At 35.5% G+C, this 144,179-nt stretch overlaps 1 protein-coding gene across 10 annotated transcripts; it reads left to right on the top strand.

The window, feature by feature from the left end:
* The first annotated feature begins 26,447 nt into the window (after positions 1–26,447).
* LOC131071958 (CMP-sialic acid transporter 2) lies at positions 26,448–78,801 on the top strand. 10 transcript variants are annotated; one of them, XM_059221127.1, is made up of 16 exons: positions 26,448–26,604; positions 29,001–29,058; positions 29,210–29,267; positions 29,354–29,465; positions 29,684–29,763; positions 38,004–38,078; positions 52,152–52,227; positions 67,013–67,113; positions 76,047–76,118; positions 76,724–76,772; positions 76,911–76,952; positions 77,305–77,384; positions 77,629–77,688; positions 77,810–77,858; positions 77,947–78,041; positions 78,179–78,801. In XM_059221127.1, the coding sequence occupies exons 1-16, from the start codon at positions 26,578–26,580 to the stop codon at positions 78,228–78,230; spliced, it is 1,086 nt and encodes a 361-aa protein (XP_059077110.1). In that variant the 5' UTR covers positions 26,448–26,577; the 3' UTR covers positions 78,231–78,801. The 10 variants fall into 10 exon arrangements, with proteins under 10 accessions (XP_059077110.1, XP_057863920.2, XP_057863923.2 ...); XM_058007937.2 differs by having other exon boundaries at positions 26,449–26,604; positions 29,213–29,267; positions 77,263–77,384; XM_058007936.2 differs by having other exon boundaries at positions 26,450–26,604; positions 77,263–77,384.
* Positions 78,802–144,179: the final 65,378 nt, after the last annotated feature.

Raw genomic sequence — 144,179 nt, forward strand, 5'->3', positions numbered from 1 at the left:
TAAAAAAAAAATTTTACCCTCCTCTCAAGTTTAGTGTACAAAGTTGCTCCACTACTTAACTTGCTTACAAGTAGTATCAGAGCTTGATCACCTTTGGTTTCAATTGTGGGTTTTTGGGTTTTATGAACTACTTCAGATTTGAGTGGTAGGTTGTGCAAAAGATAATTTTTGATCTTGTTGCAAGAATTTTCAAGTAACAATTTTGTCAAGAAGAATAGTGGCGGAGAAATTTTCAAGAAGTAATTTTGAGACATGGAAGTTGAAGATAGATGATCTACTAATAGATTGAGATCTGTGGGATGTTGTTGATACAAATATCTCTAGACTTTCAGATCCTATTGCGGTTTCTCAATATGATGTTATGGACTGTAAAGCTAAGGGTATAATTAAATTGTGCTTAACAGACTATATTCTAATTAATGTCCATTAATAGACCGCAACAAAGAAACCATGGAATAAGCTCGATGAGATGCATCAAGCCAAATCTTTATTGAATTAGATTTTGTTGAGGAAGAAATCATATTCCTTAAGACAGGGAGAGGGTGGGCACATTACAAACTACTTGGAAGCATTCAATATGTTGGTGGATCAATTGAAATTTGTTGGTGTCAAGATGGATGAGGAGAAATACTAGACCTTTCTTTGTTCTTTGCCTGGTTCTTGGGATTATCTTGTTATGGCTATCAATAGTACTTTTATTGTTTTAAAAATTGAAGATGTGGTGGGTGCTTTGCTTAGTGAAGAGATGCATAGGAAGGTATCCATCAGTTTCAAGGAAGCCCTAATTGTTTGTGGAAGACCTAAGGAAAAAGGCAAGAAGAATGAGAAGCGTGACAAATCCATGTCTAAAGGGAGATCCAAATCTCTTGGAAAGTCCAAAGTTGTTTGCTTGAATTATAGTAAATCAGGACACTACTTTAAGGATTGCAAAGAAGAAGAAACAAAATTTTGATTTTGATTCAGAGTCCAAGAAGGAAGATGGTGATTTGTTCATTGCACTTTTGGCCACTCATTCAGGTAATGATGCATGGTTAATTGAATCAAGTGCATCTTTTCACTTGAATTCCAATAGAGATTGTTTTTCAAAATATGAAGAATTTAATGGAGGTAAGGTGTACTTGGGTGATGATTCTCATTTAGATACTACTGGTCGTGGTAAAGTTAAAAGATCGAGTTCTTCAATGGTAGAATAAAAAGGATTAGTGATGTGTTGCATATCTCTAGACAAGCTCAAAATCTATTTTCTATGGAGAAACTAATAGATGTGGGTGTACAAGTAGTCTTTTCTAATGCAAGATGCAAAATGGTCAAAGGTGTTATGGTGATTGCTACAGGTGTCAGATTTGGCATACTATATAAGCTAGATGCACACACTATTGAGTGTAATAATACTTTTGTAAAAAGTAAATTTGTGAATGCTTCATTGGAAGAGGTGAAGGTTTCACCTTCAACAGATGGCCATGGCTTGTACGTACCTAAGAGTGTTTTTTTTTTTTTTTGAATCAAAGTTACCCACAAAGAAGACTATATTACGGCACCAAAGACTTGACCACATTAGAAAAAAGGGTTTAAGGACCTTGAAAAGAAAAACCTTGTTGAAGGTTTAAATGATTGTGATCTTGATTTTGATTTTTGTGAACATTGCTTTTAAGGAAAACAAAATCACGTTTAGTTTTACTTGTTTTTTCATAAATTTTGTGGTGTGTTGGATCTTTTCTATTCTCATGTGTTTGGTCCTATAGATGCTACTTCTATTGCAAAATCCACATATTATGTTTCATTTATTGATGATTATAGCATAAGGTATATTTTCTAAAGAGTAAAGATGAAGTTTCAATTGATTTTTATAATTTAAAGTAGTGGTTGAGTTGTAGACTAGGAAGAAAAAAAAATGTTTTGAGGACTGACAATGGTGGTGAATTTTTTTTTGATGATTTTGATAGATTTTGTAAATATTATGGCATTCAAAGACATGAGACAACTCTATATTCTCCACAATAGTTTGGAGTTGCAAAAAGAATTAACATGACATTGATGGAGAAGGCTAGGAGTATGTTGAGAATTGTTGATCTAGAACAAAAACTTTAGTTTGAATCTATTGTCACTACTTGCTACTCTATTAATAGGTCTCCTACATCAACTCTTGCTGACAAAACACCTATGGAGGCATGGTCAGGTCACAAGACTTCACTGAGGCATCTTAGAGTTTTTGGTTGCAAGGCATATGGACGTGTGACAAAGGAGAAGTAAACAAAGTTGGAGAACAAGGTTGTGAAATGTATGTTCATTGGATAAATTAATGGTTTGAAAGGCTACAAGGTTTAGGACCTTGTTACACAAAAGGTAATACATATTAGAAGTGTTATTTTTAGAGAAACACAGCCTCCTTTTGTTACATTGTAGCTAGTACAGACAAAACAAGAATATGTGATTCAATTTCCTTCTACACCTAAAAAAGTTGAATCGAGACCCCTAGATAGGCAATAAGTTTAAGAGAGCTCATCTAGCTTGGAATCTTCAAAAGAGGAGGAGAAACCTCTCACTTAGCTTGTTCAAAGGTCTACAAAACATAAACAACCACCTGAAAGGTATTCACTTGATGATTGGAGATATATTTTCAGTTTGAATACTAATGTCGATGAACCTATATTTGTAGAAGATATATTAGGAATGAATCATGCATAATCCTAGAAGATTGTTATGGAAGAAGAAATGACAACTTTGAAAAATAATTATACATGGGATATTGTACCTTTGCTTGAAGGACATAAACATGTTGGTTGCAAATGGGTGTTCAAGAAAAAGATTGGTTTTGATGGAGGTATTAAGAAGTATAAAGCAAGAATGGTTGCAAAAGGCTACTCTTCGGTCGAGGGTGTTGATTATAGTGAGATATTTTCTCCAGTTGCAAAAATGACATCCATTAGATTTTGTTTATAATTTAAAGGTTGAGTGAATGGATGTGAAGATTGCTCATCTTCACGGTGATTTGGAAGAGGACATTTATATGACATAGCCTGAGTACTACTTGGTAAAAGATAAAAGTAATTTGGTTAGTAAATTGAAGAAATATTTGTATGACCTCAAGCAGAGTCCTAAGATGTGGTACTAAAAATTCGATACATATGTGTTGAGTTTGAGATTTGAGCATTCTAAATCATATAATTGTATATTATAAATCTGATGGTGATCATTTCATGTACATTACATTATATGTTGATGATATATTATTCATTGGTAAAGGGAAAGATATGATTTCAAAACTAAAGTCTCAACTTGTTGCTAAATTTAAAATAAAAGATCTTGGTGCAAAAAAACACATTCTTGGGATCAGTGAATTAAAAGCTACGAATAAGCAATAGTAAGTATGTGAATTCAGTTTTACAGTGGTTCAACATGCATGATTATAGATCATTAAGTGTTCTTTTTATAGTTGGAACAAAATTATCTATTTTAGATTGTCCTACATCACCATTAGAGATGAAATACATGAACATATTACCTCACCAAAGCACAATTAAAAGTTTGATGTATATTATGGTCTGTACTAAACTAGACATTGTCCAAATCATAGGAGTTCTTTCTAGATATATGTCTAATTCTAGTAGAATTCATTGGGATGTAGTTAAAAGGGTCTCCAAATATTTGAAGGGTACCTCATAATATTCTTTGCGTTATTATGGTAATTTGATAGGAGATGATATTTCCCTTGATATTCATGGTTATGTGGTCTCAGATTGGGCAGGTGATATTGATAGCAAAATATTCACCAATGCTTATGTGTTCACTTTAGTTGGTTGTGCAATTAGCTAGATGAGTAAGTGATAGGTTGTGGTTGCTTTATCTACTACTAAAGTAGAGTATATGGTAGCTACTCATGTGTGTAAATTCGTCACTTGGCTTAAAATACTTAAAACAAGGTGCAATGATAGTTTGTTGTGATAGTCAGAGTATGATATGCTTAGATAAGAACCAGACATTTCATGCCCGAACCAAACACGTTGATGTTCAATATCATTTTTTCAAAGTTTTGGTTGAAGATGATAGGGTGAACCTAGTTAAGGTAGAGACTTTGATGAATGTTGCAGATTCTTTAACTAATGTTGTGAGTGTAGCATCCTAAATTGTATTCGCTTACAATTTTGTCCTCACTTGGGCCCTCACTTTGGCGTTCATCCCTTAAGGCTTGGTTGAAGCTTTGATTATGCTCACACCATGAATCAAATTCAAATTTTCACCATCTACATTTTTCTCCCCTTAATCATGAGACCCTAATGTCTAGGACTACAATGTTGGGCATCGTGGTCCTCAATGACTAAGATGGTCGATGCCATGGTCCTCTAAAAATGGGCCCATTTTGGGGCCTCATAATGGTAACTCAATTTGAGTGGGAATTCAAATCTCACGTCAGCCTGTGTCAAAAAATTATTTTTTTTTCGACCAACAAGTATAAAAGGAGGTCTACTCCTCTCATTTTCATATAGCACATTCATAATTTGAATTCATCATCAAGCAAAATTGAGATATAAATTCAAGTGAGCAATCAATCAATCTTCTATAAACATTGGAGCAAAAGTAAAGTCAAGATTCAAGCATTGGAGATGGCATTCATGTTTTATGTTTTATGAAGACTATCTACATGAAACCCTAATTCCTTGTGAAGATAAACAAAACTTCATTAAAAGGTATGTCATTAGTGTTTTAGATATTTTCAGCCTTTCCCTCAAAAGGAAAAGCATTTCCATTACAATACTTAATTTATATTTCAATTCCAAAGCTGGCGTATTCGACCTAAGGCAAACCCCTATTCCCAACCATTTTCCCTTTTTCATTATGCAGGAACAAGTATAGAGTTGTGTTTCAGAGGATTGATAGGATTCATAGAGACAAATAGGTTCCCTTTTGGATGGAAAAAAGTTTAGAGAACCAAGGCAACCACTACCATGGTCCCAACAATTTCAGTCGAATTTCTGGGAACAGATCTGAACCTTCATCTACTCCTCAGATCCAAGTTTGTGGCTCCGTTTGATGATTGTAGCTCACTGTTTATGCATAATTGATTCAATATCTACACATTTACCCTAATTTTAGTATGTTTAATTAAATCAATCCAAATCAAGGGAAATAAGAGTTTCCACTTAGGAAACCAGGAATCTGATTAGAAACTAGATCTATCAAATTCCAACTTTGTCCAATATTTTGGTCCATACAAAAATTGCCAACATCATGAGACATAAAACCTAATGAGATTTGATCATCACCATGTAAAGTCTTATTGTCATGTGCTAAAGGAACATTTTAAATAATGCAATTATTAGATGTACCCATTGATTACTCTTTGTTATATGGTTGAGGACCAAGATGTATGTAAAAAGAGATTCTTTTTATTCCAATATTTAGCTTAGAGTAGAGGGAACTACTCCCATTGTGTACAACCATGGACAACCAATAATAGCATTGCAATTTAGTTTTCCAAGCATTGCATGGAACAATGTGTTTAGCTTGTGAGTATCAAATTCAAGTGGAGGAGTAATAGTATGTGAACATTTTCTAAGAATATTATGAAATCCTCCAATAGTAATATATGCTACTTGTATCTTTGATATGTCTAAGTGTTTTTGTGAGAATTTGTTGAAGATAGCCAAGATCAAGAGCACATTGAATAGCACAAAAGAGAGACAAAATAGATTGATAAGAATAAATTGTATTCTAATCAAGATGAAAATATTGATCAACTAGATCATCAAAAGTTACATACAATGTAGATGAGCCTGCTTATAAGGGCAAGGCTAAGAGACAAGAGAGCACACAATGATGACATGTGGCTCAATGAGATGCAAGGGTAGGTAGGGGTAGGTAGGATAAATGGTAAAATATTCCACATGAGGTGGATCATCCACCGAAGGTGAAATTATCACTCTACAATAAGTGGATATGATAAAGTGATAACAAGATCACACTATAAAAGGTGGAATCTTTCCTACACACACACTCCCAATGTATGCACGCCCCCCTAAGTGTCTCATATGAAAACTACAATGCAGTGCATGTACCTAAGTAAACTTAAGTAAAGTATAATTATATCCAAGATGAACAATTAATTACACCAACACCCCCCCTTAAGTGCAACTTAGGAGAATGCACTTAAGTCTACAATACAACTAAGAAATGCGAGATGGGTCCTAACTACAAGGCCATGTTAGGTACCCACATACAAATGCAAATGCAATCTCCCATAAAGTGGGGAAAGAGAGAAAAACCCAATGGGAAAAAACCCTCCCCTGAAAGAGAGATGAAAACTATATACAAAGGAACTCTCAAAGAAGTATGAGAAGGACAAAACCCCATGTGAGGAAAAAGTCCCCCCCATTTGAGAGAAGAAGAGAGACCAATTAGTCTCCCCTCAATGTAGAATCTACACCAATGGTAGAAGCTAGAAGTTGAATGAAGAAACTACTCCATGAATGTCGAACAATGTTCCTACCCTTAGGAAGAAACAAAACCAAAGGTGTATCCATGAAGTCTCCCCAATCATGAAGGGAAGATGTAGGAAAAAAACTCATGATGAATGAAGTCTCTGAAAACTGCTCAAGTGTCCCCATATCGATGATGAAAGTGACCCCCTCCAAAGGTGGTGTACTAATCCACACTGTTGAAAAGGCACTCAAAGATCTAGTGGAGATGAATGTAGAAAAATATCCAAAGACACACATGTCTCCTCTAAAGATAAAGAGACCTCCTCCAACTGTTGTACAAAATTATCCACAATCATGTCAACCTATAAAGAATGATCATGTAGAGAATGAACAAGAGGGTCAGAGTGTTCCCTCACAACAATCAAAGAAGGATCATCTTCATCAAAGATAAGATGAATGTCATCAATGATATCTCCCAAATATGCAATGTAGGACTCCACAAATAAACTTGCAATGTCTGTCAAGTAGTCATCCCAATGAACTGAAGCTGGAAGACAAGGAATATCCTGCTGCACTGAATCACAAGAAGGCAAAACTATCGCACTATCTGCATCATCAAGTGCAAGAGATGATGTGATATCAATAGGAGGAGATGAAATGCAAGGCTCAAGAATGGGGTTACATCTGAGAATCCCCAAGTTCAAGTACCCAAAGTTCTCCTCAAAATCGGAATCATCATGTGAAGATTCAACCTCATCAATAGGACCAAAATGTGAAAAGAAGTACAACCGAGATGCATGATCAACCACCCCAGTCGCAATGATAGTTCTAGTCTCCAAGTCTCTAATGATAACTGAATCAGGTGTGGACTCCACAGTTTTCCTTGTCACCCCATGTGTGATTTGATAGATGGAAAGAAGATTGTTTGTCAAGTGGGGTACACACAACACATCATTGAAGGGGTTATCCCTAATGGCAATAGATTCCTTCCCAATCACATCCATGTATGTATGATTACCCATCAAAATATGTGGCATGGTGCAAGGCTCAAATGAAGAGAACATAGAATGTGAAGATGCCATATGATGAGAAGCCCTTGAATCTAGAAGCCATCTCCCTGAATCATGACTTGTAGTAGCACAAAGAGCTTGTCCCTTTCTCTTTCACTCAAAAGTATGATCCTTACCTTTATCCTTTTCTTTGGAAGAAGAAGCCAATGTAGACATTCTAGAAGGCAAACTTATTTTGTTCTTCTCAAGAAGATGTTTCAATTCATCAATATCCTTCTTGTAACAACGTTGTTCATCATGTCCTGACTTCTTGCAATATGCACAAAAAAGATTGTCCTTATATGATTTCCTCTTAGGTGAGGATGTAGAATCACCTTATTGTGGAGAGGAGGATTGTTCTCCATCTTGTTGTGGCTTAGGCTTAGGTTGCTTTTGGTTCTTGTCTTTTCCTTGATTGCTTTGATTCCCTTTATTAGCCACCAAAGCTTGTGACTTTGAAGATTTGGGAATCCCTATCTTGGTCAACTTAGATTGCTCAAGAATAAACATATCCGTGAATGCATCAAAGGATGGTGGAGTGTAGGAGGCACCTTGAGCCAATCGATGGGTGTGAAATCTAGAGACAAAGGCTGCATACTCTGATGGAAGCTTGTCCAACAAGTTGTAAACCAATTGAGCATCCTTTTTGTCAATGCCACAATCCTTTAGCTTTTCTCTTAGCTCACTTGATTTTGTGACATAGTCTTGGATTGTATCAAAATACTTGGGATCCAATGTTGTGAGTTTACTGTCAAGCTTGTAGCCCTTAATCTTATCAACTTGACCATACAATTTGTTATTGTGTGGGGGAAAAAAGCGAGACTAGGTTAACATGCCCTAATCCTACCTTTTGACACACATTACGGAATACGAAAGAGCTTAGAGGTATCACACAATTGGCTACTTCTTCTTGTGAAACAGAGAGCCATGGGCTACCTATTAGGATTTCTATTCCTTTATTGAAATTGAAAGATCAAATGATGCAAGTTCAATCCCTAACTCCAAAGTGCAAGTATGAACTAATGACAAGATTGCAGAATTGAACTTAAACAATGGGAAGCTATAAACACAAGGACAAGACAAGAATGTAAATGCGTACCCGGAGTTAAAATCTGAGTGAAAATGTTCGGGATGGGGGCGCGGGCGCCACTGTCCTGATTCTGCCCCTGAAACTGCTCCGGAAATTGCTGTTTTGCACTCTGGAAAAGCTGTCAAAAATGCTGAAAATGTTGTCTTTCAGGAGGACCAGGGCGCCCAGCGCCCCTGTCCCAGGGATCAGGGTGCCTAGCGCCCCTGTCCTGGCAGGACCAGGGTGCCCCACGCCCCTGTCTTGGTCTTTTGCTCTGAGATTTGGTGTGAAGTTCGGTCTCCGTCTGCTTCTTCCGGATCTGTAACTTGCGGCGTCGTCCGAATTCTGAAACCTGCACTTATATCTGAAAAGGTGTGGTGGGCGGCTATATAGGGTTTTGCCTTAGTCAAACCCCCGCTTCGGTGATTTCCACCTCCACGAATAGCCAAGTTGTATTGTAAAATGTATTGTGTGTGCAGACCTAGTGTGTGTGCAAGGTCCTAAAATGCAAGAAAGCAAACTAGAGCAACCTAGAAAGTAAACCCTAATTGCTTGTAAATGATAATGTAAATACTCTAAATCAAGATGCAAAGTGATCTAAAGCATGAATAAAGGATATATTGAAGCTTATGCAAAGACATGAAAACAACATGAAATCATACCCAACCCTCAAGGGAGGAGTACAAGCCAATCTTCAGTTGGTAATCTCCTATTGCTCTTCAATGTCTTCAAAGCCCTACGTGAATGAATGAAATTGATGAATGCTTGATGAATGGATGTTGAATGTTATTGAAGTCTTCAAAGATCTGCTCTTTTGCTGCATAGAAGGTCCTCGAAAGCCAAAATTCGGATCCTTTCAAATGAAGAAAGAGAGCTCTTATATATGAAACCCTAAGTCTTAATTTCGACTTTTAGCCGACCTAGAGATTGAATATCCCGCCAATTTCTTGGGGTTAAGCTTTATTTTATGATTGGATTGCGCTCCTAAAATTTCAAGAAAAATGTCCGGGACCATGTGCACTCCGGGCGCCATGGTCCCGACAACTTTTCACCAAATTTTCAGGGCCGTCAGATATGATGATTTTAGAGAGAATCCCAAAGTTACAGGTGATTTCGAGACATTTTGACCCCCGAAATCAAGCCCCCAAGTTCAAAATAGGACCTAATTAGGGTTTTTGATTAAATGATGTATAGGAGGAATAAAATGAAAAGGGCACACTTTAATGAAAGGGCCCAACTTTATGATGTGGGGGATGATAAAATAGAACCTTAGACCTAATTAATTTAATTAATTAGGTGCTAAAGGGGAATTACAATGCAAAATGCAAAATGCGCCAAGGCGAGTGCTAAACTAGGTGTGAAATTGTACCACCCTGGCAAGTGCGTACAATTTACGATGCTACAGTTATAAATATCCCAAGCCTCTTTAATTGTTGTACACTTCTCAATGTGAAAAATGAGGTCATCTGATACATACTTTCTCAATGTTCCAAGTGCCATAGAATTTTAGTGATCCATTTGACTTGAGAATTAGGATCAACTTTATTAGGATCAAGTGGTGTTGTTATTGTTCCATTGACATAATGAATGAGTCCTTTTTCCATTAGTTTACTCCATGCCTTAATCTTCCATGATGCATAATTATGAGGAGTTAAAAGTAAAAATTTATGAGAATCCATAGCACCAAAATGAAAAAAACACAAGATAGAGAGAGGCACAATCACACAAGACACCCCCCAAAATTACTCAATCAAGAACCCCCCCCCAAAAATAAATAAATAAATAGATGATTTGGCACTTTATACTCAGTGCGTGTACAATGGGCCACTTGCACAAAATGGCAATGTGGACTTTTGATTTCAACTTTACAACTGCCTCAAATAGGCTATAAGAGACTCCAACAAATACTGCAAGTGATCTAAACTGAGATCCAAGCAAAATACAAGTATCAAATAGGCCAAAAATGACCAAATACTAAATGTACAATTTCTACTCAAAATCACTGCAAACTAATGGTAGATTATGAAAGTAGACGTAAAATTATGCACTTAAAAAAAATGGATCCTAAAAAGGAGGGCGTATGACCCCAAAGGAAGCCTCTGAAGTTGCAAAATTGAGGATTAGATAGGTACGGTCATAAAAAACTACAAATTGTGAAAAATTTGTCCATGAAAATCAAAAAATTCCTCCACCACTGTGAAGAGCATGAAAAATTAGCCCTTGAATAAAAAAAAATTGGACCAAAAAGGAGCACAAATGAGCAAGATACGACCTCTTGAAGTTGAACCGCAAAATCAAAAAGCCAAATGGTGAGGGGGTCCAAAAAATTTAAAAAGGTGCTGATGCAGACTGACGTCAGCACTTCAACCATTTAAAATTGACGATTGTCAAAAATTTTTGCCTCCTTGCCCATGTGGATGCACGTACAGTACGAATTGATAATGTGGTCAAATCCGAAGATGACACGTGTCAAACCGTACAGATAACATGGTAGTACAAAGATATGACGTGGCAACCTCTTATTGGATCCGTACAGTACGAAAAAGCTGATGTGTCAAGGTGATGTGGCTTATTGACGAGGCACTAACTGGGCACTAATTGTATGTTCGACTAGCTGACTGTATTCCCTTGCGTGGTCATTGACGTGTTTTTCCATATGGTGATTGGGCATTGAATTTGCATAAACCGTACCCTGGGTGGTCGAAGTCAGATCCTCCATGGGTCCCTTCGACTGTGTTGACTGGGTAGAGAATCTGTGAATAACAGTGAGTCGCGTGGCAATAGTTGTTGGTCAGAGAGACGAAGGGAGGTGGCAGGAGCCCACGAGCGGAGGGGCGACCGGGTCAAGGTGGAGGTTCGACATGGAGGACGGCGACGCGGGGACCCGGGAGGTAGTTGGACCAAAGGCGCGGTGGTTGCAGAAAGTGGAGATCCCAGGGAGGAGTGGCCGGATAGAGCAGCTACAAGAAGGAGGAAATTCTAGTGGTTGCTGAAAAACAAACTGTAGGCGACCGATACGATTCCAGAAAGGTGGATCTTTCGGCAGTGATGAGACCAGTTAGAGCCAATCGATATGACACCTGCAGTGTTGCAAAACAATACGAGGGTGGGGGTAATAAACCCCCCTCCAAATGATTTTTGAATAAATAAAACTATTACACCATATAAAATTAAAAAACTGCGAAATAATAAAAAATATGAAAATTTAAAAATTTCGCCAAATTTATAATCTACTTTTTATTTTTAAAATTTTTTTACCGCCTAGCCAAATAGGCTAAATTTTTCCTCCAATTTTTTTTTTCTCCAAAATAGGCTGAATTTATACTCATTTTTCATGGAAATGACCTCTCGAATGCAATGGTGAGGTCAAAATCATCATAGAATTCACCCAAAATGAGAAGCTCCCCAAATCTGAAAATAAAAGCTCCAAAATCTCTCCAAAAAAGACTAATCAATGAAGCCCTATAGGCTCTGATACCATGTGAGAATTTGTTGAAGATAGCCAAGATCAAGAGCACATTGAATAACACAAAAGAGAGACAAAATAGATTGATATGAATAAACTATATTCTAATCAAGATGAAAATACTGATCAACTGGATCATCAAAAGTTACATGCAATGTAGATGAGCTTGTTTATAAAGGCAAGGCTAAGAGACAAGATAGCACATAATGATGACATGTGGCTCAATGAGATGCAAGGGTAGGCAGGAGAAATTGTAAAAAATTCCACATGAGGTGGATCACCCACTGAAGGTGGAATTATCACTCCACAATAAGTGGATATGATAAAGTAATAACAAGATCACACCATAAAAGGTGGAATTTCTCCTACACACACACACTCCCAATGTATGCACATCTCCCCAAGTGTCTCATATGCAAACTACGGTGTGGTGCATGTACCTAAGTAAACTTAAGTAAAGTGTAAGTATATAGAAGATGAATAATTAATTACACCAACAATTTTGGATACTTATTAGTGCACATGTTAAGGCTAGGAATCATTGTCAACTAAATATTGTTTAATGATTGATTTATTGCATTTTACCATGTATGTAGAGATATCACTTCCTTAAGTTTTCTTTCACATTCAACAAAATTCATTAATCATTGAATGGTATATCATGATTTCCTCCATGTCCAATAGAGCCTATCAAAGATGTTACTAATTGTGGAGTGGTTTTGAATGCAATTTGTATTAAATAGTAAGACCTTTTGCATTATATCTCTATAGAATGACAACGAACATACTAATCCCATATAAATATTTTAGCTTGGTGCTTTGCAACCATTGAATAATTTAATGCTCCTTTATTTTAGATGTATCTTTAGGGACATTAAGTATATTACGTGCATCAATAGACAAGACAAGTTTTAATAGACTAACATTTCATCGTCTTCCTAACCTTTGATGCATGTGCCCCATTTGATTATAATCATGTAAATTAAGGCGGATGTGAAAAGTAAATATAGGAAGGCATAAGCAATATTTACATGTAATGCATGAGGGTTGAAATATGGATTATGAGGGGCCATATCAAAGTTCACACCATCTTCAAGTAAATTAGGTCTAAGAAAATGCAGTAAAGACAATGACCAAACTAGGAAAAGAAGCGTGGAGCAAGCAAGATGAATCAAGCCATTATAAATCTCTACCACTTATATATAATCTAAAATCACTAATTGATAGATTTTTATCATTCATGTGCATATAATTAGTAAGAATTACTTCACACGTAAGGATGAATCACTAGATCCATCATAATCATTATATAAAATTTCTGCTACAACTTGTAATATCATGTAATGTGTAGATGTATAAAATTAATTAAATTAATATTTAATTAATTTAAGCCTTTCTACACAATTAATTTATTTTATTATGTCTATCCCATTCCTCTTAAAATAAATTAAATCAAATTTAAGTAATTTTATCACTATAGTCCAATAATTAATTTATCAAAAAATTAACTATTCCCTTATTCTTCTAAAGTCACCTTCATCATTTTATTTCTTCTAATCCCATTTAGCTAATTAATTTCAACTAATTAACCTAATTATGCGATTCCTACAAATCACTTTCTCTGATCTCCATCTAGCCTTATTAATTCTTCTTTAATCATACTTACCATTATTCTCTAATTTTATATTCCTCCACTCATTCTCTCTCCTCATGTCACATCTTCCTAATTTTACCACTTGTACTTTAACCCTCATTAACCCAAGTAATCACTCCTAATCATTTGCACATCCCCTAATGGATGAGTCAAATCTTTGCCGTAAATGGCTTTCCCATCTCACCCTCCAAACCTTACATGCACCAACTTTGGTCATGTCAAATAATTTCAAATCCTTTGCACATCCCCATGCCCTCTATTTCCAAGGAATTTTTAATTCCTTTATTCTTCCCACATAATCTATTATCTAGGAATTTTTAATTCCTTTGTACTTGAGGATCTCTTCCCCATGTACTTGAGGAGTGTAGAGACAAGAGATACCTTTATGGAAAATCTATTGAATCCCACATCTTGACCTCTCAATTCTCTCCCACCTTCTTTCAAACTCAACCTTCCATTCCAAATCAATTTTGGCCCACCATTTTAGCCTCCTCCAATCTATAAATTGGAGTCTTCTCCCTCCATATCCATATCCATCATCCAATTAATCTTATGTTGTTAGTTTGAGCTCTCGATCCATCAATCCTACCCATATTATGCCCAATTTATGCCACACTTAAACCAAATCCATTCACCTCCATCCTAATCCCATTCAACCCCTTGTTGTGTAGTGAAGAGCAATCCACAATAAATCCATCCAAAGGAGCAAAACTCATTAAGTGGAGCAATAGGGCACATCCACTTCATGATTTGGCTCAATCAGAGGAGGAAGGAAAGGGTATAAAGGTTTCTTGCATGTTTTTATGATTTACTTGTGTTTTATGTTCATTGTATGCAAATAACCCTAGGTTTCTTGCATGTTTTTATGTTTTACTTGCGTTTTATGTTTATTGTATGTAATTAACCCTTCCACCATTTTCTTGTTTTCATAATGTATGATAAGGTAATAGAGTATCAGTAAAATCAACATGAGAAGCTAGTAAATGATCATTAAGGCACAAGTTATCGCCATGTAAGGAAAGATGATGCAAAAGATAAGTACTAATATATTCAACATGAGATGTAGAAGATTAGCCATCATGTATCACATCATTGTATATGAGAGGGGATTTGTTATCTAAAAGGTGTGTCCTATACATATTAGCTTATCAACAACATGTGGAAGTAAAATCATCATGAGAAGAATCGATATTAATAGTAGGAGTAAGAGGTAAAGGTAGATCATTTATATGCGTGCAATATGGCATGCCACAAGATATATTTGCACTAGGTGTGTCACATGATCATATCATTAGGTGTATGAATACATGACACAAAGATATATAATAAGCATAGATGAATACCCAAAAAAATCAATAAGGAATTAAAATATCAAACATTATTAAATAAAGCCTCTATAAAAACACATCCATATCCTTATCCTTATCAAATGTCTTGAGAATAACAACCTAGATAGAGGGATGTTCTTTAATAAAATATAAGAATTTGTCAAAATTTTAAATGTACGCATGAATACTAACCAACGAGAAAGACTTAAAAGGATCTATAAGATAGAATATCCTAGTGTGGGAAGGTGGGAGGAAAGATATATGTGACTATGTATACCCAAACCCCAATGAAGGTGCAATAAGCATGGATAAATCCCAAACACTAGGAAATCTTAAATTTGAATGATAATGTTAGAATAATAATAGATATGAAATATCATAAATAATTTACTATTTACATTGTACATAATTGTAAATATAATTTCTTATATATATTTTGGTTTATATATATAGTGGCATGTTGTGATGGTTAAGTTGTTGTGTTGTTGTTCTTGCCATCAAGGTTCAAATCCCACTGATTCATAGCTTCGAGTTAAAATCGTTTACCCCTTAAAAATATATTAAAGTTATTATAATTAAATAATATATTATTTATTATTTGTATATTTTATTTAAATTTAAATAATCATAATATCTTTTTTAATATAAATTTAAATATATATAAATTTAAACTATATTTAATATAACATATGCTAATAATCATATAAAGATTGAACACTAAAATAATAGCAATGGTGGTTGGTACAATGGCACCGGTTAGAATAATTTATAATTTTTCACATAAATATTGACCACAACGGTAGAATGTATTTTAAAGCTACACCTTTTAACTATTGGAGGATAAAAAATTATAATTCTTACAAGATATCATGCTTACCAACAACTTTCAACTTGCCACATAAAAACTTTTTAATAATATGCACATGTTGTATTTAATAGAATTTAAATTCATTTTAAAAAATAATAGTATTATTATATATTATATTTTATAAGTGAAATATCAATACAAATATAAATATACTATAATATAATTAATGTGAAATATTTTTTAAACAATATAAATTTGATTATATATTTCATATAACAAATATCTTAAAATCACTTATATATAATAATAATTAAAAAAAAAGAATAAAAATTTGAAAATCTTTAAACATATAATTTACTATTAAAAAAATAAAATATATAATTAATTATTAATATATTATGTCTATTATTTTGACAAAATAAATAAATAGAAATTGGGAAAAAAAATCTAAAAACTCAAAAATAAATACATAGAAATTTTAAAATACAAATAAAATTTAATTCTAAAAACTCAAATTAATATTTAACCAATAAGTCAAAATGAAAATGAGTAAAAATTAAATAAATAATTAACTCTAGTGTATTGCTACGTGTGAACAAAAAAGTTTAAAATAAAACCATACATGGGGAGAAGCACTTTAATTATTTTTTTATATTGTTATGTTGCTTTCGTTGACAGAAAAAATACGATGGAGTTGAAGAGCATACGGAAAAAGAAGTGACAACACATTCAAAATAGGGTTTGCGGAGATCGGCGGCAACGATAAATGAGAAAAGCAACAATTTCGGCCGCGAACACTGACATTTCGAGCTAATCGCCAATGAAAACGATTGAAAAAAATCAACGGACAGGGGCACTTCAATGGTCTTGCATAGACTTTCCTGAACTCTGAACCATTGATTTGAAAAATCAGCCGGTGCATCTCATATAGGAGACGCCTTCGGCGTAATAATAGACCACAGAAGTACAGGCAAAATATGCAATCACTGATGAACTTTATTGATACAACATAAATGGTCATTAATGCCTTATTGATTGTTGGGGATTGTATTTAGGAGTACATAGGATGTTCATTAGAACTTTCATTTAAAATACCTCTCATTCTACACATGCAATTGCTAGAATTCAATGGTTTTTCATATGTCATGTATAAGTGATTGCATATCATGTCGTAGAATATATTTGAAGGAGTTGTTAGTCTTGAATGGTCTTTTTTCTACATATGTCATCAAAAATTTTATATTGTAGAGATTTTGATCCGTTTGTCTCTCTTGTTAAGGAAGGAATTTTTGAGTTTAAAAGTGGATCTATCAAACCAATTTATAGTGGATGAAATTAACGACAAATTGAAAGAACAACTTGTAGGGAATGTTTCTTGAATATGTTCCTAGTGTTGACTGAATTGATACCTTTGTTCTCATTGCAAAGATGAATTTCACTTGGCTAACTTTTGTTATTGATGCTACTCATGGTTGAATTGTATATTAGAAGGATGTACATATGAAATCTGATTCTGTCATATCTTATTATAAATTTTATCTTGATTTGAATTCATTTTTTTTATGGAGGTCTAGACTTGCGAGCACAACAATCCAGCAAGGGCATGCCCAATGAGGGCTCACAAAGTATTTTTGTCACCCGATATGGGGGGCACGAACCAATAGGTTGAACCTCTTTGGCTAAGAGTCAAGGACTGAGGGGTATCCATTCCGCTAAATTCGCCCAGGGCACAATTCCCGACCTCATCCCTTATGATGTTGGAGTCTTGCACTCAGCAAGACTTGATCCTTGGTAGGCTCATTTGAAACCATTCAACTTCACCAGTAGACCAAAGACCCATCGACTTTGAATTTAGTTTTAAAAGAGCACAGAGTAACATCATTTTATTATTGTTTTTGAGTGACATTGCATACCCTGAAGTGGATTTGCGATCCTGAGAATCACCCGCCCAATCTGAATTCGTATATCCCACCAAGTCAATATCCATGCCTGCTGCATACTGAATTCCATAATTATGAGTACCCTGAATGTAGTGGAGAATTCGCTTAGCTGCTTTCCAATGCAACTCATGTGGCTCCTGCGTGAATCTAGAGACCATGCCCACCACATATGAAATGTCAGGTCTCATATGAGTCAAGTAGATGAGGCTCCCAACAATTTGTTGATATCAAGTGCTATCAATCAAGGGTGAAGAGCACTTAGCCTCAAGTTTGACCCCAGACAAAAAAGGAGTAGGTGCAGGCTTACAGTCGGCCATGCGAAATCTAGAGAGCATATCGAGTGCATACTTGGGTTGTCCAAGAAAGATGCCTGAAGAAGATTGAGTAATCTCAATTCCCAAGAAGTAATGTAGAAGACCCAAGTCTGACATTAGAAATCTATCATGTAGAGCAGTTTTCACTACCTTGATGGTGGATGAGTGACTCCCTGTAATCAACAAGTCATCAACATAGAGAACTAGAAATGTGAGAGTATCATCCTGGTGCAGAATATAGACGTTTGGATCAAAATGGCATCGAGTAAAACCAACTGACAGAAGGAAGGAGTCCATCTTGGCATACCAAGCTCGAGGAGCTTGTTTGAGGCCATAGAGAGACTTTCAAAGTTGACACACAAGTGAAGGATCTTGAACAAACCCTTGTGGTTGCTCCATGTAGATTTCCTCTTGAAGGTCACCATGAAAAAATGCACTCTTGACATCCATCTGATGAACTTTCCAACGATGGGTTGCAGCAATAGCAAGGACAAGCCGGATGGAATTCATCTTAGCAATTGGAGCAAAAGTCTCGGAGTAATCAACCCCTGGAACTTGGGAAAAGCCTTTTGCTACCAAGCGAGCCTTATACTTATCAACCAACCCATCCGCTACAAATTTTGTTCGATAGATCCACTTGCATCGAACAGGTTTCCTTCCCTTAGGAAGAGGAACTAAATCCCATGTGTGATTCCTTTCTAAGGAATTAAACTCTTCTTGCATTGTAGCATCCCATTCGAGAACACCTATAGCTTCTTGAAAAGACTGTGGATCAGAAGCTGAAGCAATGAAGAGATGTGGAGCTTGCTGAAATTGTGACCTAGTTCTTCTAGAATCTGATGGATCACCAAGCCAATCTCCTACTGACTCAAAAGTTTGTCGAGCCCAAAGAGGCACTAAAACTGGAGAGTCTGGGGGAGAATCATCAACCTCTGAAGGATGACTATGAGAAGAATGTGAATCCTCACCATCACTGTCACCATCTGAAGTGGAGGAAGAAGACTCCTGAACAGGATTAGGAGGATTAAGATCCTCAGAAGAACTGTCAACATCATGCAATGTCTCCAATGTGATAGTGGATGGAGAAGTGGTATGAGAAGAAATAGAAGAACTCTCCTCAAAACGAACACTCCTCTCAATGAACAACTCGTGTGTAGAGGGATTGAGAAGTCTATACCCTTTGACATCATCTGGATACCCAACAAATATGCAAGGCTTGCTCTGCGGATCCATAGCCTTGCGTTTCTCTACTGGAATGTGGGCCCATGCAAGAGAACCAAACACTCTGAAATGCTTAACTGTAGGTTTCCGACCGGTCCAAGCTTGAAAAGGAGTTACCCCCTTCACAGCTTTATGAGGAACTCGATTCTGGATGTAACATGCACAATTGATGGCCTCTGCCCAATACTGAGGTGCCAAAGACTTGGAGTGAATCATACAATTTACCATCTCCTTCAAGGACCTATTCTTCCATTTTGCGACACCATTCTACTGAGGACTATATGGAACTATGTGCTGCATGTTGATACCTTCTGAAGCACAAAATTGTTCAAACTGATTATTAACATATTCACCCCCATTATCTGTACGCAGAATCTTGATGAACTTCCCAGATTGTTTCTCTGAAAAAGCTTTGAAATCTAGAAAATTCTCAAATACCTCATACTTTTGTTTGAGAAAGTAAACCCATGTAAATTTGGAAAAGTCATCAATAAATGTTAAGACATATCTAGCCCTACTGAAAGATGGTTGTGGAAATGGTCTTGCCAAGTCACTATGTACCAACTCCAATAGCTATGGAGCTCTCCATGCTTTGCCTTTATCATACTTCTCCTCAGGATGCTTACCAAGAATACATCCCTAGCAAACTCCATCAGAAAATCGAATAGAAGGCAACCCTAAAACCATGTCTTGTTTACTGAGTTGTTGCAAGTAACGATAGTTCAAGTGGCCAAATCATTGATGCCACAAACAACTAATCTCATTTGCATGAGTGAGTAAAACTGTCGAAGGAGAGTCAGGAACAAAGTGAGAAAACTGATATAATCTGGATTGATGATTTGCTTTTCCCACAGCCATAGTAGACCCATTATGCATTTCACTGATTACCACTGTATCTGGCGTGAACTCAACTCGTTTGCTAGAACCAATGTGAGTGAGCTGATAAACAGATAGGAGATTAGTTGATAAAGATGGAACACAAAGGACATCCTTAAATGTTCCTTCGCCCACATCAACAAACCCTCTCCCATGCACTTCAACAGGAGTGTCATCACCCATCAGTATGGAAGACATAGAACATGTCTCTAAAGAGGTGAAATCATCTTTTGAAGAAGCCATGTGGTGCGAAGCACCTGAGTCAATTATCCAAGAATTGGGTTGTGAAGCAACAGCAACTAGGGCCTTACCCTTTCCTTTCCCTTTACTCTTATTTGTATCCTTCGAAAATCCTTCTAATGAACTCTGTTTGATTGAATCAGGCACCTTGATATTATTCTTTTCAAGAAGATTTGAAAGGTGATCAATTTGTTTATTTAAACACTTGTGTTCATCATGACTAGGCCTCTTACAATAAGAACACTTGACCTTCTCCTTCTTAGGTTGTTCACCTCTTGATGAAGAGGTCTGATTATCTGGTTTTGAAGTAGCATATTTCTGATCTTTTTTCTTCTCTCCTTGGTTCTTTTGTTTCTTATCTTGCTTACTAGACCCATTTTGTTCTTTCGTGCCTTGATTTACAACTAAGGCATGTGACTTAGAGGGTTTTATTGTACCCATTTGAACCAATTTGTCTTGCTCCCTAGTGAGTTCTACAGCAAATTCATCCAGAGAAGGCATTTTGAATGCGGTACCTAGGGCACATTTTGTAGCATAGAATGTAGAAACAAACACTGAATAGTTAGGACCAAGCTTAGAAAGAATACTCAAGATCAGTTGCTTATCATCTTTCTTAGTTCCACACCGTTCCAACTGCAATCTTACAGACTTAAGTTTAGTGAAGAAGTCTTGTATAGTATCAAAATTGGTTGGATTCAACCCTATAAGTTCATTCTCTAACTGATGACCTCTTAGCTCATCCTGTTTACCAAAGAGGTTTTCCAAAGTGGTCCACACTGCATTTGGTGTAGTGGCAGATTCAATGTGAAAAAGAAGGTCTGGAGAGACTGACATACATAGAGTACCAAAAGCTTCATCACATTTATTAAACCATTTAATCTTTTCTGCAGCATCTTGAGGTTCAGTTTCAAGTCCCATAGTAACACGATGATATCCATGTCTTTTCAGATATATTATCATCTTAGATTTCCATTCAAAGTAATTATATGGTGTTAAAAGTGGAACTATAGATGCATCCATGATAGTAGAAAAGAAGATTGCAAAGAATCAGGAAAAGCGCAAGAAAGAAGGCACAAGAGACACCCCCCCTTTTCACTAGTCTCAGAAATCACCCCCCCCAAATATTACAAGGTTGGCACTTTATAATTAGTGCATTTACAAGGCTTTTTATCAGATTACAATTCTTTAAGAAACCAATAGAGATTTCAAATACAAATAATTTGAGACAAGATCTGAAACAAATCAGCCTTATAACTACTTACTTTATCTCAATATCTTTCCAACAATTATTAGTTTTTGAAAAACAGAGTTGTGAGGAGAAAGATATGACCAGTTGAAGAGAAGATGAAGCAGTTGATACAACCTTTAATATCTAATAGACAAAGGCAAAAAATTTCAATTAGACCTACAATAATGGAGAGTGCTCATTTCCAGCTTTTCGTCAAGTATTTGTTTGCAAAAATCTGACACCCGAGGCAAAAGTTGTGCAACTTTTAAGAAATGTTGCTGAATTTCCCTGATAGAAAAATGGCTTAGGCCCTATTCAAGCTCAATTTTTGCAAAATTTATTAATTTTATAGAAATACCATCCAAAACCCAGAAGTTTTTCGATGCTGAGAAGAAAACCCAGAAATCGTTTTTTGTGAAAAGGAACAAAAGTTGAAACACTAAAGCCAAAATGAAAACAGCTCCAGTAAAAAAAATTTACTCCGACTTTTTACTGTGTCCTCCAAACTTTGATTTTGGTGAAGTAAAAGTCACTTTTGACTTTGTCAAGCCTTATGGACACTCTGGAAATTCTTATTAAGCTTCCAATATTATCACAAAGCTGCAATCACCTAGATCTTACAAGGACACATACATGTAAACCAGATTTAACTATAAGCTATTTTCCTTTAAACTGGTCTGATTCTCCATATCACACGAGAATGCAGGAGAAGAGCATACTTAGTTTTTAAGGAAAATATTAGCTATATAAAATTCTCAAATCCCTCAAATAAAGTAAGAAAAACAATGAGCTATACTAGACAATAATCTCTGATACCATGTGAGATTCTGCAAGAAGTGAGAACCGAGCCAAGATCTGATGTCGGTCGTAGATCACATGCAACTCCTCACACAACAGATGATCAAAGATCAAAATAGCTGAATGAAGATAATTTTGATATGAGAGAGAAATAGAGACAAAGAAGAGAACTTGGAGAAGACTCTCACCGAGCTATCACTTCACCTGCTTAACTAGTGAAGGTGAGAGTATAGTGCTTATTATATAGAAAAATATAAGCATATACATCCAAGGGGTGCATTAACTCCCATTCCCCATAAAAAGTGGGAGGTTTTACCTTCTTGGTAAATGCCAAAACATGTGGCATAACCTCCTTACATGAAGACAAAAAAGGAGTTGAGAAAGTTGGCACATAAGGCCAAAAGAGGGTGTGAAACCCAACTACCCCATAACCCACTTAGGAAATGACAAAATAGTGGTTATGAGAGGTGGCACAACAAGCCAAAAGAGGGTGTGTAACTCAACTACCCATGTGAGGTGGAGAGTTACACATGTAGCTGAAGTATTTCGCCACGTGTCATCATATAAACCATTCCTATTAACCTAAGCAAGCTTAAATAATATATGTGTAGGAAAAAATAAATATCCCCTAACATAAGGAAAATAAAAAACCTACACTAACACTCTTCAATGTGGGATTCACTACATACTCGGTATAGGACTAGAATTTGTTGTATATATAGATTCTGATCAAGACACATTTGGCTATGAATTCCATCTTGGTTTAGGTTCCATTTCTAAAAAATGTGCAAAGCAACATGAACTGTTGCTATTTTTTTGGAGCTAGGTTGAGTATTAGAGACTTGTTAATACTATCATTGAGGCTATTTGATTTTAAAATAATTTGATTGAGTTAAAATTCACAAGTCTTCGACCATTTCATCTCTTTTTTGATAAACATCGTGTCATCTAGATATTGAAGAACCTAGCTCATCATCAATAAACCAAACATATCAAGATATACATGCACTATATCAAGAAGTTGATTCAAGAGTAGGTCATTGATTTAAGATATTTTCCTACAATAGAATAGGTTGTAGATACCTTAACCATACCCTTCATTGACAATGGGTTTAATCATTCACAAAGTCTATTGCACGTGTGAGAAATTTCTAAAAGGGGCCACCTAATATTCTCTCTACATTCTTGTGTTTTATCATTTCATAAATTTGAGAATATTTTTCATGTTTTTTTTCCATCTTTTGGAGGCATGTTTTCCTCATGGTTTTCTCATTTTCTCTATTTGTGAGATATTCATTTGTAATTGGGTGCCTCATTAGGCCTTGTATATAGACCCATCTTTTATTTGTTTCCCCTTAAGTTTAACTTAAGGGAGACGTTGGTGTGAACTAAATTATTTCCCTAACTATTTCCACTATTGGGTCCTTTCCACACTTAAAACACTTAATCTTAAATAACTTTTAGGGTGTTTTCACTTTATGTCTCATATCATAAGATTATGATTCTTGTAATAATCTTATGTTATCTCATGTCTCACCTTTTTATATATAACCAAGGGTTTTCCATTCACAATGTACAAACTTTAATCATATTCTATTTGTATTATTTGATAGAATTATCACTTATTCTTATCATATTGATTTTTTGAGTTTTTTCCATTAGGCATGTAGATTTGGGGTGGCTATCTCTACAAGAAATCTTACAAGAAGATTTATGGGCCACAATAATAGTCTCCCAAGTTTTTATCACTCTATCACCACCTTTGTTGGAGCCACTTGACAAAGTATGGGTCCTACTTCCATGTGTGTCTTTTATTGGGTGTATTGCAAATCTTGTAATTTAACATCCAAATATTTTTCAAAACACCAATTAAATTCTTTAATAATTGTTTTGCAGGGGCATGCTATTGAGTTGTAGGATTATTTTTTCTAACAATATTAAATAGTATATCCATTATTTCGACACGTCTCATGAATTCTAGGGTAAGGACTATATGATACAAGTTTTGGAGCCTATAGACTTATCTTGTGAACACATAGAGCCTTATCACATAACTAGTCTTTCCAAAATACTGATTATCTCTACACTTGCTCTTTGTCATTGAAGTGATTAACTTTGATAGCCTAAGATGGATTCCCCTATTAAATGAACAAGGTTTGGAACCATGAATTACCTAGAAAAGTCATAGTATTAGGACATTTTGTGAAGAGTGAGACATATATTATTTAATCACATCTCTTTTGTTGTGTGTGTTATTATTGGAAATATGACCCTAAAGTCAAACCTTGGGGGTGTAAATTTGGACAAATCACATAAAATGTGAAAGAAAATAAAATTTCCTCGAATTTAACCTAGACTAATTACACAAATGCAATTAAGCAAACACATATTATCCTAGATTAAGTGGGGCCATCTAAGACTCATATTATAAAATTTGGGCTAGTGATTAAATGTGAGATTCATATTTAAATAGAAATAAAGATACTTGGATCCATAACTAATGCACGCACAATCTAACATAGATTTAAATCTAATAAACCTTAATGTAAAACACAACAAAGGATAGTTTGGTAATCACCTAAGAATCAAAATATTTTGTTGACACTATGTAGAGATGAGTGATGCAGTCATGGACAAAGGATCCAATGAATATTATCCAACCATGTAGTGAATTAAAATAACACACAATCACACAATGAAACTCTAATGAAATAATGTAAGACCACTATGAACTTTATTTATCCTCAATCGTGAACAAATTATTATCTATCACAATGGACTTCCAATATGCTAGGCCTTAGCCATTTGATTATAAATAGGTAAATTATAAAATTTGAATGATATTTATAATATAATGCTCAAACTTGACCCCCAACTCAAATCTCCCACTTGACTACCTCTAAATGATTGTGAGTGATGTTTATATAGTTGTTCATACCCTTAGAAATTATCTCAATTGATTGCAATGTTGTGCAAAATTTAAAGCTTTATGAAATATTAATTGATTAAATGTGTAGACGAATCTTGTAGAATGAAAACAATAATAATGGATCAATAAATCTCGATGTAGGGGAGAGGACCCAACAGTTGAGCACCCTAACTTCGTTCTTCTCAAAATCCTACGTGGAAGTTTTGAATCACTCCCAAATTTTTTATAGAAACTTACTTGGTAAGTCCCTTGCTTATAACTAAGTTTTTAGGGCTATATTATCAAATATGATGCCATATCAACCCGCACAAGTAGCGAAGTTGGCTTGGGCTGTGTGTTTGCTCCCCATTGGTCATGGGTTCAACTCCGAGGCTTGAGTTTGCCTAATGCACGTAGTTTGTGGGTGATTGCGTGCATCCCCAAGGGATTAGTTTTGCCTTTGCTTGCCCCTTTCAGGCCCCAACTTGACAGTAAGCAAGACCAAGGCAAGGCAAGGCAAATTGGGTGTTGGGTTGGGTTGTGGGGATACCCTTGAGCCAACAAAAATAATAATAAAATGATGCCATATCAACATGCCTTTTGCCAATGTGTCCAAAAAAAGGTGAGAGCAATAGTCGTGAAAAAGGGAGACCCATACGTATGCAACTGATGTGGCATCATATGATTGGTTGCTTTTTATGACTAAGGGAAGCATTTCATTGAATTATGGGTAGTCATCATCACCAATAACAACTTTAAAGTCACAACTATTGATATAATGTTATAAAAAAATTAGACATTAAATTAATAACAAATGTAGGTATTAAATTAACATCTTCTATCACAACTATTAGAATAGAATGCACCTGAAGTACTAGATCCTCTACCCTAATCCACACAATATGATTTATAGGGTCCAATATAAATGTTTCTCCTCTCCCCTAATCCACACAATATGATTTCTTGGGTCCAATATAAATGTTTCTAGTGATAAATTTACCTAAACCTATTAAAAAGTTAAGAGCTACTAACTTTTAACATTACATTAATGTTAAAAATTGAGAAATTTATATAGCATACCTTTTTTTTTCTTTTTTTTGAAAAGTGTGCTTTAATATCTAAATATGAAAATCAGTCCGTATCACGGAGAAAGCAAAATGAATTCAAGCATACATAAGCTGAACCTTCGACACCGAGTTAATTCTTCGGCCATATTGTCGACGGAAGCCTAATATCAGCATTCGAGACCTGTTTAGACTACAATGGAGTACAGAAAGATCAAAGATCAGGTGCCATTGTTTTACCCTTTTTCAAATTGTCATTTTTGTCACTATGTTCTATTGTTTACGCTGCAAAATCCTATGTGGGTCAGTAGCTATAATTCTTTTTATTGAAAACTATCATTTGGGTGCTAAATTTGTGATTTTTAACAATCCAAAGCACTTTCTGGTCCATTTTCAAAGTTTCAATGCAGTATGCCTGTTGTGTAACCGTGTTTTACAGAGATCTTTTGTCGGAAAATATTGTTTTTCTATTTTCTCTGTGGAAGTTTGCTGAGCAGTCTGCTTTGAGATGCTCTAAGCATTTTTAGGTGCAAATAGATCCAAAAACTTTAGTTCTATTGCTTATTCGCAATGCAGAATTGTGCTCTGAGCATTCTATTTAAATTCCCAGGGAACCCAATTCCATGCTTTTGCCTACAGAAATTTGCTATGGAGTACGAGGATTTGAGGCATGCTTGTAGATCCCAGGGCTTTGATGACTAAATTACGTATTTAGCTAAATGGTTAATGTGCATCTTCTCAATTCAATATACTAAAGGCGTTAATACTTAATACTTTTCATTCTCCATTGGAGGATCCTCTTCTGCAGGGCAATTATTGATTAAGCTTGAGATTTAAAAATTTCACACCGCAACCATTTTGTGCATCGTGAAATTCTAAAGCAATTAAGATAACCCTTTTTAATGAATCAGTTTTGAGACTTTTTTTGGCTTGGTAAATAGATAACAAATATTCCTTGGTCTTTTAGTGCATGGGAGATGCTTGGCTTAGAAGTATGGAGTGCATCAGCATTTTTTATTGCACAGAAAGCACGTCATCTTTATTGCTGGACAATGAGAAATTTTTTTTGCTTTTCACAAGAGAGTGTAGTGTGTATATTCGAAAGTAGTGTAGACATCTCTACTCTTATAGACGGATCTATATGAAAGCACTTGGAGAAACAGCCCAAGAAATCAGAAAGCACAAACACAAATCAAGAAACACATTTTTTCCTAACTATCTGTTATGTGCATATAGGATCTATCCCAGTGTTCGACGGAAACGCGTTTCCCCCCTCCAGGCCCAAGTCCCCCCGTCCCCGAAACCCGTCCCTGAAACTTTTTCCCTTTGTCCCCACGTCCCCGAAGCCCGTCCCCCTGTCTCCCCGTCCGCAACGGCCGTGGAACAATGAGATTCTATCCTGATAAAAATTCTTAACTGGTATGTTTCCACTGGTAAGTATCCAATACACCAGAGTTGTAGTTCCTCATATAGAAAAGTACTGCCATGTCTGGGCCATATTGAAATAGTAATTATCTCATCAACATCCAATCAGCACCTAGAATGTCTGCTTACAGCGTGTAAAAAACTGTCCAAATCTAGATTTTGGACAAACCATTTATATCTTTATAATATATTCTCATTTTTATTATGAATAGAGATTGAGATCCGTTAGAGACTTTAATTGTGCAGAAGTTATACATTTGATTCAAGAATTGAGAACATTATTATCAAATTGAATTTGAAATATGAGCAATATAAGACTTTTCAGGGTAGGGTTAAAATGCTCTAGCAAAGTAAGATGGATTTTAATAATAATAGCATTAACCTAAATAAAATGAAAACCTAGAAAACAAAGAAGAGCACTAGAGTTCAAAATTGCACCACTGTCAGATAAATGTATCTCCTACAGCCATTTGTCATTATAATGAAAAATAACACATTGGAATTGTAGCTCTTAAAGGATATTCCGAGAAATAAGCATATAAGATTTAACATCTTGAGCAGACGTAAATACAATAACCTGCTGCATGTATTGCTTTCTAAATGTATGTCCGTGTTTAGTTGTAATTTGTAAATTTTATATGGGCATATCCACTACTGTAGTGGGACTTTGAAAAGCTGCCATGTAAATATCTGTATTGTAGTATCCTTTACATCCACATCTACCTTTTGCCATTTGTTTCATCTACTCCATGAGAGTCTTGATATTCTCCAGGATAAAATCTGGATTTCCTTGTGTACTGAATATATGTGTATGCATTGGAAAAGTCAGTTTTTACTGATCTGAGATATTCATTTTATAATAGTATTCTCAAAAGATACTAAATGCTGGATGTAGTTGAATTTATTATTTGACAGTGCTTCTATTTGTCTTAAGTCTGAAAATAGTATTATAATTGTCAAGTACTTTTCTTTGGCCATTGAAAATGTCTCTGTACAATTCTGCTTCCTGGAAACAAGAGACACTCTGTAAATGTGAAGCCCCCATAGAGTTCTAGGTCTTAGTTGATTATACTTTACCTTTGGAATCATGAGCATATGTAGTATCTTATGATTTGTAAACCCACTAGTCACTGAACCAAACATGGTTGTTTTGCATAAAGGAGTGAATTTCATAACGGTTGCCTTTTCTATCTCAGGATAAGGAGGAGAATGTAGCAGATATTGAAGATCCACACCCTAAATCTGGCTCTGGTGGTATGTTAATGCTGGGCTGAAACTCCTATAGAAGCTCATAGCTGCCAGCAACCTTTTTCTATGTTGGCAATATTTTTCAAAGGATAGTCTTAGATATAGGAGCTTGGTACTAAAGACTATATTCAATATATGTATGTTTGTACATGTTCAGCAGGTATTGTAGATAAGCCAAAAATTGGCATTCAAGAAGGATCAGAATGGAAACGCAAGTAAGCCATTTGAATTAGCAATTCTACTGATTTCATGTTTTTAATATTGCTAACTAACCTTTTCGTTTCTGTTTATGAAAGTTCAGGTCTCTTGTGACAATTGCATTGACTGTGCTTACTAGTTCACAAGGGATCCTTATTGCATGGTCAAAACGAGCTGGAAAGTATGACTACAGTATCACAACGGCAAATTTTTTGGTGGGCATACAATGTGATTGTGATGTTGTATACACGAAAAGATTTTCCCTTTGATTGAATTGTTTGTTTCCAGTACATTGATTCTTCTCAGTTATTACTGCAGATTGAAATGTATCTATCATTTATAGTTGGACATTTATTTTGTTTAATGATATGGATATTCATTTTGTTTGCTGAAATATTGAATATTTACGTCAATAAAACTATATATTTTGCAGGTGGAGACACTAAAGTGTGCATTATCATTGATTGCTCTCACTCGAACATGGGAAAGAGAAGGCATCACAGAGGATAACAAGTAATATTGACAGGCCTGTTTGACTGGTAATTTCTTAAAGTGATGTTTATTTGGATGAGGTACAATTAACAAATAAGATAGTGAACAATGCCAAGTAAGACAGATTATTTTGTCAAACATGTTCTCAAGTCCTGTGAATATAACCCCAAAGTAGCCATAACAAACAATTAATAACCCTCAGTCTCACAGAAAACAAAAAAGACAAACAACGGAATCAGTGTTTCACTAGAATATGCCCCCGGGCCTGGGTGATGTCCTTGTTGGCCAGGTGACTTGGAGATTTGGAAGGGACACCCCTCTTTTGGACTGGACAGACTGCTCCATTTGGTGCATGAAAATAAAAAGGTAACTTTTTAATGGATAAAATTGTTAAAAACCTTGAAAAATTTAAAAGGTGGAGGATTATCCATTGCTAATCCAGCACATTGCCAAAGTTCGGATAAATATTTGTAGTCCTTGGAACCCTATCTCTACATCCTAACAATTGATTGACACAACTCGAGGTTTGAAAGTCTCTGAAAATGCTTTAAAACTCCACCTGGAGCACCAGAAGTGGCAGAAAGAAACACATAAATCTTTGATTCCCTTGTTGTTTGTTTCCCTTGGGTGCTTCCTTGTGTTAAGTTCTTTCAAAATTCTGTGATCAAAATAGAAGAGATGGAGATATGATCTGAAAGTTGTATTTTATCTGCTATAGCGTGTTTTAAAGATGCACCACACTTATCAATTTCGGTGTGTACATCCTCCTCAATGTAAGCATGCTATATAAGTGGATGAGGGGTTACATAGTGAAGAGATATGTCTTCCCACGTGGGAAGACACATCTCTTCCCTACGTACCTCTCACCACAGTATATAAACTAGTCACCATTTACTTACCCAATCGGAAGGAGTGCAACTTGTTTGAGAATCGCTTTACCACCCGATACCATGAACGGTGTAACCGTTGGTCAAACATGATAAGTTAACTTTGGTTTTATTTATCATTAGTTAACTTTAACATATTAGTATATGTAATCAAATATATATATATATATATATATATATATATATATCGGAAGCATGAAATAGTACGACCAATGTTACAAAATTAACACTCCCTCTTAACTAGGGAGGACACATTTCATGTTAGAGAAAACATCACAATTCATCCATTGATTGTGAAGAGAGGAGATATCACACCATAGTGATATTCAGAGATATGGTTCAACAATGAATATCAAGTCTCATGATACTCACCATAACTCATAGTTATCAAGTAAGGTATGTGCACTGGCATCAAGTCACATGATGCCTACCATACTGATAATGATTTCATGGCGTGTCCACGAATATTATGTTCATAATATTCACCATGAAGATCTCTATCATAATTATGGTTTATTTAATGATATCAGCCAACAGATATCTACCATAATGTCTCAGAGATATATATACTATCATGACATGTCCACAGATATCAAGTCACATGATATCCATCAAGATAGTTAAACTGATAATTGTAAAATCGTCACTTTACAATATCAATTTGAAACAAGTGTTCATTATTGAAAAGTCGTCACTCTTCAATAATGTTCACAGAAGGCCCAACAGTCATGGAGTCACACACATGACAAATAAAAGAGTTTACACACTAAACATCTTTAAATATATTAGTATATCAGAATAAATGAGACTCTATCTCAAAATTAAATAACATTTTCAACCATACCAAGTTTATCTCTAAAGTGTTCAATCTTGATCCTGGAGAGAGGCTTGGTAAGAACGTCTGCAAGCTGATCACCTGTGCTAATATAATTTAGTTGGATCACATTCCTTTCCACCATATCTCGAACATAGTGATAAGGAATCTCAATGTGTTTAGACCTGTCATGAAATACTGGATTCATTGAAAGCTTGATGCAACTCTGATTGTCACAGTAGATGACAGTAGGATTTAAGCGCTGACCAAACAGTCCTACAAGCAATTTCCGGAGCCATACAACTTCTCTTGCTCCCATGGAGGCTGCAATGTATTCAACTTTTGTAGAACTCTGAGCAACTGAAGACTGTTTTCTACATATCCATGAGATCATTCCTGATCCTAAACTAAAGCAACATCCTGATGTGCTTTCCCTGTCAACTATGCTTCTCAGAATTTGCTTTGCAGCAACAAGATGTATTTCCCTGGGTTCACACATGAACTGACTTAGTGCATTTACATCATAACATATATGAAGTCTTGTGTTTACCAAATACATCAGAGATCCAATAATCTGTCTGTAGAGTGTAGGATCTGCAAATTCTGATTCTGCAGCTGTTTCCTTTAGCTTGTGCAAATTTGTCTCCATAGGTGTGGTCATGGATCTACAATCCAACATTCTAAATCTCTTGAGTATATCAATGGTGTATTTTCCTTGATTAAGGATTATACCATTTGCCTGCTGCCAAACTTCCAATCCAAGGAAGTAGTGAAGAATTCCTAAATCTTTCATATCAAACTCAGAGGCTAATTCTTTCTTACATCGAGAAATACAATTATGCTCTCGTGATTAGTAGATCATCAACATAAAGAATAAGAATTAATAATTCACCATTGATTACCTTGTAGTAGAGATTTGGATCTGCTTCATTCTTGAAAAACCCTATTTCCAAGAGATAGTGATCAATTCTTTCATACCATGCTCTGGGGGCTTGTTTCAGTCCATAAAGAGCCTTCTTTAATCTGCAGACATGTGATTCAGCCTTATGAATCACAAAACCTTCAGGTTGCTCCAAATAAACTTCTTCTTCAATCTTACCATTCAGAAAAGCAGTCTTGACATCCACTTGATGGACTTTCCATCCTTTAGATGCCGCAATAGCCAAAACTGCTCAGACAGAAGTGTATTTGGCAACAGGAGGAAATGTCTCTTCATAGTCAATACCTTCTTTCTGTGAGAAACCTCTGGCAAGAAACCTTGCTTTGTGCTTCTCAATGCTGCCATCTGCTGCATGTTTGATTTTGAAGAGCCATTTAGAAGATACCACATATTTGCCTTTAGGCCCAGGCACGATATCCCAGACATCATTTTTCAGAATTGACTGATACTCTTCTGACATAGCATCTTTCCAAATTTGATGCTTGAGCGCATCTCCAACATAGGAAGGTTCTGCATCAATGATCTCACTCATCAAGGCAGTATAACTGGAAAATAGGTTAGGTCTCTTACTTTCTTTGAAGGTCCCCTTTCGAGCAGCATAATTTTCAGCTTCTTGAAGCATCTTTTTAGCCCAAAATGGTCTCTTCCTAGTTTCGGGATAATTTTCTTCTAAAGGTAAGCCTTGAACTTCATGCTCGGCATCTTCAGGGGTCTCCCTCTGAATCTCAGGGGTGGAATCCTCATCCAAGCTTGTAGGAGGATCTTGGTGTTCTAATTCATTAGAGCTTTTGGACCTCCTGAATGCTACGTCTTCCTCAAAGATGACATTTCTGCTTAGTTCAATTCGTCTTTGACCAGGTATGTATATTCCGTAGGCTTTAGAGGTTTCAGTGTACCCAACAAATACTCCTTTCTTTCTAGAAGGTTCTAACTTTGACCTCTTTTCTTTGGGGACATGAATATAGACTGGACACCCAAAGATCCGGAAATGACTTATGTCAGGTTTGTTGCTAGTAAAGGCTTCTTCAGGGGTTTTATTGTCAAGAAGAGAATGAGGACATCTATTTTGAATGTACACAGCTGTCCTAGATACTTCAGCCCAAAATGAGGTTTCTATATTTTGGTCAAATAACATAGCCCTAGTAGCTTCTACTATAGTCCTATTCTTTCTTTCAGCTACCCCATTTTGTTGTGGGTTATAAGGTACAGTTAACTCCCTCTTAATCCCAACATTTATACAATAATCTTTAAACATATCAGAAGTGTATTCCCCCCCATTGTCTGTTCTTAAGGTTATGATTTTCTTACCTGTCATATTTTCTGCAAGAGCTTTGAATTCCTTAAATTTAGAAAGGATTTCTTCAAACTCTTTGTACCTCAGAAAATATATCCACGTCTTCCTAGAATAATCATCTACAAATATTACATAATATAAAAATCACCCTAATGAGGGTACAGACATGGGTCCACATAAATCAGAATGAACTAATTCTAATGCATTTTTGGATTTACTGTTGCTAGAATTAAAAGACCCTTTAGTATTCTTTCCCAAGGCACACCCTTTGCAAGCTCCTTTAGATTTTTGACTTAGCTTGGGTAAGCCGATCACCATTTTCTCTATCTTAGGTAGGGCATGGAAATGAAGGTGCCCTAATCTTTTGTGCCAAAGTTCATTCGAATCTGTAGTCTCATGAATCAAGGCTAGAGGTGGAGTGGTGCAAAGTCTGTAGAGGCTCCCTTGTCTTACTCCAATGGTGTGGGCTTTCTTGATGGTGGAGTTCTTTGGCCAAGCAAGTACCTTTCCTTCCATAAACGTTAATCTGTAACCCTTATCTTCAAGTGCAGAAACTGAGACAAGGTTTCTCTTTATACCAGGTACAAATAGAACTCCATTCAGTTGTAGGGATATCCCTGACTTTAGGTTGATATTGCAGGTTCCTATTCCCATAACTGGATAATTTGAGTCATCACCAATTGTCACTTCTTCATTTGAACTTTCCACAAGTGTATCTATGTGCTCACGAAATCTAGTGATGTGTCGAGATGCTTCGCTGTCAATCACCCATGTGTTGAAACTGGAGGTGACTTGACTAGAGAGGGTTGAGTAGAAGACTAGCTTCTCAGAATTACTCCCTTTCTTAATTTCTACCATTGAAGCTTGTTGTTTGATCTTGTCTGGACACTTCATTGCATAGTGCCCATATTGGTCACATCTGAAACATTGTACTTCATAAATGTCTCTCTTCTTCTTTGAAGACCTCTTCCCATTTGAGCTGTTGTCCCTCTTTCTCTTAAAGTTCTTCTCCTTTCCTTTCTTTGTCGGAGCGAGATTTTTGTTTCAGGTCATTACTACCTCCAGACGATATGCCAATCGAATCAGACAACGTCTGGAAGCTTCCGTTAACAGATCCGTGTATTCCGACAAGACTGCAGTTTCCAATTCTTCCAAACCATCAATGCCTGACCAGGAAGAGGAACACTATTCCATGCCCTAATCCAATCCTTCTAGCCGAGCTTTGAAGGAACCCCGCTACAATTATATGGACTCACTTACTTACTTTATTATAGGATACACCAGTAGCATAAGTCGATCCATGTTTTCCAGCATATCCATCAGTAGAGGTCACAGCTGATCTTTACCCGCTCTTAGCTTGAACCTGTCGCCCTACAATTCTATGGGGGCCAAGGAAAGGAATGGATATCGGAACTAAACGGCTACTCTAGAAAAGAATAAGACAGATCAATACCCAGCAGCATAAGTAGCACCTATTGAACCAGCAAAGTCAGCATCATATCCAGCCACATACGAAGGGAGTATAAGTCATAAGGCGAGGGAACAGAAGGGATAAGCCTGGGAACATAATAAAATCATATAGTCTCTTCAGGATAGGTATAATATAGAATATAGTAAGGATGGTTAAATATCATATAATAAGGGGTTTAAGCAGAAGATTAAGCGACAAGCCGGCAATTAGAAGGCCTCTCAAAAAGCTTGAAGGGTGACTACCATTATTAGCTAGCAGCAGTTGATTATTCTATTAACTGAGTGACAGGAGCAGCGGAGCCAGCATTTCTCGCACCAGTTCTTTTTATTTAGAAAGGTGCATATATACAGATCCAATTGGAGATCAATCATATCCACCAGCAGCTTCAGTAGTTGTTGACCTTGAACCAGTAGTTTCTCCTGTCCCGGTACCAGTCTCGCAGCATATAAGAAAGATAGGTACGAAACTCAAAAAGCAAGGGCAAGTACCGGGGATGGGAAACTATTCTACATGAACATGGCGCCCTACTGGGGGTGGGCCCCTACTATTCTATGGCTTTTTTATCGCGGATGGATGGGGAATCTGTATCTATTAAGCTGGCATATGGGAGGGTTGGAAGAGGCAGTGGACCGGTGAGGAAGCAGCCTCGGAGCCGTCACAAGATACCTACCCGTGCCCGAGTTTTCAAGCTCACACGTTTCATTTTTACGCTCATGCTTGGGTGTTTTTACCTTATCTTTCACGAATGTCTTCATTACCATTGTTTTGTTTTATTCCTCTTGTGACAAGCCGAGATTCCTCTTGAATGCAATCGGTTTTCAATCTATCAAACTTAGGAAATTTAGAACGAGCATTGATTCCTTGAATGAACGATTCCCATGAGGAAGTTCATTTAGGGCCATCATAGCAAGTTCTTTGTTGTCTACTAGATGTCCAATAGTGGATAGTTGATCCCTAAGCTGAGCGATCCTCAAGAAATAGGATGTAACTGTTTCTCCTTTATTCATCTTTATATGGTGTAGTTGATTCTTTAGAGTGAGAGCCCTGCTAGTGTTGTTGATTTCATAAATGTCAGCTAGTGCTTTTAACATCTGAAAAGCTGTCTCATATTTAGAAATAACTAGTACAATGTGGTCTCTTACTGAATCCACAATTATCTTAAGGGTCTTCTCACTGTCCTTGCTCCACTAAATTTTCTCTATATCATCAGAGGGTTCAGGAATTTCACTTTTGACATGATAGTCAATTTTATTTTCTTTCAAAACAAGCATGATCCTAAATTTCCAAGATACAAAATTTGATCCTCCATCTAATCTATCTTCAAACCTAACTCCGATTGCCATTAGGATTATGGGAATGTGATCTTAGTAAGAGCCTAGTGAAAGTTTATGAGATCGTTACAAAATTTCAATATGATCTTCCTTAACTTCGCTCTGATACCATGTTAAGTTCTTTCAAAATTCTGTGATCAAAATAGAAGAGATGGAGATATGATCCGAAAGTTGTATTTTATCTGCTATAGCGTGTTTTAAAGATGCACCACACTTATCAATTTCGGTGTGTACGTCCTCCTCAATGTAAGCATGCTATATAAGTGGATGAGGGGTTACGTAGTGAAGAGATATGTCTTCCCACGTGGGAAGACACATCTCTTCCCTACGTACCTCTCACCACAGTATATAAACTAGTCACCGTTTACGTACCCGATCGGAAGGAGTGCAACTTGTTTGAGAATCGCTTTACCACCCGATACCATGAACGGTGTAACCGTTGGTCAAACGCGATAAGTTAACTTTGGTTTTATTTATCATTAGTTAACGTTAACATATTAGTATATGTAATCAAATTAATATATATATATATATATATATATATATATATATATATATATATATATATATATATATATATATATATATATATATATATATATATATATATTGGAAGCATGAAATAGTACGACCGACGTTACAAAATTAACACCTTGTTTGCTACAAAGTCAGTAATGACTAACCTGGGCTGAAAGGTTTCATTCAAGTTGTCTATTTCCTTATGTAATATTCTTAGCTTGCTTCAATCTCATAAAATATTTGTTGAAAAAGTGCAGTTTCTTGTTCTCCTTAAATAGCACTTGTTGATCTTCAATTTTATCAGCTGATAGGGTCTTACTGTGAGCCTACAAGTCCAAAAACTGCTGGTTACTTTGTCTCACGCTGGGTAATTTTTTTCAATTGCTGGATTTTTACTTTCCAGCAGATGAGCTAAGAAAATTTATATGAAAAGACATATCTCAATCCAGCAGATAGGAAGATGAATACATTTCTAACAAAAATACTAGGCATGAGCATCTGATACTATATATTCGATTCATATGTCTCTTGGTTTTTCATTATAATTTTAAAGTGAACCACATCAGAATTGCTGATAATTTAGGAAAAGGCTACAATATTATTGGAAACTTCCAGTGTGATGATCTCATAATTTAATAACTGGAAGATTCAGTATATTTTCATTAGTTACCATGCCATAATTAGGCATGGGTGTCTTAAATTTTTATTGCTAGCTCCCACAAATATACCATGAAATATAAACTCCTATAAAACCAATCTTTTGCATTAAGGTTTGGAGTAATTAGTCCCATCAAATTGTTTCAGTATTATGTGATCTTGTTTTAGATCAATAAATATTTGTAGCACTTCATTTAATCATCACGGACCATGAAGGCTTTCTGCTATGTTAAGATGAATGATAATAGTGAGTATAGTGGTGATAATGAGAGAGGCAAAGCAGGGTATTATATGCTTACGTGGTCTTGTATGCTGTATGCACTGGGTTGCTCCTGCCAAGGTCGGCAGCCAGATGGTCTGGTGTGGGAGCTGTATGCAGCTGATCATATGGGATTCATTGGGCTTCCATTTCAAAGGGACCAGGTGCTGCTTTTCTGCCAAGTATATTTCTCATTTTATGATTTCAATTTCAATAAAATGCCGGCATCATCGAATTTGCCCCTTCTATCTGAAAATTCATCATTCTGATATGCAATCCTACAAATTGTAAGGACTTTGGATTTGCAGCTTTAATGTGTTTTCCCATACTTGTTTCCTTCATTTCATGCCATAGATTTGTAACTGTAAGTTATGATAGTTTTTGTGTCCACAAGGTTATTAGATTGCACTAGTAATCTACTCATAGTGATTGATACATACTTTCTACATGATTGTAATTGCAAAGCACCTGGTTGCAGTTAACATTGGATTGCTTGCTTTTCAGGACTACAAAAACAATAAGACTCAAGTTGCTTTTCACGTCTGTTGAGTTTTTAGGTCAGATAGGAACGTCTACATGGATTTAGTTAAATGAATGTAAATGTTTGGAAAGAGTTCAAGTGGTTGGAGTTATTCTATTTTGCATTTCACATTTAAAGATTAATGTGAAAGTCTTTATTTAGCTATTTAGTGTAATAAAGTGTAGATAATCACTAATGATTTAGACTTATCTTCCAACTCATCTTTTATAAGAGATAAGGGTTATGCTTGGAAGATTAGATTTTAATTGAATCGTATGATGAATATTTGCTGAGTATGGGCTTTAGAAAAAATAAAGTAGATTCTAATCTGTATTACAGAGTTGTTGAGTCTGATTTGCTTATTTTGGTACTCTACGTAGATGACTTTTTCAGTACAGGAGTAGAGCACCTCGTTACAGGGTGCAAATTAAATTTTTCTGCTGAGTTTGAGATGGACATCAGCTTGATGCATTAGTTTTTGGGTTTAGAGGTTTGGCAAAAACTGGAAGAGATTTTCCTTGCGTAGAGTAAGTATGCAGTAGAAATACTGAGGTGATTCTTGATGGAGGATTGGAAAACTATGACCGCACCCTATGATCACTAATCTAAAAAAGTTAGTGTTGTGACCTTTTCGCACATCGCCCCATTGCAAATGGGGACCCTTCTTTTTGCTGAATAAACCGAGTCTTTTGCAATTTGTGTCGTCTCCCGACCCTGAGGAATGAGTTATAAGGTCTTGTTGGTATAGATTCTGGCCTTTGGAAGTAATAAAGTGACTAAGTAGGGAAGGATTCTTAAGGAATATACCGCCTAGATAGGATACTGTCTTAATATTGTCATCAAGTCGAGAATTAGGGTTTTAATGTATTGAGAAATGCATTGTGCTTATTGCTTTATCCTTCAAACTTTGCATTTTGCTAACTATGAACTTGATTGATACTTGTACTTCACAACGTTTCCTTGTCTTTTTTCAAGTACATTACGGGGAGCAAGACTTTGGATGTTGAGAGGAGGACATTGTTGAGTGGGTGATATCATTGTCCAAGGAAGAGATTGCAATAATAGAACAAAGAATGCACAGTCAAAGGAATGGAATGATGGACATTGGGCTAAGTGTTAAGATCACCTTGAGAACTGATATAAGGGAATGAAAGAGAATCAGCCAAATTTTGGCCAAGTTTGGAAGCAAGTATTGTCTATTTTAGGGTTTTTATCCTTTAGACTTAAAAAGGAAGTCTGTAACTTTGAGCATAGTGAAATTTGAGGCTAAGTATATCGAAGGAGAATCCTTCAAGGAAGCCACCAATGAAATTTGAGCATTTTCTGAGAACTTTCTATTTTTAGCAGTGTCTATTTTTAGAAAGTTTCATTCTGTCCCCGATTGACCTAATTTTGAGTTTGAACCAAACTTTCTGTTTCAAAGGGCCTACCAATAAAATTTGAGAGTTTTTCGAGAACTTTCTATTTTTAGAAAGTTTCACAGTGGGGCCTTGATTGGCCTAATTTTGCGTTTGGACAAAACTTTGTATTTTTAGCAGTTTCATGAGAACGTTGACTGTAAGTGGAGCAGATATCTAGATTCAAGTCTTGTAGAACAAAGATGAAATGCAGAGCATAAAAAAGTGAGTGCAAAAGGAAAAATCCTCCTCTAGGTCAGGAGTGGAAATTCTCATTGAAGGAGGAATTTGGTGAAAAGGAAAAGTCCTCCTCCAGCCTAAAAGTGCACTCAGAAGTGGAAGTTTGCATCGAAGGAGGAATTTAAGAAAAGGAAAAATCCTCCTCTAGCCCAAAAGTGTGCTTAGGAGTGGAAATTCTCATCGAAGGAGGAATTTGGCGAAAAGGAAAAATCCTCTAGCCCAAAAGTGCGCCTAAGAGTGGAAAATCCACTTTGAGGACAAATTTTCAGCAAGGACAAAAATCCTTCTCCCTAGCAAAAGTGTGCCCAGGAGTGGAAAATCCACTCCAAGGAGGAATTTTCCCAAAATCAAAAAAATCCTTCATTGCCACTCCAAAGGCGCCCAAGTCTTGGAAATGGAAAAAAAATGACTATGGGAAAATTCCTTCTTCCCCCTCCAAGTGCACCCAAGCATTCATGAAGTCATAGAAATTGAAAATTTGGCTAAGTGTTTGAAAATGCTTCCTCCAAGCCTATCATGTGCTCAAGCATTCCAGAAGGTATGGAAACTCAAAATGTGACCAAGTGTTGGAAACATCCTCCATGCCATCCCATGTGCGCCCAAGCATTCTCAAGGCATGGAAACTCAAAAATTTGACTTAGTACAGAGAAATTCCTTCTCCAAGCTCCAAATGCGCCCATCTCCCAAATGTCAGAAAATGATAAAACATCAGGGATTCATTTATCCAATCCAAAGGTAACATTAGGATATCAAGAGGCATGGAGGTCCAAGATGAGCAGATCCAATTTATGACATACAAGTTCAAGAAGAAATCCAGTCTCAGCAAGTTCATGGAGGAAGAATTCTTGTTCTAAACGTCGAGGAGGACATTCAAAATCCAAACATTCAAGTTTCAAGGCAATCTAGTTCTAGACCCCAAGGTTCACTTCAAAGATCAAAGTTCAAGTGCAAATGTAGAAGGAAGAATTTTCTCTGGAAATCCAAAATCAAAGGTTATAAAGTTCAAGTGTGAAAGATTTCAAGAACGACAGAATCTTCGATAGGAGAGTCCAATCCATTCCAAGAAGGTTATTTCCCGAATCCAAGTATGTGGAAAGGAGGGGTGATTAGGGAAAAGGAAGCATATGACTTCTGCAGATGGTATTGCGTAGTGATATTAGGAAAGGAAGCCTTTGAGAAATCAAATGAAGAATCAACTCGGCTAAGGAGGATACTCAAAGAAACTCAGATGGAAATCCTCTCCTCGATGAAGGATTTGTTTGCGCAAGAAATGAGATAAGGAAATGACTACAGATAATTTGAAGAGCAAGGTCAAGGAACATGAGTTCTTTCTCAAGGAGTCACCTGGACGACATATCCATATTCGTCAATTTCATGAACAGGATTCAGGTACTCAAGCTAGCATGGGAGAAGACTCTTAGTCAGTGTGAGAAGGATACACCAACCATGGAGTACAAGCATGAGACTTCTCCAAGTGTCTTTGTAGATGAACTCGAGATAGTGATGTCTAGGTTCATTGAATTCACCAACAAAGAGAGAGATAAGGGATGCTTACTTCTAGATGATGAGTTGTTTGATGCTTAGTTGACATCTAGTTATTGGTTCTTTACTCTAGTTCTTTTTGCATAAAAGGTGGTCATTTACTTTGAAACCCTAATTAGGGTTTGCTCTCATTGCCTTTTGAAGGCTTATATAAAGGGATTTACCCCCCTCATTTGTAAGGAGTGATATTATGAAATTGTTGCTGAAAGACTACTAGGATAATAATAATTGATTCATTGATTCTTTGGTGAATATTTATGTTGTCTTGAAGTTGCATGGCTTCCTATCCTTAAAAAAATAGAATAGAATTTGTTTCTTTCGAAGTTCTTTAGTGAATGAAAGATCTGATAGTGTTGATTAGTGGTGAAATTCTTTTTTTCATACCTTTGATGAATAGATGATTTCTTTTCATTGTGTAAGGTTAGTCTAAGCTTGTTTTTGTGGATGTTTAACTTCTATCCTTAGATAAGTATTGTTCATTCTGATGGTAATTATTCAAGGTATGAAAATCATAAGCACAACCTTTGAAGATTGCACCCACTTTGTCTAGTTGTTTCTTTTGGCGAACCTAAGTGTGGTTTGATTTCACTCGATCATTCTCCGTCTCTTGAATTCTTAGGAGTATAGTAGAATTCCTAACCCAATCCTTTTTTCCATTTTTTTGAATTTCATGATCCAAAATCCAAAGAAGAGAACCTTCATTGCTATATCTTCTGTACCATACATTCTTGGAGAGTGCATCATTCCAAGTCCTTATTATGATCAAAGAACAACAAAAGCACAAGTCACCCTTGGATTACCAACACACATCATACCAAACGAGCTATATCCATCATAAAATTGCAAGTTCGCATAGGAACCTTGGAATCACTTTTATGAACTTTTGCAATCTTAGCATAAAAGGTGATTTTGCTCAAGAGAGGATAAAGTGTCTTTGGCATTTTTATTCTGTGTTGGTGTGGTCATAAAACACCCATCAACAGGTAGCAACTTCAGATTCAGAGGTGATTGATCCCATGTTGTACAGGAAACTGATAGGTTCCTTGATGTTTTTGGTTGACTCCAGACTAGACATCCGTTTTATAGTGAATACCTTGAGTCAATTCATGGTGAAGCCAAATAAGGAGCATTGAGTAACAACAAAACATGTGCTCAGATATTTGAAGGGCGTAGGTGGAGTATGGTCTAAGATATCTTGGAGATGGTAGAGCAAAAGTCTTTTATTTAGCTAATTAAGTCTAATAAAGTGTAGATGAATACTAGTGATTTAGTCATTTAGACTTATCTTCCATCTCATCATGGTAATTGATAAGGATGCTTTTTGTAGGTAAAACTGATTTGGTGGAAGATTAGATTTTTAGCTAAATAAATATAAAGATAGGAGTAAGATAGAAGATTGATATTCAGAATGTCTTTTGAAGGAATGAAAGGTTAAGTTTTTCTAAGGGCGTAAAAAATGATTGTAACATACTAGAACAACATAGTACATGTTGGAGTTTTCAAATGGGAAGAGCGGGAGGAGCGAGGGTTTTTGCAGGGGGATGCAGTGAGGTCGGTGAGGATCGAGCAAGGGTTATTAGTTATTTGGTCCATAGTAATTAATAATGTTAGTGCATTTAATAATTGTTGCGGGTAGTTGGATGTTGTTTATCTCTATTGGCCTTCTCTTTGCCTTTATAAGCAAGGTATGTGTACATTTTATGTATCGCTCAATCTCAATTCATCTATCTCTCATTGATGAAAGAGCTTCGCTTCTCTTGTTTGTGAAGGTGTGTTTGCAGTTTGTGCTCCTGGGTTTGGTGTCCATCACCAACAGATATGTGGCAGGATACATCAGCTACATATGTCACTATCTCCCACACTTGGGTAGTTGAGTTACACACCCTCTTTTGGCTTTTTCTGCCACCTCTCATAACCACTCTTCTGTCTTTACTTGAGTAGGTTATGGGGTAGTTGGGTTGCACATCCACTTTTGGCTTTATGTGCCACCTCTCATAACCACTATTTTGTTTTTACCATAGTCCCCTATAATAAAAACACAATTTTCTCCTCCTAAGATCATTCAATTGTTCGCTGTCCAACCTTTTTGAATCACTTCGTGACCAATGTGATTCCTTTTTGAAATTCTTTTTGTCCTTGTCCTTCTTTTGTAGGAAATCCTTGGATTGACATTTGGTCCTTGAAGTGGTAGTCTCCATAGCTCTATCCTTTTTAATTGCTTCTTGTAGATTTGGAGGATTGAATGCTTTGATCCATCCCTTCAGAGGCTCCAATAACTCATCTATAAAAAGCACAATAAGTCTCTGAAATATTTGTCACCAAAAAAGATAATTGCTGAAAATTAGCAACATATGCATCTACTGTGTCCCTTTGATTCAGCTGCACTAATTCCTTAAAATGTAGTTCTAGATCCTTCTTGTCAAATCGCTCAATTAACCTCTCAGTGAACATTGCATAGGGTGTGATCTTTGCATGACCCATGTGATCATACTGTGATGCCACCACTCATGAGCAATCCCGTCTAAGTGCAAGGTAACATATTTTATGGACTCTTTTCTTTAGGCATAGGGTTAAGATTGAAATAGGTGTCCACTTTTTGGATCCATGCTCTTGCTGAAGTCTTTTTGGATCCATCAAAGTATGGTAAGCTAAGTTTCCCAACCAACTTGTGCAAGTACTATGTTGTTTCCTATTGCCTTTGTTAGGCATATGTCTCATCCTAACATCCATATAATCCCTTAGGGATATATCATGCTGAAAATCAGGTCCTGCAACAAGCCAATCCTGTCTAAGCTCCTCTTGTAATTCAACCAGTGTAAAATCATTCCCTACTGGAGGTTCCACTATGGGTGGAAAAACGGGCACGAGATGTCTAGCTAAAGTTGCTCTATGGGATTAGAAGCCTTGCGTTGATCCTCTTCATCTCTCTACTCATTATTTCCTCGATTATCGACCCCTATCTAAGCTACTGCATCAACCAATTGTGCAATTCGCTGATTGGTTTGCTCTTGACTTCTAAGCAAAGCATCCAGGAGTGCTGTTCAATCTGGTTCCTGGTTACCTATTTCACCTCTTTCACCCATGTTCCTGAATGTGATGATTACTGAGAATGATTCTGAGTGTTGTTCCTTTGGATCTGAATGCCACTGTTCCCAAAAATCTTCCTCCAGTTTCTTTAGTCTTTTCTGGTATCTTCTTTCTTTGTCACTAATGCTCATAGAAGCTCATTAACCCACTGGATGGCAGGAAAACTGTGCTCTGATACAACTGTAGTATGCTGCCCTGTTGTTCTTTTGATTAAATATACTATTTTATTTTTTTTGGTGTGATCTTTCAGACTAAACAGAAGGTGCAAAAGGAATTTGTTTGTTGACGAATCAGCATGAAAGAACAATAATTCACAGCAATAACAAATTCTGAAATAACAGGCAATTTAGGAGCAGAATTTTCCAGATTTGGATTCTGATCAAAATAATGGTTTTTTCATCAATACAACAGCGACCCAGTTCATCAAAAACCCTTACATATCAAAGCCAAACATACTAAGAAAATTTAATGGACTGGGAACTACTACTGGAATAAAAATCAGGCCTTCAAACTCTCAGATCTGGGTGCCACACCTTCAATTTTGAGTGCCAATTGCCAATGGAGTGACGGAAGGATGTCTGCAACCCCTAACTCCCCAATTTTTCTGATCAAGCCCTTCAAAACCTGACCAATCAGCTTCTGTAAATTTGCAATAGCTTTGTTATTGAATGAATTGTTTATTTTGTTGAATCCACGTGTTGCCTTTAGGATAATAATCTCAGATCTCCCAGACTGTATCTCTCAACAGCGTAGAAGATATTATCTGTGAGGGGTTTTGTTCACACTAACCCAGAAGAAAGCCTCTGCAGCTGAAAGCTCCAAACATGAATAACCTGAATGATTTGATCTAAGCTTCAATTGGCATCAAATAGGGCATCCACTTGCCAACCCTAACTCCCACTCTCAAAAGAGGAATAAAACACTTTATTTTACTGATATATTAAAACCCTTATGACTCCCATCTTGGACGCCACCTTTAGGCATTTTATTTTATTAACATATTAAACCCGTATGACTCCCCATCTTGGATGCCACCTTAGGTCTCTTTTATTTTTTATTTAATAAAACCTTATAAATCTTGGGTTGGGTGCTCATCCCTAGGAGTCCCCTTTTTAAAAACAACTTATGATGATGGGACTCTCAAATGACATAACTTTATAATATTTAAATAACGTAAGTGAAATATTTTGATTTTTACTTAGACCTTATGTTATTTAAAAATAAAGTCTTGGACGACATAAAATATAAAATTATACCGAAAACCAAGTAGAGTGCCTCCAGAGTTCCTTATTGACATACCCATTAGCCTGTAGGAACTCGATTGACTAGGCTAATGGTTCACCCTGTCGACTGGTTAGGAAGGGGACATTACATTGTATATGCAAGAATTCTTCTAGGATCTTGGATAAATCCTATGTACAAAAATCAATAAAAGGGAAATGCAATTCTATTTCAAATAAATTAATAATGGTTGTGGAATTCTAGGATAGGAGAAATATTATAGAGAGTTCGTTCATGAGAGGACATAAGTTGAACTAGATAGTAGAAAAGTGAAATTCCACTTGATGTGATTGTCTTTACTAGATAACAAACAAGGTAGCAAGGTCATTACCACTACAATAAAAGTTGGTTTTCCTCCACATTGGGGGTTTCTAGAATAAAATTTGAGATTTGTGTTTGTTCAAGTTTAATTTCTGTTTTTCTCAAAATATTTCTTTGTCTAAAGACAAACTTTATTTGTTGTAGCATGTATTGAGTAACTGAATAAATTTGTTTTATTCTTGAATTCTAACTGAAGAGTTTATGAATCATTACGAGTCCATATGCAAAAGCTGGCTTCTAGAAGTACAAGGGATCTAAGACTTGAGGAATGTGTGCCCATGCGACATTTCATTAATCATACTGTAGAATGATGCAAAGGGACCTCAAGGTGTGGCCTAAAGTGATATCTCTTGCTACCAAACATGTGGGACATCAAGAGAAACTATAAGATGTCGCCTAGGTGACTCCTCAAGTTGCCAAAGGTCATGAAGGATGTATTATCTAGGAGATATCTTCTCGAAGACAAAATTGAGGTATTGCTTGAGCAACTCCTTGACGACAAAGAAGTCATCTCTCAAGATATATATACCTTCGTCATTATAGATTTTTGGAACTCAAAGTGTATAAATCATCTTAGTGATACCTTCCCAAAATAGTGAAAATGCTTCAAATTTGTTGCTAATGATACACCTCAAAATTCTGGCATGTAAGAATGGGCTACATTGATAAGAAATGTCTACAGGCCTTGAAATTTAAGGGAATGGTTGAAGGACTTGTTGGTTGTTCTTTGGGTTTTGACTTTTATGAACATTGTATATGTGGGAAGCAAAATTGAGTAAATTTCTTCTCTAGCTGTCATTTTGACAGAATTTTGCATTTGGTGCATATGATGTTTTTGGACCTATCAATGTACCTTAATTGGGAAAATCCTTGTATCATAGATGATTTTTCCAAAAAAAACCATTGGTGTTTTTAATTAGATAGAAATCCAAGATCTAAAAGAAATTCAAATATTCAAAGCTCTTAGAGAGAATAAAAAAGAGAAGCAGATCAAGGCGTCGAGTATAGACAATTGAGGAGAATTTTTTTTGTAGAGTTTGAGAAATCTTGTTAAGGACAATGCAATTGCCAAGCAAAAGACAACTCCATATACCTCTCAACAAAATGGAGTTGTGGAAGTAATGAGCAAGACGTTGATGGATAGGGCTAGATGTATGCTTAGTAGCGTTGGATTAAAGCAGAAAGTTTTGGTTGACGCATTTAACACCACCTGCTCTCTAACCAATTGATCTCCTACATGAACTCTTGTTGACATGATTCTGAAGGAGGTTTCAGTGGGTACAAATGTAATGTCCCCTTTTTGAAATGGGATTTAATAATAAATAATAATAATAAATTAAAATACTGGCATATTTTGAAGCATAAGAGGTCAATGTTGGACTTCAAAGGTGAGAAATGTGCCTTCATTGTTTATGGTGATGGTGTGAAAGAACACTGGCTTTGGAATCTAGAGACATGGAAGACGCTATATATTTGTAATGTGATCTTTAAAGAGAACAGGTCTTCTCCTATTGAGGAACCAAAAGATGTAGAGCAGACAAATGTACAATCAGTATCAAATACCAAGGAAATTGCACAAGTATTAACAAGAAGTTCATGAGGGCATTGTAGAGGGAGGTGATCTAGAGGAGGATTTACAAAACCCAATAGGTATAGCCCACTTGATTTCATTGTATTTTTTGCATTATCTGATAGTCATGATGAACCTAGAATTGTGAAGGAGGTGATTGAGTCAAAAGAGACTTGGAAGAAATCCATGGATGAGGAAATGATGGTCTTTAAGAAGAATGGGGCTTGGGAGTTGGTTTAGCTGCCTAAAGGAAGGAAACTTGGAGTATGCAAATGAGTTTTCAAATTGTAAAACTAAAAACTACGAGGCACAATTGGTGGCTAAGGGTTATTTCCAGGTTAAGGGAATTGATTTTGGTGAGATTCTCTCATTTTGCAAAGCACATATTGTTTAGATTGTTGTTATCTGTTGCTACTGAATATGGCCTTGAGGTTGAGTAGATGGATGTCAAGACATTGTTTTTGCATGTAGTTTTGAAGAAGAAATTTAATGTGTCACAGCCTGAGTACTTTGTGGAGAAAGGCAAGGAAAATTTGGGTAGCATTTGATGTCTTGTTTTATATAGGTAAGGAAATTCCCTAGGGTAAGTTGTTGAAGATTAGTAGCTTCAAGAGAGATTTTGGCTTCGACTTTATTTATGCTTGTCCGCTGTCACTCTTCGCGCTTCAGCTATCTTCGCATTTCATATTTGAAAGCTTTGACCAATGGTAGTTTGTCGGTGCCATCTCTTCTCTTCGTTGCCCTTGTTTTGTCTTCCGTCAGGTTCTGTCGGTTGGGGAGGTGGAGACTTTATCGTGTGTAACTGATGATGAGCTGTGGCGTTTTCTTGTCTTCCGTATTTCTCTTCGTGAGATTTGCTCATGAGTTGATATATCATTTAGTGTGATTCGCTGTTCTTCCTGCTCTCTTCTTAGAACTTCTGCCGGAAGTTATTTTGATATCTACGTTCTCCGTACTCTGTTCAATCAATGATATTTGCAGAGTTTGCATGAGTTTCTCCTCCTTCAGTGTCGTCATTGTGATGTTGTCTCAGAGAATGAAAGTCTTTTGTGTGCAGATTGTAATCAGTGATTAGTTATTTGACCTATCTGAATATTCTATATTATTTGATAGTTCTGAGCAGAGATATTCTCTTCAGCTGTGTATGTATTTGAGAAGAGATCTATATATATATTGTAGTCAAATCTGCTTATTTTTGTGGTATGCTCTGTGAGAGCTAAAGTGTATATTTTAGAGGAGATTTATGATTGATGTAAATCTTCAGACTGAAGTGTTGTATCTGATGGTCGAAGTTAATAAAATCTTCATTTTTGTGGGCTGGTTTTTTCACCCTCAGGTGGAGGGGTTTCCTAGGATAAAGTCTTGTTTTAGTGTTCTTGTTTTGAGTTTCAGTTCTCTGTTTATTTCTCTTATTCTGGTTCAAATTTATCATAAGTAAGCTTCCTTAGTTATAATGTGTACTCTTCTTGAATGATACTATCTCTGTTTTGTGCATTTTTTTCTGTTGGCATGAAATGTGAACATATTTGAGTGTTAACTACATCTATTGGAGGCAGATATACATTGTTTTAAAGGTGTTTGTAGAATTGAGAGAGAGGATATCTGTAGATGAGTGCTAGGAGTATCTCCAACATTTTATGGATCAGGATTCCAGACATGTAAGGAGATATTTTATTGCCAAAATCATTGCCACAAATAGAGAGTATTGTTCTTATGGAGTGAAGCAAAGATCTTCATGCTGGCTGTTAGAAGTTAGAAGATTGAGGTTAAAGGACTTGCCCACAATGAAAGCAATCAGCCTGTGTGCATAGAAGATGAGCACAGTGAGGACATTTATGTTCACATTTAGCAGTGGAACAGTCAATATATGAGCAATCAGCACACTGTGAGGTGAAGGGATTAATCATTAAGGTGAATTCCTTGAGGAGCATTTGCCTTATGCTAAGTCAATGGAAGTGGGAATGATGTATGAATAGGCGAGGTGGTATTTATAGTGAGGACTGGGGCACTATTAACAGAGTTGCAAGCATAGAGAAATAGGACACATAATGAAATCTCCTGTGGAAGTGTGGCTGATATTTGATATTACTTCAACAAGATTTGGAATGTTTGGATTTGTGGTGACAGCATAATGAGTATTTCTTTAAAATAGAGACTTTTGGAAAATACTTTGTAGAAAAGTCTTGCACTACTATTTCATGTACCGTGAAAACATTATGACCTTAACATATATAAATGTTGTGCAAGCTAGATCCAATTGGGATCTGAGTATGACCATTCCAAGAATTGATTGACATTAATTTTAAAAATTGAAGTTTAAGTTGCATAATAAAATTTGAAATTTCTGTGTAGTGGTCTCAGATATCTTTTATGGTTCAAGTCACAAAGTCCTATTGAATGTCATGCCATTGATTAAGAATTATTATGAATATGATAGAGTCAGTAGGAGTCAAATTATAAAGGTAGGTTGACTATGATACAAAAATGGAAATGAATCCAATGATATAACATTTTACTTTTTGGAAGACATATTGAGGAAGCTCTCAAACCCTGTAGCCATAGTCATAGTATGAATTAACAGACCCAGTAATAAATATGAGTCGTCATTAAAGCCAGTCCTTAGATTGATAAAATGTATGTGCCTTGTAAATGAATCAAAAAATCCTCAATAGGAAAATTATAAATGTTAATCTTTAAGGATTGTTGAGGTAACAAAGTTCTGGTGGTCTGGCTACTCAGTGCCATAATATCTACTATCACGTGTGTTGTAATTGACCATTCTAGTTGTAGGCACAAGATATATTTAGGAAAAACAAGATATTAGAAAGACAGCAATTTTTTGATGCTAATTCATTGAAGGGGCAAATTTGCTGATTTTACTCTGAAAACGAAGCTAAGCAAAATTTGTAGGTATACATGGTTCACATATCTTTGATTACATATATTCAGCAAGTGTTGTCTTTAAACCATCAATTGTCAATGGAGAAAGATGTAAGTGTGCACATCTTTGACTCTGTCGGGTACTGGAAAGCACAGGTAGAATGGCAGGTTACCCATCCTACTTGGGCACCTCTAGGTTACATGAGGAGCTAAATGACACTAAATCTTTTGTGACTGAGATTCAACTACATGCATTATCAGGAGGTGGGTCGACAGTTTTGACTTGTTAAATTTACCACATAGAAGCTGATCTGGGAGTTATAGGTGTACCTGCGCAAACTGGTGCTGGAGTTATAGGTGTACCTGCACAATGGTTGAGTTAAATTGTGACATTCAATTTATAAAATACTAATTGAGTTAAATTGTGACATTTAATTTATAAAATACTAATTGATTTGCAGGTGATTTATGCAACCTTTACATCAGAGGGCTGGTAATTTTTTGAAATTTCTATAATATTCCATTTATGAGATCACTCATACACATAATTTGAATGACCTCTTGATCACATATAAAGAGCTTATATAGTACTTCAAGTCACTTGTGACTTTGTGATATTATCAAAAGCATAGTTGTTGTAAACCAAAATTTGACCTGTGTAAAGATTGGGATCCATCATAACTCATGCTTCTCAAAAGATATAACAGGTTTCATGTAGTAATGAGTTTTGAGTAATGTTAGTAACATTTAGTTTATGTTAACAGCGGAAGTAGAGTTTTGCAAGATGGAACTCTAAAAATCCACATTTTAGTTGTTGACATTTGTCTGATCTGATTGTTATAGACCTTGGAGTGCACCCAAGATGCAGCCAAATCTGCACCCCAGACACACTTGGTATGGCATAACGCACCTGGGGACATCTACCCTGAATCTTTCACACACCCCATTAGAAATACACATTATTAATATAACCAAAAATTTAAAAACTACGAAGGAAAAATGTGAAATATGATATATTTAATTTTAGTTTAACCATCTTTCATGATGATTTTGTGTTGCAATTTTCATCTACCAAGTTTGATGCTTCAGTTTAAATGTCACTATGTATCCAAGTTTTTAGGAGTTCGCACCGAACCCCCACACCTTTTCACCTTTTTTAACCTTAGTGATTAGTTATTTTTTTCCTACCTATTCAAGTCCAACCATTGAGTGTTTTTAATATTTACATAGAGAAGGAATGAATAAATTCTTTGCTGGCGATAAACATTAAGGATCATTATAACCTTTTTTTTGGTTTTCCTTTTTTACAACTTTATTTCATTAATGTGTGGCACTCTAGATTAACATATATGAACAATTTTTGTCTGACAATGGTTTTTTGGTTGCATTAATCTGCCAGGCTTAGCACCACTTTGGAAGAGATCAAAGTCTATCCCATTCCAGCAGCATTATATCTTATAAAAAATTTACTACAGGTATATTCGTATATATAAATTTTCTCCCTAGGTTTTCAAGTTCCTTACAACTTTGCTTTTGCAGGCTAAGTAAAATCAACATTAAATTATTCTATGCATGTTACATACTTGTCCATATGCTAACCCCTTTATGTTTCTAATTTTAATGCAGCCCTTTTTGTGAAGCACTAAGGGCTAATGGCATGTAATTTAATTGTATAAATGGTAACTGATCCATAAATCATTGGATTCCTGACCCTAACGATTTACCAACTATTAATTGCCAGATTAACTTTTCTACAACTCTTAGCAAACTACTCTTAAAGGTTTATAACAGATACAGTAGTATGAAATTCTGATAACAAGAAGGAAACAGTAGGCAATAGAGCGCACACACAAGAAATTAAACATGACACGATTTTTTTTCTGGAGAAAACCCAAGTCAGGTGAAAAACTCCCGGAAGAGTCATCTTTCAGTATTCCATCACTAATAGGTTTGAATACAAGGAGAAAATGACATTACAATGGACTTTTGAGTATTACAATGTAATTTTCACTCCCCCGCCTCTTCTCTGCTTGTGCAAACACAAGAACTTTTCAGCACCCTCTGATCCTATTCAAATCCACTGTGAGAGTCACTTTTTAAGCCAACTGAACCTCTTGAATGTCTCAAAGTCCTCCTTTCATTCCCTCTTTGGTTGCTTGACCCCGAGGAAGACAGACAGGCCTTTGGAATAGGAATGGTTGCCTATTTGCAACTGTTCAACTGTCCACATAACCATCAAGTTGTTCATCTTCAGTCCAATGGTCATCAAGAAAGAATTTCAACAGTTATTTGGCTGACCAACATGCATCTATAGCCACTACTTTATATAAATAAAAGGTACCATGCAAACAACAAACAACCTCATTGCATGGTGTTTTTCTGCCCTTTCACTGTCAAAGACCCAAAATGGCCTTTTCCAAGTCAACAAGCAAAAATTCCTTTTATCTTGCCAACATGGACTTTGGCAAATGATGCATACTTAGACAGCATCATGCACACACTTAAGCAACATCATATGCCTCCCATTAGCACCTCGGCAACAACTGAAGTCACTTCAGCAAGATGGACAATCTTCAACAGCAACATATTAATACAAGAGCTCCCCTACAGCAAGTGATGATTAGATTTTTCCTTTACAAGTGACATGGCAATATTCTAAACAATCACTAAGAATTCCTTGAGCTTGCAAATTGGGTAAAGTGAGGACTGGTGCCGTACTAAACTTTTTTTTTTTCAGCTTCTTAAATATTTGTTATTGTCTATTACCTCAATAGAATTTTCGTCCCTCACCCATGACTTAATGCAATTGGGCAGCAATGTATGAGAAGTCTTTTACAAATTTATGTAGGTATCAGGCTGCACCTACAAAGCTGCATATCACATATGGTGGTATGCTTATTGACATTTATCTAAACCATGGATGGATTTATCTTTATTACTTCATCACCCACGACATGACCACGGTACACAACAAGGTTTTGGCATACTCGCACTTTTCACCATTCAGTAATATCTTATTGTCCTTCTCCTTCAAAATCTCAAACATTTTTCAAGATGGGATAAATGCACTTCATGTTTCTTGCCAAAAACCAATATGTCATCTAGATCTAAATTCTACAATAACACGAGTGAATTAATTGTCTCAATAGCTCATTCACAAAGCACATGAAGGTAGCTGGTGTGTAGCACAACCGAAAAGGTGAAAACAACCATTTGAAGAAGTCCTGGATGTGTCTTGAATACTGTCCTCTACACATTTTCATCCTTGACCCTTGCTTGATTATATCCAGATTTAAGCTCCAGCCTTGTAAAATACTTGGCATGCTGCAATTGATCGAATTTATTATAAATTTGGGGCAGTGGATACTGGTTCTCCATAGTAATCTCATTCAGGCGCATGATATAGGCACATCTGCCATATCCTATTTTTCTTTGCCACTATAGCAATAGGCAATCCACATGGAGAGGTACTTAGTTTGATAACTCCTTGCTCCATTGAGCTGCTCCTTGAATTCCATTGCTTTAATGATACTTTTCCCATGGAGCCCCAAGATGGGTAAATGATACTTGAGTAATAACTGAATATCATGTTCAATAGCTCACTTTGGGGGCAGCCTCTTAAGCTTTACAAATAATTTAGAAAAATTACTCACCAAAGTATATATGCTATTTAGTCCCTTCAACTGTATCCCTTTTTCTCTCCTTTGCCTCTCAACATCAACAAGGTAAACTTGCTACTAGCATTGATCAACTGCTTAGCTTTTGCTATACTTATTGTTAACTTTTAGCACTTTCAGATTAATATAAACTCAGAAAACAGATTTTAGTTTCTAACTAAATTGATTAGATGCAAGATTTAAAGTTTTCTAGGTTTAGGCATTGCATAGAAATGAACAAATAAGAACAAGACACGATTACCCTAGGAAAACCTCCAAGGAGGAAAAACCCAGCCAAAAAAGATCCTCAGATCTGATTATGGATTATATTCATACGAAGATTAGAACACATATCTTAAGTACTTGAAGGTGATTCCACTTAGGGCAAATAATATCCTCCACAAGACTGCACTGTCAAGTCTGCCCCCTTTATCACTTCCAACAGAAATCAGGTCCAAACCCTAGGGATGAAGTCTGCACTTTGGACTGCAACCTTAGTCCTCAGTTCGCTCTCCTCATGGATGAATTTCGCACCTTTAATGACAGATGTAGTTCGCTGGTATAGCAGATGAAATTCGCTGTGACATTGGATATGATTTGCTGTGATATTACTCCTTCAAGTTCGCATTAGGCAGATGTAGATATTTCGCATAACAATGTATTGAATGTGTATTATTGAGTTGAAAGGTATCTTTATTTATATGATGCAATATCCATATATGTCGGCTGATACTCAAATCCATTTATGTCGGCTTGACCTTTAATTTATTGTTTTTCCTTTAACCGAAATGTATTAGATAGGGTTGGCCCTATTATGTTTAGCACGCTACCTTGTATGAGGTGTGGGGTTTCATTATGTAGCGTGGAGTGAGGTATAGGGCCCAGCCCTACATGTTGGAGAAAGGGGCTGGCCCCCTTGGGCGGATTCCAATGTTGCCCAAGGCAATTGGAATCCGCCATTCCCTAATTATAATCAACACTTATCATGGTGATTTGTGTCTTCTCTATGACTACACAAAAAAATAAAGCTTTTTGATTAAAATCAGCCTATACTGATTAGGATGTCTGGAATAGAGATCTAGTTCAGATCTTATTACAGAGGGCGAGAGACAGTGTCTCTGATTGGCCAAAATCTTATGTCTTATTTTGATGCCTTTGGATTCAATTGATGCCATCAATACTTGAATCAGAGTCACTGCTTAGATAAGTTATAACCATTGCAATCACAAGATAGATAGCACATACATTATGGAAAGGTACACAACATTCAAAAGGATTGTACAGTTGGAGAGTAAAATGGCACCAACATATATGTTGAAATTGCATTTAGTATGACACAAATGAATTGGCAGCAATGACAGAGCCTGCCACCATTTGTTTGAACTGTTGGATTACAAGCAACATCCAACAGACAATGCTCCTTCATAAGGAAAGCAAAGATGTGAGAAATAAGTGTTGCACTATTGGCTAAAGGATGATGAATAGTCATCTGGGCCCAGCTTTACTATTTCAAATATTTTCTAATGTTCTAAGGCAAATGAAGCTCTGGTGAAAATAAGAGGGGAATAGCATCATAATCATTAAAACAGATGAATGCCAACAATTGTCACTGCACAATTTCTTGAGATAAAACAATGTGTCACACAATTCCTTGATAAGTATGGGGCAATAAAGAGAGCAGGATCATTGTGCACGCCAAAAATGAACCAGGCAACACACTTTAAACAGTGCACAATGATGGAGCAGCTTATAGATGCGCAGGCATACAAAATACAATAGCCATTGAGGGGCAAAAAAGACTTAGCCAACCATCTATATAAGCTGCAACCATTTAAAAGACCTGTTTCTGAATATCAAGGTCCATGCACTAATTTAGGAAAGGGGATATGAAATGTCAAAAGTGAAAGGTATATTGATTATGGTGCAGTCCTCCAAGTTTGGATCTGTAGATAATACAACATCATATATATGAAGAAATAAGCATATACATATTCAGATCATATTCAAGCAAAGCCGCTCAGCCTATCTGGTGCCAGCAGTGAATAATGAAGTCTGTAAAAACCAAAATTACTGAACAGACATGTGATATATCTAGCGCAGCATATAGAGGAAGTGAAATGTAAGACTTGGCATTTAACATGACTTGAATTCATAAATAAATTGCAGAACCTCCTTCTGTTTGGCGCAAGCCAAAAAAAGGATTGACCATTCAAAGATTGGTGCAAGCATAAAACAAAACGCCGAGCCATTCAAAGATTGGCACAAGGCTCAGCAATAAACAAAATGCCTTTTGTGAGACCATGGTGCAACACCCAAGTTAAATCCAACATACTAAAGCTTAGGTATTGTGGGAAATAGGATATAGCACACTGTTTTTAATCATTGTGCAATATATTGATCATTATACAGTCGAAGACTTGAAAGTGTTGAAATTATTGTCATTGGTGTCAACGAAGTGTTAATGTCAAGTCGATTTATTATTGATGTCAAAGGAAGATCATGTAGAGAATAAATGCCGAGGATTAAGCTAAAAAGAAAATATTTATTGTGTTTCAAAGATAAATATTTGTCTTTGATGGATGGGCCAACCCCATTTAGTCTGGTGCCCAAATGAGGGACAAGTTGTCCAAAATAAATAAAATTATTATTATTTTAATTGGGTCCGACCCCTTTGAGAAGTTGCCCCTCTTGGAGAAGACATCTTCCTTGGAAGGATCACCCATCTTCATGAAGAGGCATAAGGGGAATATAAAAAGAAGATGAGGTGAGGGTAAGGTAAGCAAGCAAAATAATGTAATATCATTCCAATACAAGCAGATTTTTGAAAAAGAGTGTATATGTGAAGAACGTTGCATCATTTACAAGTAGATTTTAATGAAGGAGATTTAAATGGTAATCATCCATTGAAGAAACAATATTCAAGAAGGCAAAGGCTTTGTTCATTTGGAGGTTGGTGTTTTGTAATAAAAGAGATTGGTGTCTCCTGCTAAGTTGGTGCTTAGTAGTGGGGATTGGAGACTCCAGTGGGTTGTGCTTCCTCATTGTTAGATCTTATGTGATTGCTTTATTTTGGCTGTTAAATTTTAAGATTGTTTTATATCGATTCACTCCCCCATGTGAGATTAGGTAAAGGTTGGGAGAACCCAAAGGAGTAATAATCTGCAAAAAATTGTGATTATACCTGATTAATCATGAATCGTGGAGCCTGCTGATTTATTCCCCAAAAAAATCCTTATTCATGATAAAATTGTTGACCCAATTTTCAAGGATTTTTCGCATTTAAATCGCGTTAAAATTAGTTAAAAACCCCCAAAAATGGCCAAAAAAAGTGAAAACATCATTGCGAAAACCGCAAAACTCTATAAATCTTGTGAAATTACCTAATCACTCAGAAATAGGGCTGATTGCGAGATGGAATCAGAGTCAGTGTAGAATCATCATGGAAACAGTTTGTTATTTTGTCTCTTAGTTTTCTTTTTGACCTTTGAAAAACCCTAAGTAGAGGGGCGAGAGGGACAATGGCGGTCATCAACCAAATTTGAAAGGGCCTCAATCATCTTAATTTGTGGGGGGCATATGAGATAGTGTCGCAGCTAGCAAATCTGCTCTAAATTGTGGCTTCAATATGACGCGAGCTCTCTGCACAACCCAGCCCATGGATTTTGATGCGAACAAGTATATTAATATTATACACTAACTTTAAAATTATAACTATTATGCTCTATTATAAATGGCATTTTGATGGGCAAGGGGTGAGCCCCTATAGTTTACAATTAATACTATAAAGTAGTTTTAAATTTTAAACTATTATAGACTATTAATATATATTAATAGTTATATAGCAAACTATTAATTAAAAATAATCTAAAATTTACAATGTACATATTTAATTTTTAATATAATATATAATATCTATTTTTTTAATTATGGAAAATAGTGTTTTTAGCCTGGTTTGAGCCCAAAGAGACCACTTATGGAGGATCTCTTAAGGGCCATCATTCTGCACACTTCACTTGTTCAAACCCATGAGCTCAGTGGCCCAGTGAAGGCACAAGGCCTGTGAGCTCAGTGGCTCAGTGGGGTTTGAACCTTGGTGGCTGCCTGTTGACGTGTATTTTGTACACAATCATACACAGAATAAAATACCGACAGGCATCTTATCCTCTCTTGAGAAAATAGTCTCTAACTGCTGAAGATCTGCAAAAAGGATCAGTTAGATGGACTCCAAGGTTCTTTTAGTGGGGTCTCCACGTGTGGACAAGCTTTTTAGTGGTATGATGTGATTTGCTGTTTCCTCCAAGGCGTCTTACGTATTCAAAGCTCGAAGATTTTACTAGTCTAAAAGGAACTTTCAAAAAAAAATGGAAAAAGGACAGGGTTTAAGGAAGTCTAATCTAGCCTAACCCTATGAACGACTTAGCATGAATGAGATTTGGCAAGACTCAACTAATCTTCAATTTTGCCATAAGGTAACAACTCAATTGAAATTAGTGCGATCTTCTAAGGTAATATAATGGTATTCAATGCATCAAAGACCAAGGACACTACTACGAAGGTACATATCCTAGATGCGAAAATGCTTGAAGGTTAAGGACTCAAAATGTTTTCCAGTCGACCACGCAAGGCGTTCCTACAATCAGCAAGAAGCTAGTGGTTTGGATTGCGAATCCTACCAAATATCAAATCTCACACTTAGTCTTTCAAATTAACAAACTACTTTGATTGAGCGTGATTCAAGTACATCCAACAACCATGAAGATAACTTAAGAAATTTGCAACAAAACACCATAACTTCAATATTTTATTGATTTCCAAGTCATCATATACAACAATTGCTTGAATTTCTCTCTTCAAGACTCAATCTTGCTACAAAATAAAAATTGCTTACAACTCTAATCTCTCTATTTCACTCTTAACTCTATTACAAATGAAATGAAAAATGGGGGTATAAATAGCATCCCCAGTTACAATGAAAGGTCCAGATTGAAAGTAAATCAATGGACAAGATCATGACACCTAAACCCTAATTAGGGTTTGTTACAAATGACCTCCTTTTTACTGAACAATATTAAATACATAGCCAAATATTAAATTTGGCACAAAAATCTAGGAGGTATCAACCAATGAGAAATAAGATGTCATATCATCTGTAACAACCTTTCATCTAGAATCTTATTCCCTTTCCAATTCTCTTTCTTAGCATATGCAATGAATTTTGCCACGATTCCTTCGATTTCTGTGCTTGGAATCTCGGGAAGATTCTTGATACTCTCTTCTAAGTGGATAACCTGATCAAATGCATCTAGAAGAGCTGTGTCCCAAGTAGGTTCAAGTTCCTTCGTTCTATCAATCAGGAGCATGGTGGCATACATCTGATCATATTGCTCATCTGTAACATCTGCGTCCTTGCGAAAGATGATCTTGATTCTATCTTCAAATTCTTGTAAATCCACATCTGTCTCGACCTCGATCCTTCTGCCAAGAATGGTACGAAGTACCTCAAATACTCTGTCCTGGATCGGATTGATCACTTCCTCAACTTGACCACATCTAACACTGATGTCCTCAAAGAGAACACTCTTTATATGGAGTAAGGTTGACCATTGAAACAAACTATGAGAATCACCTTCTAAGATCTTCTCTTGTGCTAGAATTCTTCTAGATGTATGTCTTATAACTTTCAAGACAGGGATGACAACGTCCTTGGTATGGGCAAATGCAGCTACTGTTGCCATCAATCTGTGAATAATCTCAAGAACTTGGATAGCCTGATGGGTGATCTTCGACATCCTTGTAACAAACTCAATGGCCACCGTGTGAGATCTATCCATCCAACTACATGTACGCTGGACCATATTCCTGAATCTTTCCGCTTCATTGATTGATTGAAGGGGCAATGCCTGCAATGGTGATCTAACTGGATCCTGACGTCCCAAAGGTTCATTGATGTGACTGAAATATGTCCTCCATGCATCGACCTCTTTCTCAAGCTTTCTATTCTTTTCTACTTCTTCTCTAAATTTGTCCTTCAATGCCTCAAATGTGTCGGTGGCATCATCTAAAGTCTGCTCTGCTGTGGATGGTCCTAACTCAATAGTCTGTATATGATAGTCCTCTGCTAGGATCTCACCCTCATATTTGTCTGCTGCCGGTGTAGCTATCTGCAGTTTTCTTGATCCAGTCTCATCTCGAATCATCTTGGACATCTTTGTAGCCTTCCTTTTCTCTGTTGTCATATGTGAGCGTCCAACAAGGCTCTCTAAATCAATTACACTGTCCTCGTCCTCAATTACGATCACCTTAGTCAATCTTTCCTTCAACCAATCTGGGATATTTGATCTTGTCTCTTGAACTTGAATCTCTTTATGTACCATTTCTTCTTGTCTGGGAGGAGATGTTACTTCATTATCATTATCTAAATCATAGTCTTGGAGAGATCCATCGGATGAAACATGCTGTGCCTGTCCTTCCTCCTGTCTATCATTCTGTACCATCGATTCCATTGATTCTTCCACTCGAACTGTTCTATCCTCTGGCCTGGAAGAAGTACCTGGTGTTTGATCTTTGTTGGCACCTTGCTTTTTCTTGGAAGACTCTTTCTTTTCTGATCTTTCCTTTCTCTTCGAACCTCTCGAATGGAGATTGCCCTCACTGGCACATCGAAGGTTACCTTCACCTGAATTCCTAGGATTAGGATTGCCTTCACTAACACTGGCTCCACCTTCGGCTGGCTTTTCTTCCAAAGTAAAAGACATGGCTATGCCTTGTTCTCTCAACTTCTGATGCTGAACGTCTACCCATCTGCGAGTACAAGACAAGACCGGTGCCATCAAATCATCTAAATCCACGGCCTCGGGCTCATTCCAATTCAAACTTATTGTTTTGCTTTCTCTATCATATGAAGATTGGATGTGCCTGCCGTTGTCCTGAGCTTGGTCGGCTATCCTGTAAATCTTACATTTCCTGATGAAATCCAGAGGCAATCTAGAATGTATCTTTCGTTTCACTTCGAGATCATCTAGGAGATTCATCATAAAATCTTCAATCTGGTACTCATGTCTAAATCTTCTACCGACCGTCTCCTCTAAATGTCCATGTGGATCAAACTATTCCTCCAAGCAAAAGATGAAAAAGGATACAAGGCTAACTCCTTTTCTGCGTCATCCATGGCTAAGACATTAGGACATACCTCAACTGAATTACCCAAAATAATAGGTACCTGAACTCCATTCTGATGTCTGTGTCTGAATGCCTTTACATATGCTGCCAACTGCCTTGTTACTTCAAGTAACACAATTCTGTCTGTCGGGTACCTCGGCAACATGTATGGAGGTAAAGGACATCCATACACTCTAATGTAAGTGAACTTGGGAAACTGAATGAACCAAGCACCGTACCTCTTGATGAATTCCTGGGCATCCTGAGATAATCTGTTGTGAATCCCTCCTTGCAACGTCCTTGTGATGTTCATCGTGAAAGTATCATTGATTAACTTGTAGTTCTTCCCTGGTGGATGATGCAAGTAGGTATAGGATTCACAAACTCTGACCTCGCCGGGTCCTCTTCCAATCACTCCTCTGTGAGGTAGTCCTGCGTACTCAACGCTCCTGATTAAGGCATAGATGACATATGAACTCATGTGGAAGGACTTAGTAGCCCTGAGTCTTCTCAACTGTACGTCTAAGCAATGGCTAATTATCCTAGCCCAATGTATGGTACCCTTTCCTTGAACAATCACCTGGATGAAGTAAAACATCCATTTCTCAAAATAGAAGGCATGAGGTGCCCCTGTAACTCTGTTGAGCATGGTAATCAAATCTCTGTACTCCTCCTGGAAATCAATCCTGTGTGGTGTGTTCGGTACCTTGCTCAGACGGGGACGACTCTTAAGTAGCCAGTTCTTGTTGATTATGCTTAGGCAAGCATCTGGATCATCATCGTACACTGATCTGGCTCCTTCAATGCTCTTGTATATCATGTCCCTGTGCTCTGGAAGATGGAAGGCTTCACTTATGGCTTCCTCTGAAAGGTACGCCAAAGTGTTTCCCTCATTGGACACAATTGTCCTGGACTGTGGATTGTAATGACGGGCACACTCGATCATCAATTCGTGGCACTGAATGGCTGGAGGAAAACCGGCCGCCTTGATGATACCACTCTCTATTATTCTCCGGGCGACAGGTGATGGCTTGCCGATGTAAGGGACCTCTCAGAACTTCTTTGTGCTAAAGTTCCCCAAGTTGGTATCTCCAATGTTGCTCCACTTGGACACGATCTTGGTCTCCACTTCTTCAGTCTTCTGATCTTCTTTCATGAGAGCCGAGCGACTGGTGGATGCTCCCGCCTTTGGGGTCGCCATACCTACACAACATTTCATTATAAGAAATAGATTTTTGCAATAAATAACGTAAATAAGAGAGATAAACTTTAGGAAACCTTATGATAAGTCTCTAGAGTTATCATTTCCTAAAATACAACGATTGAGCCAAGAGATATTCAAGAATCAAAATCTCAAAATTTGAAATATGACGATGAATGAATAAAACAATAATAATTAAATCGCCATACCTCGATAGAGAGCTAACTCTAGAATGCAAAAGATAAAAATTCGCCTAGGCAAAATTGAGGTATAAAGATAATCTTCAATATGATCCCCTCAAAATTGACTTCGCCACCTCTGGATAGAATGTGATCTTCACTTATCGCCTTGGACGTGGTCTCAAATGGATCTTCAAATTCGCACTAACAAATCTCCAAGTCCTTAGCAAATTCCCCTTTGGCGTGGTCTTAGATAGATCTTCAAATTCGCATCACCTTTTGATTGCTTACGCCACCTTTGGTTTGCATTCGCACCTCTTCAAACACACTTCGCACTCCACACAAGATGATACTAGCGCCACCTTTGGTTTGAAATCGCACCACCTTTGGATGAATGAAACTCGCACTACATTCGCCTTTTCTCAATTCGCATGAAGGAAGGTAAAATAATGATGTAGAAAATGATAATTCTACCCCCCTTATATAGCGCTTTCACCCTTTCATCCCTTAGGCCGACTTGGTAAATAAAACCATTTTTTAAATGATTTGCAATGAAATGACAAGGCCGACCCCCTTAAATGAGCGCTCCAATTCGATTTTTTATTAATTAATTAATTAATTATTTAATGCCTTGCGTTTTTTTTTGTTTGAGAATTTCGATTTTAAATAAAGGCAAAATAATTAATAAATGTCTAACGCCATATTAAATGCCAATTTAAATAAGATTTTCAATTTTTAAATCGATTTAGCATTTAATGAAATTCGAATTGCTTAATTTGGCGCCAAAAATATGAAAATAAAGGGACATACCTCATCGCTCTGGTCCCTTGGAGAGGGACAGGAGCGATCCATGATTTTGGTCTAGATTCTTGCGTTTTCAACGTTTAACTCCTTTACTTCCACGTCCCAAATTGATCATCTGGTGGTCCTTTCGAATTTGAATGCCTTTCTTGTGCGAGCAAATGCATCTCATAATCATTATCGCCCTGGTCCCTTGGAGAGGGACAGGAGCGATCCTAAGTTTTTTGCTTGAAATTTTCCATTTTGGTACGATCCTTTCCTTGTATCATCTTCCAAACGTCATTTAGAACCTTGTGCGTCCTTGTCTTAACGTGACTTTCAAAGAATGTCATGTGTTTTATCTAACATCGCCCTTGTCCCTTGGAGAGGGACAGGAGCGATCTCCATGTCTTCATGTTCATCTTGTATCTCTGACCTTCGAAATATCAATGCTTGTGTTCTTTTGCGCTTATTCCCATTTGCTTTTATTATGTGTTTGGATGCGTTAAAGGGACCATCGCCCTTGTCCCTTGGAGAGGGACAGGAGCGACCCATTATTTCTCCTTGATCTTGGCGACTTTTAAACTTCGATCTCCTTTGCAATGTCCTTCAAACGATGTCCCTTACACTTCCTACCCTTGCTTCGCCTTGATCTTTGAAGGAACGTGAGTGTTTTGATAGTATCGCCTTGGTCCTTGTCCAAAGGACAGGAGCGATATGGGTCTTTAGAGCACAAATCCTTCCATGTGATGACCTTTATAACCTTGCGCTTGATGGAAATGCCTTGAAATGTCTTCGCCACCCTTCGTCTTGACTTGGAGCGGTCTTGAACTTTGGAGGAACGACCTTGAACTTGCGTAGAGAGCATTATCATCATCATCGCCCTGGTCCCTTGAAGAGGGACAGGAGCGATCCTTCCCTTATGGCCACTATCTCACTTTGCCAGGTTCCAAGTTTATATTCAATGGGCTCGTCCTTCTTCCCTCTATTCGTCCATGCCTTAACATCATTTGTAACTTTGCAAGAAAAGCAATTATATCAAAAATCGCTCTGGTCCCTTCCTGAGGGACAGGAGCGAACTAGGCATTTAACACTGGTATGGACGTCCCAAAAAATCTTCAATTTATATTCAATGCGCTCATCTCATGTTCTCCTTTGTTTTTGAACGTAAACTTACCTTGACCCTTGTCTGGATTTTGCAAAATGGAGGAAATCGCTCTGGTCCCTGGGAGAGGGACGAGAGCTACAAGGTACCTCGCCCTGGTCCCTTGGAGAGGGACAGGAGCGATTTAGTCAATATAGGTCATTTTCCTTCGTTTTTGCATCTTAAATTATATTCATTTGGCAAAGCATCTTCCCTTGGACGTTCTCAAATTGCTAAGTCATTAAAATCTTGCAAGGACGAGGCGAAATTTGATTCGTAGCTCCGGTCCTTCACTGAGGGACAGGAGCGATTTTCTTCCTGGAGGCATTTCTGTGCTCATGAAAATCTTCAATTTATATTCAATGGAAAGATCTCGTCGTTCTCCATCACTTCAAACGTAAAATTTGTCTGGACTCTGCAAGGATGATGAGATATTTGAAATTGAGCTCCCGTCCTTCACTGAGGGACAGGAGCGATTTTGCTCCTACAGGCCAAAATAACAAGATTTTTCACATTTTAACACTTCACGAGGCGAAAACAAATCAATCCAATACCCAGGATCAAACTTCAAAAAAGTCAAAATTTGGTCAAAATATTCAATCAAACAAAAATTCATATTGACGGTCAACACTTAGACAAGTTTAAGCTCTGCATGAACATTCTAATTGAAAATTAGACCAATTTGGCGAATTTATTGCATTCAAAATTTTGCATTCTAGAAAAGAAGCTCAAAAGCTCTCAAAAATGACTGGATTTTGGCTTGAAAAGGCAAAATTTAAAACCCTAAGGGTTAGCCCTAAATCCAGACAACTGACTGACTAACAAAACCCTAAAAACAAAAGCGAAAACGAGCGAAAAACAAGCAAAAAGAGGGGGTCCCCATTTGCGATGGGGCGATGTGTGAAATGGTCACAACACTGCCTCACTAATGAACACTAAACGTCCAAAGACATATATAATATATATAGATATATGATTTTTAATTTATAATTGATATATTTAATTTCTGCTCAGCTTACATGCTTGTAATAAGACAGCCTCCGACACAATCATTAATATTTGTCTCCACCTAAAATAGTAGTTGCAAGCTAGGTATTGCCAAAACCAGTGGCTTGCTAATCTTTTACTTCAACCAAACAAATGCCTTTTGTTGAATTCTACCCCATATAAAGGACTCACCAATTGCCATTAGGGAATATAAAGCATTGCAATTGTGGAATATGATTTGATAAGCTTTCTCAAATATTGAACTACCCCTCAAAATCTCCTTGCCTCAATCATGATGAAAGTCTTGGATCACTTCAAAATGGCTTCCACTTCTACTAAATTCCTAATGGTAGCTGGATTGATGTCTGATAATTTTTGATCTCGGTTACTTCATAGCCTTAGCTAATGTTTGATCGCAGACTTAGACAACTATTTGGTGATTGCCTTTTTAAAAAGTTAACTGAATATATGCCTATGTAATCAGCAATATGAATATAAAAACAAAAAGTAAAACTTTTTTTCTACAATTGTTAAACTCTTTTTTATTTGCTCTCTATATCTCTATGCTATGGAAATGCAATTAAGTTTTTAAAAAAGGTAGTTTTTGTCTATTTTTCTACAATTTTTTAATGATTTTTTTAAATCTTATACTTTTGGTTTGCCAATTTTTTCCCCAAATGATTTTTGCTGCTATGGGAGAACCTTTTGTAGGTTATTTCAAGTTGTGGTTCCTTGTCAAAACTTAAAACTGTAGCTAATTATTTGATCTCTTCAATTAACCATTGTACAAAGGAGTCCCATAAGAAGCAAATGTTTCAACTTGTATACGTCTTTAAGTTTTAACTATAGTGCTATCACCATTTTCTTAGATAGTGTTTCCCCTTGAAATTTTTAGCTACTTTCCAGGAGTGTATGTGTCTTCATGACTATTTATTCGTCAATAGATTTGTGCAATGCCATCTATAGCATTTATTGTTAGAAGCTGCATTTTTACTATTCTGAATATATAATGAACCGTGTAGTTTTAGGCAATGCTATTTCCAAATTCTAATTGTTTCTCATAGGATTTCTAATACTTTTACTTGGCTAATAAACAGTCTGTAATTCTGTATGCTGATTTGATCTCAAGAAAAGTAACAAACTTATGTTCTGCAGTACTATATCTTCATGTATGTGGATGCACCAAGTTATCAAATCTTGAAGAACTTGAACATTATTAGTACTGGAGTATTGTATCGCATTATTTTGAGGAGAAAGTAAGGACCTCTCTCTTGACTTTCTATGCTCCAAAATTTTAATTATAGAATGAAATGGCTATAGAATACAGAAATTGAAAATGCCCTCTGTTTTAAGTTCAACATTTAGCTTTTAATAATTTGTGCAGTTTGCATATCTGCTTTTCATATTCGTTTCAATAGCATTTTTCATAACTATAATTCATGGTTTATATTATTTTTACATAGGAATTGTTTCCTTTCTGATTTGTTCCTACAGTCTTCTGTTATCGGCCGGGCAATATTCGTCTCTATTCTGCATCCATTCTCTACTTGTTTCTTTTTTTGGAACCAGGATATATCCAAATTCATGTGATGTTGTGATGCTTCACTGGTGTCATTGAAACCCACATTGTTTTTTGGATAATTGATAGAAAAGCAATGTCCCTGGTTATTTGTCACTTGGCTAATATTGTTGCCATCCTTATAGGTGATACATTTTTTCGTATCTGTCATGAATGGAAACATTGTTGTTCTCAAGGATATCTCAATACCATTTTTCTGATCTGAGGATTTTTCAATTAATCTCCATTCTCTTTCACATCCTGGCATTCCCATGTAAAGCTCTAATCCATGGGCGTTGAGAACCACATCTGTGCATGAACATTCAAAATTTCACAGTTTGCCCAATAATATAAATAAGCTTTCATCAAGATTCGTACGTACTGCTTTATCTTTTTATGCTGATGACTACTATCATGTAGGCCTGACACCACTGATGGAAGGGTTATTGACTACCTTGAAATGGAATCAGCCTTTGAGTTCTTACAACACAAACATCAACTAATTTTCCCCCTGAGAATTACAGCAACCAGTCAAGCACCACAAAAGGCGATGTCTTTGTAGGATGCATTGAATCTATCATTCAATAATTGATATTTTTTTCTAGTTGTTGATAGTGGCAAATAGAATATGCATGAGAACATTATTATACATGGACTCTAGCTTTAGCTTGTGGTCCTAGAGCCTGCACAAATATGCTCATTCTTTTCTTGATCAATTCTTTGTAGGGTGCAATCTGGATATAGGAACTTAAACCCATTCTACTATATGCGTATTTAATTGTCAGGTTATTTAGACCTTATTGTTGGGATTCGAACATGCATGTAGTTTGGTAGGTAATCTCTATAAATATTAAACTCTTCTCTATTCATTCCACAGATTATGGGCTGTTTTCTCCAAGCTTTTATCCTTTGCATTTTAGCTTTCATACATCTAGGAAGGCTTGCTAGGTTTAGCCAATCCTTATTTATGCAATATCGATGTTTTGTGTTTTGACTATATTCTAGTTTATCCTTCTGGTCGCCCCAGCTTTACAATTTAAGATCATTTCTCTTCTTAGTGGCTTTGCATTCACAGCTACATTTGGAAGCACCAGTGCAGTTCTTTCAAATCCTGCATTGAAGAATATTAGCCTAGACAACATAATGCTGCTACAGATATTTTCATTCTCTTCTTCTTCTATATTCTCCTAAGTGGTTTTGAAGCTTGCATTATATTCCACATTTATGTTATAGCTCTTTAGTTTTCCTTTATTTTGTTGAACACTTAACTTTTCTTGTAGTCTGTAGTTCCCTTTTTATTTTTTATGTTTTTTTTCACTTTACATTCTCCCTCTGGAAGTCTCTCAAGTGGTTTAGCTTAGGGGCTCCATTAATTGGTATTGTTCTTTCATAGACATAAATATAATTTCTTTCTTTCAGCTCATATCTTATTGCTTTCTATATCTTGTGATCTTTTTTGGCCAGCTTCTTGTGTCTTCCACAGTAGAGTTTATTTCTTTTGAAACCTCTTCCTTCATTTCCTGTACCTAGGATCTAATAAATTTATGAATTTTGTCTGTTCCAGTTCTTTTATTGCTGCTTATTACTAGATGATCACACTCTGTGTATCCTACTTTGCTACATATAATTTTTCAGACTTGGTACAACTGTTTTTTGTTCGCAGTTTAAAAAGCATTATACACTGGGTGGTACATAAACCTGTCTCATATCTGGTTGTACTGCGGCCTCCTATACTGCCCTTTACCACGATGCCTCCCCTGATAGTCTAATGATCTCCTGGGCCTGCTGCTGTACGATACCTGCTAAGGCTGACTCCCCACCTTCCCCTCCTCCTCTCTGGGCCTCATCACGCTCTCTCTGCGCCCCTCTCCCTCTGAGTATCTTCCCTATCCCTCTGTAGCCTTGCCACCTTTGCTGTCCCTCTCTCCCTGGCTAAATCAAATGCATCCCTGGCTAACTGCAGTATATCTCTCTCTGTCCCGGTACCATCCCTCTCCTCCTAGAGTATATCCAGGTCAGCCCTCAGCTGGGACATTTTGACCCCTTTTTGGCAAAATAGAATGCCCCCTCACCATGGGTGATTTCTCAAGAGAACATACCGTAATGGGGGCCCTGTTGTGACGTTTTCACACATCGCCCCATTGCAAATGGGGACCCCTGCTTTTTTGCTTTCTAGGGTTTGTTTTCTAGGTTTTTTAGGGTTTTGTCAGTTAGCCTTTGCATTTTGAGTGTCGCCAAGGGGATCACCTGGATAGCAGGTTCTGCTTGAGTTAGGTCAAGTTGGTGAGTGATGAAGTCTGAAAGTCCTGATACTGAAATTTGGCTAAGTCTGAAAGTCCTGATCCTGAAATTTGGCTAAGTCTGGAAATTGAAAAACCTCCAAAAACTAGATTTTGTAATATAGCTCCTGGAGGTCTGAAACCACTCTCAAACATCCTGAAAGTATATATGGAATATAACTTAAAGTATAAGTTCTTATACTTAAATGTTATATTCCATAAAATTATCCTGACAGAGAGTTCAAAAAGTCAAAAATCGCTCCTGACCCTCAGAGAGGGCCCACAACGAGATTTTGATTTCCTTCATTTTGCAATGAAAAGAGACCAAGTTTTGATCATAAATGGAAAATAAATGACCTTCTCCACCCACTTGAGGAAGTTTTGGCTAGAAATAATGAAGGACCTTGTTGAAAACAGAAAAATCGCTCGTGACCCTCAGAGAGGGCCCACAGCGAGAAATCTTATAAGGGTCATTGCTAGCCTTATTTGGTCGATTTGAGAGGTCAAGAGCATGATGAAGGATAGAATGAGCATAATGAAGTACCCTTTAGGTATTTTATTCTGTGTTTGGTCGTGTACAAAATACACGTCAATAGGACCCCAGCCCTAACGTCCATATGACATCTTGGGGATGTTTTGACTATGACCTTGAACCTAATAATTCATTCATAATTTCTTTGGAAATGTGATTTGTACCTCCTTGTTCATTTCCTGTCATTAAAGCCAGTCTTGAAACTGTCTGCAGACTTACAGTAGGAGAATTGTTTCAACACAGAACCATATCTTATGTTTACTGATTCTTGGCGGCCTTATTTTTATTGAAGGATTCCCCTTTACTGTCTATTCTCTGCAGGAATATCCAAACATGTTGTATTAATAAATAAAGGAAACCGTATTATTTGTATCAATTACTGTTCTCTGAAAGTGTTTAGAAATAAACTTGTTTTGCTAGTTTATCCAGAAGACAATGGAAATCCTCACTTTTTGGGCGCGTTTTTTCTTTTTTTCATGAATTATCTTCAGAATCTCAAGAGTTTCCTGTTTATATGTTGCAGAATAGTTGAAGATAACCCTTTCACCATCATGGGTGTTGTAGAATTTTTTTTTGATCGGTGATAGATTGTTTTTAATATTAAGATATCGGGTTTAAAACCTGGCCCAAACCAGTTGGGGCTACAACCAGGGAGCTACCTCCCCACAAATAACAAAGCACCATAGTGCAATGACCTATAAACAGGTCAACAAAACATTACTTGAGTTTACCTCTCTTGACCCTTTTCCCCTTCACTATTGTCCACCCTTCCTCTTGCGCTTCACAATTCAACAACACCTCCTTAGATGCCCCATCAGAAGACGTTACCCTCTCAACTGAACTCTGTGAACCAACCTATTTATCCTCCTCCTCCACCACAGAGCAGCTCCCCATCTTATCATGAGTTTTAAACCATGCCTCTGAATCACCTGAGGACTTTGTGAGTTCAAGAACCATTCCCTGCTGCTTTTCCACAGCACCATCTCCTGATGTTGGGGAACCGTTTTGAACTTCCGCAACTTTCTCCACCAAATAATGATGTGGAGAGACCTTGTGCCACCATGAAGCAAGCTTGTCCAGTCTACTCTTGGAGCATTGGACTGCAATGTGCCCTGTTTGGAAGCATCTGCGACATCTAAAAGGAATCCCTTTGTAATCAACAGGTTGCAGCCAACAACCCTTAGTCGTTTTCAATGAGATCTCCTTAGGAAAAACTCTAGTCATGTCCATTTCAACTAATAAAAGAGCATAAGTAGTGGAAGAAAATTTGAAGAACCCTCATCCACAAGAAAAAAATCTTCCCAATGAATTACCTATGGTCTCAAAGCAAGATTCAAACAAAAATTGAAATGGCAAATTTGGTAAGGCTTTAGTATTAGCAAGTGCTTGTCCATCCAGCTCCACTGGTAGTCACATAGAATCTTGTTCTTTTCTTGCTCATTGTCAAAGACTACCACGAAAAATCCTCGGACACCTGGATAGATTTGAACATCCCCTTCGAAAATGGGACCCCAGATTTCTGACATCCATTTATACAGATCCCTAAGGCTTGGCCAAAACCTTTTAAACCTCCCATCTAGTGTAACCGTTATTGCTCTAGCAGGCTTTTGCCCGAAACAGAGTGAATTTGCCTTGACACCATCCATAGCATCACCTTTAAAACCCCGCTCTGCAACTCCATAAAACCCTTGCCTCGCCATATTCTAGGTAGACTTTGCCAACACACTCTGCTTACATCTATCCGCCCATGTCCCCTTTGCTCGTTTTGAACACTCACCCACATTAGGGTTGTGGTTCCGTTTTGACAACCCGTGGTTGAAAGGGGGAAAACCGCATCCACCAGAATAGACATTTCCCCCCTCCGACTCCCGCCCATACTGTGCAAACCAACCACCTTTGACAGAATTACCCATCCATTGTGGGGATCTGCTTGCACCAGACACGCAAACCCCCACCTTAGTCCTCTAAATCGCAGCTGAAGATCTACCCTGCACTCTCTAGGAAGCCCTAACCGCGGGAGTCTCCTTCGGCAGCAACGACATTATTTCATGTATTTGCCATGGGTGTTGTAGAATTGTTTTCAGCCCTATGAGGTTTTTTAGATGTAGAAAGTTTAAAGGTTGAACGAAATTCTGTATAGCCAACCCTCATCATCCCCAAAAAATTAGAAATTCTCTTTGCCATCTGTTGTGATATATTCACACATCGCCCCATTGCAAATGGGGACCCCTACTTTTTGCCTTCTAGGTCTTTTAGGGTTTGTTTGTCAGCCTTTGCATGCTGAGTGTTGCCAGAGGGATCACTAGGATGGCAGGCTCTGCTTGAGCCAGGGTGAGTCCACGAGGCCCCAGAATTAGGGTTTCTTTGAGAGTCTTCCTTAGGACCTGGGTTTTCTCTTGTTGCTAATTGTGTCTTGCTTGGTGAGTGAGTATCATCCTTGAAGGTCTGAGCTAGGTCAAGTTGGTGAGTGATGAAGTCTGGAATGTCATCCTGATCTTCAAATGCCCTGAAATTTGGCTAAGTCTGGAATGTCTTCCTGATCCTGAAATTTGACTAAGTCTGGAAAACTGAAGAATCCTCTAAGTCTGGAAATCTGAAGAATCCTCCAAAAACTAGATTTTGCATTATAACTCCTGGAGGTCTGAAACCACTCTCAAATATCCTGACAGTATATATGGAATATAACTTAAAGTATAAGTGACATTTCCTTCTTATACTTAAATGTTATATTCCATACATGAATTTTGACGGAGAGACCAAAATGTCAAATTTCGCTCCTGACTCTTCCAAAGGGTCTAGAGCGAAATTCTCCATAAGATGTTCTAGTTTGACCCAAACTTAGAACTAACTCATTCCTAGGCATTATTGAGGGCAAAACACTTGTTTGGATGGAGAAATGTGAGGAATGAAGTCAAGATTTGAGCCTAAATGTGAATTTCGCTCCTGACCCTTCTAAAGGGTCCAGAGTGAAATTCTCCCTAGACACCTTTTTTCTCCTTGTTTGCACTGGAAACTTTGATTCCTTGGGCATGGTAAGGGCAAACTGACATATTCTTGCCTTAGGAAGTGATTTGAGGTGTTTGAAAGTGTGGATTTTGTCTAAAGCATGAATTTCGCTCCTGACCCTTCCAAAGGGTCCAGAGCGAAATTCACCTTTTCCTCTATTTTGCTCTTTCATATGGCCAAGTTTTGGATTTTGAGGCATAGTTGAGGAGACTTGGATGCATGTTTGCCTTGGAGAGGAGGTTTAAGACTACAAAATGGTGAAAATCAACCTAGAATGGAAATTTCGCTCCTGACCCTTCCAAAGGGTCCAGAGCGAAATCTCCCATTTGACCTTCTATCTTGCCTAAAATGATGAATAGAGTTTGAAAGGACCTTGAAATTGATCAAGTTTGAGAGAGAATTGGATAAATCAAGATTTTCGCTCCTGACCCTTCCAAAGGGTCCAGAGCGAAAATCCTCATAACCCTCATTTCCTTCCTAATTTTGGCTAAAGTGTTGGTCTCTAAGGCATGTCGGAAGGTAGATCGATGTGTTCTTGCCTTGGGGGATGATTGAAAGTGTTGAAAAGTGAAGATTTTGTCCAAGAATGGAAATTTCGCTCCTGACCCTTCCAAAGGGTCCAGAGGGAAATTTCCCATAAACCTCATTTCCTTCCTTGTTTGGACCTACATTCTAGTTTTGAAGTGTTGGGATGTAATTATGTGAAGAATTTTAGCCTAGAACATGAATTTCGCTCCTGACCCTTCCAAAGGGTCCAGAGCGAAATTCCTTACAAACCTATTTTTTAACCTTGCTTGGGCTTAAAAACTTTGTTCCTTGGTTGAAAACGATGAAATTTTGTCTTGTAATGAAGAATGAGATTGAAAGGATGAAGAACCAAGTCAAGAACGAGAAATTCGCTCCTGACCCTTCCAAAGGGTCCAGAGCGAATTTTCTCAAAACCTCTCTTTTCTCTCAACTTTGTGCTAGATCAAGTGTGGGCTAAGGTAAATTCAAGAAGGAGATGTCCCTAAGAATGACTTTGAGTTGCTAGTGATCCAGGAATTTGAAGGAATTGAGCAAAATAGTGAATTTCGCTCCTGACCCTTCCAAAGGGTCCAAAGCGAAATTCTAAAATCCACCTATTCCTTTCATATTTGTGCCAAGCCAGGCCTAGACAAAGATGATAGAAGCCCTTGAGATTGCCCTTGAATGGATTGTTGTCTCCAAAACTGATGATTTTGGGCCAGAGGAAGAAATTCGCTCCTAACCCTTCCCAAGGGGGCGAAATTCATTATAGGTCTTGTCCCTGGCCATGATTTCTAGCGAAATTCTTTTTTCTAGTCATTTTGAGGTCAAGCAAAATGTTGCAAGCATGGGAGAGGGATCCAAGGATGAGAGTCCAAGTATAGAAAGTGAAGAAGATGGACCTTGATGAAGGATGACAAGCAAAACATGAATTTCGCTCCTGACCCTTCCAAAGGGTCCAGAGCGAAATTCTTCAAACTACCTATTTCCTCCTTGTGTCAAGTCAAGACTTTGAGTCCTAAGGCGTGATTGAGGTTGAAATGATGTTACTTTGCCCTGCAAGATGAATTGAAGTGAAGGAAATAAAGAATTGAGACCTAAAACTTGAATTTCGCTCTTGACCCTTCCAAAGGGTCCAGAGCTAAATTCCCAAAATCACCTAGTTTGCCCATGATGAAGGTCAAGTTGTGGATTCCTAGCCTTTGGTGAGGAGAAGGATAGCGCATGCTTGCCTTGGAAGGCATTTTGGAGTAGAGACATGATGGAATTTGTCCTAAAATGCAAATTTCGCTCTTGACCCTTCCAAAGGGTCCAGGGCGAAATCCTTTGAAGTTCCTATTTTTTCACCTTGTTTGAGCGAGGCAAAGGGCTAGCTGTGAGGTTATGATGAAAAGAGGTCTAAATTGGGCAAAATGTAAAATTCGCTCCTGACCCTTCCAAAGGGTCCATGGCGAAATTCTTATAGGGCCTGTCCCTGGGAAGGATTTTGAGCAAACTTTATTTTAAAGTCTTCTTGTTGATGATTTAAGGTTGGAGTTGCCTCGATTGATCCTTCGGCGAAATCTTCAGCAGTTGGGAAACTTTGTTCAAGAGAGGATAAGGTACCTTTAGGTATTTTATTTTGTGTTTGGTCGTGTAAAAAAGACACATCAACACCATCTTAAGAAACCCATCCCCCTGTGCAGAAACTTGAAGAAATACTGACTACAATTAAATGTTATGTTTGGTATTTTGGTCTCGGGATACCTTGATATTCTCCCACTCAATAGTGTTTTTGCATCATGTTTATATTCTTTTATTTCTAAGTAATTCACATCATATCAAGGAGAGTAACCACATGTCACTTATTTCTTTTGACAGCATAGTACTTTTCTGGCCTTCATGCCTTCGTTATGCAAACACTGATTTTGCAACGCATTCTATTTTCTTTGTTTCACAAATATGTTAATATATCTATATAATGACTTTATTTCATTTTGTGAGGGGATACACAGCAATGAAGGTAGATATCTATTTAATGACTTTTAGTTAGATATATCTTGTTAATTTTCTCTCCAGACAGTGTATATGCAAATTTAGAATCGTCAAATAAATAATTGCCAACGTAACATTTTCTTGATTGTAGAGCAGTAGGAGATTAACTCTGTTTGTTAACATTTACAGAATTAATAGTAACTGTATATGCAACTAGATTTTTAAATTGTAAAAACTATGATTCAGAGGCATCATTGAGGGTATAATATGATGAATTCTCTGCCATGGATTTTTTTAATGCTTGTTTGTTGCTAAATTATCTATTTGTTGCAGATTAACAGAGATTCAATGGTCAGCTTATATTCTATTATGTATTGGATGCACAACCGCAGAGCTAACTTCATCGTAAGTTAATGTCTTCTTATGTTTTGAGGTTTGATTTGAATTGTACAATGATAATTATTTGGGAGTGCTTCTTACATTTATACACATGTTTCTCATTTACTAGATTGTATCCCTTCGGGACTTTTCCAATTTTGAGTACTATACAATAAGATGGATTCATAGCCACTCAGTCTGCCCTATCTACAATTTAGTTTTTTGCACTCCTTTTTCGTGTGACATTTTTTCATCTTTTCAAGTCACAAAATTCATTTATGCTCCTCACCCATTTTAATTTTTAATGTAAATATTTGTTGTGGGTGTATTTGTTCTTGTATATTGTGATGGTGAGTTGTAATATTTCAAGATGGTTTACACATTTTCTTTGGTTCTTGTGTATTATAATGGCAAGTTGTACAATTTTGAGATGGTTTAAGCATTATCTTCATTTCATACTCAAGTAGCAGTGCTCTAAAATGGATCATGCAAACAAAATCTTTTTTTTAAGTGCTTTAGAAAAACTAGACAAAGACTTGAAATGTTGAGTAGCACTACTGATAGTTTATTGCACACTATTTATTTAGAAGCTTCAATTGCATTATTTCTAACAGCATAATATCTTGGTGCAGTTCTGATCGTGTTTTACAGACCCCGCTTCAGGGCTGTATGATGGCTATTGTAAGCTAATTAATTTATTTGGAGTTTTAACCATCCTTGGATCTCAAGGATAATGGAAGCATCTCAAGCTTGGTTGCATTTTGCTATATACAGTGGACTTATTTTATGTTTAACATTACATGACTATGGTTGTTGCAGGTGATGGCACTATTGAGTGGCTTTGCTGGTGTTTACACTGAGGTATAGGGCAAACCTTCTACTGGCTATTTTTATGTCGTTGTATAGACAAAAATAACAGTCCACTTTACTATAATGTCTGTCTATTAATTTGACTAAGCATTGCATGTTTGGTTGGTTGCTTATAGATTTAGAAACATGCAAGTCATTATAAAGTATATTTGTTTCTAACATACGCTCAGTATGATAAGTCTATTATAACTGTTTTTCTCCTTGGAATTTGAATTAGGTCCATAGATTTGAACTTCTTGATGAAAGTTTCTTTTGAGAGAACATGTTAACATGACCATTATCACTTCTTGTATTCTATCAGCTGATCATTAAAAAGCGACCTTCAAGGAATATCAATGTGCAGAATTTCTGGCTGTATATCTTTGGCATGATTTTCAATGTTGGAGCTATGCTTACACAGGATCATGACGATATTATGAACAAGTATGGCAGTGTCTTGTGCACTTGACTTCATTAACGTCACAGAACTTTGTGAATATGTTTATATTTAAATTAAATGCTTTTCTTTCTATGGAATATGGATCTGTTGTAGATATCAACTCGAATAATGCCAGTTCTATTGTCACAAACCATATACCCTTTTCTTCTGCATTCTTTGGAGGATCAACAGTACCATTTACACAAATATAATCATATCTCATATGAAGTAACGTTGGATGTTTTTCAGGGGATTTTTCCATGGTTATTCACTCATCACAGCATGCATGATTATCAACCATGCTCTTAGGTACATCATTTTTCTGTGTTTCTTGCATGTTACATTTGTCAGGAGGGGTGTTTAACAAAATAATTTGTTTTTGTTTCCTCGGTTATATGATTCCATTTGATCTTATATCACTTCTCTGCAGTGGGATTGCAGTATCTATGGTAATGAAATATGCAGATAATATTGTCAAGGTACATTTGCTATTACATTCAACTTATTAGTATTTGCGCATACTACTACCTTCTGATACTGTATCTAACATCCCCCTAATTTTTACAGGTTTACTCCACTTCCGTTGCAATGCTTCTTACAGCATTTATATCAATGATTCTTTTTAGGTTTCACTTGACTCTTCCTTTTGTCCTTGGTTCAATGTAAGTAACACATTTAAGGTTTTTTAGCTTTCCATTGATTAAGGCTGCTCTACACTTATTATAATTTGTCCTTTAGGCAGTATAAATTGGTCCTTGCTTTTAAAAAAGAAAAAGTTTAATGATAAGCTTCTTTGCAGGGTTGTGTCTGTATCAGTTTATTTGCATTCTAAGGGAAAGGCACCAAGGTAATATCCAACTGTTGAGTGAAGTCAAGGGATAAACATTTTCGAGAGTTAGCAAAATGATTTTTCTTTAAGGTTATCTTGCTAGTGAGGGTAACTCTTAATTCGGAACTGCTCTGGATGGACTTCCAATAGCATAATGTACCAAAGAAGTTGAGCTTTGTTCCTTTTTGATTTAAGGATGGTGTACCCATTTAGCATTTTAGATATTACTTTGTTATTTAACTCACATTTAAAGAAACAAAAGGATTCCAACCTGCCTTGAGCAGACGAGGTTCATAGTCATTGAGTTGATATTTATATCAAATGGCTAATTGACGAGAGTCTTAAAATTATTTGGGCCCTGTACATGTAATTTACTTAATATTATCTGATTCAATTTACTTGTTTCTGGGTAGTTTAAGGGCTGCATACTAGTATCATCCCTGCAAAATATTTTAATTGTGCATATGTAGATCCATTAATATATTTCAAACATTCGTTCTGTTAAACAGTTTTGCATAAACATCAGCATAGTAGATTTTCCGAGTTTTCTTTTATAACTAAAATTGCTAATCATACATTTTCAATTTTGATAATTCTAGAAATCATACGCAAAATTATTGTACCTGTGAAAGAATGAAAATGAAACCTTAAATTAGGAAAAGTAAGTAAACTAAGGTTTTCTTCCTTAATGCATGTATGCTAATACAGATCAAATTTAGAACGTTTAAATTTAACAAAATGGTGTCTAATCTGAAACTATACTCACACGAGCTATGATTGTCACTATGAAACAAAAAATGGGTGACAAGGAAATTGAATTTGCAAGTATTAAAAGAGGAACTTGTGCACCTGGGAGAAAAAAAGTCTGAAATTGAAAATGCTTAAAATGACTGTCATAAGATTCTTGGAAAGTTTGAAGGCTTTAGAGTCCGTATACTTTGTGAAGGGACACAGATCTTCTAAACGGGGCACAAATGACATTGTATTAGATTGCCTTCAGAATGGATGAAACCAGAGGTCTCATGAGTCTAGAAAATCATAGTTACCTGTTTTTGAGATGCATGCACAGAGAGAAATAACAACACAAAAATGGTTTGAGTATACAAAATACAGTAGAGAAATGAACACAAACTAAATAATTTAGACATGTTACACTTATTAAAACTTGAAACAAAAGATGAATTGAGTTGGGAATGAAAAAAAGTGTTTAGGAGCAGCTTGCCTCGGTTAACCTCTTGTGGGTTATATAAACAAGACATCCCATGGTAAACTTTGAAAATGGTGTATGCAAACTTAGATGGAAACACATAGCTATAATGGACAACAATGGTGGCTAAGATTCAAAACCCTAGTATGCGAAGGCTAACTTTAGGGGCTATGCAATAATGAACAATGGGTAGTAGATGATCAAATGTGGGCAATGATTTGGAGGTGGAAGAGGATATTTAGAAAAGGGCAAGAAAATGGGTTTCCTAATGGCTAGGAAGGAGAAAATGGATGGACATTTCTATGTACAAGGAAAAAAGGAAGCCACAAGAGCGTTAGATGGAAAAAGAAAACAGGGTCCAAAAGCAGTTACTCCAATGTGTAAGCACTTGTGGAAAGGTTGATTGCAAGGATGAGTGAAATGCATAGGGCAAATAAACACGAGAAATAAGTGGGTCACTAATGAGGTGCTTGTAAATTTTGGTGGCAAAAATCACCAAAATAATTCACATTGGATAATGGGAATGCCCCTTGCGGGCAGGTGGGTGTGTGTAAATGAGATTTAATGTCAAAGCTCCCAAACATTGCGAGATTGAAAATAGCAAGTGAAATCACATTGGATAATGGGAATGCCCCTTGGGTGGGGGGTGGGGGGGGTGTGTGTAAATGAGATTTAATGTCAAAGCTCCCAAACATTGCAAGACTGAAAATAGCAGGTGGTTTCACGTTAATTTGATCATTCGGAAGTGAGATTATACGAGAGACAAGGTGGAAATAAGGTTTGACAACGCATGAAAGGAGACACAAAATTAAATGTTGGGTGAACAAGGATAAGGATGGGTTGGATAGGGATTCACAAGACTTATATAAGGGTTTGAACACATGGAAAAGGAGGGAACCTAAAAACACATAAGGATAAACAAAGATAAAGAAGAGTAGTCAAGATTTGAGCAAGGGCTAAAACATTCTAAAGGGTGAACAAGGGCTAAAAATATTGTAAAGGGTTTTAAAGAGTTCAAACCATAGTAAAGAAATTGTAGAGCATTTTTATTGTATTTTAACCTAACTTTAGCGAATTGATATATTAAAGAGGAAATGAATATGCTGAAGTAAAAGAGTATATTGAACATATATAATTTTATACATATATAGTGGATACAGAACAAAAATAGTGTTATTTTGATTTATTTAATTTGTTTTTCTCAAGCATATATGTGCTTGGTCTTGCAATGCATTTAAGGAAAGCAATTATTCTACGCATACAAAAAACAATGCTAAACAACACACATATAGAAAAAAATGAAACACATCACAATTTATTGAACATGTATATATAAACACATGGAAGGGGTGTAAAATGAAAATAAAACAAACACAAAAAACCACATCACGTAAGCATAAGCAAAGACACTATTGGTTTAATGACGAGTTAAAATGAGGTAGACATATTTTGCAAAAAAGTGGATACACAACAAAAATGAGAGATACAATTATTTTGATTTTTTAAATTTTTTTTCTCAAACATATATGTACTTGGTCTTGCACCACTTTCAAGGAAAGTAGTTATTGTACGCATACAAAAAACAAAGCTAAATAACACACATATACAAGAAATGGAAACACATAACATTGAAATATAAAAACATGGAAGGGGTTGTAATGTCCCCTTCCTAATTTACCCTAGAATTGCAATTGTAAAAAAACTAGGGTTAGGGTTACATCTAACCAAGTAAAATATCTCTTTAAGTAATGCAATCTTGATTTTGAATTAGAGTTTGATTTGTATGTGGGATCTCAATCATATAAGATATGGAATAAGGAGGCATGGTAGGGTGCCATAAGACAATTGTTTCTCCCTCTATACAATCCCCCTCCATTCTTCCATGGCTGGAGATTCAACAATCCCTCAACATAGGGGTTGGATATGAAATTGCAAGAGGGTGCCCTTAGTTGTTCCCTCCCTTTCATAGTGTAATGGGGTGCCCTAATAACTGTCCTTTCCCTATTTGCCATTGTAGTAGGGTGCCCTATAGTTGTTCTCCTTGATAGCATATTTATTTCCTTCCCTTTGACAAACTATTGTAGTGTTAAATGTATATTTGAATGCTTATTAATATAGAATATATATGTGCAATACATTCATATATAAAACTAAACAACAATTTCTGTATTACTACGGTGGATTGGGATATTCACAAGTTATATTCAGGTCTGATTATTAGAGTGTTCAATATTGTGTAATATTCTTTTTTGTTCAATGCTCGATGATTGATGGGCAATTGATTGATTGAATGAATTACCTTGATTGTATGATTTTAAGTATTAGTGAGTGATAATGGAATGAAGTTTGATTTGATAGAATGATTGGTTGATTGAGTGTTTGCTTGATTAGAATGATTGGAATGATGATTGATAAGTGATCTTTGAATGATTGGAATAATCTCTTTATACTTCATTTTGTCCTAACTTTTACTAGGCATAACTTTCTGCACATGACTTGAAATTATGAGCCATTTAACTCGTTGGAAAGGTCTCCGAGAGTTGTAGGTGAGATTTTGAAAGAACATGCCTAGCCATGTTCACTTTCAAGGGCTAAAAATGCCCTGAAGGCCTTCAAAAATGCCATTTACTAACATATAGAAAAACTAAGAAAATATATAATAATATTTTCAAATTTTCTTCTCATCAAAATGTCAGTACCAGTGTGAGTTGGAGAAGAAATAAGAAATGCCTAGTCTGCTTAGGTATCTGAGCCATGAGGGACCATGTCAGACATTTTTAAAATGGTGCGACTATTTAGAAAATCTTTTGGCTATATTTTAAGGAGAGACTATATAGAAAATATAATATTTAGAAGAGAATATTTTAAAGATAGTTATTTAAAATAAAATAATTACAAAGTAAGAATTTGTAATCTTGGATAAGATTTTAATTTATTTTTTAACAATTTTTTATTTTATAAGATAAATTTAAAAACTAATTTAATCTATATAGCTTAATGATTACAAAGATAAAAATTAGAGATTTTTTTATTTATACATATAATTTTTGTTCTATTAATATTATATAATATTAATAAGATAATTACATAAATTTAGTTAGTTATTAATATTATGTTCTTTCAAAATGATAATTAAAAAATAATAATTAATTTAATTTAAAATTATTATATACTAGAATTTAAAATATTAGAAATGAGAAAGAATTTTATAATTTATCATTATTTAAGAAGTGTTTTAACCGCGACAGAAGATAGTTATAGATAGACTTTTTACATTATTAATAGATTTTAATTTAATTTTTAATTTTTAAGAAGTTAAAATACCATTTTTAAAAATTCTAATAGTTATGTTTTATTTTTTAAAATAAAAAAACTTAAAAAAATAAAAATAAAATGAAATCTATTAAAAAGTAACTATATCTAAAAGCATTAATTTTTTGTGAAATTTAAAATACCGGATTTAAAAAATTAATATAATTACTTTTTATTTCAAAAAATAAAAAAAATATTTTAAAAAAATAAATAAAAATTTAAAATAAAATCTATTAAAAAGTAAAAATTCAATTTGTAATTCATTGAATTATTTTATTCCCCTCCATCCCTCGCTCTTTATATATAATAAAAAATAATAATTAGACTTATATAAAATATTATTATTTATCTATATAATCAAAATATAAAAATTAATATTATTAATATATATACACAGCTTTCTCCCCCTTTCTCTTCTAGTATATCTCTATTTTTCTCTTCCCCTCCATTTCTATCTCTCCCTCTCTCTATCTCCCCCCCCCCCCCACTCTCTCTCTCTCTATATATCCCTCTCCCTCTTCCTCTATATATCTCTATCCCTCTCTATCTCCATTTCTCTCTATCCTTATCTCTCCCTCCACCTCTCTCTCTCTCTCTATTTATTTCTCTCTATCTTCCTCTAGATACCTCTCTATCCTCATCTCTCCCTTTATCTCTCTATATCTCTGTTTATTTCTCTCCCTCTTCTTCTCTCCCTCTATGTTCCTCTTCCCTCTTCTATCCACTATTGGCGGGAACTTGATGCATTTCTCCAGACTCTGTCCTCATCCAAATCGTCCACCCAAGTTGAGATTAGATTGCAAAACTTTGTTGGAACAAATCAAACCTTATTAGGGCGAGTGCATTTGCATGGGCTTCCCTATGTAAAATAATTCTAACTAGAGAGATATATAAACCATTGGAATCTCATAACCTTCACAATGTGTAATGTGTAAATAAAATGACAAGTCAATGAATCACCTTCATATCAAATACCATGTTTCTCATAAATCAATAAATGCCTACACATTCTAACAACTTTTGGCCATGTCAAACTCAACCACGCCCTCAGAGAGGGGAACAAATCTACAAATAGGTGGGCCAATTTGGGTCCCTTCACTAATTCCCTTTAAACATGAACCAACTTGCACAAGCTAGTTGGGGATGTTCATGTCACAATCTAGGAAGACATAAAATCTAATGATGTGTAAAGATCCAAGGATTTCCTTTTTAATTGTGGTCTTTTTTGTCATTTCCTATAATAATTTCATGATTGGGAGATGAATTTTTATATTTGGAGAAAGGTTTGCCTTTTCTAAAACTACGGTAAGCCGTCCTTATCCTAATTCAATTTTGTTTTACCCCTTTGCGGTAGATATCACTTGATTTTCTTGTGAACATGTTTACCATGGGAGGAGATCTCATATAGATAAAGCCGGATAACTGTGACAACCTTAAGTATAATGATATTCTTTGGTATGTGATTAAGAGGGTTAATTTAGCTTCCTATGGGGAGGGTATGAAAGTTTTTAACTGCTTGTTATTTGAAAGTTATTCTCATTCTTGTGAAGGGGGTAAAGTTTGCATTGGGAGTTTGTCCTTTACTATTTCCATGGATTCTATAGGAGTTGCTACTAGGTTCTTGGTGGAAGGCATGAAATTTCTTAAAAACCTCAAGGGAAATACAAAGATGATTTCAAGAGATTCTTAAAGGTGGGAGAGATCTGCATAATGGCTTCTACAGGGAGGACCTCCCAGGGGAATGGAAGGAGGATACACTAATTCTAATGAAATACATCATCCTAATCGATAGGTAAAATAGATTCCACTCCTAGTTGTTTCCTATGTTGATTCATTTTAGATATGGTGTTGAAATGAATTTACCCTACTGGATTTTTTTCTTCCATTTTATAGTTTGTAGCTACGACTAAGTCTAAGAATGTGTCCCCCCTTTATCAGGGATTAATCCTAAGGCTCTACAATTTTCATTTGGTTATGTACACTACTGGAAAGCCCTCTATAAACCCTATTGGTCCCCTTGTTAACCCCACTCTGGTTATGGAGTTGTCCAACATCCTTTAGACCTGTTGTAAAGGTGCTTCTAGTTCTATGATGACTACCCCTCCTACCTTGGTTAACCCCCAACATTTTGCCAAAATAAAGAATATTGAACCCAAAGTCCAACAACTGAAGAAAAATTCTAGGAAGAGGTTGATCATTGAGGAAGTAATCTCTGAGGACTTCTCTTCCTCTTTGTCTACGGGCTCAGATTGGACCCTTGATAAGACTAATATTTCTATGATGATCCCTAAATCATCCATGCCTTCCCTAGGTTCCCCTCCCCCCTCCCCTATTTTGTCTTCTCATCTTTGTCGTCTTTGTGAGTTACTCGATGTTGTTGAAAAAGTCAATGAACTCTATGGAGAATATAATAGGTAAAATGATATCATATGTTGGCTCCTTTCCTATCTCAACAATGCTTGAAGGAAGATTAATAGATTAGAGGTTGTGGTTGAGGTGAAGGCTAGGGCTTCTAATTAGGTGGTAGAGGATAAAGATGAAAGAGTATGATTATATGCTAATGACCTAGTGGAGAGGCTTATGAAGTGGGAGAATTTGGAAGAGGAAATCAATGCCCTGAATGCCAAGGTGACCCTTCAAGAGGATAGAAAGGAAATGGATAAGGAAATCATAGAAATCCAGGACAACAAGAAAACTTTGAAATGGAAGTTGGAGGAGGTAATAGCATACAATAGTGATATGGTGTGCACAAATTCGGCTTTAATGCAAGATATCCAAGAAGAATTCAAGTCAAGACATGCAAATATGAAGCATTCTATGGAGATTGTGATTGGTGCTTCTCTAGAGTCAATTGGGACCATTGTTAAGGTGACAACTAAGTCCCCTACTACTTTGTTTGGCAAGGGTTTAATTAAAAGATTGTCTTTCCTTGATAAGGTCAAAGAAATTAGCTAGGATTAGAAAGCTGTGAAAACACCCACACTATTGACCATGGATTTGTGTCTTCTATGGGTGGTGTGTTTTGGTATTGGTCACTTTTTGTTTTTGTGTTCTTGTCATTCTTTGGTCTTTGGCTGGTTCTTTTTTTTTTTTTTTTTTCTTGGGTGTGTGTTTGCTGATTCTAATGTTGGGTTGTCTCACTTCTCATGAGGCCCATATCTTTATCCACATGGTTGTTATGTAAGGGTTCGATCCCTCTCTCGTTTTATCTAATCAGAACTTAGTATATTATAAGAAAATCATTTAAAATATTAATAAAGTTGAATATAGAATATTCTGAAAATAATCAATCAAATAGTGCATTCAAATGTAACAACTTGAAATTTATCTACTTAAACATTAAAAAGCTTTCTAATTTTCATTTCTATTGATTGAAAAACACTATATTATAAGTAGTGGGTTGTTATCTATAAACACTGTTTATACATATAAAATAATAAAAAATCAACTAGTTTGGTTGAGACAAGTAACATTATTTGAGTGAAAAATTACCTAATATTCAAGTCTAATAATTTAAAATACTCATATTTCCACATATTTTTAATTATCACTTACTTATCAATTCGGCTTCAGTGGCCCCTACCCAAGTGTCCCATGGCTTGTCGGTTTATGTTGTCCCTGTTTTGGTGGCCCCTACTCTTTGATCTAGGTTGATTAGTGTTACAAGTGTTTCTTTGACTCCTTCAAATGCTCTTTTGAGTACTATCCTTATTTCTTCCATGGTCCCAATTCCTTCTCTCTAGACTGCAATGTCCCCCTTCCGGGCTCGATAGCTCGCTATTCTGACTTGTTTGCTTTTTCTGAGGGTTCTACAAGAACTTCTCCCCTTCCTTCTATCGATAAGGATGTCTTATCTTGGATAGCTTTTTGATTAAATAAAAAATGGTTGTTCCCTTCCGACCCAGAAAGTGGGCTCACTTCTCAGTCCTAACTCTGATTTTTAGTAATATGTGTTTTAGGTTTGTTTTGACTTTATGATGTTGTACTTAAGTTACCCAGGGGTACATCTATTTTTTTTCTTGATGTTTTTGGCCTAATTTGTAATGGGTTGGGGCCCTTCCCCACTTACATTAATAAAAAACTAAAAGACAGCTTGTGAAGTTTGAATATAGAAACTTATCGATGCTTATAAGGATAAGATGGCACACGTGTGATATTAGTAAAATAACATAGGAAATTGAGGAGGATTATAATATTAATTTACCATTTCCTTTTCAAAATAAGAAATGAGTCCACTATATAACTATAATAGCTTTTGTCAAATATGTTAATATGGTGGTGATCTACTACATGTTGTGGTGGCAAGAGATTTAATTATAGAGAAAATCATAATGGATTGATAATATTAACTATTGCTAATTTGATTCATCTATTGTAAATGAAAGAAGAGAAAAGGTGAATGATAAGAAACAAAAACATTTAAGAATTCAAGTCCAAATGGTTAGAGAAGAAGTTTCCAAGAAGAGAGACCTAAAACTTTACTTAATGAAGAAAACTAACCAATGTATAAGACTTCTATCAAATATTATGAAATAAGAAACAAAAGCATATAAGAATTATTTAAGTGGTTAGAGAAGAAGTTTCCAAGAAGAGAGATCTAAAAATTTACTTAATGAAGCAAAGTAACCATTGTATAAGACTTGTATCAAATATTATTGAAGTAAGAAAAAAATAAAAGTATCATGGGTGGTGTAAGGTCATCATGTAAAAGATACAATGCCATACTTAGTGGGAGATCTATGAGATTATCAATGAAGTTATAGGAATTCTCTGTCTTGAGAAAATTACTTTAGAACAATGGTTAGAAGTTAGTGAAACTATGCAATGTCTTAATTATGAATTACGAATTATATAGTTATGCTAGGTTTTGTTGACTAGCATACTAATAGATGAGCTCAAAGAATCAAATATCTTATGCTATATTGTTGACTGAATCTAAGATTAATAAAGGATTAAGTTAGACTAGGTGAACATTGCAAGAAGGTGACTATCTTAGATTACTTCCTTGTGCAAATTTATCTAATAGAATTGTTCCTTGTCTTTTGACAAGGATGATGTTATTTGTTTAGCTTCATGTGCAAGTCGAGTTTGTTGGAGAAACAAAATTATTTTCTTTCCGATAGATAAGACTTCACTAATCCAACTTCCTACATGGAAACATTAGTGGTTATTCAAACAAATGGTCCTAAAAAGTGGCATCTCATATCTTGAAGAAACAATAACTTAGTGTGAAGTCCCTAGGGGAGAAATATAAGGAAATGTTGTTTAAATAGTCCACATTCTACCTCCACAATATTATACAAATAAATTTGCAAATCAAGATAAATTTTGGGCAATACTTGAACCACTATATTGCATTTTTTCAATTTTTAGTAGTGGCTGCAATACACCAATTTTTTTATTTAGAACACATTCAAACATGCACAACTAGGAAGACATCAATAAGGCAAGTGAACAAAGGATCATATGTAATTTTAAATGATTAAATAGGTAAATACTATTTTACTAACATACTATGTTGTCTATTATTCAATAAAAATGGTAATTTTTTTTAAAGCACTATGTAGAAATGTATTTTTTTTTCTAGACATATTATCTTTGAAATCAAAGATGAACCATTGGAACCACATGTATCCCTTGTTTACATATAAGGATATTACTAGAAAATTAATTATTTCCAATATCATATTTATTATAAAACTTTCTAAATAACATGGTATGTAATTGCCTATGACATACCAAATTATTTGCTGTGAGATAGAGCCCATGCAAGAAATTGCATGGTTGAGAAGATAGGTAGACGAGTGAGTGAATAATTTCATAATTTAAGACATTTAATAGAAGACATTTGGAAAGTTGTATGATCATATCATAAGTAAACCTGAATGTGTTCATATTCTTTTGAAGACATATTTTTTTACACAAATTCATAGATATGAAAATATTTTTTATTTTTCAGTTAAGTGGTATTCATGTAGTAAAAAAATGCATAGAGATAGTTGGTATTTGGTTTTCTTGTATTTTTGGGCCATATAATTTTTAAAGAAAATGTAGCTTATGAGGTTTGAATATAGAAATTTATTGATTCTTATAAGGGTAAGATGACACATGAGTGTGATCTTGGGTAAATAGAATTCAAAATTGAGGAAGATCTAATATTGATGTACCATTTTCTAATTAGAAAAGATGTTTTTTTAAGAAAGGACTCCACTTGATAGCTATAATACCTTTTATGAAATATGCAAAGTTAGTAGTGTTATACTATGTTGTAATGGCAAGGGGTTACCTTACAATATAATTCACAATTGATTGATGCCATTACTTATTGTTTTAATTTTATTCATTTGTTGCAAATGGAGGAGGAGAAAATGAGAATGATATGAAAAAAAGCTTGTAAGAATTGGCAAAGGGGTTAGAGAAGAAGTATCCAAGAAGTAAAACCTAGAACTTCATTGAATTTCAAGCAAGGTAGCCATTATATAAGACTTCAATAAAATATAATTGAACTAAGAATTTTAATGAAAGTGTCATGGACATGATTTAAGGTCATTCTGTACAAAGTTCATACTTAGCGGGGGATCTATGAGGTTACCAATGAAGAAATACAAAGATTTTTTTTTTCAATTTGGAATATTTCTCTGTCTAGATAAAACTACTTTAGGACAACGATTGGAAGTTGGTGAAACTACATTATGATGGAATATAAATTACTTAGTAAATAAGAATATCAATGAGCCAAATATATTATATTATTTCTAATAAGATATAATCTTATCAAGGATTAGGTTATATTGGATAAATATTGCAAGAAGGAAACTCCCTTAGATTACTTGAACCGTGTGTATATTTCTCCAATAAAAGTATTCCTTATCTACTGACAAGAACGAGTCTTCATTGTCTATCATCATGTGAAAGTAGAGTTTGCTCGAGATAATCTCATCTCTTCTTTGGATAGACAAGAATTCATTAATCCAACCTCCTATAAGGAAAAAATAGTTGTTATTCAAAGAGATTGTCTTGATAAGTGGCATGCTATATCTTTAAGAAATAGAGAATTAGTGTGGAGTCTAGTAAAAAAATCTAAGGCAATGTAGTTGCAATAGTTCATATTCTACATCTACAATCTTAAAGAAAGCACTTTGAAAATCAAGATAACATTCAGATAAATTTAGAACCCCAATGCTATATTCTTTAGTTATTAGAAGTGACAACTGTTGGAAATATTAATGAATCTTGTGTTGAATAATGATGGTTTGGGACATAAGGAAACAATGGATATGTCACTTTAATTTATACATTATGGTTGATTGAGAGTTTGTATATATTTTCTACATGTTTTCATCCTCTTATCTATGGCGAAACATCTTGAACATTGGATTTATTTTAGGACATGTATAGTTAATTTGATGGTGGGATTGTGTGGGGGTGCTAATGATGTCCAAATTGTATATGGGAACATAACCATAATTGAAGTTTGAGGAATATCATAGGGACCCATATTGGTTAACGTGACATTAAATGTCATTAACAATTCAACAGGTGTTTCCCTTGTCTCATAGACCTATATGAGTGTTTTTATATTCTTTTGTGCTTCTTGGACACATATACTATATTATGTCAAGGATAATTTAATGGAATGATTAAATATTTTAGGGAAATTATACCTAAATATTTTTTTTATGCAGACATTTTATTAAATATTCAATAATTTGAAGTGACCGTAGAATCTATACATGAAAAAATAAATTTACTTTTAGGGATAAATGTTTTTAGAGGAATATCATAGTTTTCTTGTTTATATTTGGTGTTTAGAATTTTTTATGTAGAAAAGTTATTGGAGCTCAATTTGAGCATAAAATATTTTTGTTTTTTCATGGATTGTATCTTTCATTATTATACTCTAAAATTACTTTTTCATTCCTCTTTAACACTTTGTAAAATTACCTCTACCATATTACATTGATATATGAAAAATATGATTTCTATTTTTTGTTATGTTTAATTTTTTTTGATGAAAAGTGGGTCAACATTCTATTAATTATTTTATTTATATTTACCAAAATATAACATCACTTCTATTAAACTAATATTATTTCTAATAAATTAACCCAATTTATTAAGAACACAACTACTATTTTTTTTGGTAAGTGTTATCTTTATGGGGATAGCTCCCTATATTGCTCCAAAAAGTTGTACATAAAATATCCAAATTTATTACAATACTATCCGAGAAGATCATCTACTACTTAAAACACTAGGAACAACTGAAATAACTACCTAATACCTATTCAGACCCAACACATACAAATTTGTATCTATACAATACCCCTTACACATTCCTCAGAAAGTCCAACACTTGTGAAATCAATTCACCCAGGTTGAAAAGAGTATTCGAAAATGCCTCTGTCAGCCACCAGTCATCAACCTCCTTCAACTTTCTAAATGCAGTCAAATCTCCATTCATAATCCTTCTTTCGACGCTTCTCCTCTATCCGCTCCCTATCCTCTCTCTCCTCCTCACTGTCCACCATATTCTGAGCATTGTCGACCTCCTCATCACCTGTCTGATCTTCATCCTCATCTGTCTCTTCTTCTAAGTCAGAGGACAAATAGTTATTAGGATTTAAATAAATTTTGAGAATACTTTCCTTCACTCTGTCTTGCATCTCACACAGAGCTGCCGCCACCGCATCCCCATAGGCTTCATTCACAAAGTCTCCACCAATCTCGATGCAACTCTCCTTGGATTCTAGAACATCCACAATTGGCTCTAATAAAACCTCATAAATGAAGCCATCGTACCAGTGCCTTTCCAAATTCAAGGAAATATCCATGATTTCCAGAATAGCCTCATATATTTCATTCTCTACATTAAAAAGTGTAATGCATTGATGCCCAATAGTCTCTGCATAATTTCTGCATGCAATCGCTATAAATGGAGCCATGCTATATACCTTATAACTACAGAGATGGTTTTCCCTAAAAAACTTCTCTCTTCATATAGGAATCCATTGCTTCTAGAATCTAGTGAAACAACCTCAACAAACCATAATCTGGGAAAATCTAGTTTTTGATCTTCTGAACCTGCTAATTCTGCTACTGCCGACTACTCAGAATTGCCATGTCCATCTGGAAATAACCTTCAAAATCTCATAATACTACTCTTATACTTCCCCATGACTACGACATATCACCGATGGTACTCACAGAGTTCTGATACCTTATATACAATGCATAACTGAGAAGTTCAACAACCATAATGATAACCATTCCTTAAGAAAGGAAGTGAGGCGAGGAGACCTCACATATATAACAATATTATCCTTATCCTATGCCCCGTCGGGAAAGATTCAAGGTGTCCTTCCTGATGACTTCCATTACATCTTGAGATGCATCAATTGGTCGGAATGAGCAGTACTGATTTTCCCCTACTACTCCCAAATTAGCCAATAAGTCGGCCACTTTGTTACCTTCTCTATATGTATGAATTATTTCAAAAACCCCAATCTGATCCAATAAATTATTTATACAAGGTAGCCATTTATTTAACCTCCAATTGTGAAAAGCAAAATGTGTCACACCATCGACAATGACTTGGGAATCTCCTTGAATGATAACCTTGGAGATGTCCCCTTCAACACACGTTCAATCCTACTTCTAAAGCTCTAATTTTTGCTTCATTGTTAGAGCACTTCCCTAGATTACCGTACACTCCACTAATCAGTTCACCAGCCGTATCTCTAATAAAAACCCCGAAATGAACCCTACCTAGATTACCTTTACTGGCCCCATGAAAATTAAGCTTCACCCAATCCTTTGGTGGTGCAATCCATTTGATTAGATTCTTGTCTACCTATTTCTTAGAAGGAGCGATTAATCCTCTTTCTTTAAAAGACTATTTAGACTCCATACTTTTATCCCAATTGTTATATCTAAACTTCTTTCTCATTATGCTTTTACCATTAACTACTTCCTCTATGGCAATCTTAATTTTTGAAATAAGCTGTTCGATAGAGATCTCCACATCCTAAAATATTCTCCTATTTCTCTCCTTCCAAATATGCCATACTACTAAAGCTGGTCCTGCCAACCAAATATCTCCCCATTTCAATTTTTCCATCTGAGGCCATGATAATAAAAAGGATTTCAACCCTTCATTTCTAACAATGCTCAAATTAAACATACCAAACAACCACTCCCAATACCTGCAACCAATTGACATTTATACAACAAATGACTCATTGTCTCCTTCTCATCTTTACATAATACACTTCTTCTAGGCCCAAATATGCCTATATTCTCCAGTTTGCTCCCAGTGAGTACCCTATCATGAAGGGCAATCCAAAGAAAGGCTCCAACTTTAGGTAGAATTATATTGCTCCAACATAACTTATGTGGCTAGAAGGAGTCCCTCACTCTTTGTCTTTGTATTTCATACCCTAGTTTAACACTATAGTCCCCTAATTTGACAACACACCAAAAAAGAATATCTTCTTCCTCAGATACCAATAACGTTCCACTCCTTAATATTTCAGCTAGTTTGGTGCACAATTCCTTACTCCGAATCTCTATTAGCTTCCACTTAATCTTATCTCCCCTAGCACCTCCTCCTTCAAAATACCGATCCACTCTATCACCTATTTCATTTGCCACATCATTCACCCATTTCTGATCCTCAAACATTTCCTTGATAGGCTTCCCACCATCCCACGAATCATCCCAAAATTTTGCCTTCCACCCATTCCTGACTTGCTAGGATAGATTATTGGTAATAATGAATCTACTTTCCCACAATAAATTCCACACAACCAATCCCTTGGCTGCGTTTGCAAGAGTAAAAATTCTCTCTGAGTCCTCCGAATCTAAATATTTATTCCTCAACACTTTGCGCCAGAGTTTCTCAGGGTATTTTTACATCTTCCACGCTAGCTGTGCACCTAATGCTAGGTTCTGAAGATCCATTTTCCTTAAACCAACCCCTCTTTCCTCTTTAGTCAAACATGTTGTCTCCCAATTAATTAGTGGGATTTTCTTAGTCTCCTTTGCCCCTTCCCATATAAATTTCTTGAGAAAATCATCTATCTTCTTCCTAGCCACCCGAGGCATCCTAAAGCATGACATGATATAAATAGGAATAGCTAATAAGACTGATCTAATCATGGTAAGCCTCCCTGCTTGGGATGGCCATCTATTTTTTCACTGCTATGATTTGCCTTTACACTTGTTGATCACACCCTCCCAAATTTGGCTTTGTCTATTGCCGAAGTAGATATTGATTCCCAGGTATTTAAGAGGAAACAATCCAACTTGATATTCTAATAGGCGGGCTATTTTATTCTGGGATTGTCTACTAGTGTTCAAAAAGAACACTTGTGATTTCTCCTTATTCATGATCTACCCCGATGCCTTTGAGTACTCCTCTAGTGTTTTCTTGATAATAGATGCCTCTTGTATAGTGGGTTCCCCAAATAGCAGCGTATCATCTGCAAATTGTGAATGAGTAATGGGATCCACTAGGGGGTGTACAGTGATCCCTTTCCACCTGCCAGATCTGCATAATCTACCGATTTTTCTCCCTAACACTTCCCGCCATCAAAACAAATAGCGATGGTGCTAAGGGATCTCCTTGTCTCAATCCGTTAGTAGCATGAAAGAAGCCACAAGCAGATCCATTTACTAAAATAGAGAAACCAATAGAAGATATACAAAAAATGATACACTCTATCCATTTTCTATCAAGACCCATATGCACAAGGACTTGTAACAAAAAATTCTAAATAACCTTATCATATGCTTTCGCTACATCAAGCATGATTGCCATAACTTTAATTTTTTCTTTGACCATGGAGTGCAACACTTCTAAGACCAATATGATGCTACCACAATCTCCCTACCTAGAGTAAAACCATTTTGATTATCTGCCACAAGTTTAGGTAGAATCCTTTTGAGCCTCGAAGCCATAGCTTTGGAGATGATCTTGTATATTGTGTTACAAAGTAAGATGGGACAAAAATCCATCATCGATTCATAGTCCTACCTCTTTGGAATGAGAACAATCATGGTATGATTCCATTCCCTCACAAAACTCTTGTCCTTTCTGAAATCCTCCACTTCTGCCCATATATCTTTGCCCATGAAATACCAACATGATTGAAATAGTTTGGCCGTATAGTCATCAGGACCAGGAGCTTTGAATGGATGTAAAGAAAATGTAGCCGCTTTCACCTCATCCTTGGAAAAGGAGCCATAAGCATCTTATTATCTTCAGGGGAGACCTGTTTCACAATGTTCTTAGAGATAAACAAAATGTGATCTGTCCTCAAGGGTCCATCGTTGCCCAAAACCTTCATGAAGTGATCTAGGGAAGCCTATTCTATATCCTTCTAGGAGTAACACCAACTTCCTTTCTCATCTTTGATGGAAGTGATTTTATTGAAAGTTCTTCTGGCCTTGGCAGAGGCATGAAAAAAATTGGTATTAGAATCACCTTCCACGATCCACAATTCTCAAGATTTTCCTCTCAAATATAGTTCTTCTCTCTTCAATATTTCCAAGTATTCTGCTTTCAATTTACTTTCTTCTATATATTCCTCACCAGTCATTCCAGCTAACATCACATGTTCATTGATGCTCTCCAATGCTTCTTCTACTCTTAATTTTTTTTGCAAATATGTTTTTGAAGGGTTCTTTGTTCCAAATTTTAATGTTCTGTTTCAAAAACTTCAATTTTTTTGCAAAACAAAAACTAGGAGAACCCACAAACTTGTTTCCTTCATCCCACCACCTTTTGAGATTTCTTTTAAAATTAGGATCTCTCCACCACATTCTTAAAAAACTGAAATAGCTCCTACGAGTTGTCGTGTCTCTATCTATATTCAACAAAACAGGAAGATGATTTGAACCAACTTGTGGTATAATGACTGTGGAGATCATAAAAGTCCCATTAATCTAGAAATTGCTAACAAAGAACCTATCCAATCTTTTTGAAATCTTAGAGAAAAATATGCTCTTGTTAGTTCAAGTAAACATACCATTCTTTGGAACCACATCTACCACTTTTATAGAGTTGATGAAATCCCTAAAATCCTCCATTACTTTGGAGCTTTTCCTAAGTCCACCCAATTTATCATCCAAATCTAGAATAGCATTAAAATCTCTGGCCACAATAACTCTATCTAGGTTAAACCTATTAACATGATTGAGAGTCTCCCCCCAAACTCTCTCCTTCTCCTCTATTTTTATAGGACCATAAACATTAATCAAGGGGAAATCCGTAAGTCCACCCATACTAGAAACTCCAAAAATCATCCAATTAGAGTTGGAAGCAATTGAGAAAATAGAAATAGATGATGGATTCCAAAGGATACCAAGCCCCCCTGTTTATCCAGTGGCAACTTGAAACAAATTGCTCCATTTAAAAAAAAATTTAGAGAAGTCTTGGGCCTTAACTTCAGACAACTTGGTCTCTTGATTCAAAACTATATCAATTGCCAACTTGTCAATCATTCCTTGACCAAGTGTCTTTTGTCAGGGGTAGCAAGAACCCTGACATTCCAAGTAAGAATCTTCATCTATTCCCAAGGGAGGGGTTCCCTCCCTTGGACATCTTCAGAAAATCAAAAACATCGACAATACCTTTTTTCGAGGCTCTATCTTCCCTGACTTGCCTCTTGCTCCTATGACCTTTGCATCCCTTGGATTTACCCAACAAGAAATTTTCTGATTGACTGATACATCTAGGGTCCATATTATCCAGTTCATCTTTTTTGATTTCACCTTCTTCCAAGAATAATTTAAATTCATTCTCTGATTCCTGAGATAAAGCCTCCACCTCCCTAGACTTAATCTCAAAGTCCTTACCCATGTCTGGCCAGGTAATTCTAAAGGGGTTGGATCTCTAGCACTGTGAAGATTATGATTTTGGGTAGAAACTGAAGGCCGAACGTCTCTCCCTGAAGGATATATATATGTCAGACATAGAGGGTTCTGGGTGGTTGGAATATCTTTAACTACCCAGTTTTTCTTGGGCCTCCTAACCAACTTACTTCTTTCCCTTCTAACAAAAATTTTATATTCAAAGGTAAAATGAAACTTACTCTCGTATCTATGACAATGAGTAATTTCCTTCTCGATCTCAATATGTTGTCTCCATTTTCCTTCCAAAGTAAGAAGATAAATGAAGGATGGAATACTTTTTACTGCCTCCATCCTCAATCTAGCATAAGAATAAAGGTCCTCCTCTATAATCTTTTCATCTATTTCAAGTAATGTGCCCAGCGAATACCCAATCTTTTCCAGATGACTATCTCCCCAATATTCAATTGGTAGATTATATAAACTAATCCAAACCGGGCTATCATAAATCGCCAAAGGAAGGGGATCAAAATTAGACTGCCAGGGTTGAATGTATAACAAATAGTCTTCCACAAACCAGTTCTCTTGGTGCAACACTCTATTTCTTTCAGAGCCTTCTGCAAACACAGTCACAAAAAAACATATGGGTAAAAACTTTACCACCAAACCCATACCCCAATGATGAGCAATCCATTCTTTTATGCAGGATCTCGATTTCTTTGGTCCCACGATTCTACAGATGACCGTGCTCTCCTCCCATAACGCTCGATCTTCATTTGTTTCACTAGAAAGATCAATCTCAAAATCTTCTTCCTGAACAACAATCCCCACAAAATCCTTACCAATATCCACAAAATCTCTATTGGAGTATTTAACTGTTTTTGCAGAGGAGGTTTTCGTGTTCTCTCCATAAGAACACAACTACGTAAAGATATTACTATTGAAATTTAAGATTAGTTAAAAATATTTTTGATGCATTTGTGAACATCTGGACACACACATTCTTATATAAATTAAATAATTTTTACTTTCAAAATAAATTATCTAAATATTTCTTATCTTTAAAAAATATTTCATTTATATTTTAATACTATTAATATTATTATATATTTTATCGCTTCTCTAATCATCTAATATCAAATATGACTTACATAATCATAATATTGAATTTATTTTAACTTGTTCAAATGACAAATTAACTCTATAAAATATATTGAAATAAAAATTGACATATTTAATAACTTGTTCCCTATGCTTAACTTGGTGGTTCACTTGGGCTCTGAGATGGGTTCAGGTGCTTGCTTGGTGGCTGATACAGGGTTTCTTTTGCAGTTCTCTTCCTCTGATACAAATGATGTTGTGGCCATTACTACTTGGGCTTTTACTTTCCATTAAAAGGCTGAAAGGGGTGCTGCTAGTGGTGTTGTTGCCCTTGTCTCCCCTACCTCTTCTCAGAGAATTAGTAGACTAGAATTCATAGTTTCCTTAATGTCATAGTTAATTATATTTCTCTAAAATTGTAACGCAAAAAGAATAAAAAGAAAATATACCATATTAAATTAACAAATTTATTATAATTTATATAATTTGTGATTTTCTCTACAAATTGTAACACAAATTAGAATTATATTCCAAGTAGATACATGGAACTTCTTGAGCACATAATACATATATATGTTTTGTAAGTCATGCAACAGGTGATCAACAGTATTAGGTCAACACTAAAAATCATGTAGATTGAGCTTCTTAGTACATGATATTTACACGTGTCTACAATTCCTTCTTGGGTGATTAATAAGTGAATTCACTTCTAGAAAACTTCATATAGGGATTATAAAGCTTAAGGAAACATTCATCAAATAATTTCAATAATTATTGATCATCCATCTCATATCTTTTGTACAAAACCAAAGTATCAACTCTATGTATAAAACTTGAGCACTAATAGGACATATAGGAGAAGCCACTTTTATAGTTCTTAGCTCCCCCACCTCCCTCTATAGACGCCTCTTCTCTTCAGGTAGTGATTCATAGCAACAACTCAGAAATTTAGAGTCCACTTTTGTCTATTTCAACTTAGTTTGTACATTAAGAAACCTCTCTTTGACTAACAAAAAGTTTTTCACAATGTAGGTGACATATTTCAAGAATATAACCAAACACTACATTTCATTTATGAACAAACAAATACATACATATCGATAAATGAGAATAAATTATTTTGCATATAAGTAGAGTAGGTAGTCCAAATATAAATTATACATAAGAATCCACACAAACATACATAAATGTACAACTTCATACTCATATATTAAAAAAAAAACATTATTAGATAGACTAGGTTTTTTGAAATTTTAATTATGAACTACAAAAGTAGGTAATGTACATAGAAATTTAATTACAAATAAGTATAGGTTGTCAATCCAAGAAATTAGTCTTAACAATAACATAACCAATGGAGTTAATTGTCTTAGGTTGTCCTTCACATGCTGAAACAAATTATGATTGTAGTTTAAACACTAAACAATAATTTTTTTTATCGTAATCTCTCTCCCCCTCTCTCTCTCTCCCCGAGATATTTTATTTTCAATTATTTAAAATATTATAATACATTATAGATAAGAAGCTCCAATGTTGTCTTTATTAACCTATTTTTCCCATTGGACTTAATAGTCACACCAATTAAGTCTTTAGTCTCTTGTGATTTTAAGGAGGTCCTAAAGCTTTTAAAGGTGTTCCTTATTCTTGTGATCCTTGAATTTTGATGAAAGTTATAATTTACATTTTGACCATAAAATTATTAAGTAACACCAATGTTTCCAAAAACCACATATGTTTAAAGAGGGAATACTATTTTGAAATAGTTTATACCTTATCAGATTCTAGGCTTAGGTGGTCTTCAACCTGGTTAAATAGGTCAACTATATATGGAAGGAGTGAAGAACACTGGTTGTGAAAAAAAATATAACACATGTGCTTACATCTTCCATAGGGTTCAACCAACTTGAAAATAGGGATTCTTCTTAGTGACATTTAAAAAGCTCACTAGAAACTATTAACTGTCAACAATTTAATTCAATTTGCAGTTGGCTCAAGGCTAAGGTTGCTTCCTTATGTTATTTAAAAAAATTTCAATTGTTTAGTGGTATTTTACTTTTTATAAGGAGGTTGTTCTAGGAATCTTTGCATTTTTATCACTTTCCAAGTAGGGAAAATATGATTACTATATTCTTATATGACATTTCTTTGGTCATAAAAAGAAAGAATTATTTCTTTAATGCTAATACTATCACTTCTTTAAAACTTCATCTATGGTGTAGCAAATATGTTCAACAAGTAATAAGTGATTTACATATATATGTTTAGTGATAACCCATCTACCTTTTATCTATTTTTATACAATTAAATGCATGTAAAGAAGTATTGTGGCCTCTACTATTAGCAAGCTACCTAGTCTTCAAGGAATTTGTTCCAAATAAGTGCCTAACATTTCAGTCCATGTTATCCATGCATCTCATTATTTTTTTGTGATGAATTGTTGACATGATATGCAACCCTTTGGAGTTTTCTCATACTTGTATATTATGCACTCTATCTCTCTTCAAAGAACATACATGCCTATATATCATCCTAAAAATCATTACTAATATTGAAAATCCTATTCAAGGTTTACACAATAAATGAATAATTTGAGATACTTATCATATATTTTGTCTCACTATTGATATCCTTATTATTATTGTTGAATATTGATAAAGTGTGTTGAGGATATGGTCAAACATTTATGGTGAAACCCTTGAGAATACTTGTCAATAAATGAAAAGTCCTTTGTTTGAATCCATATGAAGTATTGTTTGCTATCGAAATTTATTTAAAATCACCTAAAGCTTTGTAAAGATAAGCCTGGAAAAAGTTCAATTAGTTGACAATGTCAATGAAATGTAACAAGCCAAGTTAAATATCTCAAACATGAAGACTAAAGGAGTAATTAGAGATAATAGTACACTCTTAATATCTCAAAGGTTTTGAAAATAGTTTAATGGTTTCTATATCATTATGATTGTTTATATAACAATTACTCAATGTATGGTCACAATAATGTTAAAAAAATAGAATACACAAGACAAGAAAGACTAAAAAAGATTTCAACCATGTTATGTTCTTAATCATAATAGAGGATGATATGAAGAGATGAATAACATAAAAAGAACAAGACAAAGTAACAAGAACAACAAAAAGTACTTAAAAGAAAATTATAGAAAGATATCATTTAAAGAGTAGAAGGGAAACTTAAGGAAACTCCATTAAGAATGGTTGAAATGAGTTCACATATCATGAAATGGAAATCACTAACAAAATATGATCCATGATTGGTGATAATAGTAGGGTACAGTTATGGAACCTTAAAACAAAGAAGAATAACATGGTGATGACAATCAAAGAAATGAAATACATGATAGTTCATAATGAGTTAGTCCTAGAAGTGCTTGATAATTTCTTAGCAAATTAAAAGGGTTAGTGTCAAGTTATAGATCATCAAATTATTTGTAGTCTTACCCATTACATATATAGATCACAATTCATAGGTAGTAGTACCCAACACAAAGATCTAAGATGGAGATCCTATGACGAGTGTGAAAATGAATAAATAAAATATGCCAATCTTCACATCAAGATAGTCATGAAAGTGACAAGATGATATCCTCAAAGAAAAATTCATGTGTAAATACATAGAGGAGATTGAGTGAGAATGATAGTTATGGGTAAAAATATAGTCATTAAACAAGATAGAGCTATCCCTATGAGAAGGGGACTTGATGTGAAATGAGAAAAGTCTATGATAGTACAAAGGACAAGAAGTGAGTATAGACATGAAAGTCCTATCACGATGACAATGCAAACATAATAATATAGCGAGTAGACCAAAACACAATGTCAAAGGTGTAGTGATAGAAAATTTTGATCCAGTAACATGTGTTTGATCTAGTGGAGGGACAACCATGATAATAAAAGAAGATTTTATAATATTGAGCAAGCATGAAGATCATGAAATCATCCACATAGTGAATTTAAGAAATGATGAAAGTCAATGTACATGCACAATGACCATGTAATAGTGATAGAAAGATCAAAGACTTGACAATGCCTTTGAAAGGTAGATATGCTTAATAAAGTCAAAGACAACCAAAAAATGAAGTGATGATAAAAAAATATGAGGATAGTCAAGTTGCTAGGGGCACAAGGTTGAGTTGTGGTATGATAAGCCTTCATTAAGCATGCTACCCTTCTATTTTATTTTCATTCTACCAATACTAAGAGGTTAATGAATAGTATAATAGGAATATGAGAGATTTTTATTTTGTAAACTTATTCATGTTAAATCCTTGGAAAGATCACATGGCTTGATATCTATAATGTATGAATAGTATGATAGGAATATGAGAGATTTTTATTTTGTAAATTTATTCATGTTAAATCCTTAGAAAGATCACATGGCTTGATATCTATAATGTCATGGGTATAAGCATGGAGTTGTGTCACACTTTGGGCCAATTGAGGGTAGTCCGACCAGACTACCCCCAGGCCACGTGGCACCTACATGGTGCCAAAATGGTGCTGGGTGTCTGACCGAGTTGAGTTTGGTTGGACTCCCTTATTTCAAATGAGTCCATTAAATTTTTATTTTTATTTTTTATAGTTTGAAATAAGGCTAGTCCGTCTAGACTCAGTCCAACTAAACTCAGTCTGGTCGAACTCAATCCAACTGAACTCAGTTTGGCCAGACTAGCCTGTGTCATGTGATGTGGCACAAAAAAGGTGAAAAACTTTGTATTTTTGAAACTTTTCACTTTTGCTCAATTTTTCTTCAAGCAAAATATTTTTTTTACAAAAATCCAAAAATACCCTTTTTTGGAGCTCGAAGTCACGAATCTAGACATATATTTTTTTTAGTATTTTGATTAATTTTAATATTTTTTATTAATTAAACATTGCAAGTAGCTTTTTAAAGTTAAAAAAGAGGTTGATTAGAAATTAAAAAAAATATTAAATGATATTAAAAAAAAATTTAAAAATTATTTTTTACTAGATGAGAGAATCTTCTCAAAAAGGGTATTTTTGTTTTGGTTAATGATAAATTTAGTAGTCAAAAGGTGACACTAAATGAAAACTGTCAAATTTAGCTATGTTGGACTTCAAAATATTATAACGAGAAAAATATGCATGAAATGAACACTGCATATATATGTTCTCTATTTGGAAAAAAAAAATCAGAAAAAAATAAGTCCATTTTCATTTTTTTTGGTGACGCCGACTAGAACCCCTGATTTTCAACATTTTTCAACAATGAAAAATCTGTCTTTGAATTTATAAAAAAAATATGATTTTTTTTCCTAATTTTTTTAAAAAATAACAAACATAAATTTCATTCATATTTCTACATTTGATCAATTTACATCATTTCAAAATTCAATTTAGAAATACCACTTTTATGTGGTCAAAGTTAAACAGTTTTAGTTGTGTTGGTCGGTTCCTTTATAAAAGTGTGACACAACATTATGCTTTTACCCCCATATAAATTATAATAGTCTTATATTTACATGGCCACAATAAATCATAGTTGGTGATGCAATTCGAATAGGTGTAGATTATTTTTGATTAAGGTAAACGGGTTTTAGAAAGACCTAAAACCCAAAGTTTTACAACCAAAAGAATAGTCACAAAATAGACCAAAACCAATAGCTAACCAATAGACAAAACAGGGGCCAAGCCCACAAAGTAAAAAAACTACAAAAAAAAAGCTAAGCACAAAACAAAACACCAGCACCCTACTAGAAAGAGTGCACCAATTCCGAGTTCTTCTGGATCATCTTCCAATTTATGTCTTCAAGCTCTTCCATAATGAACCTAGAGGTACCCTGCTCCTGATTCCTGCTTCTGGTTCTAGTATACAAGATAGTCATAGTCTAAGAACTCGTTCCTTGCACACTCGAATCCTGTAATTTCTTCTTCTATTTAGTCTCCAATGGCGGGATGCTAGATAGAGTCTAACCTTTGTGATCAACAATAATTGCATTTACCTTCTTGAGGACCTCTGCAATGCTATTCATTTCTTCCTTACTAATGTCCGCTAAATTCCACAAGCTCCCTTTTATTTCTTCAAGCTTGATTCCAGATAACTAATTCTACTCTCATGGCCAGTCTTCATAGTCTCCACATCTTCAGTTAATTTTTGTGTCATCTAGAGAAGCTTATCGGTTTTACTTGGCTTAGGGTTATCGGTAAATGTATCAATGATACCCTCTTTTAGTATGTTAATTTCCTTACCAACCCAAATGAAACAATTCTCTTGCCCACTAATTTTTTTTTTATTAGCTTCTCCAGCATCGAGTCGATAGTGGCCATCCCTTGTTTCCCTTGGTCAACATTAATAGGGATACCAAGTTTAATTTATTATTCCTTTTTCCTTTCTTGTCACTAGACTTCCCTAACAATATTTTTTGATTTTGGAGGGTCAGAATCCTGTGGTTTGGCTCCAAGAGTCTTATACTTACTAGCCACCCATCTGGGATGTTTGTTCCTCCTCCTACTGCCAGTCCCAGGGGTCATGTGGGCAGAGTTAGAGTAATTGGGTCTTTACTTGATTAATTAAACAATATTTGTTTAATTCTTTAAGTTCCCAATTATCTTTTTACACTTAAGCTAACATTAGGTGCATATAATTAATTATTTTAATTAATTATTATGTGCAAGCCTAGGGTTTTCCCTTTTTAGGGTTTCTTGACCTATTAGAGGTTACTTTTTCTTTTCATTGTATTATCTTTCACAATACATTTTTGATGAATTGGAGCTCTCATTTTTGGAGAATATTTTTTCCTGTGTTTTGTATGTTCTTCAAATTTTGCTTCATTGCTTCTCCTTGTAACAGGTTATTCGGCTTGCAAAATATCTTTAGGCTACTGTGGGGTTGTATTTCTCAACTCCTATATGGTATCAGAGCTCAGATCTGCAACTACCTGTTCCTGTGTTTGAGAATTTTGCATTTGAAGCAGATCTAGGGTTTCAGGCATTTTTTGTGTGCTTAGGGTTAAGATTTTTTTTCTGAGCACTTTGGGCCTAAACGGACCTCACCATCGTGCTCAAAAGACCCAAAAACACCTATAGTCATATAAAATTTGTCCATTTTTGACCCCTGAGCATCTGGGTGATTTTTTTTCTCCAAGCTAGGCTGTACGACCCTGGCACGCAAATCGAAAAAAAATTTGAGAAATTTTTTTTGCCTTTTTACGGCATGCAGGCCGAATTGTTTTTTATTTTTTAAAAAAAAATTTTACAAAAAAATTTTAAAAAATCCCACAAAGGGAAGGCAAACAAAAGTTTTTTCAAAAAAAAAAAAAAATTGTTTGGGAACCGGACCTAATAGTCCGGCGCCGTACGGCCCTATGGACCTGTCAGGCCGGCCCCACTCAGTGCCGCAGGCTGTCTCCGGCTCCACCTCACACTCCAGCGAAGGCGTCCCGCTCCGGCGCAGACATCCGGCGAAGACTCCCGCATCAGCCAGTCCCTGCGGCCGGCCAAGTTCCCATCACCAGCCGCCGCTCCGGCCCTCGCCGGCCAGACCTGCCGCCGCTCCGGCAGGCCACGCCACCTCCACCCGGCCACTGCGCCGTTCTGCCCCAGCACCACCTCTGCCCGGCCCGAGCCCCACCTCCGCCCGGAGCACCACTAGCTCCTCCTCTCTAGTCTTTTTGAGAGGGGGTTGGTTTTTTGGGACTAGATTGTGCATCCAGAGTTAGATTTTGGTGAACGAATAGGTGTTGGAAAGGTGATTCCGAGCCAGACCTCGTGGTGGTGGAATTTTTTCTTGAATCTGGTTTTTGACTTTTTTTTACCATTCAAAGTCGGGCTTTTTTTTTGCACTTCCGGGGCCATAGAATGGGCAAACAGACTTCGTTTTTCGAAAACAAATAGGCATTGGAAAGCTCTTAGCATGCTCTATTCATATTTGTGATCTTTTTCTCATAATTTTCACCAGGTACATGAGATACCAGTTTGAATTTTTTTTGCTTATGCACTACTTCCTTCTCATTACTATGTACTAGGGTTTGGGTTTCTCCATTGTGGGGGGGTGTTTTTTTCTCGCTTTCTATCATTTATATCAGAAATCAAGAACACCTAAACTCTCAAAACCTTCTGCAACTTCTATCTATTCTAGAAAGATCACATAATAAAAACAACCAACAAGCAGGTGTAGGTGCAGAGTTTTCTTTGTTCTCATGGCAGATCCTTCAGTTGAGTTGTTGACTTCACACACCTGGAAGCCCCACATCACGAGGCTTCTCAGGTCATGAGGGTTGTGGGCTTCTTTGGATGAGGTTCAGCCAGACCTACATCGTCCTTATGAGATTCTTATGTACCGGAACAAGCTGGATGAGGCCATGGGTTTGATCTCTTTGCATGTCTTCGACAGTCTTCTATTTCACCTTGATGAGTTTCTTACTCCTCGGGATATGTGGTTGAAGTTTGATTCTCTCTTCAGGAGGGTCAATGAAATTCGGGCATTACAGATTGAGGCAGAGTTGACTTCTTTGTTACCTAACTCCTTTCCCACTATTGAGGATTTTTTGAACAAATTCAAGACTACTAGATCTGTTCTTCAGGGATGTGGAAAGAACAAGACTGATACAGAGTGCATTCATTTGATTCTTTCGAAGCTTCGGGGTCTCTTTCAGTTTTTTGCCTTTGCTTTCTACTCCACCATGGATGGCTTGGGTACTAATTTCACCATGCCTAGCTTTGATGTCTTTTGTGAGCAATTATCTTGTGAGCAGTCTCATCTTTCTCAGTTGGATATGCTCTCAGGCTCCGAGAACAAAGCATTGGTTGCTTAATCCTCTAAGGAGAAGGAGAACAAAAGCAGAAACCGAAGCTGAAAAAGCCTTCTGCAGGTAGTGAGAATTCCTCCAAGCGTGCTCCTAAGTCTGATTCAAAACCAGTTCCTCCCAAACAAGGGAAATCTTCACAATCCGGTGAGTCTTCCTCCAAGACTAAGAAGAAATCATCAGACACTTGTAGTTTTTATGGAAAGGACGGACATCCAGTTTCCAGGTGTTGGAAACGATTAGAGGCTTTAGAGGAAGCCATGCAGCAACATCACATTTCCTCACCTCAGGCATCTTCTCCATCCATAGGGAAAGGTCATGCTCTCACTGCTAGAGCTTCAACCTCTGGATCCACATGGATTCTAGATTCTGGTGCTTCTCACCATATGACACACACTCAGCAGTTGGTTACTTCTCTTGCCTCTTGTGGTATTTCACAGATTGCAGTGGGTGACTCAGTTCAGCTTTCCGTCTTGGGTTCAGGTTCTGTCTCTTTGGATGGGGGTACTCTATAGGATGTTCTGGTTGTCCCTGACATCTCGACGAACCTCTTGTCCATTTATCAGATTTGCCACTCTGGCTCTGGTAAGACAGTTGAGTTCTCACCACATGATGTGGTTATTCGGGACCTTCATGACCCTCATTTTGGTTGTGGCTTCTAGTAGTGTGGATTCTGCATCTCATCTCTACAGATTTGATGAATTTGAGCCCTCTTTGGGTACATGTTCATCTCTCATAGCACATGCAGATTCAGTGAGTAAGCTTTGGCATGAGCGATTGGGCCATGTCAATTACAGATATCTTCAGCAGATGAGTACACAGGCACTTGTTCTTGGGCTCCCACAGATTTCCTGCACTGATGGTGTTTGTCATGGTTGTGTGCTTGGCAAGCATCACAGAGATCCCTTTTCAAAGGGGAGAGCCTCTCATGCTTTGGCACCCTTGGAGTTGATTCACAATGACCTCATGTCATTTCCCACTCCTTCTTTTCTAGGGGCCAAGTATGTACTCACTTTTATTGATGACTTCTCCAGACGCACATGGGTGTACTTTCTTAAGTACAAGTCTGATGTCTTTGATTCCTTTCGAATTTTCAAGACATATGTAGAGAAGCAGTCTGGCTGTTCTATTCGATGGATATGTATAGATAATGGGGGGGGAGTATGTGAATTAGGCTTTCAAAGATTTTTGCACTGAGCATGGTTTGCAGCATCAGTTTACTATTCCCTACACCCCTCAGCAAAATGGTGTCGCTGAATGCAAGAACAGAACTTTATGGGAGATGGCGAATTGTATGATTCAGTCCAGGTCCATGGATTCATCTTTTTGGGCTGAGGCAATCAATTGTGCCAACTATATTCAAAATCAGATGCCTCACAAGGCTATTCGACATGTGACTCCTGAGGAGGCTTGGTCTCATGACAAGCTTGATGTTTCCTTTTTTTGAGTATTTGGCAGTGAGGCATGGGCCTTTATTCCTGATGCTCAGAGGAATTCCATGGAGCGGAAGACTCGACCACTCATTTTTGTTGGCTACTGTGAGGATGTTAAGGCATACAGGTTGTTTGATCCTGATTCCAGAGAGGTCCTGTTTCGACAGGATGTTCAGTTTGATGAGCGTCTTCCCACAATGGATACCCCGACTCCAGTGTCTACTCCTCTGCCTACTCCAGCCACTGCACCACTTCAGGATCTTTTTGAGGATGATTCTGATGATGGTGCTGATGATCCACCATCCCCACCCCCACCATCCCCACCTCCACCTACTCCACCTCAGATGCCCAAGTGGGCTCGCCTTACTGTTGCAGCGGCAGGTCCTCTAGCTAGTGATCCTTTAGATACTCGTCGCACTCATTCTCATACTATGGGCTCTAGTCTTTTGAGTCATGCTATTTCAGATGATCCTCAAAAGTTTTCAGAGGCGACAGGTCACCCTGAATGGGATTGTGCTATGGAGGAGGAGTATTCTTCTTTGATGAGGAATCATACATGGGATCTTTGTCCTCTTCCCAAGGGTAGAAAGATGGTTAGTTGTCGCTGGTTGTATCGCACTAAATATGCTGCTGATGGTTCCATTGATAAGTACAAAGCATGTCTTGTTGCGAAGGGTTTTTCACAGGTTGAGGGTATTGATTACTCCGAGACATTTGTCCCTGTTGCCAAGATGAATTCCATTCGCTTTGTATTATCTCTTGCCGCTTCTCGGCGTTGGCCTGTTTTTCAGATGGATGTGAAGAATGCCTTCTTGCATGGGGATCTACAAAAGGAAATCTACATGGAACAACCTCAGGGATTTATGCAGGATAGTTCTTTGGTTTGCAGACTTCGGCATTCATTGTATGGTCTCAAACAAGCCCCTCGGGCTTGGTATGAGAAAATGGACTCTTTCTTGCTCTCCATTGGGTTCTCCCGTAGTCATTCTGATCACACCATCCACATTCAGCTTCTCGAGGGTGACATCTTGATTCTTGTGCTATATGTTGATGATCTTCTCATCACAAGTAGCTCATCATCTATGATTCAGCATATTCAGTGTGACTTGATGGATCAGTTTGAGATGACAGATCTCGGTCTGTTGCACTATTTCCTTGGTCTTCAGGTGATTCAGTCTTTTGATGGGATCTCTCTCTACCAGCAGAAGTATGCTCTTGACATGCTTTAGCACTTTGGCATGCTTGATTTCAAGCCTACTCCCATTCCATTTCAGTCAAGGGTTGTTTTGACTATAGCTTGTCCCACTCCTTCAGTTGATTCTACACTTTACAGGCAGTTGGTTGGCAGTTTGTTGTACCTAACTCACACCGGTCCTGATATTTCCTTTGTAGTTGGTCTTGTCTCTCGATTCTCCCATGATCCTCATGAGAGTCATTTGCAAGCTGCCAAATGTATTTTGAGGTACATTCAGGGCACTAGTTCTCATGGCATTCTTTATACATCAGGGGAACCTCACATTGTTGGCTACACTGACTCAGATTGGGTTGGTGATGTCACTGATCGAAAGTCTACTTCAGGCTTTGTTTTCTATCTTGGCTCTGCTCATATCACATGGTCTTGCAAGAAGCAGACTGCTCATGCATTATCATCTATAGAGGCTGAGTACCGAGCTGCTGTGCTCGCTAGTCAGGAGATCTTATGGCTTTGACAGTTGATGACTGAGTTTGGTTTTCCTCCTGATAGTCCCACTGTTCTTTGGTGTGACAATCAGAGTGCTATTCATATCTCCTGCAACCCAGTAGAGCATCAGCGGACGAAGCACATTGAGCTTCACATGCATTTCATCCGTTAGTTGATTCAGGATGGTGTTCTCATTCTAGAGTACATTCCCACTTCTGAGCAGGTTGCAGACATCTTCACGAAACCTTTTGCATCGCCGCGCTATCTTCAGTTGTGCTCTATGCTTGGGGTGAAGGAAATTGTCCTTGGGGGGTCTCTATGAGGCCTTCCTTCCTTCTTCTTCTTTCAGCATGTTCTTTTATCTCTTTTTGGAGAGGAGTTTTTTCCCACTGGGTTTTCTCCTTTGTCTCCATTTCATAGAGATTTCATTGTATTTGGGTACCTGATCAGGCCTTGTTGCCGAGACCCATCTTTCATGCTTTCAGTAGTTGTTCTAGGTTTTAGCTTCTCCCTAAGTCTAGCTTAAGGGGGGGTGTTAGAGTAATTGGGTCTTTACTTGATTAATTAAACAATATTTGTTTAATTATTTAAGTTCCCAATTATCTTTTTACACTTAAGCTAACATTAGGTGCATATAATTAATTATTTTAATTAATTATTATGTGCAAGCCTAGGGTTTTCCCTTTTTAAGGGTTTCTTGACCTATTAGAGGTTACTTTTTCTTTTCATTGTATTATCTTTCACAATACATTTTTGGTGAATTGGAGCTCTCATTTTTGGAGAATATTTTTTCCTGTGTTTTGTATGTTCTTCAGATTTTGCTTCATTGCTTCTCCTTGTAATAGGTTATTTGGCTTGCAGAAGATCTTCAGGCTACTGTGGGGTTGCATTTCTCAACTCCTATAGGTGGGACCCTCCTCTTGAGTGGGATAGTAGTCACGGTCTTCCAAAATCTTAATATCCTACCAATCCATGGCCATTCCACTCTCCTCTCCCTCCATTTCTATCTCTAACACCACTTGCACCTCAGGGTTGGTGGACGAATGGGGGTTTTCTCAACCGAGGAAGGCTTAACTTCATTAGCCTTAGCATAGTCCATGATAAGAAAAAATAATCCTTCATGTAAAACATGATTAACATGATTCTTGGCATGGTTAGCTAGACTTTGCTCTAGGGAAGAAAGCAAATAAAAGGGAATGGAAATCATTTTACCATGCCTAAAATGATTAAGAATCATGAAATGATAGGAAAAGATACTAGAAAAGTGGTCGTCAAGGGTAATGTACCTCATTATCACCTCTGCCATGTCCACCCATAGGGTTTGTAAATATTTCTTGTTATACCCACCATCTGCCATCTTGTGAACCCTGTCTCTTTCACTTTGTTTGTCAAAGAAGATGGAGATAGCCTCCTCAGCCAACTTCCTCTCACGATAAAATTTCTTTCCTTCCATCTGCATGTCCGTGATATTTGCAATGAAAGCCTCATCAATTCTGAACTCCACCCCAAATGAACTAAGAACGCCCTTATTCCATCCTTTTACAAAATATTCAGTCATTTTGAGATCATTCCCATGAAGTCTCTCAAGATAGGGAACAAGACCCCCATCAAAGATTTCATTCTAGAGGTCCGTATTCTTCTTCCATTTTTCATAAGCTGTGGGCTCCATTCTGTGTTTGTCACCACCCATACAATCTCTGCCTCTGCAATTCCGGGTATACACAGCAAACCAGATCCATAAAATGCAAAACCAAGCACTAAGGAAGGGTCTAGACACTCTGATATTGGGATCCAAAAATAAATCCCACCAAAAATCACCACTCAAAAGACTACCTGTCTTCATTAATGAGTAATGAATAGCCAATACAAGCGACATCTTTTCTTGTCAGATCACACAAGTGCTTCAGGAAGTTCCCCTTTCCATCCACCACGGTCCCTCCATGCAATCCACACCAATATTTTCCACATGGTTGACTGACATATTCGTTAATGAGTAATGAATAGCCAATACAAGCAACATCTTTTCTTGTCAGATCACACAAGTGCTTCAGGAAGTTCCCTTTCCATGCAATCCAACTTATCAATCATGATGTGGCACTCCTCAATTAGGCGTTTGATCATCTAGCTAGGTTCATATTGCTTAGTAATACATTTAATGATATTCATGGAGTCACTTTAAGTTGATTGTCGATGAATAAGTGTAGATTGTTGATGATAGACATAGTTTAGATATAGTCATATTATGTTGGGGCAACAATCATTATTATAGTCATTAATAGTGAGTCAAATAGTAAGACAATATGATGGAGGTAAGAAAAAACACCATAAATGAGATAATGATAGGTTGAAGGGTTGACAAGAAATAACATTCTATTGGCACCTTAGAGGTATAAAGTCATACATGAACGAGTTGCAAGATTGAACAAGGTTGAGGAAACCAAAGAGACAAGATACCATGAAAAGATAGTAATTAGTTGGAATAAAATAGATATGCATATTCTTAGAGATCATGGTTTCAAAGCCAAAAACAAAATATCACTTGGACAATATTCTCATGTCCATATAAAATATTTTATTTCTCTAATATCATGTGCAAGTAGAGTTTGTTGGAGTAAAATTTTCATTTTCATTTAGATAGACAAGACTTTCCTAATCCAAGCTCCTATAAAGAAACATTAGTGGTTATTAAATAGACACTCTAACAAGTGGCATCTCATATCTTGAAGAGATAATAAATTATTTTGGAGTTTCCAAGGGAGAAATATAAGGAATTGTTTCTTAAATAGTCCACATTCTACCTCCATAATCTTATAGAAAGAATATTTAAAACCAAGTTAAAATTTAAGCAATTTTTGAACTTGAATATTGTATTCTTTCAATCTTTAGTACTAACAATTATTGGAAATCTTAATGAATCCTACTTTGAATAGAAATGGTTTGAGGCTTATAGAAACAATAGATACATGGCTTCATTTTATACATTGTAGTGAATTAAGGTATTGTATAGATTTTTTACTTCTTTTCATCCTCTTATATCTATGAAAATGCATCTTGACAATTGGATTTGTTTTAGGATGTGTGCGTCAATTTGTTGGTGGGCTTGTATGTGAAGTAAGTTTATTCGACATTGCTAATGATGTCAACATAATATATGGGAACAATGATGTGATTGAAGTTTGGAGAATATTGCAAGGGCTTGTTTCAGTTTCCTTTAACAATTCAAATGACATATCCCATCTCATAAAGAATGTATGAAGGTGCTCATATTTTTGTTGTACTTAGACACATATATTATAATATATCAAGGATTTAATTTTAAGATCTACAATTTAAATATGAAATGCTTAAATATTTTAGTGCTATCCATTATAAATAGTATTTTGTAAATGTTTGGAGTGAAGATAGAATCTATATATGGGAAAATAAATATAATCTTGTGAATGAGCATTTCCACAAGAACATCATAGTTTTCTTGTTCATTATTGGTTTTAAGTACTTTTGTTTGGAAAAATTGTTGGAGTAGAATCTAAGCATGAAATATTTTGGGTTTTTTTGAATTCTATCTTGCACTATAATTTGAAGATCTATCTTCTACTTTGTGCTACAAAAGATTTGTTTTCTTTGAACATCTTTACCACTTTCAACAACTAACTCTACTATATTACATTGATATATTTAAAATGTGATTTCTAGTTTTTTCTACAATTTAATTACTTTCTTTCATGTTTATTAACGTCTATTTTTTATATATTTTAAAATACAACTAGTTAAATATCATACTATTGAAACCAGATTACCTAAACATGTTCTTGATGCACATACATACATAAATACATATACGTACATAAATTAAAACAAAAAATGACATAGTTACTAATAAATAGTAAGATAGATGTACCTAATAATTCTTGTGATATTTATCTTTTATATATACATAGACAAAACTCCTATATTATTAAAATAAATAGAGTCAACTTAACTAATCTTATTTATATAAAGATTTTCTTTGAAAAAACAATTATTTCCAATATCAAATAATTATAAAACTACTCAAGCAAGAAAGATGATATGTAATTGCCCATGGCATACCAAATTATTTGCTACACGTAATACAAACTATTCAAAATTATTTTCTACACGTGATAGAGACTATTCCAAACTATTTGGTTTTCCATGGAAACAATGACTATACAAACTATTCTAAATTATTTGGTTTGCTATGGAAGCAATGACATTAGTAAATTCAAGTAACATTTTGGTTCTTTTGAATGACTCATCTGACTTCTATTTCAGCAAATTCATAACTTATAATGTAAAGTAGATAGCAATAGTTGTCAAAAGGATTTTATTAATGTTTAATAATGAAATATTACTAGCATATATACCTTAAATTTTAATTTAATCTATATAAAATACGCCGAGAGATATCCTTCTCAAGGCACCTATTTTACTTTAGGGTGTAAAATTGATTAAATATAGGTGCCTCGAGAAGGATATCTCATATAGATTAAATAAAAATTTAAGGTATATATGCTAGTGGTAGTTGTGCGACACAACATGGAAAACATAAAATAAATCAATATATAATTATATAGCATCTTTTTATTAAAATAAATTATATTATAATATTATTATATTATTATGTGGAGATATATGAAATTTTATATATCTATTTAGATTATTTTTAATAATATATGTGTTGCAAGATCAAAGCAAATACTAAAATCTAAGATATATTAAACTTTATTTAATGGCAAGTATTATGGTTATGGTTGGTGTTAGGGTTAAGGTTAGTGTTATGGTTGGGGATAAGGTTTACATCATGGTTCAGGTTAGGGTTATGATTAGGGTTAGGGTTTAGGATTAGTGTTATGATAATGGTTAGGGTTTATATCATAGTTAGGGTTATGATCAACATCAGGGTTTGGTTTTGGTTTAGGATTATGGTTAGGGTTAGGGTTTAGTGTCAGGATTAAAATTATGTTTAGGGTTTACATCAAAGGTAGGGTTAGGGTTAGGATTATAATTGGGGGTATGGTTAGAATTAGGATTTGGTTTATGGTTAGGTTTTGGATTAGAGTTAAGGTTAGTATTATGGTCAAGGTTAAGGTTTACATCACAGTTAGGGTTATGATTAGGGTTAGGGTTTAAGGTTAGGGTTATGATAATGGTTTGGGTGTATATCATGGTTAGGGTTAACATCAAGGTTAGGGTTTGGTTTTGGTTTAGGATTATGGTTAGGGTTAGGTTTTAGTGTTAAGGTTAAGTTTATATAGTGTCAAGGTTATAATTATGTTTAAGGTTTACATCAAAATTAGGGTTAGAATTGTGGTTATGGTTCAATTACATTAAGGTTAGGGTTAAATTAGTATTAAAGTTCAATTATGATTAGGGTTTGGGCTAGATTAAACTTCAATTTGGGTTAGGGTTAAGTTTAGGCTAGGATTATTGTTAGGGTTTAGGTTTAGGATTATGGTTAGGTTAGAGTTATGATTAGGGTTAGGGTAAGGATTATGATTAGGGTTGTGGTTTGGGGTTATGGTTAGGTTTATTGTTTGCATCATGGTTGGGGTTAAGGTTAGTTTTAGGATTATGGTTAGAGTCATATTTAGGATTATAGCTAGGGTTAGGGTTTACATCATAGCTAGGGTTAGGGTTAAGGTTAAGGTTAACATCATGGTTAGGGTTAGTTTTAGGCTTGGAGTTAGGATTTACATCATGCTTAGGGCGAGTGTGAGGATTATGGATAAGATTTATTATTAGGATTAAGGATAGGTTTCAAGTTACGGTTAGGGTTATGGTTAAGATTAGGTTTTGGGGTTAGGGCTAATGATTATTGGTAGGGTTAGTGTTTATGGTTATGGTTAGGTTAGGGTTAATGTTTAGAGTTATGGTTAGAATTATGGTTAGGGTTATGGTTTACATCATGGTTGGCTTTGGAGTTAGAGTTAGGTTTACGGTTAGTTAGGGTTACCGTTATTATTAGGATTATGGCTATGGTTAGGGTTTATATCATGGTTAAGGCTAGGGTTAAGGGTTAATATTAGGATTAATGTTAGTGTTTATATTATGGTTATGGTTAGGGTTAGGATTTGTATCATGGTTAGGGTTAGAGTTAATGCTTGGGTTAGGGTTTAAAGTTTGGGTTATAGTTAGGTTTAGGGTTATAATTATGGTTATGGTTAGGGTTAGGATTTACATTATGGTTAGGATTAGGGTTTAACAATCCTAATCCTATGTCAGTTATGTTTTAATTGTTTGGATTCAAGGTTAGGGTTAGAGTTAGTGTTACAGATAAAGATAGAATCTAGTTTAGGAGTACAGTTATGACTATGATTACAATTATAGTTAGGATTAGGGTAAGGGTAAACATTAAAGGGTTAGTGTTAGAAATATAATTATAGTTAGGTTTACAATGAGCATTTGGGTACAAAATAGTTTTAGGGCTAGGGTTAGAATTTAATTTATTTTAGGGTTAGGGTTTCATTTGATTTAGTGTTAGAGTTATGGTTAAATTTTTTAGTTTAAGATTTGGATTCTATAATGCCCCTCTAGGAAACCCCGAAGGGATAAAGCTAAGACACACGAATGGAGTGCAATAATTTAAAAAAAAGAGTTAAACACGACATTAAGATACAACAAGATATCAAAGTTCAGATTACACAGCGGAAGACATCAACTAACACCTAAAGAGTTTCCCAACGTGATTACTTAATTACACAATTAACTTAACTCACGCTAATTAATCCAATAAGCAGACTGTCCTAATAATGAGATAATTCTTAACAAGGATAATTTCTTCCAGTAAGACAAAATATAGATCACAAGATAAAGTTCATCCATTAAGGTTTATTCATACCTTTCGTTCATACTTTTCATTAAAATTTGAGTCATGCATCCAATTTAATAACACACTTGAATTTCATCATAAACTAACGAGATCTTTCCATTCATACTTAATTTCCTTAACAATAACTAAATATATTCCATTATTCTAATCTACATTCTTTCATGATCCAATTTACTACATTTAAAAGATGACTGCATACATGCATTTACAATTAATTTCATCTAAACCATTTACACATTCTATCAAAATGCCATCCATACATGCTAACACTAAAACATGAAACATAAGAACAAAAGCAACACATAACACCAAATTGATATTGGAGTTCACCCCTAAAGGGCTACATCTCTGGGTCTCCTCAATCGCAAGACCCCTCTGATCATTTAAATAAGTTAAGGGTACATAAGTTCCACATCATTTACATTCCTGCCATCAAGGCGAATCATACCAATAAACAACCGACCACATCGGTCAATAATTAAATAAATGATCCCTACATAGAAATGGATCCAACTGAACATATCAAAAGATAATACAAGGTCCATTACCCTACAGTACTCTAACTAGAGACCTGACCCACTATGGTCAACTTCAAATCAACACTCGACACTTGCATAAAGGACAAGACCAGTTATAACACCATCACAAGGCAACAACCAAACTAGAGACCAAAGACATAAATAGGTACCCCAAATCAACCAAACGATAGGGTCCAAACAAACATATCAAGGCCTTTCCATTACTTTAACAAAAGCGAATACATAAATTAAACTTGCATAGGCAATAACCGGAAAATACAATCTTTTTCCATATTGATTTAAACATTAAAAGTCGATCAAGTTTTCTAAATGATCTAAGTTTTCAAAATACATTAACAAAAAAATCACCATAACAAGGAGAATACAATACCTCAATAGCAATAATACCATTTGTCTACTTCTCAATACAAAGGAAAAATATAAACTAAACCATTTATTTTACTAAATGAAAGTATCATTTACTCGCCAATATTCCAAACGACACATTATTAAATTTCCAAAATTTCCAATAGTATATCGTTTAAATTTTCAAAATATCAAACGATAAAATATTTCTTTCTTTTAATTACTCAAATAATAAATATATTTTATTTCAAAAGAATTTCAATTAAAATAATATTTTATCTTTTTCCAAAAAGATACTTCCTCAATAAAACAGACACCAAAATTAACCATTAATTAATGTATATATTTATTAATTTGTGATTAATAAAATATAACAAATTAATAATTAATAACGAAGTTAGCAACTCAAGTATTTAATTAAAAAAATATGCTTTAATAATAAAATGAAATCTGAAAATTAATTAATGTATATTTGCCACTTATACAATTAATTAATTACAAAATAATCATAAATTATTAATTAAATGCCATATTTAAACTTCATTAAAAACTTAATTTAAAACTAACATTAAAATAATATTAAACTTACATATTATATTTTTTTGATAATTAAAAAAAAATATTAAAAAAACAAAATAATTTTTTCAAAAAAAAAAAATAATATAAAGTGGGGAAGGGTACCCACGTGGACCTCCACATGGCCCTCCCCCTGGGCAGCTCACGCTACCTATGGTAGAGCTGCTACCCAAAGGTAGCGATGTTGCCTGAGGGAGCAGAGCTACCCCTCCATGTGGTGGGGGAAACCCTGCCACGTGGGGGGTAGAGCTATCCCTTTTTTTTTTTTAATTTATTGATTTTTTATTTTTTAAAACTTACTACTAAAAATACAAGATGCATACCGAGCAAAACACAGTCTCACAGAGACTTAAGATATATATATTTTTAAACAAACTTAAAAAAAAACCTCAGTCTGATTAATTCACAGTCTTTCACAAAGAGACTAACAAATTTTTCCATAATACCCATGGTATTCAAAATACACATTTTTTTGTTGAATAACTATCAAATAGACAAATGTTCTCAACCAGAAACCATATCTGGGCATAAAGAATTCATTACTCACATATCTATTTCATTAGTTTGCCAATCTACAAATTAATCCCAATAAGAAACTTAAAATTAATATGCATAGATTTAAAAAAACAAACCCAATTTCAATCAAGAATCAATCTGGGAGATTTAAACCCAAACAAAACAGGGAGAATACCAAACACAAAACTTTGATTAAGCAAATAATCAAAATGATACACAGTTTCCTACCTCTTCTAGCCATCTTGGATGAGATTTGTTGCAGAGCCCAACCTCCAAGCTTCGGATCAAATCTTCTCTTCCAGAAATATTTTTTGCAAAATTTCCTCCAGAGCTTTTTCCAAAATGTCTCTCCGGGAATTTTTTTTCCAATAATTCTTCTCCCCAAAATATTTTTCAAAAAGCTCTCCCAAAAATCCTTCCCCAAAAATATTTCCAAACCTAGGGTTAAATAGAAGAATCTCCTAACCTAATCCCTTATTTTAGAATTTTAAAATGGAATAAAATAAATAAATAAAATAAAATAAAAGAAAAATCATTCTTTTCAACTATTAAAATAATCTAAACTTGTTGTTCTAATTAAAAATCAAAATGCTTTTCTCCCTCATTTAATTTTTAATTTTCTCAATATTAACAAAGCTAATATTTGTATTTCACAATATTAATGAGGGTAAAATATTTTTAATTAAATTAAATTCTCAAAGTCAATCTTTCACACTATATAAAATATATATGAATAAAACTTACTTTTCTAATCAAAATTGATTTTCTTAAATAATTAAAATTAACCTTTCTATTCCAAAAAGCAAAAGGGATTAAATTATTTCTATTTCGAATAAATTTAAATCTTCCCTTTCAAAATGCATAAACTAAATAAATTCATGATTTAAAATTAACCATTAAATTCAACTTGCTAGTAACATGAATAGGGCAATTTTTTTAAATAAATGATTAATTATATAAAAGAAACCTATTTACTTTAGTTTCTTAATTACTAATGCATAAATGAACACATTTCAAAATAACTACTTAGGATTAAATACTCAATTTTACGACACGCCAAGCACGCAACCCAAGAAAGCCGACCAAATACCCAACCCACACCCAAATGAAAAAGGAAACTGAGGGACCACAGACGACACTCACTTGAGCATGACTAGGGTAAACTGAGGGTTTTACGACCACCTAACCCAAATTCTAAGGATGAAAGAGGTATACTTAACCCTGCGAATCTAAGTGAAGACGAACCTCGCACCTAGGCGGCATTGTACCTACAATCTCCTGTAACCAAGAGTCACAAAAGTATACATACATACATACATACATACATACATACATACATACATACATACATACATACATACATACATACATACATACATACATACATATATATATATATATATATATATATATATATATATATATATATATATAATAAAGGTGTTAGCTCGAGATTAATAACAAGAATCAAGAGAACAATTAAACTTACATAAGAATAGATGTGAAAGCACATTAATAGGTATGCAAAATAATCATAATATCTGACGACATCATTACCTCATGGTAATTCAACCTTTCAAGAATGCCACATAAAAAGTCAACCAAGGTCAAACCGGTTTTACAAAGCTGACTAGGGTAGGGGCACTACAAATTCAATTAGGCTTAGGGTTAGGGGTTAGTTTGGTTTGCTGTTATGATTAGGGATCATTTTAGTTTATAGGTAGGGCTAGGATTGAATTTCATTTAAGGTTAGGGTTCAATTTGGTTTAGTGTTGGGTTTGAGAGTTTGTTTTACGTCTTCTTTGACTCTATTCTCAATGGATATGAGGTTACCAAGAATGTTATCATGGTTTAGTGTTGGGTTGAATTTTTGATTTGGTTCATGATTTGGATTCACGATGGTTTGGGGTTAGGGTTCACTTTGGTTTAGTTTTTGGGTTCAATATGATTAAATGTTAGGGATTTTTTTTTAGTGTTAGCTTTAGAGTTCAATTTGGTTTGAAATTCAATTAATTAGAATACATTAGATTAGCGATAGGGTTGGATATGGTTTATTGTTAGGGTTTTTGTTGGTTTAAAGTTCAATGCTAATTCAATTGTTGACTACTTATTATTGGTATTGTAGGGTTTAATTTGATTTAGTGCTATTGTTAGAGTTTAATTTGATTTATTGTTCAATTACGTTTAGAGTTAGGGTTCAATTTAGTTTAGTTTTAGGTTTATGGTAGGTTTTGGCTTAGGATTAAGGTTAGGGTTTAATTTCAATTAATATTTAGGATTTAATTTCATTAAATTGGTTAGGGTTAAATTTGCTTTAGTGTTAAAGTTAGGGTTTTATTTGGTTAGTGCTACATGGTTCAATTTCATTCAAGGTTAAGGTTACAATTAAATTTGAATTAGGGTTATGATTCAATTTCCTTCATAGTTAGGATTATAATTGAATTTCGTTTAGAGATAGCATTCCATTTGGTTAAATGTTAATAATTATGATTTAGTTTGGTTCAAGATTTGGGTTCAATTTTGGCTTAGTGTTAATATTTAGGGTTTAAAATGATTTAGTATTAGGGTTTATTTTAGTTTTCTATTATGGTTAGAATTTACTTTGATTTATTTTTCAATTAGGTTTAGGGTTAGGATTTAGTTTGGTTTACTATTACGTTTATGGTAGATTTTGGTTTAGGATTAAGGTGTGGGTTTAATTTTCATTTAATATATAATAAATATTAGGGTTAGAGTTTAATTAATTGAGATTTAAGGTTATCATTATATTTGGTGTAGGGTTAGGGTCAAATTTAGTTTAGTGTCAATGTTAGGGTTCAATTTGATTAGTGTTATGGTTCAATTTTGTTCAAGGTTAAGGTTACAATTAAATTAGAATAAGGGTTATGACTCGATTTAATTCACTATTACGGTTACAATTCAATTTTAATTTTGGATAGTGTTTGATTTGGTTAATTTTTAAGAGTAATGATTCAATTTGGTTCAATAATTGAGTTCAATTTGGTTTAGTATTAGGGTTCAATTTGATTTGAGTTAGGGTTAAGGCTCAATTTGGTTTCGTGTTATGATTAGGGTTCAATTTGGTATAGGCTCAGGGTAAGGGTTTAGTTTTGTTCAGGGTTAGGGATAAGGTTCAATTTGGTTTAATATTAACTAATGTTAGGTTTAGGGTTTGATTTGGTTTAGCGTTAGAATTAGTGTATAATTTGTTTAACGTTAAGGTTTAATTTCATTTAGGGATAAGGTTCAATTTGCTTTAGTGTTATGATTAGGACTTGATTTGGATTTAGTTTTGTTTACATTTAGAAGTCAATCTAGTTTATGACTCAATTCAGTTTATAGTAAATGTTTAAAATTTGGTTTAGAGTTAGGGGTTAAGATTTAATTTGGTTTAATGTTCAATTTGGTTTAGAGTTCAAGTTATGGTTCAATTTGGTTTAGGGTTAGGGTCAATTTTGTTTGGGGTTAGCATTACAATTCAATTTTGTTAACAATTATGCTTCAATTTCTTTTAGGATTTGGGTTTAAAGTTACAAAAAAAATTCAATGTTAGGGGTAGAGTTCAATTTGGTGTAGGGTATAATAAAGTTTAGAGTTTGGATTTAATTTTTCTTAAAATTAGGTTTATGATTCAATTTGATTCAAGATTAAATTTACAACTAAATTAAGATTATGGTTCAATTTGATTGAACTTTAATTTCAATTAAAGTTGAAATTAAATTAGTAAAATCTTAGTATGAAGTGACTTACCATAAGATTGTGCAAAAACGAAGGCATGCTCTCAACGATGTTGATATTGCAAAATCATATTTGTTTGCGGGTTGTAAGTGACCAATGGTTCAACTGCAAAGGAAAACATTGTGGTTTCATTTATAAGTGATCGACCAATCCATAAAGAAAACAATATTGAGCTTCCTTATCAAATTCTTTGAGTTGCGACTCTTTTTATTTTATAACTGATCGATATGTCTTAATCACATCTTAATTGGAGATGAACATGAACCATGCAATTAAGATGCTAGTTACATTATCAGAGGATAATGTCAGTTACATTAGATGGTTTGCATTCCATTAAGTTTCTTTTGAAGAGCATTAAATTTAATATATGGTAACTAATAGGAATATGAATCTTTTCTTTTTTCTTACACGATCTGTTGACCTCCTATTGCTTCCATTGTAGCTTATTCTTGTCCATGTAATTATGATTCAATAACAACTATGATAACTTTTAACAAAGGATTAGGGTTAGGGTTAGAATAATGTTTACGGTTTATATCATGGTTAGGGTTATGGTTAAATTTAAATAATGGCTTCTCTTGTAATATTATAATGTATTATATAAAATCAAATTATAAAATGAATATATAATTGGCATGGTAAAGGACACCTTAATATAGTATGTAATTTAATTATATGAACCTACATATCTATGTTTAAGGAGTCAATATGTCTAGTAAATAGATCTGTGAAAAAAATATACCTAAAAAATTATTCTTTTCATTTACTATCTACAATTTTTCATCAAGTTGAAATACAATAATAAAAGTTTGGAGAAATGTCAATTTTTTATTTCTTTATCAAGAGAAAAAAGCAATGGAATACATAATTTTATAAAAGATATAAATAAATATTAAAAAATGAATTTATAAATAGTTTTTATTTATACATCTTTAAGGGTAATAAGAAATGAGAACTATTTTTATTATTAGATCTAATTTTAAAGATAATTTTATTTGATTTTCTTGGTTTCATTTTTATTAATTTTAATAAAAAAACTCTCATTCTTTCAAAATTACTCACAGTAATGACTCCCTATAAATATGGAGTAATTCCAACTTGTAGTAACAAATGCATATTCTTTCCACATTATTCATTGTAATGACTTATAAATTTAGATCACTACAACTTGTTAGCATAATTTTTTTCTATAACATACTAAGTTTGACATTTTTTTGGTAAAAAATACTAAGGCTGGGGTCCCATGGAGGGGGCCTTCCTAGAAAATAGAGTTGGAGCTGTTGAGATTTTCTAGGAATATTTTTAAGTACTAAGTTTATATATTTCCCATTTTTACTATACTCTTGATCTTTTTTCAATCAAAATATGAAACCATCTATTTGATAAGAATTAACTTGCTTTATCTAAAACTTCCATGCTACATTTTATTATCCCTAAAAATCTATTCATTCTAAAGTTGAAACCAAATTTAATAAGAAAGCTAAAATTACATTCATGTTGAACCTTAAACCTTTTTATTTGAATGAAAAATTAATGTATAATTTTTTTTATTTCTATGACCTATGGCATGATGAGAAGCTAACCCTAATCTTAAAGTAGGAGACCCTATGAAAATATTAATTTATATTAATATTATTTATAAAGATATCCTCTACTAAGAAACTTTCAATCTTAATATTTAAGTTTATAAAAAATCAAAATTTTTAAAATATAAAAATGTGTTTTTAAAAAAAATTAAAAAGTCATGAGAAAATATATTTAATAGAATAAATATATTAAATATTTATTTATAAAAGATAGATTTGCAGAATAATTTGGTTATTTGTGGCCCTTTGTAATGGGCGGTTACTAATGAGCCAACAACGTTAATGGGCCTTTATTCACTAAACTTGTATGACTGCATGCATTTCTGACAAGAAAACCTCCATTCCAGAATGCTTTAGTGAATATTCATACCCAATATGGCGCATATATCAAAATTCTGAGTACATTCTATCAATATGTATGTTAAATTCAAAACTTGCGATCTTTCGACCTCCATTCTAAATTTTAAAGTCCCAAATCCTAAGCCCCAAATAGTAAAGCCCATAGAAATGTAAATACCTATATCCAGAAAACCACTTATGTCTCACATTTTTCAAATATCTAAATATAGCACTAAAACTAGCATCAAATTCTAGAAACCCAAATTTGAAATGATAAATCCGCGTACACACTATGAAGTCAAATTAAAATAGCCCGATCAATTGCACAAATTCTAACAATCTGAATATATAATTTAATAATTTTATTTTCCTTTTATTTTTTCAAATAAATGATATATACATAAATTTTAATGTAAATACTAAAAATTCAATTGAATATCATTTTACCTCAAAATGGAAATGGTTGTGCCAAGTGCGGTACCTGCAAACAAATATCCTTAACAATGATGATAAATCCATTATATTTTAAATCCAGAACACAAGAATACTCTGGGATACAAGAAATACACTTTACTTTCGTGCTTTCAGCTCTCATATTAAAATGGACTCTCACCTCATGTTCCCATGCGATTGCTTAACTCCATTTTCTGCTTAATTTTAAGCAGTTGGAGTGTTCCCATGCAAATTTAAAATTGTTGGTAAAGGATAATTTAGAATCTTTTGCTATTTAAGTGGAGAATCTATTATTTAGGAATAGAAAATAAGCTATGGAAAAATAGGGGGGTTGGAAATAAGAAGCAACTGCATATTGCCAAAAATGCCATGTGGCTCCACAAATTTGTTTCCCTCTTTTTTTCAACATTTTATTTCTATTTTTTATTGTGCACAAATTATTACTAATATTATTAATACCAATTTTAAGATTTCTCTTAAAAATAAGCAGAAAAATAAATACTCATTGGGCCACCAACTCCAAAGATATTTCCTAAAAAAAATGAGTGAGTGAGTGAAGTATATACAACAGTTGCGTGACGGAAAGAATTATCACAAATGACTCCACCATTTTTGTGTAGACATTGAAATGAAGAGTAAACAAAATCTTCTGTCATCAATGGAATTCCTCATTGGAAGCTTAAATGAAGGGCTTACCAGACGCGAGTTTCTACCATGCAAATCGATTTGCTTGCAAGCCTAACTAACAGTCATTAATGTAACACTAATAATTGAAATTGAATATCGGGAATGAAATACAGTGACTAGATTTGTAGAGAAAGTGCAATTATACAAACATTATTTTGTTGTTTCGAGAAGATTTGAAAAGAAATCCTGCTATTGCTGTTATAATCTGCACTAGCTACCACTATTGAATAGAAACGTCATGCTATAATTAGCTAATAGGATATTCCCCTTGGGGGTACTCCACATCGGCAAAGTGTCTCACGCCAGGAATTCTCGATTTTCATTGCCGTCAATTTTTTCGACGGTTGTTCATGTCAAATTGTTTTGCGAACAAAAAAACCAAAAAATGCGTTTATTTGCCATGTTGGCGGCAACCACGATGTCCATTTCATCCAACAATAGTGGGCTATTCCCCTTGGGGGTAGCCCACATTGGTAAAGTGTCTCATGCCGTGAATTCTTGATTTCCCTTTGCCATCAATTTTTCCAATAGTTGTTCGTGTCAAATTGTTTTGTGAGAAAAAAAAAAATGTGTTTACTTGCCTTGCTAGTGGCAACAATGTTGTCCATTTCATCCAGCAACAGTGGCCTATTCTCTTTAGGGCTTCCCAGAGAACGCCCACGGTGGGTGGTTATCAACAACACACGTTGTGCACCTAGGTACCCACCGAATGACTGGAGATTGATATGCGTCCAAGTGCTTTCCACAGACCACGTGTTCATTACCACCCAATCACTCCTCTACAATATGTCTAGCACTGCCATCAACGTATCTTATATTATTGATGAGCAGTGACGAAAACAAGACAAAATCCAAACAATTCCAGGTTTGCCTTTTAATTTATTTCATTTTGATGCGACTACTTTTGTGTTTGTAATTATTAGGCTACTTCTCTTTACAAGTCCCTAATGTAGCGGTGTCGATTACAGACAAGAGCACACAGTCATGGGATAGAACACACTAGAAAACAACAAAATCATCGATTCTAGGTATGAGATCCGTCTACCCAGACCTAATTCTTTTGTCTATTTTGATGCCACTACTTTGGTTTGTTCATTTTTTTTGCTGTTCACTGCATTTTGATAGTAATTTTCCTCATTTTCTATTCACTATAATGATGTCCCTTCATTATTCTCTGCTCTTATCTTGGGGGCTTGCATCCATTCACCACTTCTCCACCTTGTTCTAAACCTCCCATTTGGTTGTACACTTGTACTTGAGATTTTAGGGTTTCATTTTTGTATGCCATGTCCATTTGGTGGTGCCACAAATATAGGTTGCAACTTCCTATAGTTGTTAATTCAAAATTCAATTGTGAAAATTATTAAGTGTTTATTTGATAAAAAAAATTATTCGAATTTTCAACAGTTTGTTTGTACGGACTTCTACAAGTCCTTTTATGTTTAAGTAAATCAACCGGCATTAGTCATAGCGTAATATGGACATATTGGATAAGCAATTTGTAAAATCGTTAATTTAGGGTTTTATATTGTAAAAATATTAGAATATATTTTGTGTATTCTATATATTACTCTTGTGTAAAAATTTCATTAGAGAACCAATTTTAGGTATCCAGGCAAGTTTATGTAAACCAATAAACCAACCAGCATTAGTCAGTCATAGTGTCATATGGACATGGATAAGTAATTTATAAAAAGACGCGCCTTAATTACATAGGCTTTATTTATTTTAAGATTCCAAAAGAGTAATAGTAGAAAACTTTATGAAATAAGTGTTCCTGAAGAGGATGACTACCTTGTAGAATCGGTATTCTAATAGGGATTATAACACATACATTTTAATCCCTCACAGACTCCAGAATGATCATGATCATCAAGTTTTGGAGCATTCAAATTAGGGTAAAAGACTTAGTAGCTATGCATTGCAATTAGGTTAGAAGACTTATGCCTATATTTAATCAGAATTTGATTAAAGAAACACAAATTTAGAACTTTATGTCTTGAAACTCTCAATTGGCCTATTGAATAACATATAGTAAGAATAAAACTCAGTAAATATAACACAAAGATTATTAACTTCTAATAAAACACAGAGATTATGATGCTTGCAATAGCTCACCTTGCATAGTTTTGCGATTTGAGTTTGTCTAATGTTGCTAATGTATTTCTTAAGTCATTATGCTATTGTTTGTCAGGAGTGTTTCTCTGTACAATGTAGTTTGCATAATCTTATCTCGTCTTATACCCTGCAATATACTAAATGCTTCTATTCTTACCCATATTGCTAATTACTATGCCAAGAGTATTTAATCACCATTCCATGTGAAATCATGCCTAGCATTCAAGGGAAGTCAACTATATTTTTTTTGGTATTTGTTTGAATAATCGCCACCCTCAATATAATTAAGGAAATGATGATCTCCACAATAATGTCTACCTTCATTTAGCCATATAACTTATAAGTAGAATCGTTGTCTTTATCAAGCAATTGAATATTTTCTGTCAATGTGGATGGCTTGATTATCCATCAAGAACAATGATGTATTTCTTGTATCTTAAGAATATTTCTGATCTGATCTGATCGACGGTGATATGCTGCACTCCAAGCTCTCATTTGGTTGGGGATATCACAGTCTCCCCCTCTTGAATTTGCTTGGCCTTAAGAAGTTTAGGAATCTGAAGAATGTTTTCCAAATTACATTAAGTCCTAACTACAAGGAGAGAATGTCAGAATAAAAATGTCTAATGCCTTCAATGACTTCTAGGGTTGTTTCAATCTGAGCTAGAGTCAAAATATTTTCATTAAAGTTTATGAAGTTGGCCAAATCATAAGATAATTCCTTTGCCATACTGACTTATGCCTAGTTTCCAAGGTTTTTCATGGCCCTAATTATTATAGGGCACATTTATCTGCTCTTGTTCTAGCATTGCCATCTTTTTGTTTTGTCACATGTAAGATCATATGTATTTTGGGATGAATCAAATCTCTATGACCGTCCACTGCTCCATATCAATGTCTTCACATAAGTTGTCATTCATAGTTTCACCTAATACACCTTGTCTACTAATGAGCACTACACCTTTGGCATACCCCTCTTGGTGTCTTTACTCCATGCCCCATTTTCCTTTCATAATGTTCTTACAAAGGTGCATGATAAACCATCCTAATACTCCCTTCATTATGTCATCTACAAGCTATGTATGAAGGTTATTCTCTGTATTCTTATTCAGTCTAGATGTTTTCATTATCTTTAGACTTGTTGAATCCTTGAAAATCTTCCTTTATTCAAATAACTTTCTTAATGACTGTCTCTCCTAATGTAAGATAGTGCCACATTCTTATGCTCATCATGCATGTAAATTACTGCTCACTTTACATGTAAATTGACTGTCGCCATTGCTTATTCAGTCTGGATGTTTTCATGATCTTTAGACTTGTTTAATCCTGGAAAATCTTCCTTTATTCAAATGGTTGTCTCTCCTAATGTAAGATAGTTCCATGTGTTATTAGATCACCATTCACCATCAATACACCTTTGCCACTGTCCTTTGGTTTTCTCATTGTCCAATTTTGTCATTGTATACTTTCCCTACATTGTGGACAATGATTTCATAGGACAAAATATCCTTTAATGTCTTTATATCACTGCCATAAAACATTTATCTCCTTGTGATCTTGGATCTTCCCTTTCTGGATAGGGCTAAGAAACTCTTTTGTAGACTGTCCCTCTACTATCTTCCCATAACTAAGACATCCTTATGACCATTCACCATCAATACACCTTTTCCATTATCCCTTGGTTTGCTCACTATCTAATTTTGTCATTGTAAGAAACTCTTCCGTAGACTATCCCTAGAGCACTTTGATAAGACATGGGATTTGAGATGATTCCATGATAAAAAATTTATGTATAAGATATTATAATGAATATCAAAATACAAAAAAGTCCGAAGAAACAAACAATTCAGCTACCATTTCTCCAATGTTTCCTTAATCAAATGTTTCCCTCCTCCACTAGCTTCTGCGCTCCTAGTCTTGGTTATTTTGGTAGGTCTTTGATTTTGTAGGCTTCTTGACACTCTTTTTCACATTTGGTAATAGTCATCATAATGTTGTTGTGTGTGTTTTCCATTTCATTTTGCAATTATGTAATAAAAAAGTGGTTTAAAGAAAATGAATATATTTTATTTAACCCAAAAATACAGAGTACAATTTTAAAGGAAAACTCTGAAAATGAGATTTAAGACACATCATAATGAAGCATAGACATAAATGGCTAATATTTCGATACAGTTGTAGTAAATGTAAAAACCTCCCAGCATGAATTGTGTTTATATGTTATAGAGGAAATAATAGGGGCTTTGTCTTATATGTGTTGCATTTTGTGTCCATAATCCAAATATAGTAAATAAAGATAATACAATTTATTTATATAGCTTTCACTCAAAGTTTTCGAAGTGTTTATAAACTAACACTTTTTCGAGGGATTTAATTGGTAGACTAGCATAGATCATACTTACCTGATGTAACCCCAAAGACACACTTCTTAGGGTTAAGCCTGACTTGGAATTCCTCCAATCTGTCAAAAATATTTGCTAGGATGCTCAAATGTTCCGCTCTGGTGAAGGATTTAGCTAGTAAATCATCCACATAGTCTTCCATGAAGGTATGCATCATGTCATGAAAGATTGTCGTCATTGCTCGATGATAAGTTGCTCCTGCATTCTTTAAGCCAAAAGGCATGACATTCCAATAGTACGTTCCCCATGGACAGATAAACGTTGTTCTATCTTGATCCTCTGGGGCTATCTTAATTTGATTATAGCCTAAAAAACCATCTATTAGTGATAGCATTGCATGGCCTGCTGTGAGGTATACAATTATGTTGATACTGAGCAAAGGAAAGTTGTCCTTTGGACAGGCTTTGTTGACATCTCTAAAATCAGTGCATATTCTGATACTGCCATTTGGTTTTGATACTAGTACAATGTTGGAGATCCATTCAAGATAGTCGATTGGTCGGATAAATCCGACATCTAATAGTTTCTTTAGTTTATCTTTGACCATGAGTGCTACTTGTAGATTCATCTTTCACAGTTTTTGCTTGACTGGTTTAGCTCCTTGAGCAATGGATAAATGATGCATGATTAATTGTGGATCAATCCCAGGTATACCGACATATGACCAAGCAAAGTTGATTTGCTTTTCTTCAAAAAATTTGATAAATTCAGATCTTTCTTCCTCTATTAGAGATTCTGTTAGAGATAATGGATTCGTCATTAGGGAAAATTGGTATATCATGAGTTTCAGGTTCGTCCCAGTCTATGAGGTCAGGAAAGACAAGTGGTAAGGAGTCATTAGGTGGATCAAGTTTGATTGTGGTAAGTGTCAAGATGAAGGTTTCATCATGATTGGTTTGGGTGTTAAAGAAGTCAAGGATTTTGTAGAGGTCTTCGATGGTATCATTTTCCATATAGAATTTCTCATAATGTCGCTGCTTGTTTTCCTTGGCATCATAGATATTTTGTGGACCAAATTCAAGCGGTCTAGATTCTGTGTTGCGTTCTTCTTGAGAGATGGGTGTATTATTGTCATTGGCACAAATATATTTAGTAATGTTAGCACAACTGCCCCATTCATATTCATTTGAATTTGTCTCAGAGGTATCATCCCAGATTCTATCAGTGTTGTGAACTAGTATGTTGTAGGGTGAGAACAGGTTTTTGATGATTGATACAAGTTGGATAGTTTTCTCTGACTCTGTGTCAGATCCTACTTCTACTTTTTGCATTTGTTCATATATTGTCTCTGCTCGAGGAGGAATAATACAATCAGAAGGTGATTCCTCTTTGTCGGATATTAGTTCTTGAATATGATGTACCTCATCAAAAGGTGTTGCCTTCTTTAGAATGATGGGCTTCTCTTGATGGTGCTTTTGTTCTTGATGTTCTCATTCCTTACATATGTTCTCTATTGACTCAAATAGTGCCTCCTGCCAGGAGTCTTCCTTGTACTTCTTCTTTGCTTTCCATCGAGGTTTTTGATGTTTGTGTGGTTCCTTCTTTGGTAGTAGAGAGTTCAAATCCCAAGCCCTTTTTGTCTTTACTGAATTGTGAAGGAGGATCCAATGGTTTTGTGACACCTTCTTGATGCTTACCAATAGGTCCTTTGCCATTGAATCCCATTTGCTGCATGATTAAGTAGCCTTTTCCATATAAGTGTGTTGGTATAGCTACTTCCACAGTAGTCGCTCTGTCTTCTTCCTCATCTTTGTATAGCCAGCTAAGGATGTCCTTTTCCTCGGATTCATGTGCTAGAGTGTTGAGTTGGATAAAAGTGCCATCAAACTTGGTGAAGGGTTGAGTTGCTTGATGTGTTGATGTTGTAGGTAATCCATGAGATCTAGGTGATGTTGGCAAGTTGGCCAAACACATGGGTTCCAAAGAATATTCTCCCATGCCTTGTTCTTTGATTTTCATTTTCTTCTTGAAATCCATAGACAGTGATGTAGATTTTTTGTGTTGAAGATCTGGTGCTGATGCATTTTGTTTCTCTCTATTATGCGGAACCAAGCTGTCTTGGGCTGCGCCCATAGCATTACAATGTTGAAATGGACTATGATCAGCTGATATAGAAACCTCCTGCCCATCATAGGGGAATTTAACATACTGGTGATATGTGGAGGGTACTTCTTGCATTTCATGTATCTAGGATCGACCCAACAAGATATTGTATGTGAGGTCTATGTCTAAGACCTGGCACATAGTGTCCTTTTGTATCGATCCTACCTGAATTGGCAACACCACTGTTCCTTTAGATGATCTTTCCTCATCATCATATGCCTTTATGGTGATCTTCTTGGGTGGATCAATAGACTCTTCAAAGAAGCCTAATGCACAGATAAGTTTTAAGGTACAAATATTAAGTCCAACTCCTCCATCTATTAATACTCATTTAACTTGGTGTTTATATACCATAACTTCAATATGGAGTGGAGTATTATGTGAATGGGTCAATGAGATATTATCATGCTCAGAAAAAGTGAGGTTATGAGGCCCTGTCATATGAGCCACCATGGTTTGGAGTTTATTAGCATCCAGATCTTGAGGTATATTTGTTTCCAATAGCTCTTGTTCCAATATGTCTTTGTGTTTTGGTGAAAGTTTTAGCAACTCAACTATAGATATTTGAGCAAGAGTTTTGTGCAGTTGGTTGACTAGATAATATTGAATTTTGGGTAAGGTGTTTGTTGTTGACATATGTCCCTTCAAGACATATTTTTGAGCTCTGGTTGTTACGTTGACGAATTCATGTTCACGCCTGTCATTGATTGTGATAACGTTGACTTGATTGTCCTCAACTGATATATGATTGATGGTGTTATTGTAGATGTGATTGATACGAGCTCCATGTGTATCATTTGAGGTTGAAGCTCCATCCTTGTTATAGTTTGGAAGAGGATTTTTGAAAGCTTCGTGGTCACCATTTGTCTTGAGACCATCGATCGTTAAATCACCTCTATCGATCATGTCTTGAACAATGTTTTTCAGCCTCATGCAATCATTTGTTTGATGACCTTTGTTGCAATGAAAATCACAAAAGTGTGAGTCATTCCACCAGGGTGGTTTGATTCGTGGTCAAAGTTGTTGATTGTTGGTAAAGAGATAATTTTGTTTTCTACGAGTTCTCTGAATACCAACTCCAGTGATTGCCCTAGTGGTGTGTAAATGCGTTTTGGAAAGTTGTTTGCATTGCCCCATGAGTTTGGATTAGGTCCTCGATTGGTGTTATTGCTTTGGATATTGTTGGTGTTTGGTTGATCTTGATTGGTATTTGGTGCATAAGTGTTAGGGCCTGGGTTAGCACTTTTGGGATTCTTTGTAGCTTGAGGATTACCTGATAATGCGAGCATGGGCTGCTTTGATTTTGGATTATTGGATTCATTTCCTCCTTCATTTCCATTGTTTTTGTTTCTAGTCCAGAATCTGGATTTGTCCAAGTTGTTGTTGTTGTGGTTGTTGTAATTGGATGAACTTGCTCCTTCTTTGAAAAATTTCAACGTTCCTTTTTTTACACATGCTTCTTCTACTTGGATGCCATTCTCAATCAATTTAGCAAAAGATGGCATGCATTGGAGTTTGAGTCTATAACTCATCTCACTGTTCAAGTTATCGATGAAAATTTCCATCTTTTCCTTTTCAGGCACATCTCGAGGATATCTTGAAACCATACGTTGCCAATGTTGAAGGAATACCATGAATGTTTCATTGTTTTTTTGTTTGGTGTTACAGACGTCTAACATGGTGATAGCATGTTGAATGTTATAGGAATATTGAGTTATGAATTTGTTGACTAGTTCATCGAAGGATCTGACGGGAGGTGTGATTTTGGATAACCATCCATTGTTTGCCCTCCCAAGCTTCTTGGGAATAACCTCATTAAATAGGTATCATCATGAGAAAATTCAAGACCCATTGTACAAAATTCTCGAACATGATCACGAGAATCACTTTTTCCATCATATTTGTCAAATTTGGGAATGTCTGAGTTTGGAGGAAAAGGTACCATGTTCAATCTTCTGTCAAACGGATAAGGACAAATTTCAGTTAATGAATACCGTATTGTTGTCCCTTGTTGCATGTCTTGCATTTGTCTTTGTAACATTTGCATTTGTTGAGTAAGAGCAATCAAAGGTGCATTACTTTGCCAAGGGAAGAATTCTTCCCTTGCATTAATTCTAGGCTAAAATGGGGTATGGAATGGTATGTTTTTCTCGGGGATGTTTTGCTCTGGGATGTTTTGTTCAGGGAAGTCCTATTCTGGTATATTTTGTTCAGGGAGGTTTTTCTCAGGATCACGAGCTTCTTCTTCTCTTTGTCTTTCTTGATATTCATAATGTTGAGAGCCAGTCCTAAAAATGTCTGCCTCTAAGTCTTGCAAAAGTTTAACTCCTTTGCTTGTGAGCATGAGCAAATATTTTTCCTTGTCATTTTCCATGAGTCTTTCCACAATTTTTTGAAATGAAGCACTTTCTTGACATTCTTGAAGAAGTTCTTTAGAAATTTTAGCATCCTCTAGATTTGGATGCTCAAAAGGATTTGATAATCTCCGATTCATGCTAGATTCTAATTGCATTTCACTTTATTTGTTTCGCTAAGAGCGAGTGATAGTGGGAATCTAGTAGAAGCTCTCTGTGATATAAGGAATGAACTCTGCTTCAATTTTTTGTTCAGGGGTTGGTGGTTCAACTTGGGGTATGTTGTAAGTGATGCACTCTTCGGTAAAGAATGCCGGATTGATCTTCCCTCCATGATTTATTTGTTGACTGAATGTGGACTTCCGACAGAATGCTCTACTCCTTAATGGTTCCTTGTCAAATTTGTTTGTTTTGTTTTGAAGATATAATTGTATATGATGAAGGAATGTTCGATGAGATTTGAAGAGTTGACGATTGATGTATAAAAAATTATTTATTTTGGCAAGTATTGAATAACTCGGTTGTTGTTTCTTCAACTTAGTGTTATGATAAATATTCTTTCTTCTCAGAATATGAGGATTAGTCATGCACAAGCGATCAGTGGTTTCCTTTGATTTGTTTTGGGATTTAGTTTAGCCTGTTTTGGAAACCCAAGTTCTACTTTATCAAAGTGAAGGTTTAGATGCCCCCTCACGGAAAAGTGTGTCAAATGATATGGAATAAAGTCTCCCGATATGGAAACTTGATTTGACAACTTGGAGTTTTAAACAAGTGTGTTTTGGGATAGAAATTTGTTTGATTTAAAGGACCTGTTTGCCACTTGTGATGATGTTTCCCAATTTTGATAGGAGAGATATGTTTATCTTGCGACTAGTTTCAGATTTGAGACAACGTTGCTTGATGGAAATTTGCTTGTAGAAATAGCTTTTGATACTTTGTTTTTGGTTTTTCTGTTTGATGAAGTTCAGGCTGATGAAGGAAAGTTTTCAAAATTGTTTTCAAAATTTTCAAAATTTACCTTTGTTTTGCCCCCTGTTTTTCTAGTTTTGGCTATGCGCTGAAACAGAGATGCTACGCGCTACAGAATGTTCTCAAAGCGCTAATGAAAAGACCCCACGCACTAAGCCGATGCTTCAATGTGCCAACTGGTTAAAACTATTTAACTCTGTTTCAGCTTTTGTTCAAAAGGTCCGCGCTAATATGAGCCGCCTATGCGCTAACAGTTAAACCCTACGTGCTAAAGTTTGGCTTACACACACTAAGCTATTGCGTTTACATGCTAAACTATTGGCAAGATGTGCTAACTGCTACTGCTTGGTTTTTTTGATCTTGGCGAAACACTATTGTTAAGACTTGACGCACTAAAGATAAGGTTTAATGCACTAAAAGATGGTCGCTACATGCTAAGATGTTGCTCTTACAAATAAACTACCTTGAAATACATTGACTTGGTTGTTTTTCTGCAATTTTAGAATTTTGCCTTGAGTTTTTAGTGCTGATAGATGATTTTCTGAAGTAACAAATGAAAGCACGACACCAAAGAGACAACCATTTTGCTTAATCTAAATAATGAGTGTATGTTCTGTGAGGATGTGTTCAAATCCCCAATGTTTCAACAGGTTTAGATACAACATGCACTTCAATCAGACTCTTTATTCAAGGGTCATAAGCAATATCATAGCCCACTGGTCTCGATACTCCGTCAGCTCAAACAGTCGAGTCACCCCCTAGGGGGCGCCCATTTTTTTGCCTTTTGCCAAGAATTAACCCAAAGTGAATTGCTTCATAATTGAGTAGTTATTTTGGGAGATATATGGTGAGCAATCTTGGGGGTGGATTCTTCCCCACCCTTGCACTATGATATTACAAATGTCTGATTACTGGCTCAACTCAAAGTTTCTATGCTAAGGTTCTTAATCAAGCTTCCTATTCAGCCGTCAGTGATAAAAACCCTCAGGAGGCTTCCCAACCTTTAGAAAAAAGGCTTTACGTATCTCAAGGATACTGGGGGAAGGCTAATCACTACGCACAATCGTTGAAAGGACTTTCGTCACTTTCCACTTTTGATTATAGTGGGTTGGAATACTTGGCTTCAAAGTTGTTCCCCACTTAGGTCATTCCCTTCACACCGACCAAAGAACGGCTTTAAGAGTTTTTCAACCCCTCAGCAAGGCAGGCCTGCTAAAGGATGTAAATGCTTGAAGTACAGAAAGCTTAAGAGTGGTTTGGCTTTTTGATCACCCAATTAAGGGAAGAGCATATACCTTCCACTTTCGAGACAAGGCAATCAAGTTGTTCTTTTTAGCCCTTCAAAGCAATGATTTGTTTAATCCTATATGGAGATGTTGCTCCATGAAAACATGGTGTTCTTTTTAACTTTTTCAAGGCAATGATTTTCTGATCTGTTGAAAAGGAACCTAGTCAACAAAATGAACACAATGTTTTGTCAACAAAAGAAATCGATTGAAAGGGGAAGATTTTCCCTCTTTAACTGAAAAAGACCTTTTAAGACTTGGTGTGATTCTTTACTTTGCAAAAACTAAAAATGGATCCTTTTATGCACCAAAGGATGGTGAAGTTCTTTTTAACCTCTTTTTGATTGCAAAAATGGAAAATTGACTTGTTCTTTTTAAGACCCCATTTGAAGATTTTATTTTTCTAGGAAAGCAAAAAGAGTGTTTTTGTGGTTCTTTTTATATCCCAAACAAGGTGAGTTCAATTTTACCCCATGAGAATTAAACAACTTTAAATTTTAACTAACTCAACTAGGTTAGTAAAAACTTAAATTAGGGTAATTCTAAAAGTAAAACTAGTCTCCTCCCTGCAAGAAAAAATGTTAAAGACCCTGCAAAATACCAACCAAAATAGTTAAAAAAAAATACAGGCTCTTGTGGACTTCAACAAGTCTATTTTTAGGCTCGGTTACAATTTTAGTTTTTGCCTTTGTCTGTGATGAGCTACAGAACAGATTGTACACGCTACAAGATGACTGTGATGCGCTATCAGACAAACCCGATGCGCTAAGCTATTTTTCGGATGCGCTGCTCTATTTTTCTCCCACGTCGAGACCTACAGGATAATATTAGTGGGAATGATGCGCTAAGGTAAAGACTGCATGCGCTATAAAATAGACCCCATGCGCTAAATAGTACACTGGATGCACTAAAATATTCACCAGATGCGCTAAGGGATGTTCCCTACGTGCTGATTCATATTTCCCGCATACCTGCAAAAGTGATTATTTTTAAAAACCAATTTGATTAATGAGGTAGAGCCACACGGTGGGTGCCAGAAATGTATGCGGGAAAAGTGGGTCAATGAAACTTAACATGTGAAAAATGAAGCTCAAAGAGGCTTGCTCACACACCCACAGGACTTCTTGGTGCAAGTTATGGAGTCATGAAGGATGACTCAACTTCCCAAGGTTGGTTCCATGGTTCTCTATCTCACAAGGTCCCTCAAACCAATGTCTTTGCTCTCAGATTATTGAGCAAAGTGGTTTAGGGATGACAAATACAAGAACGAGGGATGCTTTTGATTGATTTTAACATGAATGCATCCTATCTATGCATGATTCTATAAATGAGTTAAACTAGATTCTAAGATGACAAGGTTAGTATAAATACTATCCTAACATGATATGCTAGCTTATGATTTAAACTAATGATAAAGGAAATGGTCTAAAATGCTTATTAGATTAATTCCTATTGCAAAGAGAGACTAAATGTATTGATAAAATTGAGCATAAATAAGATACTAAAAGCTTGCATGGATCTCTAAAATGGAAGAATGGGAGCTCTATTTATAGCAAAAATAGGGCAATGGATGGTCAAGATTGAAAGAGTTGATCAAGGGTCAAGATTGAAAGTTGTGAATCCATGTTTTCAATTTTCACCAATGAAATGGTGACAATTGTCAATATAAGGTTGGTTGAGAGGAGAGGTAAGAAGCATTAAATGCTTGAGAAGACATGAAGGTTACCTTAGGAGGTAAGGGTTAAGGTTAGGCTAGGATTATCCAATGGATAAAGCTTTTACCCAAAGGATAAACTCTTGTGCAAAGGTTAAAGGGATAACCATGGTCAAAGCAATAAATGCTTGATGAGACTCTTGGGTTAGATGGAGGTTAAGTTAGTCAAAAAGTCTCTAACCATGCCACTAAGGGTTAGTTAACCATTAATGGTTTGAAGACTTTGGGGACAAATTTTTAAGAGTCCTTCCAAATTTGGGGCCATTCAACAAGTTATCTTATTGAATGGATAAAGGTGACCTCCTCAAATTTATGGAAAGGGAATAATGAATAGGTTTGGGTTAATTAATTAGGATTACATGAATTCTAGAAGAATTTAGGAAGGGGATTTAGGTTGCAAGTGGGAGATGTAGGAAAATGCAAGTGGGTGAGGAATAATAGGATTTAATTAAAATAAATTGCTTTATTTCAATTTGGTTGCAATTTGGGAAATTGAATAAATTAGATTTATTCAATTTGGGGTGGACTATTAATTAAATGTAAATTTAATTAAAAGTAGATAGAAAGGGGTTTAATTAAATAAAATGATTTATTCAATTAAATGATGCAAAAGGTTCTAGTGATTTTAATTAAATAAATTGAATAATTTACTTAATTAAATAGAGGAATGCAAGTGATTTAGTTAAATTAAATTTAACTAAAATAGAGGAATGAACATAAAATATTCATTTGGGAATAAGGTCATTTTTATATATCTATACAAACTTCTAAGGAAATGTTGCTATTCCTTAAACATCCAAATTTAAAGATAACACCACAACTTATATTGATTGATCAATCATTCCAGTTTCTACCAATTCCTCAAAGAAAAACACAAATATTACCTACCCTCAAAAAATCACATATTTTTGGACCTTTCTAGAGTCTCAAAAACATAAATATATAGCCACAACCTGGCCAACAGTTAAAACGAGAAACACGGAAAGCCAACAACTTCCGCAACGCAAAGTCAGTGAAACCAACATAAAAAAAATTGTTTTTTGCAACCAACAAGTAAAAGGATCTATCATCAGTGAAAAATATTACTATGCAGTTATGGTAACTGCTTCTTTCTTCCAATCCGCATGTGCAGTGGCAAAGTGTTTAATGATTTTGTTATGAGGTAATCCCATGTGTGCCATTCGTTGTTTCTAGACTTTTTTTTCCTTTTGAACCTGCACAACTTTGTCGGAGTGACTATCCAGATGTCTGATGCATAAAAATAGGAGTGATTCAATTTTAGCAATCACACTGAGGTCATCCAGAACTAAATCCTTAGCTTCTATCACATAATTGATTTTTCCCTTGAATGATTCAGTTATAACCACAACTGTCTCAAGGGTTCTTCCATCATCTTTCAAACATTTTATCGCAATGCACACGAGTTCATTTCTCATGGAGGTGAATAACTCTGCAAGTTGATTTATCAGTTTCGTGAAGTCCTCATAAGCCTATTTTATCAAAGAATTTCTCCATTCAATATTCTTCTGGCACACATACAAAATGGCATCATCCAAACCTGCCACAGGTTTTTTCGCAAGAAACTTCATTACCCCATAATTTTGCACTTCTCACATCTGTGTAGCTTTTGGCACCCATTTTCCTTCTTCATTTTTCCAATTGATGATCTTGACTTCCAGTTCATTCATGACTTGTATCACCCCATTATATACTCTTCTTAAATTAACAAAGTATTTTGCACCGGACTTCTGGATTCTTTCTAGCCACTCCATCACAATTTTTGTGATCAACCCGCATTTCTGTATTTGTTCCAGAGTCTTCTGATTTGTAGGGGACTTAGGATCGAAAGACATTGGAAGTTGTGATAGAGGCTGAGGATTTGGATAATTGATTGCCTCAATATAATCTGGCATCCTCCATAACATCTCTTTCATCTGATGTTTATCCTTCTCATCTTTCCAGGTCCTGGTTATGATTTTCTTTGTTGAAGCTTCAAGATGAAGCACATTTGTAGCTCGAGAGGCAGTTCTGATTTTAATCCTTTCAACAACAAAGTCTTGAGCTATAGGGCTCTCTGTCTTCTCATCTGTTAATGGATGTGCTATCTCTGCAATCCAGTTCCCACTATCTACATCGAAATCAATCTTTGACATGGTTTTTTACTTCTTTGCCTTAGGAGTTTTTCCCAAGCACTTACTCACCATATCTTCGATTGGAATCGAGGCTAGAACAATATTTTGCTTCTTGCTGCTTAACATGTTTTCTAACCATACTGGTGTTGAAGGAACTTGAGACCTATCTGGGCCAGTTCCAGTTTCTTTTCCATCCCTGACTACCATAATAGTAACTTCATTTGGGGCTTCCTGTTCATGCTACTTATTACCCTCATCCACTAGACCTTGTCGCTCTTTGATTGGATCAATTGATTTAGCATCCATATCAAGATCAATGACTACAGTATCAATAGGTGAGGAATGTCTTTCACCTCTTCTTCTTGAGCAGGTGGCTCTAATAGAAGTTGTCTCCTCTTTGGTTTGCACTGTCTTTGCTCTCTGTCCTCCTTTTCCCTGTTTTTGCAAACCTGCAGCACAAGATGGGACAAGAGAATTAGATACCAAGACCTTGGTGGGTGAGGTAGAATCTTTCCTTGAACTTTTTCTTGGTCTTCGCTTTTTAAGACACTTCTCCATTCTTCAAATGACCAAGATCGTCCTAGTTTGAATCTTCTCTTCTCATCCTTTGTCCAGTCAATCTCTGGTATTACCCCAGGCTGCCTATCATCAACAAATTTGGAATCAAGCAAATCATTTTCATCATCCACAATATTTGTAGTGTTTATCTTCAGACCATAATCCCAAATTTGCTTCACTATGAGTCTCAAGTGAGCTCTTTTTTGGACTTCATACTCATCCACACAATCCACCCAAAAGTCTTCTAAATCAGGTACATGTCGAAAATTCTCCCTGAATGTAAAGTGTATCATTGCAAATCCTCTAGTATCAAATTCAGTGCGGGGGAAATACAACTGAAAATTGAACCTTTTGAACTCTAATTCCGAATTCAAAGCATCTGAAACACTGCTACAAGTGTAGTATGTGAGCTCAATGGGGAAGAAAACTCCTATTTGGTGTTCTTCCCCATATTTTTTATCTATATGAGCCAAATGCCTGCAAACTTCAATTAATACTTGTCTATCAAAGGCATACCTCGACAATTTGTACGGTTCTCCTTCAAAGCCACCAACCCTCAAATAAGTGAACTTGGAGAACTCAATATAGAAGCTTCCATATATATTTATTAACTACATAGCTTCCTCAGTCAATCTCTTATGAACATCTCCTTTCAATTCAAATAGTAACCTTCCTAGGAAAATATTGTGAACCTTATAATAATTTTCAGTAACCCTATGTTGTTGCAAATGCAAGTGATATTCATATATCTTCATATCATTCTGCCAAGTTTCATGATACAGACCTACCCATTGATGAGTACAAGCTAAACAATATATGAGGTAGAATGACATATAGAATTTTTTGTTCCCAAAACAACTTAAACCCTCATGCATTCTTTCTGCAATTAACTCTGCCCAATCTATGTATCTCTTGTCACCAAAAATGACCTGAATAAAGAAATACATCCAATCCTCCCAATAAAAGGCTATCTGATTTCCCCGCATTCTATGCAATAAAATGACTATGTCCCGTACTTCCTGAATCATATGCTCTCGGGTTAATGGGCTTGGCAGTCTTGAACCCCCTTTTGAAATTTTAATAACCAATTTCTTGCAATGACACTCCTATAACATGACTTCTTCTCAAAGAAAAGCCCTTGCGACTTGCATACCGTCCAGTCCTCATATTGCTCTCTCTCTAGTATTTTCATTATGATGGAGACAACCTCCTGATTAATTGCAACAAAAAACTTACCCTTTGCATCTCTTACACACCTCTCTAGAGGATCATATCTACTCATACATTCCAAAACTACTTCTGGACATGACACAATGGGAGGAAATGCAACATCTTCTATCAACCCACTATCTAAAATTTTCTCCATCAAAGGGGAGCTAGCATAATTTTGCATTATTTCATGGAATTCATTTGAATCTACTAACAGTAGAAAGGTATCTCATATGTCAGGCAGGGAACTAACTAGCTAAGACTTCTGGTCTACTTGAGGTACTTTCGGTCTCAATTTAGTTTTACAATTAGAAAATGCACATCGAGAAGAATTGACTGAACCGACTGAAACATCAAATAACACTTTCAATTCATGAAAACCAACAAGAAAAGAGGAAGAACTTGTGCTCACCTTTCATGCACAGCTGAGAATTTATAGACTCGGGAGCAAGAAATGTCGCCTGCATTAACCTTCTACTTACCAAATTGGGTAAATGATAAAGGGAAGTAACTTGTTTTAAATAAAACAAATCTTAGGGACTGGCCTAAAATATCGGCCGCACGATCTGTAATGATTTGAAAACTGCGTACTCATTCATGCCAAATCATGCCGAAAAGATCAAGTTCTGACAGTTTATTAATAGCAATTATTTTTTCCTCTGCATCCTTTACTTGAAATGGGTATGTGCACCAAGTTGTGGTACCAAAAGGGGGTCTTAAGATGCCACTTTTTTTTCTTCTGAAATCAGCAGTCTAAACTTCAACGACAAATTGAAGATAGTTACACTCCAAATTTGAAGATGCAACAAGAACAAGAGGCTGAGTGCTTCGAGTCTACTTTCTAAACTACTAATTTTTTTTGAAAATGGTGGAGATTAAGGGCTTCAAAAAGGGGGGCAACAAAAAGTGGTCCTGTTTTTATGCAAAAAACATAACATAGCATCTGTTGTGGCCCCCCTAAAATGTTTGATAACTAATGAAAAATCAATTTTATTTTTTTTTAAATTGTGTAGAATGGAGTCTAGTTTCTAAAAATATAAGTTTCCTCAAAATCCAATGAACGTGTAAAAAACTATACCCAAAATAGTGCATGTTGGTTTTTGATAAAAATTGGACACACTAACAAAAGAAATTATAGATGAAAGTCTTAATGAAATCAAAATGCAAAAAAAATTACATGCTTGGATAGCTAAGAGAGAGATTGAGGTTGTTATGATTTTTTTTTATAGTTTTATTGAAACATGTGCAAACCTGATGGAGAGCACGACCAAAAATATGTGAAATTTTTTAATCTTCTGATAAAAACACGTCTCAGGCCTGAAATGGTCTTCCAAACCTTTGGGTTAGATTTCCAAGTACAATCCAACCCAAAGGGTTGGTGGTTTCCAATCCAAACCATTTGGTGAGCACCAAATATGGTGCTTTCCCTATTTGGCACTCGCCAAATGCAAAATTTTGAATTTTCACATTTGGCGCTCGCCAAATGTGAAAAGTCAATTTTTTACATTTGGCGAGCACCAAATTTGGCACGCACTAAATGTTTTGCATTGTCCAAAGTGAAGGTTTTGTGAGTGTGTAGATTTTCCAGTCTGGGCACAATTTATATCCACCCTCAAAGGAGAATATATACATGAAATATAACATTTAAGAATAAGTCTTTAAGTTATATTTCATGTATATATTGGCAGGATGTTTGAGAGTGGTTTCAACTCTATAGGACTTATAATGTAGATTCTAGTTTTAAGCGGTTCATATAAATTTTAGATTTAGTCAAATTTCAGTAATCAACATGCTCCTATTAGCATTCTTCAACTATGTATCTCACTCTCTTTATCGTCCCCAAACTCTAGACCTATCTCTATCCCTCTCTTGTCTTTCTCACTTCTCTCTCCCCTCTTTAGGTAAACCCAACTTATCTATTTTTCATTCCTTCCTTAACCCCATATCTATCCTTAAATCCCTCCCTCTCTCTTCTTCTCTTTCATTCTCTTGTTATTTCACTCCCCTCCCTCTCCATTCTCTTGGTCACTACCTATCCCTTCTATCTTCTCTCTCCCCATATCTAGGTCTCTTCCTCCCTCCCTATTCACCACACTACCTCTCCCTCCCTATATTATTACCCACCTCTC

Source organism: Cryptomeria japonica, chromosome 1 (genome assembly GCF_030272615.1).
Source record: "Cryptomeria japonica chromosome 1, Sugi_1.0, whole genome shotgun sequence".
Classification (NCBI taxonomy): domain Eukaryota; kingdom Viridiplantae; phylum Streptophyta; class Pinopsida; order Cupressales; family Cupressaceae; genus Cryptomeria; species Cryptomeria japonica.

What these genes read in the sequence shown, in the direction of transcription:
- LOC131071958 (XM_058007936.2), top strand. Translation starts at nt 26,578, where the DNA reads ATGGAGTACAGAAAGATCAAAGATCAG. An exon ending in GGATCAGAATGGAAACGCAA is followed by an intron (nt 29,268 to 29,353) that starts GTAAGCCATTTG and finishes ATGAAAGTTCAG; the next exon opens with GTCTCTTGTGACAATTGCAT. An exon ending in ACCGCAGAGCTAACTTCATC is followed by an intron (nt 76,119 to 76,723) that starts GTAAGTTAATGT and finishes ATCTTGGTGCAG; the next exon opens with TTCTGATCGTGTTTTACAGA.